This window comes from Hordeum vulgare, chromosome 6H (assembly GCF_904849725.1).
Source record: "Hordeum vulgare subsp. vulgare chromosome 6H, MorexV3_pseudomolecules_assembly, whole genome shotgun sequence".
Lineage (NCBI taxonomy): Eukaryota > Viridiplantae > Streptophyta > Magnoliopsida > Poales > Poaceae > Hordeum > Hordeum vulgare.
The window spans coordinates 324,094,072-324,238,250 of record NC_058523.1 but is presented as its reverse complement, the minus strand read 5'-3'; the positions used below and the strand labels follow the sequence as shown (position 1 = coordinate 324,238,250).

General features: G+C 43.8%; 1 protein-coding gene and 1 pseudogene across 1 annotated transcript; both read left to right on the top strand.

The window, feature by feature from the left end:
- The first annotated feature begins 30,929 nt into the window (after positions 1-30,929).
- On the top strand, positions 30,930-32,167 carry LOC123401643 (FCS-Like Zinc finger 15-like). Its single transcript, XM_045095484.1, has 2 exons — positions 30,930-31,264; positions 31,409-32,167. The coding sequence occupies exons 1-2, from the start codon at positions 31,053-31,055 to the stop codon at positions 31,560-31,562; spliced, it is 366 nt and encodes a 121-aa protein (XP_044951419.1). The 5' UTR covers positions 30,930-31,052; the 3' UTR covers positions 31,563-32,167.
- A 9,250-nt stretch (positions 32,168-41,417) lies between these two features.
- LOC123405449 lies at positions 41,418-112,977 on the top strand (annotated as a pseudogene).
- The last annotated feature ends 31,202 nt before the right edge of the window (positions 112,978-144,179 follow it).

Here is a 144,179-nt window from a genome sequence, read left to right as displayed (position 1 = left end):
ACGCCCTTACAAGATTAGTATAAACCTCTTGAGTAAATTACGATCCATCTTCTTTGGTTTCAGAGAAACCTTCACTTATGTATTCTAGTTTGAGCTCATGTGCATACACGAAATCCCGGCTTAATGCAACTATAGCACCTTTTCGGGCAGCCGACCTATTTAGTTCCTCGATTTGCTTGGGGATTGTCGAGAGCCGCCTTAGCACCTCAGGGATGAATTTTGCAGGGTCTTTTTCACCTATTACAGCTCTAATCGTCATCAAGATTCCAGCATACAGCTGCTCTACAAGAGTATATAAAGCTTTCAGTGTCACAATGCAATCATCCTGAACATTACGAGTCCGAAGACGTGCAAAACAAATTTTCAAGAGTATGAGTCGCCTGGCGGGTCTTTATGCTTTGACGGATTTGATCATCACACGTTATCATAAAGAGTGCATCATATGCTACTTACCAAAGACATCAGTCATCATCTACGAGATATGGCATTTTAGGCCAGTCACCTATTCAGTGAGCGGTTTTAGTTTGTTCTCGGTGACTTCAGCATGCTTAATCAAAGCGGCTTTTTCAGTCTCTGAAGTGTCTTTAAAAGCCTTGAAGTCAGCTTTGATTCTCTCTACTTCTTCAAAAGCAACCCGGAGTTTTTCATGAGCTGTGGCTCGGGCATCCTATTGCTGTCCAAGGATTTTTGTCATGCTCTCTAGTTCAGAGTCGGCCAGAGCTACAGCATCCTGCATTAAAACATATCCAGATGAGTATCAAATTCATTTCATAATTTGACAGCTAGGTGTATAACAATGCTTGGGGGCTGTCAGAAAGATTGTTACAAGTCTCGAGCAGATTGCAAGAAATATAATTGACACTTGTTGGCTAATGTATATCGGTTTTTACTCTATATTATGAACCGGTTCATCTTCGGAAAGATGACCCGGCCCTTGGGGGCTACAGGTCGAACTTAAATTCTCTATATTAAGACCCCGCTCATCTTCAGAAAGATGACCCGGCCCTTGGGAGCTACAGGTCCAACTTTAATTTTCTATATTAATACCTGGCTCATCTTCATAAAGATGACTCGGCCCTTGGGGGCTACAAGACCAACTTCAATTCTCTATATTAAGACCCAGGTCATCTTTAGAAAGATGACCCGACCCTTGGAGGTTACACGTCGAACTTCAATTCTATATATTAAGACCCGACCCATCTTCACAAAGATGACTCGGCCCTTGGGGGCTACAGGTTGAACTTCAACAAATTTATCAAGACCCGACTCATCTTCATAAAGATGACTCGGCCCTTGGGGGCTACATAAGGGGGAATAGAGTATGAGATAAGTATGGACATACCTCATAGTGTTTCCCCATCATGCTTACTAGGTTGGTCTTCATTTCTCGGCTTATGGAGAGGTTATTCAGATAACTAGAGTGCAGTTCTTCAAAGGAAAGCTTATCAATATTGGGCAGATCAACTTTGCTTTTCCCTTTGTCAAGTGTTTCATCCTTGGGAGTATGCATGGTCAGTGTAGTGAAGATGGGAGCATTAAAACCCGTCCGAGTGACAATGACTTCTTCTTCAAAAGAAGCTGATTTTTTGGATGTCTTGGGAGGACTTGGCGGTTTGGGATCAATTTGTTGGTCTGCATACACGAACACGTCACTGGTATTCGCTGGTTCATCGTGAGAAGGTAGATCATCACACGCGTCTTGTTCGTCATGCAAGGATGCTAATGCCCTGAACTTGACCTCTCTGCTCCAACTACTACAACTAGTAATGAATTTACACACAATTACAAGTCGAATGCAAGTCATTATACAATATAATGACATCACTTTGGCTCGTGTTGGGTGACAATCATGATATGCATGTCATGTTAAATTAAACACATGCATTACATACATATGAGCCATACTATTCACATCAAACCTGCAAAACGAAGTTATGCATAGAATTACATTCTACCGGTTTGTGTGATCATGTATGAAATATACGACACTACACACACGGCGGTCCCGATAGCGGGCATGGTTCGAAGGGGCAGTGTCTGACATTTTGGAAATCACAAATCGAATGTGTACTCAGATCATACCGAATTTTCTAATATGACCGATCTCATCGATCATCGCGAACCTGATTCGGATTAACATTTCACTGTTAACCCCGATGGCAGAAACCGGTCGGTAGGGGTAGGTTGTGTCATGACCTCCTCGATTCCGATTGACAGAAAACATAGCCTCCATGTTCCTGATGTGCAGTTGATCTCATCAACAATGCACATAGCCGATCTCATGAACAACGACATATCTCATGTGCCACCTCCACATATCAAATATGCATCCAGTCTTAGACCAATACCTATAGTATAGACTCAGATACCATTGTTGGGATCTACCATAGGTGCATCGCACGCAAATTAAAATTTCCTATGCATAGAACAACCAAGAACATGCTATGGAGATGGATCATAGATCGTTACCACTAGACGTGTAGTGTCGTGCAACAGAAGTAGAATTGGGGCAGCGTGTCCGTGTGGTATGTATCCTCCTCGTCCTATCTCCCTTGAACAATTGATAGCATGATCCTACCTATAGGTTCACCGGAGGGCGCAGGTGCACCGCCTCTAATGGAATCCACGCGTGCAGGAGGAACACCGTGCGACGAACTGCTAGTTCTAATCACAAAGTCGGCAGCGAGTGGAGGTGGATAGTTGCAACACATGCAAAACCCTAATGACGATGCTGAAGCAATCAACCGAATGAGTGTGCGGCACCTCCACTATATATAGGTATCCGACGCGGACTCAACTCTTGGGGCTTGCACGAATCCTAAATCCCACATGTTCCTTTCCCTTAAGCGTGCGACCCCTTACGTTCTCATTCACTTGGTGGTGAGTCCGATCACATCTGCCTCGGCTAGTCAGTAGCGGCCTCTAGCAAAGTGTGTCGACTCCATGTGTATGATGAAGCTGGTTAGGAAAACTTGTACTTCACACCTCTATTCCCTTTGCCACACGATATATGTTGTCGTGCAAAAGGCCACATGGTCATCCTTGTTGCAGCATGACCTCTTTCTCGTTCCGCTGAATCTTACCAACACTTCAGATTACCTCATAATCCTCATCACATGTCCATGCTTATCCACGTCGGATCACCCTAGGGGCCCAGAGTATATCTCTCGTGATCGGAGGGGAAAATCCATCCTGCTCGACCACGTCTCGCAGCATGGGTCTGGACTCTGGACAAGCCCAAAACCTACCTTTGTAACTACCCAATCACGGAGTAGCGTTTGGTCGGTGCAATGCAAGTCTGTCATCATCCCGAGTACATGCGTCAGCTCAGGTCTTAGGACATAAAACATATGTTGTACTAGAGACTCACAGATGACCGATCGTTGTGTCTCATAGTTGGGTCTGTCCAACTCAGACCTTATCTCGACTCGGGTCCGACTACGTCGAATCCGACCAAATCATTCTGAGTATGTATTATCCGGCTAGAATACAATGCTACATGGTCAGTGAGACCAGACCATCCACCGTGTCATATGCTAGTCTAATTGGTTGCATGTCCACACAACCTTTTCAACTAGGGACCATTTAGGACATTCGTCATACAATGCATAGTCTCACAAAAACTCACGTACTTGTTAATACACATCACTGGTAATATCCAAGGCCTATCTTTGTTCATAACACATAGGAAATATCATCATACATGATTGCCTCTAGGGCATATCTCCAACAAAAAAGATGGTCTTCCGAACGACCGCGAGCGTTTCACATGCATGCACCTTCGAAAGTTGCCTTTCTGGACGAGATTCTTTAGCAATTTCGTGCCCGTTTGAATCTACGAGATCCTACGCTAGTAAAGAAGAGGTTGGGAGAAGATTTGGTCCATCTTGAGTCCTTGGATGAACCCCATCAAGAGAGGAGGCTAGGGAGGCTCCTTATATAAGTCTCCCTCAACCCTAGACGTCACATCACATCTCATCACCAAGAACCAATCCAAGACCATCTCTAGTGCTGCTCCAACACCTGACAAAAAGGGACAACACCAAGGGGGGCTCCACCGTCATGAGAACCGACATTCAATCTGGTGCCCTCGCGCTAGCGTCACCACCACCGTTGGCGCCCCCATATCCATCAACATCGGTGTGTGTACCATCATCATCTTCATCACCACCGAGCCACCACCATCACCAGCATGCCTTTCTCCCTTCACCGGCTTGAAGTCGGCTTGTAACTTGTCCCTAACCGTCATGTGTCTTTTTGAGTAATTGTACTAGTTCTCGAGGACATGGTTGAACCCAATATTATTTCTGATATGATCCAATATTACATGTTCATGATTCGAGTCAATATTCTCATGAGTGTTGAGAGGAGGCCTCGCTTCCACTATTGTCATGATTGACCGTAGAGGAGCTATTGGTGTTGTGAAGGGTTGGGGCATTTGGGTAATTAGAGGTGAGACTAGAAGCCTTTGATTCCTCGCCATCACAATTGATAGGGGTGTTACCGTGACATCCTCAACTTTTGCTGCAGTGATGATTGTAATTAAGCTACAGTGATCACACGCTAATGATGCCACGTCACCATGATTCTATCGTTGACCTCGCATTAGTTCAAACCGAGTCAAAATTCAAAGTTTAAAAATAAGTCGAACGAGAAAACTTTTATGATGTTAAAATAAAAATGTTAGGAGAGATATGAAAATCCCCTATATGATTTAATAAAACAAACCGGGCATTTTTACAAATTGTTAAAGCCCTATATATTTAAAAGGGAAGCTATAAAAAATGAATAAAAGAAAATATTTAAATAATAATAAATGAAAAATAATATATATATATATAAAGATTAAAATAAATAAAACAAATAATAATAATAATAATAATAATAATAATAATAATAACCTGGCCACAATTTGGGCCTGCCAGCCCAATTGCAATCCGACCCACCCGGGTGGGGTATAAAGCCCTCACCGGGGCAACCCTAATCGCCCCAGCCCTCCCACTCGCTCCCCCTGTCGCCGCCAACCGCCCTTTCCCTCAATCCCACACTGACTAGCGCCCCTCGACGCCACCTCTCGCCTCGCTCCCTCCCCTGCGAGCGCACGAGAGACCGTGACCCCCACTCCCTCCAGATCCAGCGACCGACCTGTGCTCCCCTCGCTACCCCCGCCCCTCTCCCGATCCCATCTCCCTGCGCCACCGCGCCTGCGAGCCCCCCCCCCCCACCGTGCTGGCGAGCCCTAACCCTCCGGCGGCTGGCCCCCTCCTCCACAACCCCGTCGCCCCCTGCACTGCCCTCCCTGGCCAAGCCTCACCACCACCGGCCTCCCTCACCCCCGTCACCCCCATCGGTGGCCTTCTACATCCAGCGCCAGCCACTCCTCTCAATCGCCCCAAGCTCCCTCCCTCCCGCTCGATCCAGGAGGGATCGAGCAGGGAGGCCTCCTCCTCGCCGGCCGACCCTCCGGCGACCTTCACCGGCCACCGAAGCTCCTCCGCGACCGCACCGCACCACCGGCTTCCCCGTCCTCCTCCTCAATGGCTCCACCAAGCCTCGCCGCCCCGTTCCCCGGCAGCGCCGGTGAGCCCTTTTTCGGGCTCCTCCCACCCCTTCCTTCTGTTTCCCGCCCCGGTTCCGTTCCGGCAATTAGTTTCTCGTTCCGGCGCCGATGGTTTCCTGTAGGTGTAGATGGAGTTTGCCTCTCTCTTCGTTGACACACAGGAACACAAAGGAGGAGAGGGTTGGAAATGTTCGATAGAAGAAAGAGAAGATAAAAATAAAAAGATGTATATGTGTATGTATGTATGTATGTATGAGATGCAAGTATGTATTTTGTATGTATTGCGTATATATGCATGTATGAAAGAAAACAAAATACGTTATGTTATGTATGGATGCAATTATGTGTGTGTAAATTGTGGTGTGGCCCATCCACTTACCGGTGGGGCCAAACCTCCACACCCACTTACACAAAGGCCCCAAACGTTATTGAGAAAAATGAAAATGAAATAAAATATATATGTTTTTATTAAATAACTAAATAAATAGATATATTATTTAATTAATTAGTTAATTAATTAAATAGGTAATTAGAATAATTAGAGTATGACACATGGTTCCCCCACTAAATTAATCTAATTAATTACTATTTAATCTTAATTAAAAACTGAGTCTATGACGCATGGGGCCCACTTGTTAGTTGACCAGTCAACTGCTGATGTCAGCATGACATCATGCTGATGTCATAATTGCTTTTAATCAATTTAATTAAATCTGTTTTTAATTCCTAATTATTGAATAAAACTTTAAAAATTAATATAAAATAATCCGTAAGTCAGATCAAAATATTTTCAACATGAAAATTGATCACCAGAATGAGACGAACCCGGATACACGGTCCATTCGTGTGTCACACGTCCCTAGCATAGTAAACATGGAACTTTTCCATCATTTTCATTCTGACCGGTAGTAGCCCGAGACCCAGAAAATATCGTCAGATATTCTTCCGACCCGTCTGCGACATATGTTACTGCGTTAGCTCATGCCTAGTGTGCATATTGCCATGTCATGCTTAGTGTTGCACCTGTTGCTATTATTTATTGTTTCTTCCCCCTCTTCTTACCGGTAGATGATGACCCACAAGTATATAGGATCAATCGTAGTCCTTTCGATAAGTAAGAGTGTCGAACCCAACGAGGAGCAGAAGGATCTGACAAGTGGTTTTCAGCAAGGTAATATCTACAAGCACTGAAATTATCGGTAACAAGTAGTTGTGTGGTGAATTGATTCGTAGCAAGTAGCAAGTAACAAAAGTAACAACGATGCAGCAAAGTGGCCCAATCCCTTTTGTAGCAAGGGACAAGCCTGGACAAAGTCTTATAGGAGGTAAAACGCTCCCGAGGACACATGGGAATTTCTGTCAAGCTAGTTTTCATCACGTTCATATGATTCGTGTTTGCTATTTTGATAGTTTGATATATGGGTGGACCGGCGCTTGGGTACTGCCCTTACTTTGACAAGCATCCCACTTATGATTAACCCCTCTCGCAAGCATCCGCAACTACGAAAGAAGAATTAAGACAAAGTCTAACCATAGCATTAAACTAGTGGATCCAAATCAGCCCCTTACGAAGCAACGCATAAACTAGGGTTTAAGCTTCTGTCACTCTAGCAACCCATCATCTACTTACTACTTCCCAATGCCTTCCTTAAGGCCCAAATAATGGTGAAGTGTTATGTAGTCGACGTTCACATAACACCACTAGAGGAAAAAAACATACAACGCATCAAATTATCGAACGAATACCAAATTCACATGACTACTTATAGCAAGACTTATCCCATGTCCTGAGGAACAAAAGTAACTACTCACAAAGCATAATCATATTCATGACCAGAGAAGTAATGAGTAGCATCAAAGATCTGAACATATAATCTTCCACCAAGTAATCCAACTAGCATCAACTACAAAGAGTAATTAACACTACTAGCAACCTTACAAGTACCAATCGGAGTCGCGAGACGGAGATTGGTTACAAGAGATGAACTAGGGTTTGGAGATGAGATGGTGCTGATGAAGATGTTGATGGTGATGAGTCCCTCCGATGAGAGGAGTGTTGGTGATGATGATGGCGACGGTTTCCCCCTTCGGGGGGGGGGAAGTTTCCCCGGCAGGATCGTCCTGCCGGAGCTATATATTGGTTCTGCTCAAGTTCCGCCTCGTGGCAGCGGCGAATCCTCCGAAAAGCCTCCCCTTGATTTTTTATGGAACGAAACCCTTCTTGTAGAAAAGGGGGGGCAGAGGGCCAAGTGGGAGCCCACAAGACCCTAGGCGCGACCAGGGGGTAGGCTGCGCCTAGCAGGCTTGTGGCCTCCTGCTGGCGCACCTCTGGTACTTCTTCGGCCGTGTATTTTTTATAAATCCCAAAAAACTCCTCGTTGATTTTCACGGCTTTTAGAGTTGCGCAGAATAGGTATCTCAAAAACATGCTCCTTTTTTAGGCCAGAATTCCAGCTGCCGGCATTCTCCCTCTCCATGTAAACCTTGCAAAATAAGAGAGAAAAGGCATAAGTATTGTACCGTGAAGTGTAATAACAGCCCAAAAAGCGATAAGTATCAACATGAAAGCATGATGCAAAATGGACGTATCAACTCCCCCAAGCTTAGACCTCGCTTGTCCTCAAGCGAAAGCCGAGATCAATAAATATGCCCAGATGTTTAGGGAGAGAGGTGCCGACAAAACAAGATACGAACATGCAGGCATCATGATCATTGTCATAATAGCAATACCAACATATAATCTCTCATGCTAAAGTGATAATTCCTTCAGAAAGTAAAGCATGGATCAAGAACCTTACCGAGAATTAACAACCGATAGCCTTTAGTCATTGAAGCAATTGCAATTTATCACAACATGAGAAAGAGTCAAATAAGAGCTTGTAAAACAAATCCACATACTCAATCATCTTTTCATTCTCTACAATTGCTACAACTCACGTCGTACTCATGAGATCAAAGTTTCAGCTGGACACAGAGAAAGATAGGGGCTCATAGTTTCGCCTCCCAACCATTTACCTCAAGGGTAATGTCAACAATAATAATTCATGAATACTTACTTCCAAGTTGACATATGAATATAGATCTTTACCTAGCATATGACGTTAGCCAAGGTAAAGGCGAAATAAGGAATTGGTGAAGATCACCATGACTCTTTCAAGGGAAAAAAGTAAAGGTACACGATAGGCCCTTCACAGAGGGAAGCAAAGGTTGTCATGCGCTTTTGAGGTTTGGATGTGTGTCCTCTTGGTGTGAAGGAACGTCACTTTATATTGCCTCCTGTGATAAAGAACTTTATTATCCAGTCCGTCGCTTTTATGTCTTCCTCATCACAGGTTCGTACAAAGCTTATTTTCCACACACTAATAGATCATACATATTTAGGGAGAAATTTTTATTGCTTGCACCGATGACAACTTACTTGAGGGATCTTATTCAATCCATAGGTAGGTATGGTGGACTCTCATGGCAAAACTGGGTTGAAGGTTTATGGATGCACAAGTAGTATCTCTACTTGGTGCGGGAGGTTTGGCTAATATGAGGTGGAAGCAATCGTCACATGCTAAGGTATCTCTAGTCATATAACATTGTTCAGAACCAAGCAAACACAATTCATTATCTTGTCTTCCTTGTCCAACGTCCACTTCTAAGCATGTAATAGTGTAGTCAGTGTTCACAATCATAGATGGTGTCAAAGATGATATATTTATATGCGAACCTCTCCTTCTTTATCACTTCCTATTAATTGCAACAATGACCAAGGTCTACGTTTGTCTACCCTCAACAAGTTTCAATCAACATTCTTTTTATATGTGAAGCCATCACTTCCCATAAGATCATTACATGATCTTTCATGCTTTTGTTCTTTTCTCATTCTCTTGATCATGGCATGAGGCAAGGCCCTTAACTAAGACACTCTTTATTATATGGCTGACGAGCTCGAATACATCGGGGGTGACACAAAGCAAAACTCAAGCCTAAAGCACTAAGACGTTTATTCTACTAGAGAAAGAATAAAACCGAAAAGGAACAAACTAAAACAAAGGTAAAGGCAAAAGATGGGTTGGTGATACGATACCGGGGCAACTCCCCCAAGCTTGGCACAAGCCAAGGGGATTGCCCATACCCATGCTTAGTTGTCTTACATTGGAGGTGATGGTGATGGAGTTGTTGCAGAGGTCTTGAACTTGTTTAATTTTCACTTGAGCATAAAATTCTGCTCCCTCAGGTCATCAATTTCCTCTTCAAGCCTCAACACCCTTTTGCATAATTCATGCTTACTCTCCTGCAAGAAACGAGAAAGGATAAACAAAGTCTTAGGCTTCTTCCTTGAGTCACAGAGGCTCGACTTCTTGAAATCCACATGCGTGTGTCCAAGTTGAGGTAGAGGAGCCTCCTCCTCATCGGAACTTGTTCTCCTTCCCCTTCGGATCATAATCTTCTTCCTCATCGGTGGTCCAGCCATAAGGATCCAAGTCCCCATAGACCTTGGGGTTGGCAAGGTAATCGGCCACATAGCTCTCCCCCTCTGAATCTTGAGAAGACATCTTGCCCTAAATCTACGGCAGAAAACAGGCTCGAAACGAAAACAGAGGAAAATTGTGTGATACGAGGGTCAGACCTTTCGGGAGAATATATAATGATTTTTTCCAGACCAGAAGGAGTACTCCACAAGAAAACGGAGTCCGGGAGGCACACGAGGTGGCCACAAGCCCCCCAGGCGCGGCCAGGGGGGTGGCTCGCGCCTGGCAGGCTTGTCGCCTCCTCGTGCGCTTTCCGGACTGCTTTAAATTTTTCTATTTTTTCAAAAATTCCAAAACGGAGAAAAATTACTACTGGAAAAGTTTTGGAGTCTATTTACTTACCGAATCACATACCTCTTCGTTTTCGGAGTCTGAAACAGGCTCATAAATATCCCTTAGGTATTCTTCCGGAGTTATGGTATTGATAATATTGCTTTCAACATTTATGGGAGTACCTGAGATATAATGCTTGATTCTCTGCCCATTTACCACTCTCGGAAAATTACCTTCCGTGTTGTTGATCTTGATAGCACCGGAATGATATACTTCCTCAACAATGTAAGGACCTTCCCATTTAGAGAGAAGCTTGCCTACAAAAAATCTTAAACGAGAATTATATAGCAAGACATACTCACCTACATTGAACTCACGCTTTCCTTTTACCATGCCATCTCTTAACCTTTTCTTTGAACAACTTGGCATTTTCATACGCCTGAGTTCTCCACTCATCAAGAGAGCTAATATCAAATAACATCTTCTCACCAGCAAGTTTGAAATCAAAGTTGAGCTCTTTTATTGCCCAATAAGCCTTATGCTCTAGCTCAAGAGGTAAATGACATGCTTTACCGTACACCATTTTGTACGGGGACATGCCCATGGGATTCTAATAGGCAGTTCTATAAGCCCACAGTGCATCATCGAGCTTCTTACACCAATTCTTTCTAGACCAATTGACAGTCTTTTGCAGAATTAGTTTAATCTCTCTATTGCTTAGCTCTACTTGACCACTAGACTGAGGGTGATAGGGAGATGTAATTCTATGGTTGACATCGTACTTAGCAAGCATTTTATGGAAAGCACCATGAATGAAATGTGAACCACCGTCGGTCATTAGATATATAGGGACTCCAAATCTAGGGAAAATAACTTCTTTAAGCATCCTGATAGAGGTGTTGTGATCAGCACTGCTAGTTGGGATAGCTTCTACCCACTTAGTGACGTAATCAACAGCAGCTCGGATATGAGTATACCCGTTGGATTTTGAAAAAGGTCTCATATAATCAAAGCCCCAGACATCAAATGGTTCAATCACAAGTGAATAATTCATAGGCATTTCCTGACGTTTACCGATATTACCTATTCTTTGACATTCATCACAAGACAAGACAAACTTACAGGCATCCTTGAAGAAAGTGGGCCAATAGAAACCTGATTGCAATACCTTGTGTGCAGTTCTATCTCCCGCATGGTGTCCTCCATAGGCCTCGGAGTGACACTTCTGTAGGATCTGTCCCTGTTCATGTTCAGGTACACGACGTCTAATAACACCATCTACTCCTTCCTTATAAAGGTGAGGATCATCCCAAAAGTAATATCTCAAGTCAAAGAATAATTTCTTCTTTTGCTGGTATGTGAAACTAGGTGGTATATATTTGGCATTGATATAGTTTGCATAATCAGCATACCACGGTGCACTACGTGAAGTACTGATGGCATTCAATTGCTCATCAGGAAAGCTATCATCAATAGGTTGTGGGTCATCAAGAACATTCTCCAACCTAGACAAGTTATCTGCTACTGGGTTATCAGCACCCTTTCTATCGACAACATGCAAATCAAATTCTTGTAGCAAGAGAACCCATCTGATAAGTCTAGGTTTAGCGTCTTTCTTCTCCATTAGGTACTTAATAGCAGCGTGATCAGTGTGAATAGTGACTTTGGAATCAACTATGTAAGACCTAAACTTTTCACATGCAAACACGACTGCTAAAAATTTCTTTTCCGTAGTGGCATAGTTTCTTTGGGCACTGTCTAGAGTTTTACTAGCATAGTGAATAACATTCAGCTTCTTATCAACTCTTTGCCCTAGGACAGCACCAACAGCATAATCACTAGCATCACACATGATTTTAAAAGGTAAGTTCCAATCAGGTGGTTGAACAATAGGTGCAGCTATCAAAGCCTTCTTAAGTATTTCTAAGGCTTCCTCACAATCATCGTCAAAAACAAAAGGAATATCATTTTGCAAGAGATTGGTAAGAGGCCTAGAAATCTTAGAGAAGTCTTTAATGAACCTTCTATAGAAACCAGCATGACCAAGGAAACTTCTTACACCTTTGATATCTGTGGGGAATGGCATTTTCTCGATTGCATCAACCTTAGGCTTATCGACTTCAATACCTCTTTGAGAAATTTTATGTCCTAAGACGATGCCTTCATTAACCATAAAGTGGCACTTCTCCCAATTCAAGAAAAGATTGGTGTCTTTACATCTCTGCAAGACCCGATCAAGGTTGCTGAGGCAATCATCAAAAGAAGACCCGTAAATGGAGAAGTCATCCATGAAAACCTCAACAATCTTTTCACAAAAGTCAGAGAATATAGCCATCATACATCTTTGAAAGGTGGCAGGTGCATTACATAAGCCAAAAGGCATATGTCTATAAGCAAAGGTACTGAAAGGGCAGGTGAAAGTGGTTTTCTCCTCATCAGACTGTGCAACAGGTATTTGGGAGAAACAAGAATAACCATCTAGAAAGCAAAAGTGTGTGTGTTTAGACAGCCTTTCTAGCATTTGGCCGATAAAAGGCAAAGGGTAGTGATCTTTCCTAGTGGCTTTATTCAATTTCCTAAAATCGATCACCATCCTATAGCCAGTAATAATCCTCTGTGGGATCAATTCATCCTTATCATTAGGGACAAAAGTAATACCTCCCTTCTTAGGGACGCAATGCACCGGACTCACCCAATCACTATGAGCAACATGATAAATAATACCAGCTTCCAGGAGCTTTAGTATTTCTTTTCTTACTACCTCTTTCATCTTAGCATTTAATCTCCGTTGATGATCAACAACTGGTTTGGAATCAGGATCGGTTTTAATCTTGTGCTGGCATAGAGTGGGACTAATGCCCTAAAGATCATCAAGAGTATATCCAATAGCAGCACGGTGCTTCCTCAGAGTTTTTTCTAACTTCTTTTCTTCATGCTCTGAGAGGCTAGCATTAATAATAAGAGGATATATCTCTTTTTCATCAAGATAAGCATACTTAAGAGTATGAGGTAATTGTTTAAGCTCGAACACAGGATCACCCTTTGGTGGGGGTGGATCCCCAAGCAGTTCAACATGCAAATTATTCTTAAGTATAGGATATTGTTCTAAGACAACTCTGTCTATCTCATCTCTCTCATCCATATGCATATCACTTTCATGCTCAAGCAAGTATTGCTCTAAAGGATCAGTAGGAGGCACGGCAATAGAAGCTAAGGCAATAGTTTCAGCCTTACTAGGCAACTCCTTTTCATGAGGTTGTCTACCAAACTTGGAGAAATTGAACTCGTGTGACACACCTTCAAAGCCAACAGTGACAGTTTGCTTCTCACAGTCAATATGAGCATTGAAAGTATTGAGAAAAGGTCTGCCAAATATGATGGGACAAAAGCTATCTTGGGTGGTAGCAAGAACGAGGAAATCAGCAGGATACTTCGTTTTACATAGGGCAGATAGTATCTCTATTGGCAAGCTGAATAGTGACATCAATGGGTTCTATCTCGACAGGTGCTATCTCGTCTTTAATTTCATCATATAAGGATTGAGGTATTGCACTAACACTAGCACCCACGTCACATAAACCATGATAACAATGGTGTCCTATCTTAACAGAAACAACAGGCGTGCCAACAACAGGCCTATGTTTGTCTCTAGCGTGTGATTTAGCAATTCTAGCAGCGTCTTCACAAAAGTGAATATCATGGCCATCAACATTGTCGGACAGGAGATCTTTGATAATAGCAATGCTAGGTTCAAATCTAATTCGCTCAAGGGGTGTAAGTGTTCTAATGTAGCCCCTACGTATCACAGTTGAAGCTTTAGAATGATCCTTTATCCTAACAGGGAAAGGTGGTTTCTCAATGTAAGCACTAGGAACAATAGGATCATTATAGGCAATGACTTTCTATTCAAATGGATTGGGTTTAACTACATTTACTTCTAAGGGAGGATGATATTTAAACCACTTCTCTTTGGGGAGATCAATGTGAGCAGCAAATGATTCACACAATGAAGCTACTATCTCAGAGTCAAGTCCATACTTAGCGCTAAAATCACAAAAAGTATTTGTTTCAACAAAGGATTTAACGCAATCAAACTTGAAATTCATACCTGACTCCTTACCTTCATCAAGCTCCCAATCTTCAGAGTTGCGTTTAATTCTCACCAATAAGTTCCATTTGAAGTCAATATCTCTCTTCATAAAAGAACCAGTACAAGAAGTGTCAAGCATGGTGCGATCATCATGAGAAAGCCGAGCATAGAAGTTCTGAATGATAATTTCTCTCGAGAGCTCATGGTTGGGGCATGAATATAACATTGATTTAAGCCTCCCCCAAGCTTGAGCGATGTTTTCTCTGCCACGAGGCAAAAAATTATAAATATAATTCCGATCACGATGTACTAGATGCATAGGATAAAACTTTTGATGAAATTCCAATTTCAACCGATTGTAGTTCCATGATCCAGTATCATCACATAGCCTATACCATGTCAATGATTTATCCCTCAAAGATAAGGGAAATACCTTCTTATTGACCTCATCCTCGGGCAAACCTGCAAGCTTAAATAAACCATAAACTTCATCTACATAGATTAGATGCAAGTCTGGATGTGATGTTCCATCTCCTGTAAAAGGGTTAGCCTGCAGTTTCTCAAGCATACCCGAAGGAAATTCATAGCAAATATTTTTAGTAGGTGCAGCAGGTTGAGGAGCAACTCTTTGTGCTTCCGTTCGAGTTGAAGATACCCCGAACAAGCCCCTCAAAGGATTAGTTTCCATAGTGACAGGTGACAATAAATTTCAGCACACTATATAAATGTTTCCTCACCAAATTCCACTTACCAAAGGCGCTTCACTCCCCGGCAACGGTGCCAGAAAAGAGTCTTGATGACCCACAAGTATAGGGGATCTATCGTAGTCCTTTCGATAAGTAAGAGTGTCGAACCCAACGAGGAGCAGAAGGATCTGACAAGTGGTTTTCCGCAAGGTAATATCTGCAAACACTGAAATTATCGGTAACAAGTAGTTGTGTGGTGAGATGATTTGTAGCAAGTAGCAAGTAACAAAAGTAAAAACAGTGCAGCGAAGTGGCCCAATCCCTTTTGTAGCAAGGGACAAGCCTGTACAAAGTCTTATAGGAGGTAAAATGCTCCAGAGGACACATGGGAATTTCTGTCAAGCTAGTTTTCATCACGTTCATATGATTCGCGTTCGCTACTTTGATAGTTTGATATGTGGGTGGACCGGCGCTTGGGTACTGCCCTTACTTGGACAAGCATCCCACTTATGATTAACCCCTCTCGCAAGCATCCGCAACTACGAAAGAAGAATTAAGACAAAGTCTAACCATAGCATTAAACTAGTCGATCCAAATCAGCCCCTTACGAAGCAACGCATAGAGTAGGGTTTAAGCTTCTGTCACTCTAGCAACCCATCATCTACTTACTACTTCCCAATGCCTTCCTCTTTGCCTAAATAATGGTGAAATGTTATGTAGTCGACGTTCAGATAACACCACTAGAGGAAAAGCAACATACAACACATCAAATTATCGAACGAATACCAAATTCACATGACTACTTATAGCAAGACTTATCCCATGTCCTCAGGAACAAAAGTAACTACTCAAAAATCATAATCATATTCATGACCAGAGAGGTAATGAGTAGCATCAAAGATCTGAACACATAATCTTCCACCAAGTAATCCAACTAGCATCAACTACAAAGAGTAATTAACACTACTAGCAACCTTACAAGTACCAATCGGAGTCGCCAGACAGAGCTTCGTTACAAGAGATGAACTAGGGTTTTGAGATGTGATGGTGCTGATGAAGATGTTGATGGTGATGAGTCCCCTCCGATGAGAGGAGTGTTGGTGATGACGATGGCGATGATTTCCCCCTCCGGGAGGGAAGTTTCCCCGGCAGGATCGTCCTGCCGGGGCTCTAGATTGGTTCTTCTCAAGTTCCGCCTCGTGGCGGCGGCGAATCCTCCGAAAAGCCTCCCCTTGATTTTTTCTGGAACGAAACCCTTCTTGTAGCAAAAGGGGGGAGCCAGAGGGCCAAGTGGGAGACCACAAGCCCCCTAGGCGCGGCCAGGGGGGAGGCCGTGCCTAGGAGGCTTGTGGCCTCCAGCTGGCGCCCCTCTGGTACTTCTTCGGCCCAGTATTTTTTATAAATCCCAAAAAAAATCCTCGTTGATTATCACGGATTTTGGAATTGTGCAGAATAGGTATCTCAAACTTGCTCCTTTCTCAGGCCAGAATTCTAGCTGCCGACATTCTCCCTCTCCATGTAAACCTTGCAAAATAAGAGAGAAAAGGCATAAGTATTGTACCGTGAAGTGTAATAACAGCCCAAAAGCGATAAATATCAACATGAAAGCATGATGTGAAATGGACGTATCAGTAGACCCCGAGACTGACGCTGCTGTCGGGTTCATATGCGACCCTGCCGACCAGCCCTTTGTCGCTGAGCAACAAGGCAAGCAACCCCCCCCCCCTTATCATGCCTATATCGCCTATGTCTTTCTTCCTCCTGCTTGCATTAGTATTTTGCTACTGTTGTAGTTAGCTCCTATATCTGATGCATAGCCTATTTCTGATGAACTACTACTTTCAGTACTGCACTTCTAAAATTGTTTAGTATAGGTGGAGTAGTCATCCCTTCTGACCCCGTAGCCAAGTTGCCCCGCTTTGTTTTCAAATCTCGATCCCTGATCGACGAGCCAGACCCGACATAGAACATACACCCCCTTAGTTGTACGACGCTACAGAGATACTATCGGGTACCGAGGGTGACACCTCGCTAAGTACTCCTGATGATATCTGTGTAGTATAGCTAGTCGGTCGTGGTTATCGAGGGTGATTCCTCTTTCACCATTCCCGACGATGCCTCTGTTGTGCAACCCCTAAAGTGTGGGACCCCCGAGGGTGATTCCTCTAAGCCCACCTTGACGGATACATCGTTCAGAATCCAACGAGGGTGATACCTGGGATTCCCCCCCCCCATGTTACAACCACACAGTTACTCGACCATGTTACTGGGATCATTGGTGATTAGTTGTTAGACGGGTGGATTCCCGCGAGATTGTGTCGATGGCCTAATTAAAATGGTAATGGATTTGGGTATTTGATCTGGGTTGGTCGGAAGGCCTTATTACGCACTAACTGTCTGTGTGGGAAGAATTATGGCTACTCGATGTCACGGTATGAGCCGAAGCTCTTCAGACGTCAGCGATGTAGCGGCGCGCACCCGAGTGGTCCCGAGATGCATCGCTCTTGTATTAAGGGGTGCTAGTACTGACATCGGCCGCCATCGCATCATGCAGGAGCGCGGAGGTCAAGTGGGCCCATGAACCCTCTGTGCTTAGGAGTTAGACCGGCGGGTTGGTCTCTCTCCTGAGCTTAGGTGGGGCTGCGACGTGTCGATATTCCGAGGCTGGGCATGACCCAGAAAAGTGTGTCCGTCCAGAGTGCTATCGAGCACATCGGGGAATATGTTGTGCACCCCTGAAGGGAAGAACTTATCTATTCGAATAGCCGTGTCCACGGTTACAGGACGACTTGGAGTTGTGCCATGATCTTATACAACTACAATTGTTACTTAACTGGAATTGATGCCTTGGGATTTCTTCCTCGCAGGGAGTCGAGGGAGGATCATTGGGCGTGACCTCACTTTAATATTTCTGCAACAATATGATTATTAATTGTGTTACCTTGCTCTACTCTCGTCTATTGCTGCAAGACCCTGAAGATGCTAGTCTTCGATTAGACTAGGCCTTCTCCCTCTATTATCACATTGCTGCAGTCAGTCCACATATAACACCCCTTCTTTGATACTGATGCATACTTAGCTTAGTTCTGATGTAAGTCTTGTGAGTACTTTGGATGAGTACTCACCGTTGCTTTGCTCCCTCTTTGTTTCCCTTGATCCGTTGCTGCGACCAGATGTTGAAGCCCAGGAGATGGAGTTTCCAGCCGATGACTGCCATCCCGATGGTGACTTCTTCATGGAGGTCGCTGAAGACCAGGAGTAGTTTAGGAGGTTCCCAGGCAGGAGGCCTCGGCTCATTCGATCGTGTCTTATTTTGTGCTAGCCTTCTCTAAAGGCACCCCATGTTTTATGTATGTACTCAGATATTGTTGCTTCCGCTGACTGTGTGTTTATCGAGCTTCTGTATTCTAGCCCTCGAGGCCCATGGCTTGTAATATGAAGCTTGTATTGTTTTATTTGTGTCTTGAGTTGTGTTGTGATATCTTCCTGTGAGTCCTTTGAGTTTGATCGTACGCATTTGCGTGTATATTTAGCGTACGATTGAATTGAGGGTGTCACAAGTTGGTATCAGAGCCGACTGCCTGTAGGTAGCCCCCTTTCCAACTTCCTTAGCCGAAGTTGAGTCTAGTGTTTGAAAAACTTTATTAACACTGATGTTGTGGCTTACGGGCCCACATCTCAATTGGGTGATATTAGTATCTTTTACTCCTTTCCTATACTCTGGGCTCTACTCTCTCTTATCTTTCGGGTTAAAGATTTTGCTAACTCTAACTTTAGGTTCTCGTATATACTTCTTCTCGGAGAGCCCCGTATTCCAGATGATGGCTTGATCCGTCAGAGAACTCCGATGATACTCTCCGATGTTTCTCTCGAGAACTTGTGCCCATCGCTCTTGTGATTTCCCTTCCTCCGTCAACCCTTATGGATGACGACATACAAATGTCGTCCATACTTCTTTTTCCAATTGCTCTTGTTTTACGAGAAGCAATGAATTATCTTATCGAGGATTCGTCCGTCATCAGTTGTCATGGGTTTCGAAAGTTCTTCGAATTACTATTCGATCTTTCGGAATCCCTAGTAGCCTATTGTTCATGACCTTTCTCACCTGCTTGCATTATGGATAAATCCATATGTCTAGCCGCATTCATTAAATTCCTTTTGTGAATTTCCTGCGATCTTATTGATTCTACCTTTGTGTGAATGCACACAATCATTTGTTTATACTCATAAATTAGCTTTCCAGCTCAGACGTCCTTCCAAACAGAGCTGATTCTTGGCAAATCAACCTTGATGGATGGTACATCTAAGTCCTTTCAACTTGTTTGTATTTGATCGGAGCATCTGATTATGATACACCAACCTGGAAATCCTAATTCCTTTGGTATTTTAGTATCGATATTTTTCAGATGTTCTATAATCCAATTTGTTGCATGCTATCTCCCTCTTATAAAGTACCGATACTCACATCAGGTCTTTTGTGGACTGCCAGACTCATTGCTGGGTTATTATCCGATGGCATCTTTTACATTCAAAAAATTATTGTGATATTGTTCCCCTGATACATAATGCCATTGGTAAATCTTGTCTTTTACCTCTGATGAGTTGTATCCTATGCCCTTGTCATCCATGCTCTTCGAGCATGTGTTAATTACTCTTGGAGTGTATGGTATATGTTCCTAAGATGCCCCGATGGTTTGAACCTATGTATTCCTAAAACAATATGATCCGAGGAGTTTTCATGAGTCTTGCTCTTCTGGTGTTTTGCCAGATAATATTTTAAGCTACAACCTGATCAATGGCGAGGAGTAAATGGCAGGTGATGCATTGATGAAGTGGGAGTCGACCTTGAACTTTGTGTTCATGCCCATGGAAACGATGTTGATCTTACCATAGAAGCTTCTCGTACCAATAATCATTCATTCTGTGGTTTAATCTGGTGTCTGCGATCTTGTCATTTGCAATCGTGGTTCCGACCATGTTGTCCTACCTTGATTTCATTCTTAGACGAGTTAACGTACTTGTCTTCTTCAGATCAATACATCGGTCCAAGCCATAATGTTGGCCTACCTCCGAGTATTATTCCTTGTAGTTTGAGGATTTCACAGAGCTATATAACTTCTTATGAGCTCCTCATCAACTATGATATTTTCATTTATTCCAGTTTCCTCGTGTTTGAGTTGTTGGACACGCGAGTACATCCATAACTGATTCGAGTACACATTGCGATTCAACAACTTTTAGTAATCTTCCTAGTTTACGAGTTTGTACTCGATCATGTCATTCCATGCTGTTAAGCTACATCATCATCGTCATGTTGGAGCTCGACCATGCTATCTATACCCTTCATCCCTGGGACACAATTCCAACTGTGCGTTAAGCGTGCATCGAGCTTTCCACATCATGTTGGTTGTCCTGAAAGGCAATCTCAATTCTAAGCTAGCAGTCTTATCTGTGGTTCCGACGACCTTTCACTTCATTATTCCTTTACTTGATGTCGTCGCTAAATGATTACATCTTTATAAAAACTTCTCGACAAACGTGTCGCGATCATCATCAGCATTCTGAGCTCTTCCAGGGTATCAATGGAATGCATGATGAGAAATGACATCCTCGCCCCTCGATGATTTGTGTTTTCATCAACAACCTTTTTGCTTTCCCTCCTACACAAACTTGATCATGTTTTGTGTTGTCCTTTGAGTTCCTTGCTAATCCAGCTTATGTTATCTTCTACCTTGGAGTATTACTATCTGGTATGTCAAGAATGTCGTGAGAATTGCACACGTATTAAGAATTCTTGATATAGTAATACCTATCGCCATCAGCATTCATTTCTTGGTCCTGTGTTATTTCAAATCGGAATACCGACAAGTGAACGCTGATGTGTGATTCCAATACTTCTAACAACCCTATCGCTCTGAAGTTAATGACTGATAGTTTCATTCTTGGTGTGTTGACGGTTGACTCACCATTCTAGCATTGGTTGTGCTACTCGTTCCATATCTTCGAGTGCACCCTTCGACCAATGTGTAATTGTTGTTGTTCCCTCGAGCATACGACATTATACCATTTGATTTTACAAATGCTATCTCCTTGATATTATAACTTTGGAAATTCATCCCTGTTAAAATCTTGTGGGATTGTTGTCGAGCCCATCGGCCACACCCTCAACTTATTCATGGTGCAACGGTGAAGCTCTTGAAAGCATTAGCCTTGTGCCTAGCTCAGGAAGGATATGTTGATAAAAGGAGTGTTTTCCCAAGGTTCACGTGCACTCTTGCCGCTGTGAATATGTGAAAGTTTTGTTTCACTTCCTTTAGGGTCATCCCAAATCATTCACACATGTGTCTGGTGTTATATGTTTTGAAGATTTGCTATCTTTACTTCATATAACTTCTCCTAACACCCCAAGCCACTGACTGATTTGATTAAGGGAAAAGAAGTTCCTTCATAAGAGCTAATCGAGGCTTACACATGGAGCCTTGTTACCCTCGATGAGGGTTCTCAAATCAGAACTCAGTTGCATTTTGACGTAAGAATTCTATGTGGGCACGAATGTCTTGACATGTTCATATGTCTTAAAGTCGAACTCATGATTCAAGGATTGCTCGTGTACTTCATATCCTAAGAATCCTGCATCATCATCTTTTCTTCTCATGTATCTTGAGCCTGAGGTGTCCTAACACCAATCACATATGAATCTTGGGCAGATATGATGGTTGGCACATTTTTCCAATAATTATAACTTTGGTCTTATGTAATCTGGTACGGTGATGTCTAGTCTGGCACACCGGGCCGAATGACCTATTGTTATAAATTCTTCCATATGTAAGCTCCGCCATCCTTTCATGTGGAAACTATATGACTTATTTCATAAGTTGTTCCTCATGGATCCTCTTTGTGTACCCATTGGTCCGACCTTTATCGGATGACCATGTCGATGCTATCCCGAAGCACGGATGTGGTACGTCGAATTTCAACAGGAACATTGGCAGTGCAATGCTAAATTGTTCCTGATCAATTATCCAAACCGCATGGTATGGGTAAAAATCATGATTCTTCATGCCTCTTTATCAAAATGGTTATGTATTGGATGACCTATCATGTATACCATACTCTATGTTTTCCTCGGGAATGGTATACTTCAATACTTGTGTGTGTGAACACACTTTCCTTCCCATTGGTCTGTTTGACCTTTCCTGTGGCATATCTTATCTAAGCAGTGTTAATTCCCTGCTTAGGTAAAATTCTCGGTATACCACTCTGTTAGTAAAATCCTGTTACTATTGTGGATAACATTCCGGTAGCCGTCGGTGGACGAGGACCTTGCCTATTGGTCCGCCACGTTTCAACAAGCAGGAAAATGGTTCTATTCGTCCCCCGCCCTTGGTAGCGATGTTGTTGCAACATAACTGACAGGTTATCCTCTGACAAGTCATACTACCAAGACCGTATAATATGTCACCCCTCTTCCTACTCCCGGCCCACATGGTGGACCCATAACCCAAAGTTCCACGGGATTAAAACCTGACTCTCCGGTACATCTTTGACTCCAAAGTATCCTCTACACTTGGCTTCGTATGGAATTCCAGGGCCACCGTTCAATGGACCGATCACTCTTCGGTCCGGATGATACCCAACACGCTGAAGATCTAGTCCGCATTATTCATGCGAATCTGAAGGATGCTGAATCTTGTCAGAAGAGTCAGTATGACCGTCATCATCAAGATATGGTCTATGAACCTGGCGAAAAGGCTTATCTTCGTGTCACACCAATGAGAGGTGCACATCGTTTCGGGATCAAGGGCAAGTTAGCTCCTCGCTATATTGGCCCTTTCACTATTCTCGAAAGGCGTGGAAGAGTGGCTTATCAATTGGAACTTCCGTCGAACCTTTCTCAGGTTCACTATGTCTTTCATATTTCTCAGCTCCGCCACTGCTTCAAGGATCCTATTCGAGCAGTGGATCATGATATGCTTGAGCTGCAACAAGACCTCTCTTATAAAGAGCATCCGGTCTGATTCTCTACCAGGCTGAACGTAAGACTCGTTGCAAAGTCACCAAGTTCCTTAAGGTGCAGTGGTCAAATCATTCTGAAGACGAAACCACTTGGGAACGCGAGGATCATCTTCATGATGAATACCCCGAGCTCTTTCCTTCTACCTCTTAATTCTCTGGACGAGAATTCTTGTTAGTAGGGGAGAGTTGTGACATTCTCAACTTTTGCTACAGTGACGATTTTAATTAAGCTACAGTGATCACACGCTAATGATGCCACGTCACCGTGATTCTATCGTTGACCTCGCATTAGTTCAAACCGAGTCAAAATTCAAAGTTTAAAACTAAGTCGAACGAGAAAACTTTTATGATATTAAAATAAAAATGTCACGAGAGATATGAAAATTCCCTATATGATTTATTAAAACAAACCGGGAATTTTTAGAAATTGTTAAAGCCCTATATATTTAAAAGGGAAGCTATAAAAAATGAATAAAAGAAAATATTTTTAAAATAATAAATGAAAAATAATATATATATATAGAGAAAGATTAAAATAAATAAAACAAATAATAAAAAAGGGAAAAAACCCGTGGCCCCAATTTGGGCCTGCTAGCCCAATTGCAATTCGGCCCACCCGGGTGGGGTATCAAGCCCCCACCAGGGAAACCCTATACGCCCGAGCCCTCCCACTCGCTCCCCCTGCCGCCGCCAACCCCCCTTTCCCTCGATACCTCCCTGACTAGCGCCCCTCACCCCACCTCTCGCCTCGCTCCCTCCCCTGCGAGCGCACGAGAGACCGAGACCCCCACTCCCTCAAGATCCAGCGACCGACCCCTCCCCTCGCTACCCTCGCCCCTCTCCCGATCCCATCTCCCTGCGCCACCACGCCGGCTCGCCCCCCCCCCACCACCACCACCGCGCCAGCTCGCCCCCCCCCCCCCCCCCACCGCCCCGGCGAGCCCTAACCCTCCGGCGGCTGGCCCCATCCTCCACAACCCCGTCGCCTCCTGCACTCCCCTCCCTGGCCGAGCCTCACCACCACCGGCCTCCCTTCGCCACGGCCTCCCTCACCCCCGTCACCCCCACCGGTGGCCTTCTCCATACAATGCCAGCCACTCCTCTCCATCGCCCCAAGCTCCCTCCCTCCGCTCGATCCTGGAGGGATCGTCCAGGGAGGCCTCCTCCTCGCCGGTCGGCCCTCCGGCAACCTTCACCGGCCATCGAAGCTCCTCCGCAACCGCACCGCACCACCGGCTTCCCCGTCCTCCTCCTCAACGGCTCCACCGAGCCTCGCCGCCCTGTTCCTCGGCAACTCCGATGAGCCCTTTTTCAGGCTCCTCCCACCCCTTCCTTCAGTTTCCCGCCCCGGTTCCGTTCCGGCAATTAGTTTCTCGTTCTGGCGCCGATGGTTTCCTGTAGGTGTAGATGGAGTTTGCCTCTCTCTCTGTTGACACACACGAACAGAGAGGAGGAGAGGGTTGGAAATGTTAGATAGAAGAAAGATAAGATAAAAATAAAAAAGATGTATATGTGTATGTATGTATGTATGAGATGCAAGTATGTATTTTGTATGTATTGTGTATATATGCATGTATGAAAGAAAAGAAAATATGTTATGTTATGTATGGATGCAATTATGTGTGTGTGTAAATTGGGGTGTGGCCCACGCACTTACCGGTGGGGCCAAACCTCCACACCCACTTACAGGGAGACCCCACACGTTATTAAGAAAATATAAAAATAAAAATAGGTTTTTATTAAATAAATATATATATATTATTTAATTAATTAGTTAATTAATTAAATAGGTCATTAGAATAATTAGGGTATGACACGTGGGTCCCCCACTAAATTAATCTAATTAATTACTATTTAATCTTAACTAAAAACTGAGTCTATGACGCATGGGACCCACTAGTCCGTTGTCGAGTTAACTGTTGATGTTAGCATGACATCATGCTAATGTCATAATTGCTTTTAATCAACTTAATTAAATCTGTTTTAATTCCTAATTATTGAATAAAACTTTAAAAATTAATATAAAATAATCCGTAAGTCAGATCAAAATATTTTCAACATGAAAGTTGATCAGCAGAACGAGACGAACCCGGATACACGGTCCATTCGTTTGTTACACGTCCCTAGCATAGAAAACATGGAACTTTTCCATCGTTTTCATTGTGACTCGTAGTAGCCTGAGACCCGGAAAATATCGTCAGGTATTCTTCCGACCCGTCTGCGACATATGTTACTGCGTTAGCTCATGCCTAGTCTACATATTGCCATTTCATGCTTAGTGTTGCACCTGTTGCTATTATTTATTGTTTCTTCCCCCTCTTCTTACCGGTAGACCCCGAGACTGACGCTGCCGCCGGGTACATCTACGACCCTGCCGACCGGACCTTTGCCGCAGAGCAACAAGGCAAGCACCCCCCCCCCTTGATCATCCCTATATCGCCTATGTCTTTCTTCCTCCTGCTTGCATTAGTATTTTTCTACTGTTGTAGTTAGCTCCTATATCTGATGCATAGCCTATTTTTGATGAACTGCTACTTTCAGTACTGCACTTCTAAAACTGTTTAGTATAGCTGGAGCAGTCATCCCTTCTGACCCCGTAGTCCAGTTGCCCCGCTTTGTTTTCAAATCTCGATCCCTGATCGACGAGCCAGACCCGACACATCACATACACCACCTTAGTTGTACGACGCTACACAGATACTATCGGATACCGAGGGTGACACCTCGCTAAGTACTCCTGATGATATATGTGTAGTATAGCTAGTCGGTCGTGGTTATCGAGGGTGATTCCTCTTTCACCATTCCTGACGATGCCTCTGTCGTGCAACCCCTCAAGTGTGGGACCCCCGAGGGTGATTCCTCTAAACCCACCTTGACGGATACATCGTTCGGAATCCAACAAGGGTGATACCCCGGATTCCCCCCGATGTTACAACCACATAGTTACTCGACCATGTTACTCAGATCATTGGTGATTAGTCGTTAGACGGGTGGATTCCCGCGAGATTGTGTCGATGGCCTAATTAAAATGATAATGGATTTGGGTATTTGATCTGGGTTGGTCGGAAGGCCTTATTACGCACTAACCGTCTGCGTGGGAAGAATTATGGCTACTCGACGTCGCGGTATCAGCCGAAGCTCTTCAGATGTCAGCGATGTAGCGGCGCGCGCCCGAGTGGTCCCGAGATGCATCGCTCTTATATTAAGGGGTGCTAGTACAGACATCGGCCGCCATCGCATCGTGTAGGAGCGCGGAGGGCAATCGGGCCCACGAACCCTCTGTGCTTAGGAGTTAGACCGACGGGCTGGCCTCTCTGCTGAGCTTAGGTGGGGCTGCGACGTGTCGATATTCCGAGGCCGGGCATGACCCAAAAAAGTGTGTCCGGCTAGAGTGTTATCGAGCGCGTCGGGGAATGTTGTGCACCCCTGCAGGGAAGAACTTATCTATTCGAATAGCCATGTCCACGGTTACAGGACGACTTGGAGTTGTGCCCTGATCTTATACAACTACAATTGTTACTTAACTGGAATTGTTGCCCTGGGATTGCTTCCTCGCAGGGAGTCGAGGGAGGATCTCTGGGCGTGACCTCACTTTAATATTGCTGCAACAATATGACTATTAGTTGTGTTACCTTTCTCTACTCTCGTCTATTGCTGCAAGACCCTGAAGATGCTATTATTCGATAGGACTAGGCATTCTCTCTCTATTCTCGCATTGCTGCAGTCAGTCCACATATAACACCCCTTCTTTGATACTGAAGCATACTTAGCTTAGTTCTGATGTAAGTCTTGCGAGTACTTTGGATGAGTACTCACCGTTGCTTTGCTTCCCCTTTGTTTCCCTTGATCCGTTGCTGCGACCAGATGTTGAAGCCTCGGAGATGGAGTTTCCTGCCGATGACTGCCATCCCGATGGTGACTTCTTCGTGGAGGCCGCTGAAGATCAGGAGTAGTTTAGGAGGTTCCCAGGCAGGAGGCCTCGCCTCGTTCAATCGTGTCTTCTTTTGTGCTAGCCTTCTCTAAGGCACCCCATGTTTTATGTCTGTACTCAGATATTGTTGCTTCCGCTTACTTGTGTGTTTATCGAGATTCTGTATTCTAGCCCTCGAGGCCCCTGACTTGTAATATGAAGCTTGTATTGTTTTATTTGTGTCTTGAGTTGTGTTGTGATATCTTCCCGTGAGTCCTTGAGTTCGATCGTATGCATTTGCGTGTATGTTTAGCGTACGATTGAATCGAGGGCGTCAGAGTTATGGAGAAGCCTTAGAGAGGCCGCGTACACGGGGTAACCCTTAATTATCATGAGTAGTAATCCTATGGGGGGGCTAAGATGGTGGCGTGCGTGGCACAAAGTCTACTTCGAGTAGAACGTGTTCTATACCCGGCTCCGCCCACTTATGCATTTGACGAGTTACTAGAGGATATGATAGTTTGTATGCGGTAGTGATTCCAGAACCCTCGAGAATGCTTTATTACTCAAGCAGCTCCACCACTAACCTAACATCTTTTATTTCCTGTTTTTACCTTCTTGTTAGTAGTTTAGTTGATTACCCCTTGTATTCCAATTTCACTAGGAACTTATAGAGTAGACTATTTCCAAACTCAAGTTTGGGTGCGTACGTGTTTGCGTGAAAGTGACAACGTAGTTGCGGGTTTTGTGGTGCCTTCCTATAAGCTCCGTGTGGGGTCGACACTCTACTTATGACAATGAAAGTTCTACAACAACCCTATGCACTTGATGGACATCAACTTCACAAAGGATATGGACTGGGATTCATGATAAGTGAGATTTGGATGAAGGTCTATAATGTAATGAGCAATGTCCTTGTACAAATTTGCCTTGTTGGGTATTTGAAGAAGTATTCGAAGTTGAGAGATGCAGAAGACGTTGTGCACATTTGCTAGTTCTGTAAGTACCTCAAGTTGGTAGGGAACTTCTTGCATTTCAGTGAATTTTCAAGGGGCCGATATATCTTCGCGCAAGCATTCCTTCCACATGGAAGCATTGATTTCCCTTGAGCGAGGCGACGGTGAGATTTAGTGTAGGTCTTATGTCTTGATTGGGCGGTCATCAGGTGTTCCGAAATCAGCCGCACTTGTTCTTCTGCTTAATGTGACGCCCGAAAATTGTGTCCTCTCCTGGCTCTGACCAGTTGAGAGGGGTCTGACACCTCCATCCATATAAAGTTTCAAATGTTGCCACCTGTATACTGGACTGGTAACTGTTGTTTTAGAAAAACTCTGCCAAAGGGAGACAGTCTTCCCATTTGGATCCATAAGCTAAGATACAAACTCTTAGCATGTCCTCGAGTATCTGATTTACTCACTCAATTGGTCCACTAGTATGTGGGTGAAAGGCGGTGCTAAAGGATAACCTCGCTCGCAAACCTTCTTGGAAACAATGCAAAATCTAGAGGTGAATTGGGTTCCTTTATCCGATATAACACACCACGCAAACTTACTATCCAAGATATGTAAGGATCATCCATTTGACTTCCTTGGTTTCATCAACCAATGCGGGTCTAACCTCAAGGTTAGCGAGGTCGCCACTACTGATTGTCTCTAAGACGACCTCTTCAAGCTCCGTATAGAGGGCTGGTTGCGCTGCTTTGATTAAGGCATTCATGCCACATGGCTTTCGTCTTAGGGAGCCTGCTACGACATTTGGTTTTCGGGAGCGAAAATTAATGCCCAAATCATAGTCCTTGAAAAACTTAAGCCATCGGCTTTGCCTCGTGTTCAGTTGCTTCTGAGTGAAGATGTACGTCAGGCTCTTATTGTCCCTGTAGATTTCCCAGCGATGACCAATAATTTAGTGTAGCCAAGTCTTAAGAGCATGCAGTATGACTGCTAGTTCCATATCATGAGTAGGGTAGTTCTGCTCATGAGGTCGCAGTTGCCTTGCCAAGTAAGCCACGACTCTTGCTTCATGCATCAATACTAGACCTAGTCCTTTCTTAGATGCATTGCGTTAGACTATGAACTCCTAGTGAATATCTGGGGTGACCAACACTAGGGCGGTGGCTCACCTCTCTTCTACTTTGGGAAACTTCCTTCACACTTGGATGCCCATTCAAACTTTTATCCTTCTTCAGAAGTTGAATCATTGGCTTTGTGATGCTAGAGAATCCTTCGGCGAACTTGGGGTGATACTCAGCTAGTACGAGAAGCTTATGACTTGAGTAACATTGGTTGGTCATTCCAATTTGGTTATGGCTTCTATCTTCTTGGGATCGACTGCTAATCATTCGATAGTTAGGACATGTCCCAAAAATGCGACTTCCTTTAGACAAAATCCATACTCATTGAACTTGGTTTAAAGCTGATGCTCTCGAAGTTTTCCCAAAACCATCCTTAGATGATGCTCGGGTTCTTTTCTTCCGTCTTGGAGTAGACAAGTATATCACCGATAAAAACGATAATGAACTTATCTAAAGATTCCATGAAATCCTTGTTCATGAGATACATGACGTAGGTTGGGGCATTGGTCAATCCAAATGACATGATTGTATACTCATACACAAAGTAGGTCAAGGTCTACGATGACCAAGGTCGGCACCACGTCATACTTTGTGAACGTCGATCGACACGCCGCATTGCACCCTTGCCTCCATGATGCCTCCCTTGTCATCTTCTCCTCAGCCGAGACAATCCTCTACAAAGAGGAGTCGCCGCTGCCACGGCCACTGAGGTAGTGGATGAGGCACACATGTGCCTTCGAGATTGCGGTGGGGAGGGGGGGCACTTCCTCCTTGATAGCCTTGTCGTGCCAAACCTGGCGCGGCGACGACGTCGACTCATCCTTCATGCGACATCCAATTTGGATGCCACAATTGTGTGAGGGGAGCACCTATTCCGCTTGATGCGATGGCGACGCGGACTCTGTCTTGACATGGTGGAGAGGTGGCGATGTCGGTTCCTCGTGGGCTCTCAATGGTGAGGACGGCGCCGAAACACGGTACGAGAGCGATCGCTTGATCATGAGCTCCATCTATGGAGGCATGTCAGTTGTTCCTCCTTGTCACCGGACGAGATGACGAGTCCCTCCTTGGAGGAGTCGACCGTCATGGAGATGGATGGCCCGAAGAGTGAGGGCTACAATGCCAAGAGTTGTTTACGGAAGTAGATCCGGAACCGCCACCTGCCGGTGCGAAGAACCACGACTTTGACATCGTGAACATGTGTGAGCGGAGACCGAGAGGAGTAGAAAAAAATGTGAGCAGAGAGGAGAGACGATGTGGTGTAGGCGGCATCGGAGTCGTGCTTAAATAGATGCGACCAGATGAACAAACGGGAAGTCGACTTCAATGTGGCGCACTAGCCGAAGTAGGCTTCTCATTGCCACGTCGGCACTAAAGCGGCGTCGACCGCTCGTCCGGTCTTATCGCTCTAACCGGTATCAATGTCGTGTGAGAGTCACGTTCGCTTTGTAGTGGGCTGACGACATGAATGCACGACGACCACTTCACGCGAAGAGGATTTAGGAGTGCGACCTGATGGTGAGGCGTGTACGTACCGATGATCTGAACGCCCACAAAACCCTCTAATTTGTGTTTGGTTTATGGGATTTTGGACAATTGAACGCACCCACAAACCAATTAGGTACCGTGGTGTTGGATGACTTGCAACGTGTGAACGGTTGTTTGCGGATGTTTTCACTGTGCGCGTTGGAGAAGAAAGGCCGTTGAAAGATCGCACGGGAAGACACGTCAGGCTAGTTCCCCAACTATATTTTCTGAAAAAACAAACTCTTGCTCGACATGTTCCATACTGCAGCGCACACACTCCTGACCCTTTATAAGCACCAACCCCCTCCCCTCAAAGAAAAGATCTCACACTCGAAAGTCCAGGGTAGCTTAGGAGAGAGCTGAAATTGATTAACTAGCGAGAAGAAAGGCATACACTTCATGGCTGGCCTGAGCGTGCTCCTAGAGACCCACGAGGGCAACTCCACCACGCCCAAGATCATCAGCAAGGCCACCCTCCATAGCCCCAAGATCTCCTCCTCATCCCCTTGGTCGCCGGCAGCGAGGCCCGCCGCAAGCACGGGTTCCTTCTTGCAGCGCTGCTTGCTGTGCCACAAGGATCTAGCCGAGAACAATGACATCTACATGTACAGGTTAGCTGGCTAGGCTGCGCGTGCAGCTGAAACTAGTACTACCTCCTGACTGCTCCTAAGTCCTAATCCATGCACAACCGATCTACTCCTAGCTACTTTGTCCATTCATTCATGTCTGATATAGCTAGATCCATGGTGCTGCAGAGGTGACAAGGCGTTCTGCAGCGTCGAGTGCCGGTGCAGGCAGATATTCATCGACGAGGACGCCGGCAGCAGCCACTGCGCCAAGGGCGCCTCCACCGCGGCCGTGCGGTCAGGACGCCGTGCCACCGGCGGCGGCGTCAGCTTCGCGTACTGATATGCTACCACCAACATCAAGCAATCGGATGCACATAGTACTACTCCTAGTAGCACGTAACTTACGTGTGCAAAAGCAACAAGAAAAGAAAAGAGAGCTGTTTAAAGAATGGAGTTAAGCACAGCCATTAGCGACAGCTCGTCGGAGCGGGGCCCACACGCGACGGGGAGCGTACGTGTCTCGTGGCCGTACCTAACGGATAAGACGGCCAGACAGCTGGCCCCACCTGAAGCGGACCAGGATCCAGTAAACTGACGACACTTTTTTTATTCTTTTGTTATCTTATTATATATTCATATCACGTCTGTCCCCATCCGTCTCGGTGGCGATTAGCTTCTGCACGAAGACTAGTTAATCATGGTGAGGGAGGTGATCTATGAGCGATGAAATGCATTGAGATCGGAAAAAACACGGACGGCAAGTACTCTGCTTGATGTGGTTATGTGATAAGTATATATGGATGGAGTGATTAGGATTAGAGAGTTTGACATGCCTGGCGACTTGTGATTTTTGTTGTTCTATAGTACTAGTTTAATGCCCGTACGTTGTCACGGGACAATATACGCTGCTAGCGACATGGGTAAAATGATAGATCTTTTTAAGAACACATATGTCATGCTTTCAGTTTACTCTTGCTAAATATTGACAACTACCAAGCATATGCAGTCCTTTCTCACAATGGGACATCTCCTTCCCCATCAGACAGACCGTTAGAGGACAAGTTAAGTGTCTTACTATCATCCTAACCTACCATGACAAAAAAACATGCTGAATAATAAGATCTCCATTGTACACCCTCAGTTAACTAATTCAAGACGTTTTGAATATTTAAATATGGACTACATAATGACTGAAATGAGTGAAAAAAGACAAATTCTAAAACGTGTCTATATACAAGTCGGAAAAAGTTAGAATATTTGATATATTTGTGAACAGAGGGAGTATTAAATAAAATTGAAAGCATGGAAGCAAAACCAGAAATAATTGTTGAAAAGGAAGCAAACATTCATATCCATAATTTGATCGTAAAATTTACATGATAAATGAAATCCATGTTAGAACTAAATTGCCCTGAGGGAAAACAAGCATGTATACGAGAAAGGGGCAACCACATCTAGCTTGTACAATATCTTGAGATTTCACACCCCCAACCCATTTCTCGTCGAAAGTGCATGAGAGACGTCTCTTTCTCTCACATCAATTGCATCTTGTTCAAACTCCAGTCCTCATGGTCCAATCTTTTGATGCCCCCCTACATGTGTTACTGCCAGTTCGAAAATGTACTCCAGAAGCTCCAATTTCAAACACAATTTATTTACATTGCACTGTGTACCTTGCTTGCTCTGTAATTTGAAACACAATTGACCATGTCCTCTGTAGAAATGTTACAAACAAATTTCTGTTAACTATTATGGTCTAAAATGGGAGAAGAAAAACATCTGTGAAATCATTCATGGTCTGTAGCATTTTCACCAGTTATAAGTGTTCTATCAATTTCTGCAATGTTCACTACGACATGGAGCGTTAAGTACTGTCAATCTTGTTTATTTAATTCCAATTAGAAAATGTTTAGTATAGTCTAAAATGAACTGTCAACTTCTCAGCATGGATGTTTATTTCTGATAGAACAATCTTTAGTACTGCCATAGTCCCCATTAAAGGCTCCCCTGCTTATTCCTTGACAATTACTGCCATTGGAGTACATGCATATGCCACCAGAAAGAAAAAATCTTGAAAGAATAAAGCAAAGTAAAACAGCCAGCAAGGGGAAGATTCAAACTTATCTTTTGCACATTCCTGCTTCTGAATATACTCTGAAGTTTTAGTGGAACTGCAAAGAGTGCATTGGATAACCTGATGTTAAAATTGCACAGCAAAGACGAAACCGTATCATTTTGGTCGTACAACACTAAATTTCTTGTTCTGAATGTTGATAGTACAATATACTCTAAAGTTTAATTTCTTCTACTGCATATTGACAGTACACAAGTATTCAATCTATATAAACAACGATATATTAAGTCTTAGTTGCTTTCTTTAGTCAATTTTACCCGGTGTAGTCAAAATTTTCAGTTTTGAGAAGTCTTGCGATAATTAAAGCAAGTTAATTGTCGAGATTGATGGCATTGTTTACCATCTCTCTCGGCAGCACATTGTCTTCTCCTTCCTTTGTAGTTTCTTCAGATATACCCACCGGCATCAACGAGAAGGACGCATTCATCTTCATTGGAGCAGGCACTGAAAGGGTAATAAGACAATGTTTAGACAGAGCTAACAGAAGCATCACAAGATGAATGTTTCTTAGCAGGGAACAATACACCAAAAATAACCCTCAATCATGGCCTCAGGGGAACCTAAATCAAAGGTAACAAAAATGAAGTTTTTTTTAGCAAGGAACAAGTACTTCAGTCATAGCATGCCATATCCTAAGAAAGATTAACTCTGAACCTAAATCGGGGCCATTTTTCAGAAAATCAGCAGAAACACAGAAAAAACGAAACACAAATTAAATCTGATTCTGGAGAAAAAAAGGAAGAGGTTGCAGCTTCACCTGAGCATGACTCGTGTATGGGCGGAAGCTTCCGGCCGCCGGCAACTGCGGGGAAGAACGAGGTGGTGGTTGTGCGTAGGCGCCAGCCGCCATGACGGGCCCTTGTTTGGAGAAGCCAACCTCCTCGTCTAGGCCCATCTCTGGCTCGCTGCTGCTTCTTTACACTCCCGCTGCTCCGACACGCTCCCATTGCTCCGGCTCGCCGTAGATCGACACAAAGTCGACACTTGACGGAGGGGTACGAGGTGGTAGCGGGGCGTGGGGGGAGTACTTGAGAATACATCTTAGAAACAAAAGCATCAACATATACAATATATAACTTCTAAAAAGGTCTACTTTGAGACACAGTAAAACACCAAATGACGAAAGAGAATCAAGGACAAAAAAACAGGAAAAAAGGTATTTCAATAAAGAAGTACCTTTTACATTGTCCAAATGGTGTAATGCTTATCACATTGCATCAGAACTTCAAATGGGCAACTGCATAATTTAAAGATGAAGTGATTGTCATCTCCAATAATACAAACAGAGAACAAGAAGATCAAGCTTTTATGGAAATTAGCTAAGTACTCGTGCGTTGCCATGAAATAAAAAGAGTATATGGACACAAAAAACTATTCTACTTCAGGAATATGCATTGAGCATGGCAATATGTGATCTCAGTTCAGAAGATTTACTTCCGCTCTAGCATTTTATCTTCCTTGTTGGACTGAATATATCACATAAAAAAGGCTAGCTACAGGTTTCTAGTGCAAAATACTTCAAATCTACGCACCCAATGCAAATAACATTTTTTAAAATATATTTATTTTACGAGTAATTGAAATAGATCTAATGGAGATCAGCTATGTTCAAAGCAAAAAAACAAAAAAAGAATTGAATGAATGAACAAAGTGGATGACCTTATCACCCCCTTGAGGCTGGCACAAAAAGATTTTATAGCAACACATAACTTCACCACCACAAGCAATTATTTACAATTGCTAATTTTCTATGTTGGAGAAGACTAAATTAGCTAGAGAGTAGGTATATGGGATGAACCATCCCATGTCCAGCTGAACCCGGCCACCGCGACGATGCTTGCACTCGATTTGTGGCATCCCATTAAGCACATGCAACAGTCAGATCTAACTAACCGGGAATTACTCAAGACGTGGAAATTCCCACATTACTTGGTTGTTGTTGGAAGAGAAATAAAATTAATAATGTTAGGGACGTAACAAAACGGGATTATATGCACAACAAAAACTTCCCACGAAGGAAATCGCTCCGGCTACACCACAATGAGTTGAAGCTCACATGGTGGCCTCCACCATGACCGCCACCATATTGGAGGCATTATCGGCATAGACGAGTCTCCCACAAGTGGTATCAATTTGTATAGTAATTCTTTTTGGGTTTAAGCTGCAGAGCAAACATAACCACAACTAAATAGGATCGATGCACAATTGCTAACACTGGTCAATTGATTATTTAGTGGTACACTAAGCGAGAGCAAGAAGAAAGTAGCAAAAAACTGGAAGTATAGAACATACAAGGAAGTAAGTGAACTAATCCATGCTTTACATATTTGGTCACTATAGCCGTCATATGAATAGAAAATCAAATGAAACTTACTTGCTTCCTCCTCTAGGTTCCGATCATCATCGTTATCAAACTCGATATTCTGCAGAGTGCAGCAATATGAGTCATATTTACAATATGAAAGACAAAGAAATGATGCATCACTGGTCTATCATTTCATAATGGGTACCCTTTCATATTTTTCCATGTGAAAGAACATACATACATCATAATGTTTCGCGAAAATCAGGAGCCTTTTGAAACACTTTTTCTACCATAAAGAATACCTCGGTGCATAAAGATTTGAAGTACTAGTCTATTTATAATTGTCATCCCAACTTTCTTCCTCTTCCGCTTCCCACTTTTCTTATATCACCATCCTTTCTGGTCTTATCCTCTCCATACTATTAAGTACCCAATCACTATCAGCACAATGGCGTAAGCATAATCTCACTATTTCTGTAATGTGTAATGCCAAACGAAGTATAAGACTTCAAACTAGTTATATCGTATCTACAATACGAAGATGTTTTCCAGACTGATTCCAACAACTCGAAAATAAAACTAATAGGTAATGATGTATTTGCTTGAGCTTCCCTTCAAGTTTCTCAAATAGTTCAAATGGTTGGCAAATAAAGATGGCAAGATCCATGAAAATGATACATATATGTAGACCTAAAGAATATCTAGCCTAGAAGTGTTCGTTTAAGTTTCACTGCTTCCATAGACATGCCAATAGGATGGTGTAAACAAAATGGTTTCCTTGAAAAAAAGATACCAGAAGATGTCATAGGCATGAACAGAGGTTTGTGGCAGAAGAAGCTACAATGATTCAAGCAAAACATGCCTCTCCTATTAGAAGTATTTTGGTATCTTTGCCATCATTCTGGAATTTTCATTACACCGGCTTCGCTATCCCATTCATGCAGCTGCATACATCCATGAAGGAGGGAAATATCACTGTACCATGTTTATTTTTGGCCAATTAACAGTGTGATCTGAAACTAACTTCAAGATAGCAGCTGAAACCAAAAAACAAAATGAAATCTCAAGATGCAAAATGGAAAAAGTGAGCTGGAGTATAAGAGGAAAATAATCGCAACACTTGATAAATATGTGCACATAGAACATATTCTAAGTTCTTCACCATCATACTTGTAACCTTTATTCAATAAACAAAAATATAGCAAGGATACACCAATATGAAAAGAGCACATTGATCAACTAAATAGTAAGTATGGTGTTTGATGTTGACCTAATTCACTCAAATGCTTACAGGAGCAGGCACGCTTGCGAATCCATGATACATTTATTTATTAGAGAAAAATATAATTCATTTATTAAACTTCTTCATGCTACAGAGATATATACATGATGGAAAACCTATCCTCTCCAAACACTATTAATGACGTGACATCAATAAAAAACCAAAGAAATAACTTTTACCAACCACAACAATTAGTCCATTAGAATTGGACCTAATTGTGCCTGGGTAAGCTCATTTGATATACATCAGTGACCAAAATGTATGCCACAACAATAGATGTCCCAGCCTTATCTTAACAATCAATTTTTTTGCATCGAACAAAGGCATCATTAATTTCTAAAGTAACATTAGCTTTTTAAAGTATTGTGCACCCATTTTTTTATGTTCCAATATTCTGACGACATGGCTACGTTTTCTGGTTGATGTTTACATGCAACCAATGGGGGCAAAAAAAATGGTTCTCCAAGCAAGAGATTATGAACATATATGGATGTATATTACCGGAATAAATTCCCCACAATTAAACATTTTTCTTTGACGAATCCAATATAACTGATGAATTCCTTAAAAATTCAGTCATTGACTACCCATGGAATCAAAGTGCATCTCTACTTTCTTAAAAAAACTGCATATGGAAGTGAATGGTTTCCTAAAGTGTTGGACCAAACATGTTCAATTGGATTGTGCTAGGAACTGGATCAAGTCATAAACTAACTTATAAACTGAAAAGTAGGATGCTTCTATTGTATTAAGAAAACATGAGGAAAACATAACAAAACTCATAGCTACATGAAAGTTAATAGACTTACCCACTCATTTCACTGAGATCCCAAGTATATTGGGTTTGCTCTCTGTTATACAGTTTTCCTTTGACGCATATATAGGAAAATTAATAGACTTATCCACTAGTTGGTGCGTCCGTGAAACCTTTGCTTGGTTCTCTAATTCACTTGATAAAGTTAAAATTCTTTTGAGTGAATAAAATCTGTCGGGATGGCTTCTTATCAGCCTGTCTAATTGCACTCTTGTCGGCACGATGAACTCATACCCAACTGATAATTGAGGCATATAAAAGCAGAAAAAACATGTATGTACAACAAACGCAGGTGATTACCACCATCCATGTTTTTCTAGCATATTTATGGGCATCCAAGGTTTTACGCCTGTTCTTCAAGAAGATGCGCATGGGCAAATATCTTGATGAACTAAAGCACTGGCGATAGCAGAAGGATTGATGAACACTGAACATAAACATTGTCGATGCAATATTCAGTCAAAGCTTTTTGCCACCAATGTGGGAGAGCCATGACTCATGCAAAGTGCTAGTCTGGAATTCACATTCATCCACCCATGCGTGCTATTGTAACTGCATGAATAGCCATAACCTCCCGAAGATATAGTCCATGCAATTCTGTAGGACCTAGCAAGGTTAAAACTTGGAAATTGGGATCAAAGCTTGGTGAGAAAGACAAATATGAGAGTTTGATTGGATCGTACCTACCTGAGAACTACGGAATATATCTAGACATTTTCCCCTATGAGCTGCAAAGTACTTCCTGCTGAACATCGGGCCATTGTTCACACGGTGCTGCATTTTTTATCCACATGGGTCAAACTTTGATATCCAATGCAATGCGTATATTACCAAATCGAAGATTTGAATCCCCGTCGGGGGTCCGAGAAGTGAGCTTGGACGAGGGAGGAGGCGCAAACCGAACCGAACCTGCTAGAAGGGGCGGGATGAGATCGCCGCCACGCTCTTGACAACAGTGCCGCACTCACGCACGCATGCAATGGGAGGAAATGGCGACGTCGGCGCACTGTGCGATGAGGGCGAGGCGGCGCGTCGGCCTTGTCGGCATCGAGGCGGGAGACGAGGAGCGCCGGCATGGCGGCGGCGTCGTGAGATCTACCCATCCGCCCCACCAATCGCGAGGCCTCCGCGCCGCTCGCCTGCAGGCTGCATCCCGAACACCCCCGAATCTCATCGGCCGTGACGGCGAGGATCTCGGCGGCCGCCGCGTTTCGCTTTGGACCGTTGATACGCCGTGCCGTGGGTAGTGTGTGCAATCCCGCCGACGCCACGCCGGTGGAGACGGAGGAACGCCGGTGGAGATCAAGTGACGCCGGTATTCTTGCAAGCACCTTCCATAGTCGCCTCCACCGCTGCAGATCCCGTGCCCCGTCCTAGACATGCAGTGCAGGTCCACCTTGCGGGCATGGCAAAAGGAGGCGGCCATGGCACAAGGTCCATGACCGGGCGGCACAAGATGGAGGTAGAGGGAGGGGCGGCGGCGGCAAATTTTCTGGGAGGGAGGAGAAAAACGAGATCGGGAGGAAGGGGAGGGGGAGACGGAGGAGTGGGACGTGGGGTGTAAGTTTCTGTTTTTGTTTTTCTGTTTTTTTAGAAGAAAACGTGGGGAGCGGTGGGCACGGTAGGTTGGATCGTGCGAGGGAGTGGGACAGGGTATCGATCGCTAGGTGGGGAATGTGGTCGAACCATCACGACGACGGCAGATCCCCTGTAATAGTAGAGATATATATATATCCTTTAGGTTAAAATTTTGTATTGTGTTTTCTGGGTGTACTTCCTCCATCACGGTTTAGAAGGCACGCTTGAAAAACCTCTGGGACCAAGGTAGTCACTGATTTGTTGTGAGACCTAGCATGTGTAGATGGTAATGCGCCTAATCAACTGAGAAAATACTAGTACTAATGCGTGAGCAGCAAATTGGAAGGACGCATGCATGAGTAGTACTAGTATTAATTAATATGAGTAATTGCTTTCGCGCCTTAAACCTTGTCTATTTTGAAAATGCACTCAAGTTTAACTGTGCCTTCTAAACCGTGACGGAGTAACAGTGTTATCTGGTATCAATTGGCATATACACTTTGGAACTTTGGATAATGAAGACTTTGTGTCAGTAGTGACACTCTGTATCTTTCATGCTTTTCTACAGTTACGTCACATAACTCAAATGTTTTGGGTTTTTTATTGTTCTGACTTTTTCAGCAATCTTTGTCACAAACTGAACTTGGTCTGAAAGTATTTTACGATCTCACTCTTTTAAAAATGTCACCCCCGAATCTCATCGGCCGTGACGGCGAGGATCTCGGCGGCCGCCGCGTTTCGCTTTGGACCGTTGATACGCCGTGCCGTGGGTAGTGTGTGCAATCCCGCCGACGCCACGCCGGTGGAGACGGAGGAACGCCGGTGGAGATCAAGTGACGCCGGTATTCTTGCAAGCACCTTCCATAGTCGCCTCCACCGCTGCAGATCCCGTGCCCCGTCCTAGACATGCAGTGCAGGTCCACCTTGCGGGCATGGCAAAAGGAGGCGGCCATGGCACAAGGTCCATGACCGGGCGGCACAAGATGGAGGTAGAGGGAGGGGCGGCGGCGGCAAATTTTCTGGGAGGGAGGAGAAAAACGAGATCGGGAGGAAGGGGAGGGGGAGACGGAGGAGTGGGACGTGGGGTGTAAGTTTCTGTTTTTGTTTTTCTGTTTTTTTAGAAGAAAACGTGGGGAGCGGTGGGCACGGTAGGTTGGATCGTGCGAGGGAGTGGGACAGGGTATCGATCGCTAGGTGGGGAATGTGGTCGAACCATCACGACGACGGCAGATCCCCTGTAATAGTAGAGATATATATATATCCTTTAGGTTAAAATTTTGTATTGTGTTTTCTGGGTGTACTTCCTCCATCACGGTTTAGAAGGCACGCTTGAAAAACCTCTGGGACCAAGGTAGTCACTGATTTGTTGTGAGACCTAGCATGTGTAGATGGTAATGCGCCTAATCAACTGAGAAAATACTAGTACTAATGCGTGAGCAGCAAATTGGAAGGACGCATGCATGAGTAGTACTAGTATTAATTAATATGAGTAATTGCTTTCGCGCCTTAAACCTTGTCTATTTTGAAAATGCACTCAAGTTTAACTGTGCCTTCTAAACCGTGACGGAGTAACAGTGTTATCTGGTATCAATTGGCATATACACTTTGGAACTTTGGATAATGAAGACTTTGTGTCAGTAGTGACACTCTGTATCTTTCATGCTTTTCTACAGTTACGTCACATAACTCAAATGTTTTGGGTTTTTTATTGTTCTGACTTTTTCAGCAATCTTTGTCACAAACTGAACTTGGTCTGAAAGTATTTTACGATCTCACTCTTTTAAAAATGTCACAGTCCGTGGCGTTGATGTTCCACGTCCACATTGGCGTTTCTGCTCCACATTTAAATGCGGAACTTGCTCGTGTCGCTGATCCACATGAAAACGCCACCCTAGATGGCGTTGCCGCCCAGGCCGAAACGCCACCCTAGCTGGCGTTTCTGCCCGCGTTTCTGGCCTCGTCATACCCCGACGAAACAACAAGCCCATGCCGACGCGAACCGCACCGCTGCTACGTGTACAATCTCCCCATGCCATGCACAGTTGGCGCAGTAGGTCACACATGCTCATCACATGCATGCGTATGACGCACCGATCCACCGCACGGTTTCTAGCTGCCCAGCAGTGCAAAGACCAGGCCGAGGTGCCCTTATCCCTCTCGCTCACCCTCAGCGCCATGGTCGATCGCATCAGCAAAAAGCAGCGCCGCGACGCGGACGGCGAGTTCGTCTGCAAGACGTGCAGCCGCGCCTTCCCGTCGTTCCACGTGCTAGGCGGGCATGGGACAAGCCGCCTGCACGGCCGCCACGGGCTGGCGCTCGGCCTCACTGCCGGGTCCGATGAGCCCGCAATCAAGAAGACCACGGACCAGAAGCACTAGTAGAAAATGGGTCTTTCGGTCGGAGTGAAAAACCATATTAGTTCCGGTTCTAACTAAAACCAGGACCAATGCCCGTTCGGTTCATCTCATTAGTCCCTGTTCGGGGCATTGGTCCCTGTTCAGTTTGCTAGGGCATTGGTCCCTGTTCGGTTCATCTCATTAGTCCCTGTTCGTGGCAAAAATCGGGACTAAAGATCCAGTGACTGCCACGTGGCGTGCCGCAGAGCATTAGTCCCGGTTTGTGGTAAGAACCGGAACTAAAGGGTAGGCTATTAGTTCCGGTTTTAGACAAAAAACGGGACTAAAGTGTTGCCTATATAAACCCTCGCCCCTGCCCACCCTCTCCTCTATTTTTGGCTGTTGAGGTGTGCCCATGCCGTGCTCTTGCCACTCTAGTTCATGCACATGAGGTGTTCGATGAAATGCCCAAGCCACACTACTTAAGCTTTCTCCTCTTCAACCTCGACCTCCAAGCTCCATTTTCCTCAATATTTGTCTAGGTTTGGCCATGCACCAACTGCACAAGTGTTTTAAAAGGTTAGCTACTTCATCCTTTCATCTGTCACTCTAATTTAGCTCATTTCAAATGCTCAAATTAACTTCTTAGAGTCTGCACATGTGTAGGGTGTCGTCCCGTGCCCGTCCTCACCGTTGTCGACCGCCCGCGGCGATCTTGTCGCGAGCACCACCGTGGTGAGCCTCTTGTTCTTATCTTCTTTTTAAAAGAAAAAAAATCTTACTTGTATGATTTAGATACATACTTGTATAAATTACTTACTTTCATTATTTTTTGTTATTATATAGTGCGATGGTTTTGGTATCCGCCTCCGTCGGCCCTCGTCCTGTCTATGATTCAGATGTGGTATATATTATCTTTTATAACACTAAATGATTCAGATGAGGTATGTGAACCGGAAATTTCAACCCACATAGATATTCTTATCGAGAAGTTAAATTTGGTTGAAAAAGAAAACGAAAACTTGAAGGAAAAATTGAAAATAGTTGAGGAGAAGAATATGGAACTGGAGTTGCATGTCGCCGATGTCATCGATGATCGCAAGATGAAGATCGATGCGATGCGGTTGAAGATGGATGCAATGCGCTTGAAGATGTATGAAATGCGCTTGAAGATTAGGAATATTAGAAAATATGCCATTGATAAAGAGGCTTGGTATCATTATGCTGTTGGGTCAATTGTTATCTTAGTTGCGATTTTGATCGCATTTGTTGTTGCATTTAAATGTTTTACATGGTTGTATGTTGTTTTATGAGAGAACTTTATGTATTTATTTTTTGCAATAACAACATTTGATCACTACTGTCCTTTGGTTTTAATGTGATGATGAACTTGTATTAATTTGGTCATTTCTTTATTCATGATGTTGTGCAATGGTTTTTTGATATACTTAATTCATAATGGAGATGAATTGCCAATGGATGTACGGTGACCGGTGCACTTCGGAGTACATTACGAACCGGGACTAATGTCCGAGTCACACTAAAGTTCACACAAAATGGTATCCTCGACCGAGGTTGGTGATTGCAATCTCTGGCGTTAGCTAGACGAATGCTGATGACAACAAACCTTCTCCTGCAACGGCACCAGAAGAATGCTGCTAGCACTCGCCGACAATGAAACTAGAAGAATGTTGTTGATGGCCCACCAGTGCGTGGGTTCGCAGCAGTTTTCGAGGGTAGAGTATTCGACCCAAATTTGCTGATCGCCTATAGGAGGTGAGAGAATACTCTCGAGTATTAGAAGCTGAATTTGTCGGATTCAACACCACCTGAAAGATTAGTATCTGCAAGCATAGTAGTAACAACAAAGTAGTATGATAACAACGGTGTCAGAAATGATCTGTTGACGGCAGACTATTCCTAACGATTGTATCAATGGCGCCTCCGTTGCCGCGTTGACGGAAGTTGTCAATTCCCGTCAACGGTCAGCGAAAAAGTAAAGTAGCAGGTAGCAGCAGTGTAACGAGTAACAATGGTGGCAAGGAACAACAGTAGTGACAGCAGTAGCAAGTAGCAACAGTTGCAAGCGACAGCAGTAGCAACAGTAGTAGCAGCAGCAGAGCAAGAGAAGTAACAACAGCAGTAACAGTAGCAGCAGCAGCAGAGCAAGACAAGTAACAGCAGTAGCAACAGTAGGAGCAGCAGCAGAGCAAGACAAGTAACAACAGCAGTAGGTTAAACTCGTAGGCAATGGGTCATTGATTTGTTTGGATGATATTCATCATGCAACAACTATAACACGGAGAGATATGTGGCTAGCTCCCGTTCGTCAATGTGATGTAGGCATGCATTCCGTGTGTCGTCATACGTGCTTAGGGAAAAGAACTTGCATGACATCTATTGTCCATCCCTCCCGTGGCAACGGGGTCCAAAAGGAAACTACGGGATATTAAGGTTCTCCTTTTACTAAAGAACCGGACCAATGCATTAGCACTTGGTGAACACATGAACTCCTCAAACTATGGTCATCACCGGGAGTGGTTCCGGTTATTGTCACTCCGGGGTTGCCGGATCATAACACATAGCAGGTAACTACAACTTGCAAGATCGGATCTAAAAGACACATATATTGGTGACAACATAATAATTTCAGATCTGAAATCATGGCAATCGGGCTCTAGTGACAAACGTTAAGCATGGTAAAGTAGTAGCAACATCAGTCTCACAACATAGTGGATACTAGGGATCAATCCCCATCAAAACTAACTCGATTACATGATAGATCTCATCCTACTCATCATCGCCCAGCGAGGCTACGAATAGATTACTCACGAACGACGAAGAGCTTCATGGAATTGGAGAGGGAAGAAGGTTGATGATGACGATGGCGACAATTCCCCTCTTCGGAGCCCTAGACGGACTCCAGATCTGCCCTCCAGATGAAGAACAGGTTGTGGCAGCACCTCCGTATCGAAAACGCGACGAAAACTTCTCTTTTTATTTTTTCTGGGATGAAAGGCAACTTATAGAGCTGGAATTGGGGGTAGCAGAGCCGTGTGGGCCCCACAAGCTTGCCCACTGCCACCAGGGGGTGGTGGCGGAGCAGGGGCTTGTGGCCCATTGGCCCACCCCCTGAGGTGGAACTTGGCGCATATATTTTTCTTATTTTCCAAAAGTGCGCCCCGTAAATTTTTAGGACGTTTGGAGAACTTTGATTTCTGCACAAAAATAACACCAAAGTAATTCTGCTGAAAACAGCGTCAGTCCACGTTAGTTCCATTCAAATCATGCAAATTAGAGTCCAAAACAAGGGCAAAAGAGTTTGGAAAAGTAGATACGATGAAGACGTATCAACTCCCCCAAGCTTAAAACCTTGCTTTCCTCAAGCAACTCAGTTGACAAACTGAGAGAGAAAGAAAAACTTTGACAAACTCTGTTTGATATTGTTGTTGCAACTATGTCTAACTCATAATCAGAATTTCAGCAAGATCACAAGTTAACCACATAAGCAAATGACACAAAGGTCTCACGGTAAACTAATATCAATGGCATAATCAGCTAACGAGCAAATAATAATGAGTTTCAAATTCCAACACTTCAATCAAAACAAGCATGAAGCAATATGAATAGGTGGTATCTCGCTAGCTCTTTCTGAGACCGCAAAACATAAATGCAGAGCACTTTCAAAGATCAAGGGCTGACTAAACATTGTAATTCATAGCAACGAAGATCCAGTCATAGTCATACTCAATATCAATCAAAAGCAAAGCATAAAAATGAAAGAGGTGCTCTCTAATTGGTGCTTATATAAGAGGAGGATGACTCAACAGGAAAATAAATAGACAGACCCTTCGCAGAGGGAAGCATTGATTTGCAGAGGTGCGAGAGCTCAAGCTTTGAAAACAGAGATAATAATTTTGGGTGGCATGCTTTCATTGTCAACGCAATGACCAAGAGTTCTCAATATCTTCCATGCTACTCATGCTATAGGAGGTTCCCAAACAGAAAAGTAAAGTTTTAACTCCCCCACCACCAATCAATCACACTTCACGACTAGCCGAATCCTCGGGTACCATCCATACTAACATCAATCCGGGGGGAGTCTTGTTTTACAGTTATGTTTTCGATTTAAGCGTGGAACTGGGCATTCCAAATACCGGCCCCTTTCTCGTGAATGACTGTGAATAAACACATGTCGAGGATAACACTCCTAGCATGGAAGATACCAATAGCCCTCTGTCACCACATGAGCGGTTCGGGCATGCAAAACAGATTATTTCTTGAAGGTTTAGAGAATGGCACATGCAAATTTACTTGGAACGGCAGGTAGATACCGCAAATAGGTTGGTATGGTGGACTCTCATGGAAAAACTTTTGGGTTTATGGAAGTGGATGCACAAGCAGTATTCCGCTTAGTACAAGTGAAGGCTAGCAAAAGACTGGGAAGCGACCAACTAGAGAGCGACAACAGTCATCAAGATGCAATGAGTTTGACTAACATTAAATGCAAGCATGAACAGGATATAAATCACCATGAACACGAACATCATAGAGTCTATGTTGATTTCGTTTCAACTACGTGCATGAACATGCGCCAAGTCAAGCCACTTGAAACATTCAAAGGAGAATACCATCCTATCATACTACATCATAGTCATGTCAAAATCTATGTTGGCATTCAAGACAAACCATTATAAGCTCTCAGCTAAATAAGCATGGCATCAGAAACTATGATCTCTAAGTTGTCATTGCAAACATGGTTCTCTCACAACAAAGCTAAATCTGGTTCGACAAGCTAGTCATATTTACAAAAAAAATTAGATAGAGTTCATACCAGCTTTTCAGTCTCAGTCACTTCATCATATATCATCATTGTTGCCTTTCATTTGCACGATCAAATGATGTGAACAATAATAAGCGCATTGGACTAAGCTGAATCTGCAGGCAAACACAAAGGAGAAGACAAAATAATATGGCTCTTTGAAAGCTAAACAGGTAAGCATGTAAGAACCACTAAACATTGTAACCAATATCTTCTACCTTGACACAAAGAAAAAGAAAACTATTTACACGGGAAAGCTCCCAACAAGCAAAAGAAGAAAGAAAAATCTTTTTGGGTTTTCTCAAAAGGACACAAAACAAGAAAACAAGAAAACGAAAAGAAACTAGCATGGATAATACAGTGGCAAAATGTAAACACCGGCTAACAAAGTGAAAGCATAAGCATGAATGTAAAGTCGGTGAGAACACGTACTCCCCCAAGCTTAGGCTTTTGGCCTAGCTTGGTCTACTCCCATGAATGATCCTGGCGAAACCCAAAGTCATAATGGGTGTTATACGGGAGTGCTGCAGCCACTTCCTGAATAGCTGCCTCACGAAGTCGAGCAGCCGTCGCCTCCCTCTCATACTCCTCTGCCTCTCCTATGGTTATGTAGTATCTTCGTTTTACCTGTAAGTCAAAGAAAGCAGGAGCAGGAAGGGTAATATGAAAAACATGCTGCCGGTTAAATATCAAGCGGTATAGGAGGGATCCATGATCTCTCTCAAGGAACTAGTAGCGTGTTAGAGCGACACGATCAAGGTAGGCTGTATGGAGAGGAGGGTCTTCTGGACGGATGGATACCCCAAGAAAATTTGCTAAGCGTGTAGCATAAACTCCACCAAAGAAATCCCCCTCACTGGCATTTTTATTCAGCCTCCTTGCTATAGTAGCTCCCATATTGAAGCTCGTGTCACCTATTACTGCGCTCTTAAGGATACTAAGGTCGGAAGCGCATAGGTGACAATGTGCACCCTTGCCGTTAATGCACCTACCTATGAAGAGGGCAAGGTAGTGCAAGGCAGGGAAATGGATGCTTCCTATGGTGGCTTGCGTGATATCTCTGGTTTCTCCAACAGTTATACTGGAGACAAAGTCTCTGACCAAAGACTTAGGAGGATCATTAACACTACCCCAATCGGGTATCTTGCAAATCCTATTGAAATCCTCCAGATCCACGGTATAGGATTTATCGTACAGATCAGACAACATGGATGATTCACGGCCAACTAAAATTTTAAATCTATGCATGAAAGAGGCAGTGAGCATAGCATACCGTTCACATTTATCTGAGAGGAATTCTTCTAACCCGACATTGCGGACAAATGCATCAAACTCATCCTTGAAACCTGCTTCGATCATGAACTCATCGGAAGGCCATTCACATGGTTGTACTGGTGCGTCCCTTAGTTGAAAAGGTTCGGGCTCCCGAAAAGAGAGACGAGGACCCTTCTTACTTGAGGAACCACCATGAAACTTCCTCCTGGACATAATTTCCTTATGCTGAAATTGTTGAAGTTCAAGAGAAAAGTGAATAAAGACCCACCACACCTTGTAGCAACTACTCCTACTAGTGCCTAGAGACCGTATCACGCGCTAAAACTACTTGGGACCAGCTAAAATCAACATTTCTATCTCAAGAACAGGGTCACCAAGGTAGCAAGAATACGCGAAGGATAAAACACTAGAGCAAAAACTAATTGGACCAATGGAGGAGTCACTTACCAAGGAGTAATTTCCCCAAAACGGTTCGGAGAATGGTGCTTTGAGCAAGGAGATCGAAAATCACAGCCAAATGAGCAAGAACACGGGTTTGAACTGCGAAACAATTTTTTCTGGAGGTGGAAGAAGAGGCTGAGAGCTGGAATGAGTGGAGGGGGTGCCTGTGGGCCCCACAAGCTTGCGACCCGCCACCAGGGGGGTAAGTGGCGGTGGCAGGGCTTGTGGCCCACTCGTTTGGCCCCCAGGCCAGCTCTCAGGCCCAGAAATTTTCAAAAATTCCACAAAAAATCATACTAAATTTTCAGGACCATCGGAGAACTTTTATTTTCGAGGTATTTTTCTCCGGGACGCTAAAACAGAAAATAGGAAAAACTAAACTAATTCTATCATTTTACTTCTAAGCAACAGAAAAGGAAAACTCAAAACAGAGGTATGTGGCTCTCTGATTCATCCGTTGCATGCTCATCAAAAGAAATCCGTCAATGGGATTGATCAAGTCCTTATGACAAAACCTTTTCGAATTGCAAGAGAGAACGGAGAATTTTCGAATAACTACTAAGTCACCTCAATGGGGATATGTATCTCCCCAACAAGCAAATCATACTTCATCCTGACACGAGGAATAGGGCATTCAAATCTCCCAATAAAAATCGATGAAGTCTTTTCGATAGCATTGATGCAATGTAATGGATATTGTTTCTTCGGAAAGTGCACTGTGTGCTCATTACCGTTGACACGGAAAGTGACATTGCCTTTGTTGCAATCTATAACATCCCCTACAGTGTTTAAAAAGGGTCTTCCGAGGATGATAGCCATGGCATCGTCCTCGGGAATATCCAAGATAACAAAGTCTGTTAAGATAGTGGTTTTAGCAACCACAACAGGCACATCCTCGCAAACGCCGATAGGGAAAGCACTTGATTTGTCGGCCATTTGCAGAGAAATTTCAGTGGGTGTCAACTTATCCAACTCAAGTCTACGATAAAGAGAGAGCGGCATAACACTAACACCGGCGCCAAGGTCACATAAGGCAGTTCTTACGTAGTTTCCTTTAATAGAGCAAGGTATAGTGGGCACTCCGGGATCACCAAGTTTCTTAGGAGTTCCACCTTTAAAAGTGTAGTTGGCAAGCATGGTGGAGATCTCAAGATCTGGTATCTTCCATTTATTAGTCACAATATCTTTCATGTACTTGGCATACGGAGACATCTTGAGCATATCAGTTAACCGCATCTGCAGAAAGACGGGTCTTATCATCTCAACGAAGCGCTCAAAATCCTCATCATCCTTTTTCTTGGATGGCTTAGGAGGAAAGGGCATAGGTCTCTGAACCCATGGCTCTCTTTCTTTACCATGCTTCCTAGCAGTGAAGTCATTCTTGTCGTATCTCTTAGGTTGTGGATTATCAGGATTAACCGTAGGTTCAATCTCCACATCCTCATCATTGCTAGGTTGAGCATTATTATGAACATCGCTGTCCACATTGTCACCAGGTTCATGTTCATCACCTGATTGTGTTTCTGCATCAGACGCAGAAATATCATTAGGTTCCTCAGGTGTGACAGTATTTGGTGAACTGGCGTGCAGGTTTCTATCATCCTTCTTCTTCTCCCTAGGATGACTAAGTATATCAACATTGATTCCTTGAGAATCTTGATCAATTCTCTTAGGATGACCTTCAGGATACAAAGGTTCCTGAGTCATTTTGCCTCCTCTAGTAATGACTCTGACAGAGTTGTCATTTAATTCATTGAGCAGGTCATTCTGATCTTTAAGTACTTGTTCTACCTGAGTAGTAATCATAGAGGCATGTTTACTCAGAAGCTTCAGAGCATTGACATTTCTGTCTACACAAGCACTTAGATGGCTAAGCATATGAGCACTTTGTTCCAAATGTCTGCTAACATAATCATTGAAACTCTGTTGTTTGGCAACAAAGTTGTCAAATTCATCAAAGCATAGGCTAGCAGGTTTATCAAAAGGAATATCACTCTCATCAAACCTATGCAGAGAATTCACTTCTACTACTTGTATCGGGTTATCGAGAACATGGGTCTCTTCGATAGGTGGTAGATTTTTGACATCTTCAAATCTAATGCCTTTCTCTTGCATATATTTCTTGGCTTCTTGCATATCTTCGGGACTGAGGAATAGAATACCTCTTTTCTTTGGAGTTGTCTTAGGAGGTGGTTCGGGAATAGTCCAAGCATTATCGTTGATCAAGAGGTTATTCAGTAGGGTCTCATCTTGTTCTATAGTTCGTTCCCTAAAAACACAACCGACACAACTATCTAGGTGGTCTCTAGAGGCATCGGTAAGTCCGTTATAGAGGATATCAAGTATCTCGTTCTTCTTAAGAGGGTGATCAGGCAAAGAATTCTGTAGCTGGACGAGCCTCCCCCAAGCTTGTGGAAGACTCTCTTCTTGGAGTTGAGAAAAGTTGTACATTTCCTGCAAGGCAGCTTGCTTCTTATGGGCAGGGAAATATTTCTCACAGAAGTAATAGACCATCTCCTGGGGACTGCGCACACATCCAGGAGCCAGAGAGGTGAACCAGGCTTTAGTGTCATCCTTTAGAGAGAAAGGAAATAGCTTAAGGATATAGTAGTGGCGGATCTTCTCCTCATTAGTGAAAAGGTTGGCTATTTCAGATAGTTTGGCAAGATGGGCTATGACCATCTCAGACTCATAACCGTGAAAAGGATCAGATTCGACTAGAGAGATTATCTCACGGTCGACAGAGAATTCATAATCCTTATCGGTGACAAAGATAGGCGAAGTGGCAAACTTCGGGTCATTTTTCATCCTAGCTTCCCGAGATTTTTCCTTTCACTTGAGAAGTAATTTCTCAGCGTCATAGGCATCCTTACATGCAAGAAAATCCTCAGCTATCTCTCCCTCCATAACATAACCCTCAGGTATATGAGGCAATTCATATCTAGGAGAGCTAGATCTAGCAGGAGCAAAAGCAGGTTCTATCTCAATAGTATCGGTAGTTTCAGAAGCATCACGAGCATTGGCAGTAACTCTAGCAATATGAGCATCAAGGAACACTCCTAGTGGAACATCAGGCAAAAGAGTATCTCTAGCAGTATCAAGCATATCATCATCAGGCAAAATAGCATCTCTAGCATCATCACACAAAGCAGTATCAAGCATAGCATCTCTAGCAGTATCAAGCATAATATCAGGCATAGCATCTCTAGCAGTATCAGGCATAGTATCAAGCATAGCATCTCTAGCAGTATCAGGCATAGTTTCTCTAGCAGTATCAAGCATAGCATCATCAGGCATAGTATCAAGCATAGCATCCTAGCAGTAGTATCACAAGCATCATCAAGCACAGGCGACATATCAAGATTTCTAGCAGGAGGTGATGTCACAAACTTACTCATAACTGAAGGTGAATCACGTGCAGAGCTAGATGGCAATTCCTTACCTCCCCTCGTAGTTGAGGGCAAGACTTTGGTCTTCGGTTCCTTCAGATTCTTCATAGTGATCAGCATATATAAATCCCAATTGACTTAGAGAATATAGCAATACCTCCCCGGCAACGGCACCAGAAAAATGTTGATTGCAATCTCTGGTGTTAGCTAGACGAATGCTGATGACAACAAACCTTCTCCCGCAACGACACCAGAAGAATGCTGCTAGCACTCCCTGGCCATGAAACTAGAAGAATGTTGTTGATGGCCCACCAACGCGTGGGTTCGCAGTAGTTTTCGAGGGTAGAGTATTCGACCCAAATTTGTTGATCGCCTATAGGAGGTGAGAGAATACTCTCGAGTATTAGAAGCTGAATTTGTTGGATTCAACCACACCTGAAAGATTAGTATCTGCAAGCACAGTAGTAACAGCAAATTAGTATGATAACAACGATGTCAGAAACGATTTGTTGACGGCAGACTATTCCTAACGATTGTATCAATGGTGCCTCCGTTGCCGCGTTGATGGAAGTTGTCAATTCCCGTCGACGGTCAGCGAAAAAGTAAAGTAGCAGGTAGCAGCAGTGTAACGAGTAACAACAGTGGCAAGGAACAACAGTAGTGACAGTAGTAGCAAGTAGCAACAGTAGCAAGCGACAACAGTAGCAACAGTAGTAGCAGCAGCAGAGCAAGACAAGTAACAGCAGCAGTAACAGTAGTAGCAGCAGCAGAGCAAGACAAGTAACAACAGTAGCAACAGTAGCAGCAGCAACAGAGCAAGACAAGTAACAGCAGCAGTAGGACAAACTCGTAGGCAATGGGTCGGTGATTTGTTTGGATGATATTCATCATGCAACAGCTATAACACGGAGAGATATGTGGCTAGCTCCCGTTCGTCAATGTGATGTAGGCATGCATTCCGTGTGTCGTCATACATGCTTAGGGAAAAGAACTTGCATGACATCTATTGTCCATCCCTCCCGTGGCAGCGGGGTCCAAAAGGAAACTACAGGATATTAAGGTTCTCCTTTTAGTAAAGAACCGGACCAACGCATTAGCACTTGGTGAACACATGAACTCCTCAAACTATGGTCATCACCGGGAGTGGTTCCGGTTATTGTCACTCCGGGGTTGCCGGATCATAACACATAGTAGGTAACTACAACTTGCAAGATCGGAACTAAAACACACATATATTGGTGACAACATAATTATTTCAGATCTGAAATCATGGCACTCGGGCCCTAGTGACAAGCATTAAGCATGACAAAGTAGTAGCAACATCAATCTGAGAACATAGTGGATACTAGGGATCAATCCCCATCAAAACTAACTCGATTACAGGATAGATCTCATCCTACTCATCACCGCCCAGCGAGCCTACGAATAGATTACTCACGAACGACGAAGAGCTTCATGGAATTGGAGAGGGAAGAAGGTTTATGATGACGATGGCGACGATTTCCCCTCTCCGGAGCCCAAAACGGACTCCAGATCTGCCCTCCAGATGAAGAACAGGTGGTGGCGGCGCCTCCGTATCAAAAACGCGACGAAAACTTCTCTTTTTATTTTTTGTGGGACGAAAGGCAACTTATAGAGCTGTAATTGGGGGCGGCAGAGCCGTGTGGGCCCCACAAGCCTGCCCACCGCCACCAGGGGGGTGGTGGCGGAGCAGGGTCTTGTGGCCCACTGGCCCACCCCCTGAGGTGGAACTTGGCGCAGATATTTTTCTTATTTTCCAAAACTGCTCCCCGTAAATTTTCAGGACGTTTGGAGAACTTTGATTTCTGCACAAAAATAACACCAAGGTAATTCTGCTGAAAACATCGTCAGTCCAGGTTAGTTCCATTCAAATCATGCAAACTAGAGTCCAAAACAAGGGCAAAAGAGTTTGGAAAAGTAGATACGATGACGATGTATCAGTTAGCAACCTTATCCTTTTCATCTGTAGTTGATACAAAAATATTGCATGTGTCAATGTACGGTGGTCATTTCACTATTCATGTATGATGCCAGATCGATGCACGGAAGCGATGGATGTATGGCGAACGACGCGGTTCTGGATTTATTGCAGGCGTGCATAAATTTATCGATGTGGCTAAGGCAAACAAAGTGGATAATCTTATGCCTTGTCCATGTGTTGGCTGTCGAAACGTGAAGAAGTATTCTAGCTCGAAAACCATTCATCTCCACTTGCTTCAGAGAGGTTTCATGCCCACATATTATTGTTGGACCATGCACGGAGAAAGAGGGTTTAGGATGGAAGACAATGAAGAAGAAGATGATGATGACAACTATCCTATGTTCACTGAAGAATACAGTGATACTACAATGGAAGACAATGAAGAAGAAGGAGGTGAAGAACAACCGGCATCAGATGATCCCGCTGATGGTGTTGGTTGGGTCATTTCTGATGCAAAGAGAGAATGCGATACAGAAAAGGAGAAGCTGAAGTTGGAGGCCATGCTAAAGGATCATAAAAAATTTGTTGTACCCAAATTGCGAAGGTGGCAGCACAAAGCTCGGTACCACACTGGAACTGTTGAAATGGAAGGCAGAAACTGGTTTATCTCACAAGGGATTTGAGAAGTTACTGCAAATATTGAAGCCGAAGCTTCCAAAGGATAACGAATTGCCCAGGACTACGTACGAAGCAAAGAAGGTTATCTGCCCTCTTGGATTAGATGTGCAGAAGATACATGCACGCATTAATGACTGCATCATGTACCGCGGTGAGAAGTACGAGAATATGGATAAATGCCCGGTATGCACTACATGTCGGTACAAGATCAGACAGGATGACCCTCGTGATGTTGAGGGCGATGACGAGCCCCCCATGAAGAAGGTTCCTGCTAAGATTATGTGGTATGCTCCTATAATACCACGGTTGAAACGTCTGTTCAGAAACAATGAGCATGCCAAGTTGATGCGATGGCACAAAGACGAGCATAAGAAAGACAGGAAAAAGTTGAGACACCTCGTAGATGGGTCGAAGTGGAGGAAAATCGAGAGGGAGTGGCCGAACTTTGTAGATGACCCAAGGAACTTATGGCTTGATCTAAGTACACACGACATGGATCCTTTTGGGGAGCAGAGCTGCAGTCACGACACCTGGGTCGTGGCTCTATGTATCCACAACCTTCCTCCTTGGTTGTGCATGAAGTAGAGGTTCATTATGATGCCAGTGCTCATCCAAGGACCGAAGCAACCCGGCAATGACACTGATGTGTACCTAAGGTCATTAGTTGATGAACTTTTGCAGTTGTGGGCCAAACAAGGTGTACGTGTGTGGGATGAGCACAAACAGCATGAATTTGACCTACGAGCATTGTTGTTCGTAACCATCAATGATTGGCCTGCTCTTAGTAACATTTCAGGACAGTCAAACAAGGGATACAATGCATGAACGCACTGTTTAGATAAGACTAAAGTTACATATTTGGAAAAATCTAAGAAGGTTGTCTACCTGGGGTGTTGTCAATTTCTTCCGACCAATCATCCCGTAAGAAAGAAAGGCAAGCATTTCGACGGTGAGGCACATCACCGGAAGAAGCCTAACCTCCCTACTAGTGATGAGTTATTGGCTATGGTCAAGGATTTGGATCAAATAGTAATCTTTGGAAAGGGTCCTGGTGGTCAATCTATTCCGGAAGACGACATTACCGGACACGTGCCCATGTGGAAAAAGAAATCATTATTTTGGGAGCTACCCTATTGGAAACACCTGGAAGTACGGTCTTCAGTCGACATGATGCACGCGACGAAGAATCTTTGCGTGAACCTGCTAGGCTTCCTGGGCGTGTATGGGAAGACAAAAGATACAACAAAAGCACGGGAGGAGCATCAACGTATGAAAGACCCATACGACAAGAAGACTCATAAAGGGCGTTAATACTTAAGCAGCTGCGCTCTTACCAAAGCAGAGAATGAAATCTTTTTTGAATGTCTGAGCAGTATGAAGGTCCTCACTAGCTTCTCGTCTAATATAAAGGGAATAATAAATATGACAGAGAAAAAATTCCAGAACCTGAAGTCTCATGATTGCCATGTGATTATGACGCAGTTGCTTCCGGTTGCATTGAGGGGGCTTCTACCAGAAAATGTTTGATTACCCATTGTGAAGCTATGTGCATTCCTCAATGCAATATCTCAGAAGGTAATCGATTGAGAATGTCTGGAAAGGCTACAGAAGGATGTGGTCCAATGTCTTGTCAGTTTTGAGTTGGTGTTCCCCCAGTCCTTCTTCAATATTATGACGCATCTCCTTGTTCACCTAGTCGACGAGATTTCCATTCTCGGTCCTGTATTTCTACACAATATGTTCCCCTTCGAGAGGTTCATGGGAGTCTTAAAGAAATATGTCCATAATCGTGCTAGGCCAGAAGGAAGCATCTCCAAGGGCTATGGAACAGAGGAGGTCATTGGGTTCTGTGTAGACTTTCTTCCCGACCTTAAGCCGATTGGTGTTCCTAAATCACGGCATGACGGGAGACTGAGTGGAAAAGGCACACTAGGAAAGAAAGGAGTGATATGTAGGGATGGGCATTCTTTCACTCAAGCACACTACACAGTTCTAAAAAGTTCCACCTTCGTGGCTTCGTATATCAAGGAGCACAAGAATTTTGTATGCTCCGAGTTCCCGGGGAAGGCTATCTCCTGGATTGAAGAAAAACACATGGATACTTTCGGAAGTTTGTTGCGAGAACATCTCATGAATGACAACACTGTTGGAGATCAAGTCTACTTGTTGGCCACGTCACCTTCTTCGACTGTATTACATTTCCAAAGGTACGAGATAAACGGGAATACATTTTACACAACCGCCCAAGATAAAAAGATCACTAACCAAAATAGTGGTGTCCGCGATGATGCGACAGACGAGAATGGGAAAATGGGCACATACTATGGTTACATAGAGTAGATATGGGAACTTGACTACGGACCTACTTTTAAGGTCCCTTTGTTTCGGTTTAGTTGGGTGAACATGAACGGAGAAGGGGTAAAGGTAGACCAGTTGTACGGAATGACAACAATTGATATGAAGAATCTTGGTTACAGAGACGAGCCATTCGTCCTAGCCAATGATGTGGCTCAGGTTTTCTACGTGAAAGACATGTCCTCCATACCGAAAAAAGGAAAATAAGCAAATGAATACATCGGACGATGAGCCAAAGCGTTACATAGTTCTTTCAGGAAAAAGAAACATCGTGGGGATCGAGGACAAGACAGACATGTTAGAAGATTACAATAAGTTTAATGAAATTCCGCCCTTCATAGTGAGAATTGACCCAAGCATACCCTTAAATAATGAAGATGCTCCATGGTTACGGCCAAAGCAATCATAGGCAAGGGATCGAAATATAAATCTATGTAATGTATTAAACTTTATGTGATGTGTACTAATGATACTTTGTGATGTGACTTTGAATGGTGCATTTTGAACACACAAAAAGTATGGAGTTCAAATAAGTTCAAAAAAATGAAATCCCTTTGTAAGAGATGGGTTCTCGTTCGAAACCCTGATACTTTGAGAGAGATTGTCCGTTTTGTACACGAAGTACATCCAGTATTTGTCGTAACCCTCTCAACATTTTAGCACATGCTAGGTGGGTGAAATTATGATACCATGCCAACTTTTAACATTTTGAGAGTTCATTTGTAGTCTTTCAGGGTCAACTAGCTCAAAAAAATAAGTAAATGCAAGAAAAATATCAAATGAAGTCACAAATTGTTGAAAATTTGTGATATACCTTTGAATGGTGCATTTCGAAATCACAAAAAGTATAGAGTTCAAATAAGTTCAAAAAAATAAAATCCCTTTGTAACAGATGAGTTCTCGTTCGAAACCGTGATACTTAGAGAGAGATTGCCGTTTTGTACACGAAGTGCATCCAGTTTTTGTCGTAACCCTCCCAACTTTTTAGCACATGCTATGTGGGTGAAATGATGACACCATACCAACTTTCAATATTTCACAGTTCATTTGTAGTGCTTTTCAATTTCAGGGTGAACTAGCTCAAAAAAAAGTAAATGCACGAAAAATATCAAATGAAGTCAGAAATTGTTGAAAATTTGTGATGTGCCTTTGAATGGTGCATTTGGAACACACAAAAACTATGGAGTTCAAATAAGTTCAAAAAAATGAAATCCCTTTCTAACAGATGAGTTCTCGTTCGAAACCCTCATACTTCGAGAAAGATTGTCAGTTTTGTACACGAAGTGCATCCAGTTTTTGTCGTAGCTCTCTCAACTTTTTGGCACATGCTATGTGGGTGAAATGATGATACCATGCCAACTTTTAACATTTTTAGAGTTCATTTGTAGTGCTTTTCAATTTCAGGGTCAACTAGCTCAAAAAAATAAGTAAATGCACGAATAATACCATATGAAGTCAAAAATTGTTGAAAATTTGTGATGTGCCTTTGAATGGTTCATTTTGAACACACAAAAAGTATGGAGTTCGAATAAGTTCAAAAAATGAAATCCCTTTGTAACAGCTGAGTTCTCATTCGAAATCGTGATACTTCGAGAGAGATTGTCCGTTTTGTACACGAAGTGCATCCAGTTTTTGTCGTAACCCTCTCAACTTTTTAGCACATGCTATGTGGGTGAAATTATGATACCATGCCAACTTTCAACATTTTTAGAGTTCATTTGTAGTGCTTTTAATTTTCAGGGTCAACTAGCTCAAAAAAAAGTGAATGCACAAAAAGTACCAAATGAAGTCAGAAATTGTTGAAAATTTGTGATGTGCCTTTGAATGGTGAATTTTAAACACACAAAAAGTATAGATTTCAAATAAGTTTAAAAAATGAAATCCCTTTGTAATTGATGAGTTCTCGTTCGAAACCCTGATACTTCGAGAGAGATTGTCCGTTTTGTACACGAAGTGCATCCAGTTTTTGTCGTAACCCTCTAAACTTTTTAGCACATGCTATGTGGGTGAAATGATGATACCAAGCCAACTTTCAACATTTTTAGAGTTCATTTTTAGTGCTTTTCAATTTTAGGGTCAACTAGCTCAAAAAAAAGTAAATGCACGAAAAATATCAAATGAAGTCAGAAATTGTTGAAAATTTGTGATGTGCCTTTGAATGGTGAATTTGGAACACAAAAATTGTATGGAGTTCAAATAAGTTCAAAAATTAAAATCCCTTTGTAACAGATGAGTTCTCGTTCGAAACCCTCATACTTCGAGAGAGATTATCCGTTTGGTACACGAAGTGGATCCAATTTTTGTCGTAACCCTCTCAACTTTTTAGCACATGCTATGTGGGTGAAATGATGATACCATGCCAACTTTCAACATTTTCAGAGTTCATTTGTAGTACTTTTTAATTTCAGGATCAACTAGCTAAAAAAAAGTAAATGCACGAAAAATATCAAATGAAGTCAGAAATTGTTAAAAATTTGTGATGTTCCTTTTAATGTTGCATTTGGAACACACAAAAAGTATGGAGTTCAAATAAGTTCAAAAAAATGAAATCCCTTTGTAACAGATGAGTTCCCATTTGAAACCGTGATACTTCGATAGAGATTGTCTGTTTTGTACACGAAGTGCATGCAGTTTTTGTCGTAACCCTCTAAACTTGTTAGCACATGCTATGTGGGTGAAATGATGATACCATGCCAACTTTCAAAATTTTCAGAGTTTATTTGTAGTGCTTTTCAATTTCAGGGTCAACTAGCTTAAAAAATAAGTAAATGCACGAAAAATACCAAATGAAGATAGAAATTGTTAAAAATTTGTGATGTGCCTTTTAATGGTGCATTTTGAGCACACAATAAGTATGGAGTTCAAATAAGTTCAAAAAAATGAAATCCCTTTGTAACAGATGAGTTCTCATTCGAAACCCTAATACTACAAGAGAGATTGTCGTTTTGTACACGAAGTGCATCCAGTTTTTGTCGTAACCCTCTCAACTTTTTAGCACATGCTATGTGGGTGAAATGATGATATCATGCCAACTTTCAACATTTTCAGAGATCATTTGTAGTGATTTTCAATTTCAGGGTCAATTAGCTCAAAAAAATAAGTAAATGCACGAAAAATATCAAATGAAGTTAGAAATTGTTGAAAATTTGTGATGTGCCTTTGAATGGTGCATTTTGAATACACAAAAAATATGAGTTAAAAAATAGCATTCACACTACGCATGCATATAGAAGTAGTACAACGGAGTACTAGTTACCTGCTAGGAGTAAATGCAACATGCCTTAATCTTTGTCTATTTTGGAAAGGCACGCAAGTCTAACTATGCTTTCTAAACCGTGACGGAGGGAGTAGTGCTTTTCAATTTCAGGGTCAACTAGCACAAAAAAATAAGTAAATGCACGAAAAATATCAAATGAAGTCAGAAATTGTTGAAAATTTTGTGATGTTCCTTTCATTGGTTCATTTGGAACACACAAAAATTATGGAGTTCAAATAAGTTCAAGAAAGTGAAATCCCAATGTAACACATGAGTTCTCATTCGAAACCCTCATACTTCGAGAGAGATTGTCCGTTTTGTACACGAAGTGCATCCAGTTTTTTTCGTACCCCTCTCAACTTTTTAGCACATGCTATGTGGGTGAAATGGTGATACCATGCCGACTTTCAACATTTTCAGATTTCATTTGTAGTGCTTTTCAATTTCAGGGTCAACTAGCTCAAAAAAATAAGTAAATGCACGAAATATATCAAATGAAGTCAGAAATTGTTGAAATTTTTTGATGTGCCTTTTAATGGTGCATTTGGAACACACAAAAGGTATGGAGTTCAAAAAAGTTCAAAAAAATAAATCCCTTTGTAATAGATGAGTTCTCGTTCGAAACCGTGATACTTCGAGAGAGATTGTCCGTTTTGTACACGAAGAGCATCCAGTTTTTGTCGTAACCCTCTCAACTTTTTAGCACATGCTATGTGGGTGAAATGATGATACCATGCCAACTTTCAACATTTTCAGAGTTCATTTGTAGTGCTTTTCAATTTGAGGGTCAACTAGCTCAAAAAAAAGTAAATGCACGAAAACTACCAAATGAAGTTAGAAATTGTTGAAAATTTGTGATGTGTCTTTGAATGATACATTTCGAACACACAAAAGGTATGGAGTTCAAATAAGTTCAAAAATGAAATCCCTTTGTAAGAAATGAGTTCTCGTTTGAAACGTGATACTTCGCGAGAGATTGTCCGTTTTGTATACGAAGTGCATCCAGTTTTTGTCGTAACACTCTCAACTTTTTAGCACATGAAATGTGGGTGAAATGATGATACCATGCCAACTTTCAACATTTTCAGAGTTCATTTGTAGTGCTTTTCAATTTCAGGGTCAACTAGCTCAAAAAGAAATTAAGTTAATGCACGACAAATACCAAGTGAAGTCAGAAATTGTTGAAAATTTCTGATCTACCTTTGAATGGTTCATTTTGAACACACAAAAATTATGGAGTTCAAATAAGTTCAAAAAAATGAAATCCCTTAGTAACAGATGAGTTCTCGTTCGAAACCGTGATACTTCGAGAGAGATTGTCCGTTTTGTACACGAAGTGCATCCAGTTTTTGTCGTAACACTCTCAACTTTTTAGCACATGTTATGTGGGTGAAATTATGATACCATGCCAACTTTCAATATTTTTAGAGTTCATTTGTAGTGCTTTTCAATTTCAAGGTCAACTAGCTCAAAACAAATAAGTGAATGCACGAAAAATACCAAATGAAGTCAGAAATTGTTGAAAATTTGTGATGTGTCTTGAATGGTGCATTTTGAACACACAAAACGTATGGAGTTCAAATAAGTTTAAAAATGAAATCCCTTTGTAACTGATGAGTTCTCGTTCGAAACCCTGATACTTCAAGAGAGATTGTCCGTTTTATACACGAAGTGCATCCAGTTTTTTTCGTAACCCTCTCAACTTTTTAGCACATGCTATGTGGGTGAAATGATGGTACCATGCCAACTTTCAACATTTTCAGAGTTCATTTGTAGTGCTTTTCAATTTTAGGTTCAACTAGCTCAAAAAAAAGTAAATGCACGAAAAATATCAAATGAAGTCAGAAATTGATGAAAATTTGTGATGTGCCTTTTAATGGTGAATTTTGAACACAAAAAAAGTATGGAGTTCAAATAAGTTGAAAAAAATAAAATCCCTTTGTAACAGATGAGTTCTCGTTCGAAACCCTAATACTTCGAGAGAGATTATCCGTTTTGTACACGAACTGCATCCAGTTTTTGTCGTAACACTTTAAACTTTTTAGCACATGCTATGTGGGTGAAATGATGATACCATGCGAACTTTCAACATTTTCAAAGTTCATTTGTAGTGCTTTTCAATTTCAGGATCAACTAGCTAAAAAAAAGAGTAAATGCACGAAAAATATCAATTGAAGTCAGAAATTGTTGAAAATTTGTGATGTGCCTTTTAATGGTGCATTTGGAACACACAAAAAGTACGGAGTTAAAATAAGTTCAAAAAAATGAAATCCATTTGTAACACATGAGTTCTCGTTTGAAACTGTGATACTTCGAGAGAGATTGCCCGTTTTGTACACGAAGTGCATCCAGTTTTTGTCGTAACACTCTCAACTTTTTATAGCATGCTATGTGGGTGAAATTATCATACCATGCCAACTTTCAACATTTTGAGAGTTCATTTGTAGTGCTTTTCAATTTCAGGGTCAACTAGGTCAAAAAAAAGTTAAATGCATGAAAAATACCAAATGAAGGAAGAAATTGTTGAAAATTTGTGATGTATCTTTTAATGGTGCATTTTGAATGCACAAAAAGTATGGATTTCAAATAAGTTCAAAAAAATGAAATCCCTTTGTAACAGATGAGTTCTAGTTCGAAACCCTGATACTTCGATATAGATTGTCTGTTTTGTACACGAAGTGGATCCAGTTTTTGTCGTAACCATCTCAACTTTTTAGCACATGCTATGTGGGTGAAATGATAATACCATGCCAACTTTCAACATTTTCAGAGTTCATTTGTAGTGCTTTTCAATTTTAGGGTCCACTAGCTGAAAAAAATAAGTAAATGCACGAAAAATACCAAATGAAGTGAGAAATTGTTGAAAATTTGTGATGTGGCTTTGAATGGTGCATTTTGAGCACACAATAAGTCTGAAGTTTAAATAAGTTCAAAAAATGAAATCCTTTGTAAGAAATGAGTTCTCGTTCGAAACCCTCACACTACGAGAGAGATTGTCCGTTTTGTACACGAAGTGCATCCAGGTTTGTCGTAACCCTCTCAACTTTTTAGCACATGCTATGTGGGTGAAATGAAGATATCGGGCCAACTTTCAACATTTTCAGAGTTCATTTGTAGTGCTTTTCAATTTCAGGTTCAACTAGCTCAAAAAAAAAGTAAATGCACGAAAAATATCAAATGAAGTTAGAAATTGTTGAAAATTTATGATATGCCTTTGAATGGTGCATTTTGAACACACCAAAAGTATGGAGTTCAAATAAGTTCAAAAAAATGAAATCCCTTTGTAACACATGAGTTCTCTATCGAAACCTTGATACTTCAAGAGAGATTGTCCGTTTTGTACACGAAAGGCATCCATTTTTTGTCGTAACCCTCTCAACTTTTTAGCACATGCTATGTGGGTGAAATGATGATACCATTCCAACTTCCATCATTTTCTGAGTTCATTTGTAGTGCTTTTCAATTTCAGGGTCAACTAGCTCAAAAAAGTAAGTAAATCCATGAAAAATATCAAATGAAGTCAGAAATTGTTGAAAATTTGTGATGTGCCTTTGATTGGTGCATTTGGCACACACACAAAGTATGGAGTTCAAATAAGTTCAAAAAACTGAAATCCCTTTGTAATACATGAGTTCTCATTCGAAACCCTCATACTTCGAGAGAGATTGTCCGTTTTGTACACGAAATGCATCCAGTTTTTGTCGTAACCATCTCAACTTTTTAGCACATGCTATGTGGGTGAAACGGTGATACCATGCTTTTCAATTTCTCGGTCAACTAGCTCAAAAAAAAGTAAATGCACAAAAATATCAAATATAGTCAGAAATTGTTGAACTTTTGTGATGTGCCTTTGAATGGTGGATTTTGAACACACAAAATGTATGGAGATTAAATAAGTTCAAAAAATGAAATCCTTTTGTAACAGATGAGTTCTCGTTCGAAACCCTCATACTTCGAGAGAGATTGTCCGTTTTGTACACGAAGTGCATCCAGTTTTTGTCGTAACCCTCTCAACTTTTTAGCACATGCTATGTGGATGAAATAATGATATCATGCCAACTTTCAATATTTTCAGAGTTTATTTGTAGTGCTTTTTCATTTCCGGGTCAACTAGCTCAACAATAAGTAAATGCACGAAAAATACCAAATGAAGTCAACTAAAATATTTAATAGAAAAAAGAGTCAACTAAAAAGAATCAACTAAAACATTAACTAAAATAAATGAATTAAAAATAATCAACTAAAATTATCAAGGTGCTTATTTGTTAAAAATAATCAAGTAAAACATTAACTAAAAAGAAACAAAAAAAAGATCAACTCAAAAGAATTTTCATAAAGTTTTTTGGTTAAAATGTTTAATAGAAAACTAATATAAAAGAGAAAAAAACTTTAATAGCAAAAAATGAAAGTAAAGTTATTCACAAATTTCAAAGAATTCAAATTTAAAATATTGAAATTTGAAAACTAAATATTTAGGTGTAAGTAGAAAAAAACAAAATAAATAAAGCAAAAAACAACACAAAAATATTGAAAAAAATTGAAAGTAGATGAGAATTGATGGAGAAAATTAAACCTAAATTCAAAGTGATCTCACTTTGAATTTAAGTTGAATTTCGCCTTAAATTCACATCTATTTTCAATTTTTAAATTTAGGCAGAAATAGTGCGTTTAGGCCCATAAGCGTGCTTTAGAGAGGAGCTTGAAAGAGCACGCGCAACTGTGCTTATAAAGCACTGCGAGCGCCCCTCGCTCGGCGAGGTGGGACTAAACTTTGCATGTCGTGCGCCGCTGCCAGCCACAGGTCTTTAGTCGCGGGTCGTGTCTCGAACCGGACTAAAGACCCCTTTAGTCCCGGGTCGCGCCACGACCCGGGACTAAAGGCCCGTGCTTCCCGCCTTCTGGGCTACCGAAGAAGGTTCGTTAGTCCCGGGTCATGGCTCGACCCGTGACTAAAGGGGCCTTTAGTCCCGGTTCGAGCCAGGACCCGGGACTAAAGCTTCACCTATATAAGCGGGAGTTGGAAATTTCCAACCCAAATCGCCACAGTTCGATCGTCTTCCTCTCATCTCGCTCGCGTGCAACCGGGCGAACTCGCGACGCCGCCAGGCTGCGCGCCGTCGCTGTCGCCCTGCCGTCCTCCTCGTCGTCGTCGTCGCCCATGCTGTCCTCCTCGCCATCGCCGTCTCCCCTGCCGTCCTCCTCACCGTTGCCGTACACGCGATGTTACCCTGTCGTACCTCCTCATCGTCGTCGCCGTCGCGCGCCCTGCCACCATCCTCCTCGCCGTCGGCGTCGCCCTGCCGTCCTCCTCGCCGGCACCAGACCTCCCCGCCGGTGAGCCTCTCTCCTCTCCTCTCCTCTCGATCGATCGTCGATCGACATGCATGTGTGCTTAATTGTTCTGTATATAGATGTAATTAGTGTTTTTGTAGATTATTGCTTAATTTTGCTATTGTATATGCTTAAGTGTTATTTAGGGTTAGTGTTTTGTAGATTATTGCTTAATTAGTGTTTATAGAATATTTGGTGAATTTAAGGTTAGGTAGGTTAGTAGTGTTAAATAGGATAATTTGTGTTAATTAGTTAGTTTAGGGCCTTTTAGTTTAGGTCACACTTAGTGCTTAAGTGATATTTGTAGTGATTTAAGTGATATTTGTAAATTGTAGAATATTTGTAGATTGTACATGTTTAAGTGAATTTTCTTTTAGGTGTAGTCTAAGCTAGAGGAAACAACATTGTTAGTGTTAATAACGGATTTATCAAGACTGCCACATTATGTATGTGCGCAAATTGATTCGATTTTGTTTGGTCTCATCTATGTAACCTAGCTAGCTAGATTCTATATGTCACGTTGTTGTCTGTTGAAGTGTTGAAGAAATCCATGGCTTCCTCATTGCGTGGTAGTAACAGACGCATGGCGCTATGAAGCTCTCAAAAGTTGTTTTGGAATGGAGTTCTTGATAGAATAATTTACTTTTTGGTACGAAGTTCAGCAAAGTCCTTCCAAAGAGTGATATTCGGATGGCTCTTTTTGAATTGCGTACCAAAAAGCTAATTATCCTATTCGGGATTCTGTTACAAAACAATTTTGTAGAGCTTCATAGCATCATGCGTCTATTACTAGTAGGTAATGATGAAGTCATGGTTTTTTTGAATGTTTTGACAGTAGACAATGTGACATATACAAGGTTAGATGAGATCAGGAAAAATATGGATCATTTTCTACACATCCAGAATGTCGCCATTTTGTTACATCCCTTAAAGGTTAAGAGAATCTATTAGACATATTTTAGAGTATATATTCACTCATTTTGTTCCATATGTAGTTTTGTGATGAAATCTTTAAAAGGTCTTATATTTTGGAAGGGAGGGAGTACAAGTTTAGAAAAGTTTATTAAATAATAGGAATTTAAATTGTAGGACATACGATGCCCGGCCCGCATCCTCTTCGTTGACTCGGTGGCGACCACCTGCTTGATAGGCGCCAGCATGTGCGGGACTGGGCTCCGCCGGACTGGCATTGGGAGGAGTTACCTTCCGGGGCGCGCAGCTTGGTGAGGAACCAGGCTCCCGTCGTCGACCCGGAGCTTCTTTGGTGGTACTCGTGGGGGCCAGTTTCGGTTCCTAGGGTGTCGACACCCGAGGAGGAGGTACGTTGCCGTGTCAGGGAAGAGGACGAGCACGTCCGTCGCTACATGGAGGCGTTGGATGCCAGGTTCTCCAGTACCTGGTAGGTTCTTCAGGGATCTCACCTGAGCTATGATCCGGTGATGGTCCCTGCTCTTTGGGTGTCCACAGCCCGTGCCTCAGTACAACGACAACTCTTTGTTGGTTGATTGATACCCCACAAGTATAGCGGATCGCAACAGTTTTCAAGGGTAGAGTATTCAACCCAAATTTATTGATTCGACACAAGGGGAGCCAAAGAATACTCTCAGGTATTAGCAGTTGAGTCGTCAATTCAACCACACCTGAAAGACTTAGTATCTGCAGCAAAGTTTTAGTAGCAAAGTAGTATGATAGTAACGGTAGCGGCGGTAACAGTAGCAGTAGTAATTTGTATAGCAAGTGTGACAGCAGTAACGGTAAAGTAACTTAGCAAGGACCAGTATAGGAAAAGCTCGTAGGCATTGGATCGGTGATGGATAATTATGTCGGATTGCATTCATCATGTAACAGTTATAACATAGGGTGATATGTAACTAGCTCCAGTTCGTCAATGTAATGTAGGCATGTATTCCGTATTTAGTCATACGTGCTTATGGAAAAGAACTTGCATGACATCTTTTGTCCTACCCTCCCGTGGCAGCGGGGTCCTAATGGAAACTACGGGATATTAAGGTCTCCTTTTAATAAAGAACCGGAACAAAGCATTAGCACATAGTGAATACATGGGATCCTCATACTATGGTCATCTCCGGGACTGGTTCCGGCTATTGTCACTCCGGGGTTGCCGGGTCATAACACATAGTAGGTGACTACAGCTTGCAAGATAGGATCAAGAACACACATATATTGATGAAAACATAATAGGTTCAGATCTGAAATCATGGCACTCGGGCCCTAGTGACAAGCATTAAGCTTAGCAAAGTAGCAACAACATCAATCTTAGAACATAGTGGATACTAGGGATCAAACCCCATCAAAACTAACTCGATTACATGATAGATCTCATCCAACCCATCACCGTCCAACAAGCCTACGTTAAGATTACTCACGAACGATGGAGAGCATCATGGAATTGGCGTTGGAGGATGGTTGATGATGACGACGGCGTCGATTTTCCTTCTTAGGAGCCTAGAAGGACTCGAGATCTGCCCTCCCGAGGAAGAACACGCGGTGGCGGCGGCTCCGTATCGTGAAACGCGATGAACTCTTCTCTCCTATTTTTTTCTGGGCGAGAGAGGTTATATGGAGTTGGAGATGAAGTCGGGGGAGCCATGTTGGCCCCACGAGCCTGCTAGGTGCGCCCTAGGGGGGCGCCTGCAGGGCTCGTGGCCCACCCGGATCATATCTTCAGTTGATTCTTTCTCTGATATTTTTTATATATTCCATAAAAAATCCTCGTAAGTTTCCAGGTTATTCCGAGAACTTTTATTTCTGCACAAAAACAACCCCATTGCAGTTCTACTAAAAACAGCGTCATTCCGTGTTAGTTTCATTCAAATCATGCAAATTAGGGTCCAAGACAAGGGCAAAAGAGTTTGGAAAAGTAGATACGTTGGAGACGTATCAACTCGCTCAAGCTTGAAGCCTTGTTTCTCCTCAAGCAATTCAGTTGATAAACTAAAAGAGACAAAAGAAAAAATTTACGAACTCTGTTTGATCTTGTTGTTGTAATTATGTCTAACTCATATTTAGATTTTCAGCAAGATCATAAGCTAACCACATCAGCAATGACATTTAGGTCTCAAGGTATACTAATATCAATGGCGTAATTAACTAGCGAGGAATAATAATAAGTTTCAAACGTCAACACTTCAATCAAAATAATCATGATACAATATGAATAAATGGTATCTCGCTAGCCCTTTCTGAGACCGCAAAACATAAATGCAGAGCACCTTCAAAGACCAAAGGCCGAGTGGAAATTGTAATTCATGGCAAAGAAGATCCAGTCATAGTCATACTCAATATCAATTAATAACAAAGCACATAAATGACGGAGGTGCTCTCTAACTGGTGCTTTTTAAATAGAAGAGGATGACTCAACAGAAACGTAAATAGATAGGCCCTTCGCAGAGGGAATCATTGATTTGCAGAGGTGCCAGAGCGCAAGCTTTTTTAAAACAGAGATAAATAATTTTGGGTGGCATGCTTTCATTGTCAACGCGATGACCAAGAGTTTTCACCATCTTCCATGCTACACATATTATAGGCGGTTCCCAAACAGAATCGTTAAGTTTTGACTGCCCCACCACCGATCAATCACACTCCACGACTAGCCGAATCCTCGGGTGCCGTCCATACCAACGACAATCTAGTGGGAGTTTTGTTTGCAATTATATTTTTGATTTGATTTGAGCATGGAACTGGGCATTCCGATTACCGGACCCTTTCTCGTGAGTGATAGTGAATAAACACGTATCAAGGATAACACGCCTAGCATGGAAGATACTGACCGCCCCTTGTCACCATATGAGCGGTTCGGGCATACAAAACAGATTATTATTTGAAGATTTTGTCACATCCCTAACCCTTAAGCAAGTTAGTCTTGTGCTCATGTCTTCTTTGCATTTGCATCTAAGAATTTTCAACAAGAACAAGAAAGTGGCAAAGGAAAAACTCAAAATCCTAGCCACTACTTTAAATAAAGAAAATCTCAAACCAGTTCAAATCAATGAACCCAAAATGGCCTCAAGAAATGTTCAAACTTTCTGATAAATCATGAAAGTAAATGAGCATTGGAGAAAACTATTTTCTTGACACTTTAAGCATTTTTAAATTAATGCAAAAAGCCACTGGTTTCAAATTTTAAATTTGAAATCAGAAACTATAAATTTTCAAAAATGTTGAAAACTTTGGAAATGGTTGGGAATATTATAACAATATTTCAGGAGGTCTAAAATAGTTTTTACTTTTTGTTTCGGAGCTGAAATAAATAGCAAAACAATAGTTAGCAAAACAGAAAAACAAAAACAGAAAAAAAAATGGGAAACTCTTACCTGTCGCCTAGCCTGGCCCGGCCCATCTCCCTGGCTCGTCCCCTCCCTCGCGCCAGTAGGAGCAGGAGGTGGCCGCAGCCTCCTCCGGCGCGGCCACGCACCTGTGCGCCTGCCTGGCCGCCGCCTCGCGCTGGCAAGGCCGGGGATAAGCTCCCCGAGGCCTCCCCTATCCATTCCCAGTGCTAACTCTCTCCCTCCTCTCGGATCTTGCCCTCCTTCCTGCTGCCCCCATTGGAGCCGAGCTCGAGCTCAAGCCGCAGCACCTCTAGCCATGGGAACCCTCCTCCGAGTAGTCTGTTAGCTCCGCCTCGTCGCCCTGGTCATCTCTGCAGAAGCCGAAGCTTCCCCGAGCTCTGCATCGTCTTCCACCTCCGGCCGCCGGACCTCTCCCGTCGATTCGCTCCCTCCGGCGCATCCCCGAGCCCCTCAACAGCACCATCGGAACCGCCGTGAGCTCGTCGTCGTTTCCCCTCTCGCCCCACGCTCTCCCGTGCATCGTAGCCTCGTTCCCCACCAAGGCCGAGAGCTTCTCGCCGCCGGTCATGTCGTCGCCGTCGCTGTGGTGTCTGATCCACGCGCTCGAGCTAGGATTCGAGCTCCTGGAGCCTCCAGGAGTGCGATGAGCCCTCCAGCTGCCCTCCCTGTGCCCTAGAGCCATCGCTCGTAGAAGGCCGAGCTTCGGCCGCCGCTCCGGCTCGTCGCCGGCGCCTCTCCTGGCGACCCTAGCCTCCCCTGATGCCCCTGCCAGATCGGCCACTTCACCAGCGTTCCGTAGCTGCAAACCGCGTTCAAATTGGTGCTGTGCAGCGCCGATTAGGTCGTCTCCGGCGAGCCCTCCGCCGCGGGCTTGGTCGCCGGCGACCACCCTCCGGTGGGCGTCGACGTGGCCGACCATTAGGGCGTAATTGCCCTCCCCTCAGTCGCTGCCAGAGGGCCCCACGCCTGGTCAAACCCCAATTAGGGGCTGGTCAGTGCGGGGTTAGCCCCTGGGTCACTGACCAGTGGGCCCCCCCTGTCAGGTTTGACCTGAACAGGTCGGCTGACCTGCTGACGTCAGCCTGATGCAATAAATAGAATTTCCAGTATAGAAATAATTCAAGTAAATTGCTAAAACTTGTAAAAATCATAGAAATTAATCTGTAACTCCAATGCAAATAATTTATATATGAAAAAGTATCAGAAAAATTCAAGGATTCTGATTATGCTATTTTCAACCATGTTTGAAAAAGTTACAGAACCCTAAAATGTGAAATAAGGAATAATTCAATTCTTATAATCACTTTTTAAATGGAATTTGGAAAAATATTCAAATTTCATTATGAATGCAGTGATCACACACTGTCCTAATTACAATCAGTACCATAACATGACATTTCATGCATGCTAACATCAAGTTGATCTGAGCATCAGGTCGAATCAATTAAACCGGTATCCGAGAATACCCCGTCTGAATTGCTATTCGAATGTGATTCAAATCAACTCTAAACCTAATACATGTTGAAAATAATAACTTATCACTTTGCATTCTCATGCCATGCTCATGCATCATTTTGATTGCATATGATTGTTATTGAATGTTACCATTCTTTTCGGTAGGCTCCGCACCCCCGGATTCCACCGAATATCCGTCTGACGGATATCGTTCCTCCTCTGAGCAACAAGGCAAGCAATCCTTTTGATCATCCCGATAATTCCCATGTTCTTGCTCCTGCACTTATTTTTTTTGCATTAGGATCAAATGCTTCAACTGCTTTTGCCACATTAGTTGAACCCACTTCCTTTGCATGACCTAACCTTGTCACAGTAAATAGCCGAACCTTGCAACCTAGCATACCTGATAGTTGCTTGAGCTATGATGTGCCTTATCCTGCTATGCATGCTATGCTTAGAGTTGTGTATGGTCTGTCATCTGGGAGATGAACAGAAATGTGGAATGTGCTCGGTGAGCAAAGGTTGTGTGTTGAACTTGATTTGGTAAAGGTACCGGTGAAAGGCTGTGTAGGAGTACATGGCGGGTTGTTTCGTTGGAACCGTCCTTAGGAACTGAGTTCCGTGTATGTAATCCAAGACTAGATACTACCACATGCTGGGCCCTGAAATATGACCCCGCTCGGCCTATTAATCGCGTAGTACTCGGTCCAGGAGTTGCAAGTAGTTTCTGGTGTTTATAGTAATGCTGGAGGCCGTGCATGGTGCTGACCTGAGAGGTGGACCGTGATGCGGTAGGCAGTGGCACGGTGTACCAAGTGGCACCCGGATGGTGGGCTTGGGAACCCTGCGCACATCGTTTGAGGCCATGGCGGAAACCTCGGCCGGACTTCCGTACGGGTTACTCTCAGATAGGCGATAAACCTGGACTAGGTACTAGTGTGGTTAACGGTCGTGGTCGACTCCCTCGTTGGGCTTCCGCTTGAAGGTTGCCGAGGTGCATGACGTGCACATGGCGATAAGTGGCGAGAACATGTGTGACGAAGTACACCCCTGCAGGGTTATGATCTATTCGAATAGCCGCGTCCGCGGATATGGACTACTTGGAGACATATGTTGTTCATAGATAACTTCAACGGCTACTCATAAAATTGCCAAGATAAGCGTGAGTGTCGTGGACGGCATTTCCGTACGGAGACGGAATGATTCCACGATAGTGTATTGTTGTGGTGTTAGTGGACTCGTGTGCGAGAAATCAAGTTGTCAAAATTATTTAAAAATGCAAGTTGTCTAGCCACGAGTCAAATGCTGGCTTTCCGCATGAAACCCCACAATACCTTTTGATACCTTGCATGAGTAGTTACTCATCCTAAAGTTTTGCTGAGTACCTTCGCACTCATGTTTGCTTAATAAATGTTGCAGAGGTTGCTAATGAACCTAATGGAGGGTTCTTCGTAGACATCGACGACGACGAGTAGCTGGTGTCCCAGCTACGATCTGGCCCTACGTTGGCTCTGTAGTATAGTCAGGTCATGTGCCTTCTAGTTGCCCTGTCTGTACTCAGACAGCTTAAACTCTTCCGCTGGATTGTATCTGAATGACTGCTATTATGGGTCGTGAGACCCTTGATGTGTAATATTATGTGTGTGGCTCTTCCGAGCTTCTTAAATAAAGGTGGTAGGTTTATGGTTATGTTGTGATGCCATCGATGTATCTATACATATCGGTATGCCATGTGTACGTGTGTCGTACTTGATATGTATGGGGTTCGATTACCTAGTCGTGAACTTTAGTAGCACTCCTTACAAGGAAATGCCCCTTTGTGATTCAACGAGCCTTGGTAGTTCGCTACTGCTCCGGACACATTGGTTGACCGACATGTGTCCTTCTTAGCTGCTGTGTCTGTCCCCTTTGGGGAAATGTCACGCGATGTAATGGAGTCCTTGTAGCTTGCTACGACTCGTCTACATTCGCTGATGACCGACACCTGCTTTGTTGGGTCATGTATGCGTGTCCTTGTGCGGTACTGCCACTTTGGTTTATGACTAGACATGTCGATCCGGGTTCTTTGACATTGGAATGCTAGCAACACTATTGCATACGTGAGTCCAAAGACGCAAACGGTCCCGGCCAAGGTAAGGCTGCAACCGTGGAGTTTACCGTGCGTGAGACCGCAAAGGGATGCGATGTGCTACAGGCTGGATTCCTATGGCTTAGGATCGGGGTCCCGACAGCGTTGGTATCAGAGCCTGACTGACTGTAGGATTACTAAGCCAAACTGGTCGAAGTTGAGTCTAGAATTGCTTTAGTTATATATAAGGGAATTGTTTGTGGAAGGGAACGTAAGACTCTTGTTCTCTTCTCAAGTTATTCTATTCTGGTCATCCTCGTCTTTTCTGCGGGAATTAAGGACTAGGTTACTCATCTTCTCCCAGGCTCGTGGTTCTGATCGGTAGCTTATAGGACTACGGGTCAAGAGATATTGGGTTTCTTTTATTCCTAGGAAGCAGGAAGTAAGTTTGATGATCAGAGAGTTGAACTTGATAGTTGAGTGGTTACGCTATTCCATTTTGGGTTGTCTCAAAATTTGTTTTGAGCATTTACAGCCGTTATGCTGCCCAATTTTGCATTCAGAGCTCTAATGCTTTTGCATTACTCTCTATTACAGATGCCTGGCCGTCCTTCTCGTCAGGTGGTACGTCTGACCAGGTGCATTGATGTACCGGGTCATACGGCCATGCTGGTCAGGGTGATGTCGGTGTGCGGTTACCGCTGGTACCCCGAGTACACAGTGGAGGAACAGTACCGAGACTTCAACCAGAGCCAGTACATCTGCACTGTTAGGGTATTTCCAGACTACCCTGGAGCGGAGAAGCCAATCCATTGGTCCTATGGGTTGGGGGTCACTGTTGACATGGCAGTACAGGATGCTGCCTACTCAATGCTGACCATTATGAGAGCGAGACATGCACTGCTGCAGAATTCAGAGTTCTGCTATGTTCCGGCCTCTCAGCCTGGTGAAGAGGGATACCTCAGTGGAGTCTATTTTGATTCTTCTATGGAGGATCCACTACTGCAGTCCACTGTTGAGATGCTAGAGAACAGAGACAGGGATGCTCGTGTTCTCCGCATGGAGCTTTATGCTACCCGTGCCCGTCTGTGGACAGCTTTGACGCAGCTGGCACCGGTAGTCCAGACAGGGTATGGAGAGATGGAGATGCTGAACCCTGTTAGGACCCATCTTCCGGCCCACGTTGACTGGCCAGCTATAGGAGGAGTCACACCTCTTCGGGGACCCCTCTTACCACCAGTCAGGGGACCAAGGCCACATCCGTGTCCTTATGGATCCCAGGGATCTCAGGCTAGAGTGTTCCCTGATCCGCAGGTTGAGCTTCCAGGCCATGGAGGTAATCTCTATGAGATGTTCTATGCGGATGCCTGAGCTGTGAGCAGAAGGATAGTATGGTAGTAGTCGTACGTTCCCAGTCCTGCGTGACTTGTGAAGTATGGTTGTAATGTGAAATGAATTCCGGAGGCCTAGATAAATAATGTATAGGAAGCTTGTAAGCCTCTGATGAGTAGTTTCATAATTTCAGTAGTTTGCTCTTCGGTTAAGGTTGTACTGAACTATGTAAGGGTGTGTATGAACCATGGTGTATATATAGCAGTTGCTTGTTACCATGCTGTTCGGATATTCAGTTCCGCATTCCGTGTGTTCAGTACATTCTTAATCCATAGTTAGTATTGTTATGATATTGGTCTAAGCTATGAGTTTGTTTGTCAGGATGGTGTTCACCAGGTTGAACCGTGCCCCTGTTCATGAGCAAGGTGAGGGTAGTCAAGCGTCACAGGAAGACCTGCCTCACCCACCTTCTCTGGTAGAAGTGATGCTTGAGGCAGAAAGAAATAAAAGGGAGACCAACCGACTGCTAGAGCGTATTGAGCAGAATACGGCTCGACAGCCTAGGAATGCTGCAGTGTCCCTCAATGACTTTGTGAAGCTGAATCCTCCAAAGTTTCGTCATTCCATCGATCCCCTCGACGCTGATGACTGGCTGTGCAGCATCTCACGCAAGATTCGCTCTGCGAATGTGTCTGAGGCCGACAAGGTGACCTTTGCGGCGTATTTCCTGGAAGGACCCGCCAATCTGTGGTGGGAGAATTTTGAAGCTATGCGTCCCGCTGAACCAGTGGCCACATGGGCAAACTTCAGTGCAGCTTTTCGTCTGCACCATATTCCAGAGGGCCTGATGGACAGAAAGAGAGAGGAGTTATGTGCCTTCACTGAGGGCAAGTTGTCTGTGGATGCCTATAGCCGCGAGTTCGGTAACCTCGCCCGCTATGCAACAGAGGAGGTGTCTACTGACGCCAAGAAGCAAGCAAGGTTTCGTAAGGGTCTGAGCCCTGAGCTCCGTCGTGATCTGCGCCTCCATGAGTGTGCAAGTTTTATAGCCCTAGTCAACAAAGCGATCAGTGCCGAGACTGGTCATACTGACTTCGAAGCCACAAGGAAGCACTCCCGTGACTTTGGCTCGTCTTCTGGTTCCGCGTTTCCAAAACGCAGGCTGTGTGTTCCAAACAGTTCTCTCCCGCCAAGATACACTCCGAGGCCATCCTACGTGGAGCCTCAGACGAATCAGGCCAACCCTCCAGCAAAAGCTTATGGTGGTTCAGCTAGCAATGCTGCACCACGTGCCAACCAGGTGATATGCTACAAGTGTGGAGAACCAGGGCACTATTCCCGTGAGTGTCCTCAGAATGTGGGTGCCAAGCAACCCGGAAAGTCCGTCGGGCAAGCCAAGTCGGGCAAAGCTTTCTATGTGAAGCCAACTCCTGCACGTGGCCGTGTGAACTATGTGTCAGCAGAAGAAGCTGCAGAGGATCCCGACGTCATGCTGGGTACGCTTCTTGTTAATCATCACCCAGCGTCCGTTCTCTTTGACACTGGGTCTTCTCATTCCTTCATTTCAGAAAGTTATGCACAGTTGCATAACATGTCTTTTTGTGATATGCTAATCCCATTGGTTGTCCAAACCCCTGGTAGTAAATGGCAAACCTCTAGGATAACCTATGACAATGAAATTCTAGTAGACAGGCTAGTTTTTCTAGCCTCTTTGATAGCTTTGAAATCTTCGGATATTAATATCATCTTGGGCATCGACTGGATGTCAGCTCACTATGCCAAGATTGATACTCACTCTAGAAATGTCCAGCTTACCCATCCCTCGGGTGAGATAGTAAATGTCTCCACTCGAGTTGCCAAATGCCAACTCTATTCCCTAAATGCCAACCCTCTTCCGGAACTTGAAGACATTCCGGTAGTCCGTGACTTCCTGGATGTTTTCCAGAGGAACTGCCAGGAATTCCACCTGACAAAGATGTAGAGTTTGTGATAGATCTTGTTCCGGGAACTGTCCCAATAGCCAGGAGACCTTATAAGATGGCACCCGTGGAGCTAGCCGAACTTAAGAAGCAATTAGATGAGGCTTTGAACAAAGGTTTCATTCGTCCTAGCTCTTCTCCTTGGGCTTGTCCTGTCCTCTTCGTCAAGAAAAAGACGGAACGGATCGGATGGTTGTAGATTACCGACCAGTTAATCTGGTCACCATAAAGAACAAGTATCCGCTCCCCAGGATCAACGATTTGTACGATCAGCTCACTGGATCCTCAGTCTTCTCCAAAAATGGATTTGAGGTTGGGATACCATCAAATCAAGATTAAGAACGGGGACATTCCCAAAACGGCTTTTGTTACTCGTTATGGCCAATATGAGTACACCATTATGTCCTTCGGTTTAACCAATGCCCCAGCCACGTTCTCTCGACTGATGAATTCAATCTTCATGGAGTATTTGGATAAATTCGTCGTGGTATACCTCGATGATATTCTCATCTACTCGAAGAATGAACAAGAACATGCCGAGCATCTAAGGCTGGTATTGATGAAACTTCGAGAGCATCGCCTTTATGCCAAATTTTCAAAATGTGAATTCTGGTTACCAGAAGTGACCTATCTAGGCCACGTAATCTCTGGTAAGGGTATTGCTGTCAATCCCAAGAGAGTTCAAGCTGTCCTTGATTGGACTCAACCTGAATCGGTTAAGCAAGTTAGGAGTTTTCTTGGTCTAGCGAGCTATTGTTGCCGCTTTGTCGAGAATTTCTCCAAGGTTGCAAAGCCTCTAACTGAATTCCTCAAGAAAGATAAAAAGTTGGAGTGGACACCACAGTGTGAGCATAGTTTTCAGGAACTAAAAAGACGCCTGACTTCCGCACCTGTGTTGCTACCACCAGATTTCTCTAAGGACTTTGTTATCTACTGCGACGCCTCGCGACAAGGATTAGGTTGCATTCTCATGCAAGATCGTCATGTGATCGCATACGCATCTCGACAGTTGCGTCCACATGAGGATAATTATCCCACACATGACCTTGAGCTTGCAGCTGTGGTCCATGCACTAAAAACCTGGCGACATTACCTTCTGGGTAATCGTTGCGAAATATTCACTGATCACCAAAGTCTAAAGTATATCTTCACCTAGCTGGATTTGAATCTCAGGCAAAGACGGTGGGTTGAGTTGATCTCGGATTACGACTTAGGGATAACTTACACCCCGGGGAAGGCCAATGTTATGGCCGATGCGCTAAGTCGTAAATCTTATTGTAACAATTTGATGCTACAACAAGGTCAACCACATCTCCATGAGGACTTTCGGAAGTTGAATCTTCATACTGTTCCTCAAGGATTCCTTTCTACCCTGGTGGCGAAGCCTACTCTTAAGGATCAAATTATAGCTGGCCAAAAGCGTGACAAGGGTATATCACGGATCAAGGAGAATATTTTTAGCGGAAACGCTAAAGAATTTTCCATGAACGATCAAGGTGTTGTGTTCTTCCAGAATCGTTTAGTGGTTCCTAAGAACCCACATCTACGGAAGTTAATCCTTAAGGAGGCTCATGATTCTCCTCTCACCATTCATCCCGGTAGTACTAAGATGTATCAGGACCTACGCCAGAGGTTCTGGTGCACTAGGATGAAGAGAGAAATTGCTGAGTTCGTTGCTAACTGCAACGTTTGTCGTCGAGTTAAGGCAGAACATCAAAGGCCTGCTGGTACCCTTCAGCCTCTAGCTATTCCTGAATAGAAATGGGATAAAGTTAGCATGGATTTCATTACCGGATTTCCCAAGACCAAGAAAGGAAATAATGCTATCTTTGTGGTCATTGACCGTCTTTCCAAAGTGGCTCATTTTCTTCCTGTTCGTGAGAGTATAACAGCTAGCCAGCTAGCAGAGTTATATATCTCTCGAATAGTGTCTCTTCATGGTGTTCCCCTGGAAATTAATTCGGACCATGGAAGTATCTTTACTTGGGAAAATTTTCAGAATGCCATGGGGACTCACCTATCTTTTAGCACTGCTTTCCATCCCCAATCAAGTGGTCAAGTAGAAAGAGTGAATCAAATTCTAGAAGATATGCTCCGAGCTTGTGTTATATCGTTCGGTATGAATTGGGAGAAGTGTCTTCCATTCGCCGAATTCGCTTATAACAATAGTTATCAATCAAGCTTGGGCAAAGCTCCTTTTGAAGTTCTCTATGGATGAAGATGTCGAACACCTCTTAATTGGTCAGAAACCGGAGAGAGGCAACTCTTTGGCCCGGATATGATCCAGGATGCAGAAGAGCAGGTTCGCATTATTCGTGAAAAGTTGAAAACAGCCCAGTCTCGTCAAAAGAGCCAATATGATCGTCATCATAAGGCTGTGACCTTTGAAGTTGACGAGAAGGCTTACCTTCGGGTTACACCTTTGAAGGGTACCCATCGATTCGGTATCAAGGGCAAATTGGCTCCTCGTTACATTGGTCCTTTTCGCATTCTTGCCAAACGAGGAGAAGTTGCCTACCAGTTGGAACTTCCTCCGCATCTTTCCAAGGTTCATGATGTTTTCCACGTCTCGCAACTCAGGCGTTGCTTTTCGGATCCTATCCGTGAAGTGGACCACAAAACGCTTGATCTCCAAGATAACCTTTCATACCGAGAATACCCCGTGCGTATTCTTGATCAAGCGGAGCGTACCACTCGACGTCGAAACCTCAAGTTTCTTAAAGTTCAATGGTCAAATCATTCTGAAAAGGAGGCAACTTGGGAAAGAGAGGATCGTCTCCGACTTGAGTATCTTGCGTTATTCCCGACGACTTCTAAATCTCGGGACGAGATTCTTTTGAGTGGGAGTGAGTTGTCACATCCCTAACCCTTAAGCAAGTTAGTCTTGTGCTCATGTCTTCTTTGCATTTGCATCTAAGAATTTTCAACAAGAAAAAGAAAGTGGCAAAGGAAAAACTCAAAACCCTAGCCACTACTTTAAATAAAGAAAATCTCAAACTAGTTCAAATCAATGAACCCAAAATGGCCTCAAGAAATGTTCAAACTTTCTGATAAATCATGATAGTAAATGAGCATTGGAGAAAACTATTTTCTTGACACTTTAAGCATTTTTAAATTAATGCAAAAAGCCACTGGTTTCAAATTTTAAATTTGAAATCAGAAACTATAAATTTTCAAAAATGTTGAAAACTTTGGAAATGGTTGGGAATATTATAACAATATTTCAGGAGGTCTAAAATAGTTTTTACTTTTTGTTTTGGAGCTGAAATAAATAGCAAAACAATAGTTAGCAAAACAGAAAAACAAAAACAGAAAAAAAATGGGAAACTCTTACCTGTCGCCTAGCCTGGCCCGGCCCATCTCCCTGGCTCGTCCCCTCCCTCGCGCCAGTAGGAGCAGGAGGTGGCCGCCGCCTCCTCCGGCGCGGCCACGCACCTGTGCGCCTGCCTGGCTGCCGCCTCGCGCTGGCAAGGCCGGGGATAAGCTCGCCGAGGCCTCCCCTATCCATTCCCAGCGCTAACTCTCTCCCTCCTCTCAGATCTTGCCCTCCTTCCTGCTGCCGCCATTGGAGCCGAGCTCGAGCTCGAGCCGCAGCACCTCTAGCCATGGGAACCCTCCTCCGAGTAGTCTGTTAGCTCCGCCTCGTCGCCCTGGTCATCTCTGCAGAAGCCAAAGCTTCCCCGAGCTCTGCATCACCCCCAATGCCATCGTCTTCCACCTCCGGCCGCCAGACCTCTCCCGTCGATTCGCTCCCTCCGGCGCATCCCCGAGCCCCTCAACAGCACCATCGGAACCGCCGTGAGCTCGTCGTCGTTTCCCCTCTCGCCCCACGCTCTCCCGTGCATCGTAGCCTCGTTCCCCACCAAGGCCGAGAGCTTCTCGTCGCCGGTCATGTCGTCGTCGTCGCTGTGGTGTCTGATCCACGCGCTCGAGCTAGGATTCGAGCTCCTGGAGCCTCCAGGAGTGCGATGAGCTCTCCAGCTGCCCTCCCTGTGCCCTAGAGCCATCGCTCGTAGAAGGCCGAGCTTCGGCCGCCGCTCCGGCTCGTCGCCGGCGCCTCTCCCGGCGACCCTAGCCTCCCCTGATGCCCCTGCCAGATCGGCCACTTCACCAGCGTTCCGTAGCTGCAAACCACGTTCAAATTGGTGCTGTGCAGCGCCACTTAGGTCGTCCACGCCGAGCCCTCCGCCGCGGGCTTGGTCGCCGGCGACCATCCTCCGGTGGGCGTCGACGTGGCCGACCATTAGGGCGTAATTGCCCTCCCCTCAGTCGCTGCCAGAGGGCCCCACGCCTGGTCAAACCCCAATTAGGGGCTGGTCAGCGCGGGGTTAGCCCCTGGGTCACTGACCAGTGGGTCCCCCCTGTCAGGTTTGACCTGAACAGGTCGGCTGACCTGCTGACGTCAGCCTGATGCAATAAATAGAATTTCCAGTATAGAAATAATTCCAGTAAATTGCTAAAACTTGTAAAAATCATAGAAATTAATCTGTAACTCCAACGAAAATAATTTATATATGAAAAAGTATCAGAAAAATTCAAGGATTCTGATTATGCTATTTTCAACCATGTTTGAAAAAGTTACAGAACCCTAAAATGTGAAATAAGGAATAATTCAATTCTTATAATCACTTTTTAAATGGAATTTGGAAAAATATTCAAATTTCATTATGAATGCAGTGATCACACACTGTCCTAATTACAATCAGTACCATAACATGACATTTCATGCATGCTAACATCAAGTTGGTCTGAGCATCAGGTCGAATCAATTAAACCGGTATCCGAGAATACCCCGTGTGAATTGCTATTCGAATGTGATTCAAATCAACTCTAAACCTAATACATGTTGAAAATAATAACTTATCACTTTGCATTCTCATGCCATGCTCATGCATCATTTTGATTGCATATGATTGTTATTGAATGTTACCATTCTTTTCGGTAGGCTCCGCACCCCCGGATTCCACCGAATATCCGTCTGACGGATATCGTTCCTCCTCTGAGCAACAAGGCAAGCAATCCTTTTGATCATCCCGATAATTCCCATGTTCTTGCTCCTGCACTTATTTTTTTTGCATTAGGATCAAATGCTTCAACTGCTTTTGCCACATTAGTTGAACCCACTTCCTTTGCATGACCTAACCTTGTCATAGTAAATAGCCGAACCTTGCAACCTAGCATACCTGATAGTTGCTTGAGCTATGATGTGCCTTATCCTGCTATGCATGCTATGCTTAGAGTTGTGTATGGTCTGTCATCTGGGAGATGAACAGAAATGTGGAATGTGTTCGGTGACCAAAAGGTTGCGTGTTGAACTTGATTTGGTAAAGGTACCGGTGAAAGGCTGTGTAGCAGTACATGGCGGGTTGTTTCATTGGAACCGTCCTTAGGAACTGAGTTCCGTGCATGTAATCCAAGACTAGATACTACCACATGCTAGGCCCTGAAATATGACCCCGCTCGGCCTATTAATCGCGTAGTACTCGGTCCAGGAGTTGCAAGTAGTTTCTGGTGTTTATAGTAATGCTGGAGGCCGTGCATGGTGCTTACTTGAGAGGTGGACCGTGATGCGGTAGGCAGTGGCACGGTGTACCAAGTGGCACCCAGATGGTGGGCTTGGGAACCCTGCGCACATCGTTTGAGGCCATGGCGGAAACCTCGGCCGGACTTCCGTACGGGTTACTCTCAGATAGGTGATAAACCTGGACTAGGTACTAGTGTGGTTAACGGTCGTGGCCGACTCCCTCGCTGGGCTTCCGCTTGAAGGTTGCCGAGGTGCATGACGTGCACATGGCGATAAGTGGCGAGAGCGTGTGTGACGAAGTACACCCCTGCAGGGTTATGATCTATTCGAATAGCCGCGTCCGCGGATATGGACTACTTGGAGACATATGTTGTTCATAGATAACTTCAACGGCTACTCATAAAATTGCCAAGATAAGCGTGAGTGTCGTGGACGGCATTTCCGTACAGAGACGGAATGATTCCACGATAATGTATTGTTGTGGTGTTAGTGGACTCGCGTGCGAGAAATCAAGTTGTCAAAATTATTTAAAAATGCAAGTTGTCTAGCCACGAGTCAAATGCTGGCTTTCCGCATGAAACCCCACAATACCTTTTGATACCTTGCATGAGTAGTTACTCATCCTAAAGTCTTGCTGAGTACCTTCGTACTCATGTTTGCTTAATAAATGTTGCAGAGGTTGCTAATGACCCTAATGGAGGGTTCTTCGTAGACATCGACGACGACGAGTAGCTGGTGTCCCAGCTATGATCTGGCCCTACGTTGGCTCTGTAGTATAGTCAGGCCATGTGCCTTCTAGTTTCCCTGTCTGTACTCAGACAGTTTAAACTCTTCCGCTGGCTTGTATCTGAATGACTGCTATTATGGGTCGTGAGACCCTTGATGTGTAATATTATGTGTGTGGCTCTTCCGAGCCTCTTAAATAAAGGTTGTATGTTTATGGTTATGTTTTGATGCCATCGATGTATCTATACATATCGGTATGCCATGCGTACGTGTGTCGTACTTGATATGTATGGGGTTTGATTACCTAGTCGTGAACTTTAGTAGCACTCCTTACAAGGAAATGCCCCTTTGTGATTCAACGAGCCTTAGTAGTTCGCTACTGCTCCGGACACATTGGTTGACCGGCATGTGTCCTTCTTAGATGTTGTGTCTGTCCCCTTTGGGGAAATGTCACGCGATGTAATGGAGTCCTTGTAGCTTGCTACGACTCGTCTACATTCGCTGATGACCGACACCTGCTTTGTTGGGTCATGTATGCCTGTCCTTGTGCGGTACTGCCACTTTGGTTTATGACTAGACATGTCGATCCGGGTTCTTTGACATTGGAATGCTAGCAACACTATTGCATACGTGAGTCAAAAGACGCAAATGGTCCCAGCCAAGGTAAGGCTGCAGCCATGGAGTTAACCGGGCGTGAGACCGCAAAGGGATGCGATGTGCTACAGGCTGGATTCCTATGGCTTAGGATCGGGGTCCCGACAGATTTAGAGAGTGACACATGCAAATTTACTTGGAACGGCAGGTAGATACCGCATATAGGTAGGTATGGTGGACTCATATGGAACAACTTTGGGTTTATGGAAGTGGATGCACAAGCAGTATTCCCGCTTAGTACAAGTGAAGGCTAGCAAAAGACTGGGAAGCGACCAACTAGAGAGCGACAAGAGTCATCAATATGCATTGAAATTAACCAATGTTCAGTGCAAGCATGAGTAGGATATAAATCACCATAAACATGAATATCGTAGAGGCTATGTTGATTTTGTTTCAACTACATGCGTGAACATGTGCCGAGTCAAGCCACTTGAATCATTCAAAGGAGGATACCATCCTATCATACTACATCATAATCATCTTGAAATTCATGTTGGCATCCAAGACAAACCATTATAAGCTCCTAGCTAATTAAGCATGGCATCAGAAACTATGATCTCTAAGTTGTCATTGCAAACATGTTTCTCTCATAACAATGCTGAATTAGGAACGATGAGCTAGTCATATTTACAAAAACAAAATACGTCAAGTTCATACCAGCTTTTCCAGGCTCAGTCACTTCATCATATATCGTCATTATTGGCTTTCACTTGCATGACCGAATGATGTGAATAATAGGAGTGTTCGTGCATTGGACTAAGCTGGAACCTACAAGAAAATTCAGAGGATAAGACAAAGTAATATGGCTCTTTGACAGATAAACAATAATAAATATGAGATCCATCTTGATAACCCACAAGTATAGGGGATCGCAACAATTTTTGAGGGTAGACTATTCAACCCAATTTGTTGATTCGACACAAGGGGAGACAAAGAATACTCTCGAGTATTAGCAGTTGAGTTTTCAGTTCAACCACACCTGAAAGACTTAGTATCTGCAGCAAAGTTTTAGTAGGAAAGTAGTATGATAGTAACGGTAGCGGCGGTAACAGTAGCAGTAGTAATTTGTATAGCAAGTGTGACAGCAGTCGCGGTAAAGTAACTTAGCAAGGACCAGTATAGGACAAGCTCGTAGGCATTGGATCGGTGATGGATAATTATGTCGGATGACATTCATCATGTAACAGTTATAACATAGGGATATATGTAACTAGCTCCAGTTTGTTAATGTAATGTAGGGATGCATTCCGTATTTAGTCATACGTGCTTATGGAAAAGAACTTGCATGACATCTTTTGTCCATCCCTCCCGTGGCAGCGGGGTCCTAATGGAAACTAAGGGATATTAAGGTCTCCTTTTAATAGAGAACCGGAACACAACATTAGTACAAAGTGAATACATGAACTCCTCATACTATGGTCATCTCCGGGAGTGGTTCCGGCTATTGTCACTCCGGGGTTGCCGGGTCATAACACATAGTTGGTGACTACAACTTGCAAGATAGAATCAAGAACACACATATATTGATGAAACAATAATAGGTCCAGATCTGAAATCATGGCACTCGGGCCCTAGTGACAAGCATTAAGCATAGCAAAGTAGTAGCAACATCAATCTTAGAACATAGTGGATACTAGGGATCAAACCCCATCAAAACTAACTCGATTACATGATAGATCTCATCCAACCCATCACCGTCCAACAAGTCTATGATGAGATTACTGATGAACGATGGAGAGCATCATGGAATTGGCGATGGAGGATGGTTGATTATGACGACAGCGTCGATCTCCCCTCTCCGGAGCCAAGAACGGACTCGAGATCTGCCCTCCTGAGAAAGAACAGGTGGTGGCGGTGGCTCCGTATCGTGAAACGCGATGAACTCTTCTCTCCTATTTTTTTCTGGGCGAGAGTGAATATATAGAGCTGGAATTGGAGGCTGCGGAGCCACGTGGGCCCCACGAGCCTACCAGGCGCGCCCCCTGGGGCGCCTCCTTGGCTCGTGGGCTCCTGGCTCCGTGTCCTCGGGTATTTCTTGCGCCAATATTTTTTATATAATCCACAAAAAATCCTCGTACGTTTCCAGGTCATTCCGAGAACTTTTATTTCTGCACAAAAACAACACTATGGCAATTTTGCTGAAAACAGCGCCTGTCCGGGTTAGTTCCATTCAAATTATGCAAATTAGAGTCCAAAACAAGGGCAAAAGAGTTTGGAAAAGTACATACGATGGAGACGTATCAACTCCCCCAAGCTTAAAGCCTTGCTTGTCCTCAAGCAATTCAGTTGAGAAACTCAAAGAGACAAAATAAAAACTTTTACGAACTCTATTTGATCTTGTTGTTGTAATTATGTCTAACTCATATTCGGATTTTCAGCAAGATCATAAGCTAACCACATAAGCAATAACATTTAGGCCTCAAGGTGTACTCATATCAATGACATAATCAACTAACGAGCAATATAATAAGTTTCAAACGTCAACACTTCAATCAAAATGATCATGATACAATATGAACATATGGTATCTCGCTAGCCCTTTCTGAGATCGCAAAACATAAATGCAGAGCACCTTCAAAGACCAAGGGCTGACTGAACATTGTAATTCATGGCAAAGAAGATCCAGTCATAGTCATACTCAATATCAATTAAGAACAAAGCATAAAAATGACGGAGGTGCTTTCTACTGGTGCTTTTTATAAGAAGAGGATGACTCAACAGAAACATAAATAGATAGGCCCTTCACAGAGGGAAGCATTGATTCGCAGAGGTGCCAGAGCTCAAGCTTTTAAAACAGAGATAAATAATTTTGGGTGGCATGCTTTCATTGTCAATGCGATGACCAAGAGTTTTCACCATCTTCCATGCTACACATATTATAGGCGGTTCCCAAATAGAATAGTAAAGATTTGACTCCCTCACCGCCGATCAATCACACTCCACGACTAGCCGAATCCTCGGGTGTCGTCCTTACCAACAACAACCCAGGGGGAGTTTTGTTTGCAATTATATTTTCGATTTGATTTGAGCATGGAACTGGGCATTCCGATTACCGGCCCCTTTCTCGTGAGAGATAGTGAATAAACACGTATCGAGGATAACACGCCTAGCATGGAAGATACTGACCGCCCCTTGTGACCACATGAGCGGTTCGGGCATACAAAACAGATTATTATTTGAAGATTTAGAGAGGGGCACATGCAAATTTACTTGGAACGGCAGGTAGATACCACATATAGGTAGGTATGGTGGACTCATATGGAAGAACTTTGGGTTTATGGAAGTGGATGCACAAGCAGTATTCCCGCTTAGTACAAGTGAAGGCTAGCAAAATATTGGGAAGTGACCAACTAGAGAGCGACAACAGTCATCAATATGCATTGAAATTAACCAATGTTGAGTGCAAGCATGAGTAGGATATAAATCACCATAAACATGAATATCGTAGAGGCTATGTTGATTTTGTTTCAACTACATGCGTGAACATGTGCCAAGTCAAGCCACTTGAGTCATTCAAAGGAGGATACCATCCTATCATACTACATCATAATCATCTTGAAATTCATGCTCGCATCCAAGACAAACCATTATAAGCTCCTAGCTAATTAAGCATGGCATCAGAAACTATGATCTCTAAGTTGTCTTTGCAAGCATGTTTCTCTCATAACAATGCTGAATTAGGAACGATGAGCTCGTCATATTTACAAAAACGAAATAGGTCGAGTTCATACCAGCTTTTCCAGGCTCAGTCACTTCATCATATATCGTCATTATTGCCTTCCACTTGCACGACCGAATGATGTGAATAATAATAAGCGTTTTTGTGCATTGGACTAAGCTGGAATCTGCAAGCAAACTCAGAGGAGAAGAGAAAGTAATACGGGCTCTTTGACGGATAAACAATAATGCATATGAGAGCCACTAATCATTTTAATCATGGTTTTCTACCTCGACCCAAAGAAAAAGAAAACTATTTACACGGGAAAGCTCCCAACAAGCAAAAGAAAAAATGGGAAATCTTTTTGGGTTTTCTTTTTAATTACGACTAAGCAAGCTGGAAAGTAAACTTACAACTATTTTTCTTTAATTTTAAACAAACACACGAGAAGAAAGCAAGAAAAAGAAATAAACTAGCATGGATGATACAATGGAAAAGTGTGAACACCGACTATCAAAGTGAATGTGTGAGCATGAATATAAAGTTGGTAAGAAACACGTACTCCCCCAAGCTTAGGCTTTTGGCCTAAGTTGGTTTAGTTCCACTACGGGTCCGGACGATATCCAAAATCATAATGGGGGTTGTACTGGAATGCGGCAGCTACCGCTTGAATAGCTGCCTCACGGAGGCGACCAGCCTTCGCCCCCCTCTCATACTCCTGTGCCTCTCCTCTGGTTATGTAGTATCTCCGTTTTCCCTGAAAGTCAAAGAAGGCAGGAGCAGGAAGGGTAACATGGAAAACACGCTGTCGATTCAATAATAACCGGTATAGGAGGGATTCATTATCCCTCTCAAGGAACTGATAACATATCATAGCGGCGCGATCAAGGAAAGCTGTGTAGAGAGGGGGATCTCCTGTGCGGATGGGTATTCCAAGAAAATTTGCTATGCGAGTGGCATAGATCCCACCAAAGAAATCCCCTTCATTAGCATTATTATTTAGCCTCCTCGCAATTATAGCTCCCATGTTGAAACTTCTATCACCCGTTACCGCGCTCTTAAGAATACTAAGGTCAGGTGCGCAGAGGTGACTATGCTCATGCTTGTCGTTAAAGCATCTACCGATGAAGAGGGCAAAATAATGTAAGGCAGGAAAATGAATGCTCCCCATGGTAGCCTGTGTAATATCTCTAGTTTCTCCAACAGTTATACTAGAAATAAAATCTCTAACCGAAGACTTAGGAGGGTCATTGGGACTACCCCAATCAGGTATCTTGCATATTCTATTAAAATCCTCTAAATCCATAGACACAATTTGTCATAAAGATCGAACAGTATGGATGTGTCATGGCCAACTGAAAATTTGAATCTACGAACAAAAGAGGCAGTGAGTGTAGTATACTGTTCACATTTATTGGAGATGAATTTTTCGAGCCCGACGTTGCGAACAAATGTATCAAACTCGTCCTTGAAACCTGCATCAATCATGAATTCATCGGAAGGCCATTCACATGGTTGCACCGGTGCGTTCCTCGGCTGATAAGGATCGGGCTCCCGAATTGCGAGACGGGGACCCCTTTTGCTTGAGGAACCATCAGGATAGTTTTTCCTGAACATCTTCCTTTTTCTGAAATTTTTGGTGACTCAAAATAGAAGTGAACAAGGCTTAACAAAACTCCTAGCAACTACTCCTACAAGTGCCTAGAGGCCAAATCATGCATCAAAACTACTTGGGACCAACTAAAATTAACATGCAAAGCTCAAGAACAGAGTCACCAAGGCAGCAATAATATGCAATGAATAAAGCACTAGAACAATAACTAATTGGACCAATGGAGGAGTCACATACCAAGGAACAATTCCCCAAACCAGTTTGGTGAATGGGGCTTTGCACAAGGAGATCGAAAAATGCAGCAAAATGAGCAAGAACACGGGTTTGAGCTGTGGAATGATTTTTTCTGGAGGTAGACGAAGGAGATGGGTGCTGGAATAAGTGGAGGGGTGCCACGTGGGACCCACGAGCCTGCCAGGCGTGCCCAAGGGGGTGGGCGCGCCTCCTGGGCTCGTGGCCCACTCGTGCATCCCCCTGACTAGTTATCTATCTCACAAATTTTTAAATATTCCAGAAAAAATCATACTTGAATTTTAGGGCAATTGGGAACTTTTATTTTTAGGTCATTTTTCTATTGAACGGAAAAAACAGAAAACAGGAAAATAATGCTATTATTATTATTTTTCTACTAAACAACAGAAAGTAAAAGTTGGGAACAGAAGGTTTTGACTTCTAGATTCATCCATCTCATGGTTATCAAAGGAAATTCGTCAATGAGGTTGATCAAGTCTCCTTGACAAACTTTTTTCGAATCATATAAAACCGGAGAATTTTTGAATAATCACCAGGTTACCTCAACGGGGATGTGCATATCCCCAATAAGTATATCATATTTCATCTTGACAGTAGGAATATGGCATTCAAAGCTCCCAATAATAATTGATGAAGTTTGTTCAATAGCATTTATGCAATGAACTCGATATTGTTTCTTCGGAAAGTGCACTGTATGCTCATTACCATTAACATGGAAAGTGACATTGCCTTTGTTGCAATCAATAACAGCCCGTGTCGTGTTTAAAAAGGGTCTTCCAAGGATGACCTCCATGGCATCATCCTCGAGAATATCAAGGATAACAAAGTCCGTTAAGATAGTAACGTTCGCAACCACAACAGGCACATCCTCGCAAATGCGGACAGGTAAAGTAGTTGATTTGTCGGCCATTTGCAAAGAAATTTCAGTAGGTGTCAACTTATCCAATTCAAGTCTATGATATAAAGAGAGAGGCATAACACTAACACCGGCTCCAAGATCACATAAGCAGTTCTAACATAATTACCTTTAATGGAGCAAGGTACAGTGGGCACTCCGGGATCACCTAGTTTCTTAGGTGTCCCACCCTTAAAAGTGTAATTCGCAAGCATGGTGGAAATCTCAACATCAAGTATCTTTCTTTTATTAGTCACAATATCTTTCATGTACTTAGCATAAGGAGACATTTTAAGCATATCAGTCAAACGCATTTGCAAAAAGATAGGTCTAATCATTTCAACAAAGCGCCAAAAATCCTCATCATCCTTTTTCTTGGATGGTTTGGGAGGAAATGGCATAGGTTTCTGAACCCATGGTTCTCTTTCTTTACCATGCTTCCTAGCAATAAAATCATTCTTATTATATTTCTTGTTCTTAGGTTGTTGGTTATCAAGATCAACAGCAGGTTCAATCTCCACATCCTTATCATTACTAGGTTGAGCATCAATATGAACATCATTATCAATATTATCACTAGGCTCATGTTCATCACCATATTGTGTTTCAGCATCAGAAATAGAAACATCATTTGGATTCTCAGGTGTAACAGCAACATGTTTACTAGCATACAAGTTCCTATCATCTTTCTTTTTCTTCCTATTACCAGGATGACTAGGTGCATCAGTATTAACTCCTTGAGAATCTTGTTCAATTCTCTTAGGATGGCCCTCAGGATACAAAGGTTCCTGAGTCATTCTACCACCTCTAATGACAACTCTAACAGAATTGTCATTCAATTCATTGAGCAAGTAATTTTGAGCCTTAAGTACTTGTTCTACTTGAGTAGTGACCATAGAAGCATGTTTACCAATAAGCTTAAGATCATTAACATTTCTATCCACACAAGCACTTATATGACTAATCATACGAGCATTTTGTTGCAGTTGTCTGCTAACATAATCATTAAAACTTTGTTGTTTGGCAAAAAAGTTGTCAAATTCCTCTAAGCATAAGCTAGCAGGTTTATCATAACGAATATCACTGTCATTGAATCTACGAAGAGAATTTACCTCTACTACCTGTGTCGGGTTATCAAGACCATGTATTTCTTCAATAGGTGGTAGATTCTTAACATCTTCAGATTTAATACCTTTCTCTTGCATAGATTTCTTGGCTTCTTGCATATCTTCAGGACTGATGAATATAATACCTCTTTTCTTTGGAGTTGGCTTCGGAGGTGGCTCGGGAATAGTCAAAGCATTATCATTACTCAAGATATTATTCAATAGAATTTCAGCTTGTTCCATAGTTCGTTCCCTGAAAACACAACCAACACGACTATCTAGGTGGCCCCTAGAAGCATCGGTTAGTCCATTATAAAAGATACCAAGTATTTCATTTTTCTCAAGAGGGTGATCAGGCAAAGCATTAAATAAGTGGACAAGCCTCCCCCAAGCTTGTGGGAGACTCTCTTCTTCAATTTGCACAAAGTTATATATATCCTGCAAGACAACTTGTTTCTTATGGGCAGGAAAATATTTCTCAGAGAAATAGTATATCATATCCTGGGGACTACGCACACAACCAGGAGCAAGAGAAGTAAACCAAGTTTTAGCATCACCCTTCAGTGAGAAAGGAAACAACTTAAGGATATAGTAATAGCGAATTTTTTCCTCATTAGTGAATAGGGTGGCTATATCATTTAGTTTAGTAAGATGTGCTACAACAGTTTCAAATTCATAACCGTGAAAAGGATCAGATTCAACCAAAGTGATTAACTCAGGATCGACAGATAACTCAGGATCCTTATCAGTAACAAAGATGGGTGAAGTAGCAAACTTAGGATCATATTTCATTCTAGCATTCAGAGATTTTTCTTTCCACTTGCGTAATAAATTCTCAAGATCATAGCTATCCTTACAAGCAAGAAAGTCTTCAGCTACCTCTCCCTCCATAACATAACCCTTAGGTATATCAGGCAATTCATATCTAGGAGAGCTAGGTATAACAGGGTCACAACAGGTTCAACTTCAATAATTTCATCAATTTCAGAAGTATCATCAGATTCAGAAGTAACTCTAGCAATTTGTGCATCAAGAAATTCACCCAGTGGCATATCATTATCAAGCAAAGCATCATCATAAGCATCATGGATAGCAGAAGTAGCATCATCAAGCACATGCGACATATCCGAATTACTAGTAGGTGGTGGTGTCGCAAATTTACTCATAACAGAAGGTGAATCAAGTGTAGAGCTAGACGACAGTTCCTTACCTGTCCTCGTAGTTGAGGGCAAGACTTTAGTTTTTGGATCTCTCAGATTCCGCATAGTTATCAACAGATATAAATCCCAAGTGACTCAGAGAATAGAGCTATGCTCCCCGGCAACGGCGCCAGAAAAAGGTCTTGATAACCCACAAGCATAGGGGATCACAACAGTTTTCGAGGGTAGAGTATTCAACCCAAATTAATTGATTCGACACAAGGGGAGCCAAAGAATACTCTCGAGTATTAGCAGTTGAGTTGTCAATTCAACCACACCTGAAAGACCTAGTATGTGCAGCAAAGTTTTAGTAGCAAAGTAGTATGATAGTAACGGTAGCGGCGGTAACAGTAGCAGTAGTAATTTGTATAGCAAGTGTGACAGCAGTAGCGGTAAAGTAACTTAGCAAGGATCAGTATAGGAAAAGCTCGTAGGCATTGGGTCGGTGATGGATAATTATGTCGGATGACATTCATCATGTAACAGTTATAACATAGGTTGATATGTAACTATCTCCAGTTCGTCAATGTAATGTAGGCATGTATTCCGTATTTAGTCATACGTGCTTATGGAAAAGAACTTGCATCACATCTTTTGTCCTACCCTCCCGTGGCAGCCAGGTCCTAATGGAAACTAAGGGATATTAAGATCTCCTTTTAATAGAGAACCGGAACAAAGCATTAGCACATAGTGAATACATGGGATCCTCATACTATGGTCATCTCCGAGAGTGGTTCCGTCTATTGTCACTTCGGGGTTGCCGAGTCATAACACATAGTAGGTGACTACAACTTGCAAGATAGGATGAAGAACACACATATATTGATGAAAACATAATAGGTTCAGATCTGAAATCATGGCACTCGGGACCTAGTGACAAGCATTAAGCATAGCAAAGTAGTAGCAACATCAATCTTAGAACATAGTGGATACTAGGGATCAAACCCCATCAAAACTAACTCGATTACATGATGGATCTCATCCAACCCATCACCGTCTAGCAAGCCTACGATAAGATTACTCACGAACGATGGAGAGCATCATGGAATTGGCGATGGAGGATGGTTGATGATGACGACGGCGTCGATTTCCCCTATCCGGAGCCCAGAACGGACTCCAGATCTGCCCTCCTGAGGAAGATCAGGCGGTGAAGGCGGCTCCGTATCGTGAAATGCGATGAACTCTTCTCTCCTATTTTTTTCTGGGCGAGAGAGGTTATATGGAGTTGGATATGAAGTCGGGGGAGCCACGTGGGCCCCACGAGCCTGCTAGGCGCGCCGTAGGGGGGGGGCTGCAGGGCTTGTGGCCCACTGGCAGCGTATCTTCAGTTGATTCTTTCTCTGATATTTTTTATATATTCCATAAAAAATCATCGTAAGTTTCTAGGTCATTCCGAGAACTTTTATTTCTGCACAAAAACGACACCATGGCAGTTGTGCTGAAAACAGCGTCAGTCCGGGTTAGTTTCATTCAAATCATGCAAATTAGAGTCCAAGACAAGGCGAAAGAGTTTGGAAAAGTAGATACGTTGGAGACGTATCATTGATCAGTTATTTATTATTCGATGTATCACTGTATTCAAGAGATGTATTATTTACATATTCCAGATTATATATTTGATAATATTAAGTGGATTATTCGATGATGCATTAATTAAGTGGATTATTCGATGTATATAAGCGGGAGTTTTAGTTGTTAATTAGTTAATTTAGTTTTTTATGTTTAATTAATTTGTAGATACTATGGATCCAATAAACAGCAGAGATGAACATCAGGAAGACGTGATGCATGGTGTCATGTGCGGGGATGATATTTTAGTTGGCGATGTTGATGTGACCAATCCGTTTCTGAACGAGTCCGGCGAGGGAGATGAGTCTCTCAACACACGAGGTAGAAGCTCCGGTGAGGTAGACGCCCACGTCTCGGGCGAGGGAGGAATCGGTGGCTCTAATGAGGAAGAAGCCGACTGCTCCGTCGAGGTGCATATATATATATTAATAAATTAATCCTCTGCTATATACATATATTAACGCTCTTTCTTTTAGCCCTCCGGATTCGGCAAAACTTCACTATGGACGAAACGCGGCCCAACCAAGAAGCTGGATGACGGTGAGAGATACAGGATCAAAACAATCTCAAATACCGGGCAACCAATTGCTCCCACAGATGTAAATCAGAAGTTTGTGAAGGCATGCGGAGTTGTTGTTAGGGACCACATCCCTATCACCACTCCAGAATGGATTAAGCCAAGGGAGGAAGGAGTCTCATATGTCGGCACAGCAGCCAAAGAAAACCTTTAGAGAAAGCTCATGCGTAATTTCACCATGCCGGCGCCAGAGGTGGATCCAGATGAGGAGGATCCAAATGAGGAGGAAATGAAGAGGAGAAAAGAGGCCCTAGAGAAAAAAGCCAAGGAGTGGGCTCTTAAGAAGATGGCCGATCTATTCAGGGGCTGGAAAAAAAGATTGCACGATGACTTTATATTGAAAGATAAGACTCCAGATTTTGATCATGGCTATGAAAAGATAAAAGACTACTGGGCCGAATTTGTGGCGTACAAGAAATCGGAGGACGCTTTGAAAAAGTCTGCAATAAATAAGAAAAATGCAGGTAAGAAGAAGTACCACCATATTATGGGGCCTGGTGGCTACAGAGGTAACATGGCTAAGTGGGAAGCACTTGAGGCATCATTTCTAGAAAAAAAATATCATTCCAGAGCCCTTAACATGGCTCGAACGGGGAAGAAACTGGTTTTACCGGCATGGGGGCTTGTTGGACGAAGAAGGGAAGGCAATATATAACCAAAAACACACAGATAATCCCCTACCCATCGAGGAAATTAGACGTGCAGTACATGATGTTGAAGAGGGGCGGTTCTTTCTAGATAGAGAGAATGACGAGCTCACATGCGCCCTTGGGAATAAGGAACACAAAGGGCGAGCACGAGGCTTACCAGGCTCCCCGTCGTGGATGCTTGCGTTTTCCGAGGAAAGGAAGAGATTTCCCGATAGAAGCCATCTGAGGAGAAAGGAAAAGGAGGCAGCTGAGAAAGCGGCTAATGCATACCGGCTGCGTAATATAGAAGAAGCAGTAAAGTGGCTACAACATGCTCAGGATCAAATCGACACACAACAAGGTAGCGGCCAATCGACACACAACATGATAGAAGCTGCATCGAATCGGAAAAGCATTGTCTCTTCCACGAAGCTCCAGGATGATGGCGATGATGCAGTGACGACGGATCCTCCTCGTCGCTACCCAGTGGATGATATCACAGAGAGCACACCTTGTTAGCTAAAGGTGAAAGTTTCTAACTTAAGGTTGACGGTGGCGGTCGGCATGGCCATACCAATTGGACATAATCCAACTTAGCATTGCCCTCCGATTCCAGAAGGGTACGCTATCGTCGTGGTGGATGAAGTGATGAAATATTATAAGGAGCTGAAGCTCAACCACCCTGCAGGTGAAGATAGGGATTTGACTCAACTCGGAGAAGTCAAGAAACAAACCGTTTTATGGCCAAAGGAGGACATCTTCCTTCCAAATTGGACGCCAAGGCCACCGACTCCTCATAGCAGCAATCCTTCTTCACCTCTGATACGTCTCCAACGTATCTATAATTTGTTATCGTTCCATGCTATTATATTATCAACTTTGGATGTTTTATATGCATGAATACTCTATTTTATATTATTTTTGGGACTAACCTATTGACCTAGAGCCCAGTGCCAGTTCCTGTTTTTTCCTTGTTTTTGACCTTTTTCAGATAGGAATATCAAACGGAGTCCAAACGTAATAAAACTTTTGCCGTGATTTTTTATGGAAAATATCAAAAATACCAGAAGAAAAAGATACCGGAGAGGAGTCCCGAGGAAGCCACGAGCCAGGGAGGCGCGCCCACCCCCTTGGGCGTGCCTCGGGGGCTCGTGACTCCCTCGTGGGTCCCCCTAACTTGTTCTCGATGCCATCTGGTCTTATAAATACAGAAACCTCCAGAAATAAACACAGATCGGGAGTTCCGCCGCCGCAAGCCTCTGTAGCCACCAAAAACCAATCAGGAGCCCGTTCTGGCACCCTGCCGGAGGGGGAATCCATCTCCGGTGGCCATCTTCATCATCCCGGCGATCTCCATGATGAGGAGGGAGTAGTTCTCCCTTGGGGCTGAGAGTATGTACCAGTAGCTATGTGTTTGATATCTCTCTCTCTCATGTTCTTGAGATTTCATGATCTCGATGTACCGCGGGCTTTGCTACTATAGTTGGATCCTATGATGTTCTTCCCCCTCTCCCTTCTTGTAACGAATTGAGTTTCCCCTTTGAAGTTATCTTATCAGATTGAGTCTTTAAGAACACTTGCTGTATGTCTTGCACGTGTCTATCTGTGGTGATAATGCGATATTCATGTGAGTACTTGATGTATGTTTTGTTGATCAACTTGCGGGTTTCGTGACATCGGGAACCTATGCATATGGGTTGGCACACGTTTTGACTCTCTGGTAGAAACTTTGGGGCACTCTTTGAAGTTCTATGTGTTGGTTGAATAGATGATTCTGAGATTGTGTGATGCATATCATATAATCATGCCCACGGATACTTGAGGTGACAATGGAGTATCTAGGTTACATTAGAGTCTTGGTTGATGTGTGTCTTAAGGTGTTATTCTAGTACGAACTCTAGGATAGATTGATCAGAAAGAATAACTTTGTGGTGGTTTCGTACCCGACAATAATCTCTTCGTTTGTTCTCCGCTATTAGTGACTTTGGAGTGACTCTTTGTTGCATGTTGAGGGCTAGTTATATGATCCAATTATCTGACCATTGTTGAGAGAACTTCACTAGTGAAAGTATGAACCCTAGGCCTTGTTTCCACGCATTGCAATACTGTTTGTGCTCACTTTTATTATTAATTACCTTGCTGTTTTTATAATTTCAGATTACAAAAACCTATATCTACTATCCATATTGCACTTGTATCACCATCTCTTCGCCGAACTAGTGCACCTATACAACTTACCATTGTATAGGGTGTGTTGGGGACACAAGAGACTCTTTGTTATTTGGTTGCAGGGTTGCTTGAGAGAGACCATCTTCATCCAACGCCTCCCACGGATTGATCAACCTTAGGTCACCCACTTGACGGTATTTTGGTACTGTCCTACAAACCTCTGCACTTGGAGGCCCAACAACGTCTACAAGGAGAAGGTTGCGTAGTACACATCAAGCTCTTTTCTGGCGCCGTTGCCGGGGAGGTTAGTGCTTGAAGGTATATCTTTAGATCTTGAAATTGAATATTTTAGTTTCTTGTTTTATCACTATTTAGTTTATTAATAGAAAAGTACAAAAAATGGAATTAAGGTTACCTCATATGCTTCATCTTTTTAATGTCTTTCGTGAAAATGATGGAAAAGAAAATTGTGCTCAAGTGCTAGAAGAAGAATTACATAGAATGCTTGGCATAAAATATGTGAATGATGAGCATGAATGAAATGTTGTTAGTATTAATTCTTTGAATACCCATGATTATAATGATATGCAAAGCCACAAGCTTGGGGATGCTATGTTTGATGAAGATGATCTTTTTGGTTCCCCCACTTTGAATGATCAAATTTATTATGATGAAAGCATGCCCCCTAATTATGATGATTATTGTGATGATACTTCTTCTATAAAGAAGAAAGATGATAAAACTTGTCACAATTATGAGCACCCTTTTACTGAACATTACTCTTTTAATGTGGAAACAATTCGTAGTGTTCAAGTCTTTTACGATACTCCCACTATTAATCATGAGAATAAATTCGCTATTGTGGAGAGTAGTAAAATTTCTATGCTTGTAGACAATAAAAAGAATGTTGTAGGTGCTGGTTATATTGTTGAATTCATTTATGATGCTACTGAAAATTATTATGAGAGAGGATCATATGCTTCTACGTATTGCAATAATATCAAGTTTCCTCTCTATGTGTTGAAATTTTTGAAGCTATGCTTGTTTTGCCTTCCTATGCTAGATGATTCTTGCTCCAATAAGTTGTTTGTTCACAAAATCCCTATGCATAGGAAGTGGGTTATACTTAAATGTGTTAGTCATATGCTTCATGATGCTCCCATTATGTTTCAATTCTTATCTTCTATGTGAGCATCATTGAAATCATCATGCCTAGCTTGAAAGGCATTAAAGAAAAGTGCTTGCTGAGAGACAACCCAATATGTATCCTTACTGTTTTTGTGTGTTCACATGATTAAGCTACTGTATTAATCATGTTTTATTGCCTTAGTTTCAATAAAGTGCCAAGTAAAGCCTTTATGATTAGTTTGGGTGATAGTTGTTTGATCATGCTGAAAAAGACAGAAACTTTGCGCTCACGAAATTATTTTTAATTCCTATCCAGAGAGAGATATTGAGATGATTATTTTTGCTGCTGATTGATATACAAATTGCCGTAAGTTTCATAATTGTTTTAGAATTTGTGGAGGTGCAGAAGTATGGTTATCATTCAGATCATTACAGACTATTCTGTTCTTGACAGATTCTGTTTTCAATGCATAGTTTGCTTGTTTTAGTGTTTACATAGATTATATTAAGTAATATAAATTGTGTAAATGATAAGATACATTACGAATTGTGTGGGAATATTTATGAATCTTGTCTTGACAGTACTAAAATGAATGATTTGTCTTCATTATACTAACCCATCTCACGAAGTTCCGTTAAGTTTTGTGTTGTGAAGTTTTCAACTTTTGGGTAAAGTTTAGATGGACAAAGGAACAAGGAGTGGCAAGAGAATAAGTTTGGGGATGCCCAAGGCATCCCAAGCCATATTCAAGGATACCAAAAAGCCTAAGCTTGGGGATGCCCCGGGAAGGCATCCCCTCTTTCGTCTTCAATCCATCAGCAACTTTACTTGGGGCTATACTTTTATTCACCACATGATATGTGTTTTGCTTGGAGCGTCATTTTATTTTATTAGTACTTTCTTGATTTTATTTATATTAATGTTTTTCATCATTTATTTCAATAAAAATGTCAAGGATAGCCTTTACCGTGCTTAATTTGCAAGTTTAGGAGTTGCTGTTCCAAAACAGAAAGTTTGCTTGTAGTGCAAAACTTCCCTAGAATTTTCTGTACGTCAGAATAACTTGAAATTTGGTCACAGTATGATCTTAAAAATTCTATACAGATTCAAAGTTTTTCAGATTTTTTGAAGTTAATTAAGTATGGATCTTGCTGCATTCTTCACAGACTGTTCTGTTTCAGCAGATTGTTGTTATGTTTGCACTGTTCGCATATGTTTGCTTGTTTAATGATTCCATTTGAGGATGGGAGTTTTAAATATGCAAAGGCATTTAGTATGCAATGTAAAATAATGATTTTAGTGATTTGCTACAGTAGAGGATGATAAAGTTTTGCATTGATTTATACTAACCTATCTCACGAGTTCTTGATTGAGTTTTGTGTGGATGAAGTTTTTAAGATTTCGGAAACCGTCATATGAGAGGAATTAAGGAGACACCAAAATATCAAGCTTGGGGATTCCCAAGTCATCCCCAATCCATATTTCAAGAAGTCTCAAGCGTCTAAGCTTGGGGATGACCAGGTTGGCATCCCACCTTTCTTCTTTAACACATATCGGTTAGTATCGGCTGAACCTAAATTTTTGCTTCTTCACATGTTTCGTGCTATACTTGAAGTTTTTTTTGACTAAGGTACTTAGGATCTTAAATTATTAGATGGGAGAATCTTCACATAGCCCAATAATTGTTCAACCACTCATTGAGCTTCACTTATATCTTGTGGAGTAGTTTGTCTTTTGCTCTAGTGCTTCATTATATCTTTGTAGAGCATTGAAATGGTTTTATTTTATAGAAATAGTTGAACTCTCATGCTTCACTTATATTATTTTTGAGAGTCTTAAACAGCATGGTAATTTCTTAGGTTATTAATGTAGTCCTAATATGATGGGCATCCAAGAGGGATATAATAAAAACTTTCATATAGAGTGCATCGAATACTATGAGAAGTTTGATTCTTTGCATATAGTTTTGAGATATAAAGATGGTGATATTAGATTCATGCTAGTGAGTAATTATGGATTGGTAGAAATGCTTGTGTTAGAGTTTGTGATTCCCGTCGCATGCACGTATGGTGAACCGCTATGCTCGGAAGTCGGAGCATGATATTTTTATTGATTGTCATCCTTTGTGTGGCAGTCGGGATCGCGCGATGGTTAAATCCTACCAACCCTTCCCTAGGAGCATGTGTCTAGCACTTTGTTTTGATTACTAATAAAACTTCCGCAACAAGTATGTGAGTTCTCTTTGACTAATGTGAGTCCATGGTATATATGCACTCTCACCCTTCCACCATTGCTAGCCTCTCGAGTGCCGCACAATTTTTGCCGGTGCATAAACCCACCATATACCTTCCTCAAAGCAGCAACCATACCTACCCATCATGGCATTCCCATAGCCATTCCGAGATATACTGTCATGCAACTTCCACCGTTCCGTTTATTATGACACGCATCATCATTGTCATATTGCTTTGCATGATCATGTAGTTGACATCGTATTTGTGGCAAAGCCACCGTTACCTTTCATACATGTCACTCATGAGTCATTGCACATCCCGGTACACTACCGGAGGCATTCATATAGAGTCATATCTTTGTTCTAAGTATCAAGTTGTAAGTAAATAAAAGTGTGATGATCATCATTATTAGAGTATTGTCCCATGTGAGGAAAGGACGGAAGCTATGATTCCCTCACAAGTTGGGATGAGACTCCAGACTTAAAATAAAAATAAAATAAACTAGGCCAAAGAGCCCACCAAAAAAATGAATGAAAAAGTGAAAAAAGAGGCCAAAGAGCCCAAACAAAAAAAGAGAGAAAAAGAGAGAAGGGACAATGCTACTATCCTTTACCACACTTGTGCTTCAAAGTAGCACCATGATCTTCATGATAGAGAGTCTCATATATTGTCGCTTTCATATACTAGTGGGAATTTTCCTTATAGAACTTTGCTTGTATATTCCAATGATGGGCATCCTCAATTGCTCTAGGTCTTCGTGAGCAAGCGAGTTGGATGCACACCCACTTAGTTTCTCTTTGAGCTTTCATAAACTTATAGCTCTTGTTCATCTCTTGCATGTCAATCCCTACTCACTCACATTGATATGTATGGATGGGCATCTCCATAGCCCGTTGATACGCCTAGTTGATGTGACCATCTCCTCCTTTTTGCCTCACAACCACCACCATATTCTATTCCACCTATAGTGCTATGTCCATGGCTCACGCTCATGTATTGCGTGAGAGTTGAAAAGGTTTGAGAAAGTAAAAGTGTGAAAACAATTGCTTGACTAAGACCGGGGTTGTTCATGATTTAAATACGTTGTGTGGGGAAGATGGAGCATAGCCAGACTATATGATATTGTAGGGATAACTTTCTTTGGCCATGTTATTTCGAGAAGACGTGATTGCTTTGTTAGTATGCTTGAAGTATTGTTGTTCTTATGTCAATATTAAACTTTTTTGCTTTGAATCATATGAATCTGAATATTCATGTTACAATATATGTTAGGTATCATTCCACATCAAAAATTCTGTTTTTATCACTTACGTGCTCGAGGACGAGCAGGAATTTAGCTTGGGGATGCTTGATACGTCTCCAACGTATCTATAATTTTTGATCGTTCCATGCTATTATATTATCAACTTTGGATGTTTTATATGCATGAATATGTTATTTTATATTATTTTTGGGACTAACCTATTGACCTAGAGCCGAGTGCCAGTTCCTATTTTTCCTTGTTTTTGACCTATGATGTCAGGGAGGCGCGCCCACCCCCCTGGGCGTGCCTGGGGGGCTCGTGACTCCCTCGTGGTTCCCCCTGACTTGTTATCGATGCCATCTGGTCTTATAAATACAGAAACCTCGAGAAATAAACCTAGATCGGGAGTTCTACCGCCGCAAGCCTCTGCAGCCACCAAAAACCAAACCGGATCCCGTTCCAGCACCTTGCCGGAGGGGGAATCCATCTCCGGTGGCCATCTTCATCATCCCGACGATCTCCATGACGAGGAGGGAGTAGTTCTCCCTCGGGGCTGAGGGTATGTACCAGTAGCTATGTGTTTGATCTCTCTCTCATGTTCTTGAGATGTCATGATCTCGATGTACCGCGGGCTTTGCTACTATAGTTGGATCCTATGATGTTCTTCCCCCTCTCCCTTCTTGTAATGAATTGAGTTTCCCCTTTGAAGTTATCTTATCGGATTGAGTCTTTAAGAACACTTGATGTATGTCTTGCACGTGTCTATTTGTGGTGATAATGGGAAATTCATGTGAGTACTTGATGTATGTTTTGGTGATCAACTTGCGGGTTTCGTGACATCGGGAACCTATGCATATGGATTGGGACACATTTTGACTCTCCGGTAGAAACTTTGGGGCACTATTTGAAGTTCTATGTGTTGGTTGAATAGATGATTCTGAGATTGTGTGATGCATATCATAAAATCATGCCCACGGATACTTGAGGTGACAATGGAGTATCTAGGTGACATTAGGGTCTTGGTTGATGTGTGTCTTAAGGTGTTATTCTAGTACGAACTCTAGGATAGATTGATCAGAAAGAATAACTTTATGGTGGTTTCATACCCGACAATAATCTCTTCGTTTGTTCTGTGCTATTAGTGACTTTGGAGTGACTCTTTGTTGCATGTTGAGGTCTAGTTATATGATCCAATTATGTTATCATTGTTGAGAGAACTTCACTAGTGAAAGTATGAACCCTAGGCCTTGTTTCCACGCATTGCAATACCGTTCGTGCTCACTTTTATTATTAATTTCCTTGCTGTTTTATCATTTCAGATTACAAAAACCTATATCTACTATCCATATTGCACTTGTTTCACCATCTCTTTGCCGAACTAGTGCACCTATACAACTTACCATTGTATAAGGTGTGTTGGGGACACAAGAGACTCTTTGTTATTTGGTTGCAGGGTTGCTTGAGAGAGACCATCTTCATCATACGCCTCTCACGAATTGATAAACCTTAGGTCACCCACTTGAGGGAAAATTGCTACTGTCCTACAAACCTCTGCACTTGGAGGCCCAACAACGTCTACAAGGAGAATCAGAGTAAGATGGCGACTCCCACCTCCCACCTACCTCTCCAGCGACTCCATGGCGATCTGGACTTCTAGCCGGTGGATACCTTTTCCACTCCGGTCAACACCACACGTGCACTCTCACGACCACGCTGGTGTGTTGTTATGGCTTGCATGGGTGGCTTCACGTTGGATCTGGATTTTTCCCATGGGGCTTCTTTTGCGGATGAGGTGTTTTATCACTATGGACTCCCAGTACATCCTCTCCCTCGACATCGGCCGTTCATCATGGTGGTCTCATTTGGTCACCATGCATTCAGGCTCTCGGAGGATTCAGTTGCGGCGGCACTAGAGGCGGCCATTGGTGGCTCTGCCGTTGAGCTTATGGTCTCAAAAATCACTGATTCGGTCTTCTCTTTCATGGTTTCTTCGAAGCAAGTTGGCTTTCATATTCTTGATCTACGTTCTTTTAAGTGCTCTAGCTTCAAGTGCTTTTTTCATCTATGGGGCAATGGTGGACCTAATTGGCACCGTGAGTTTTCTCTGTGGAAGAAACAATGTGATGCAGAATGGATTTTGGTTAGTCCTTCTAAGAGACGGGCTTCTTTAGGTCTGATGGCAATGCATTCCAGACCTATGAAATCATGTTTTAAATCGAGTTCCTCGGTTCGCAAGAAGTTGTCTTTTGCAACCCTCCAGCGATACGAGGTTTGCAAAGGGTATTGCTGTCATGTTACACATGATGAGCTTCTTACGCTACAAGATGCTGGATATTCGTTGCCTCCTCGTGAGCGTGTTATCATCAGTGCTCCACCGCCGACGGAGCTCCGGTGGACGTCGGTGACGCCCCACATCTCTTTTGGAACGGTCAACCCATCGGTTTGGCATCTCGTAATTCCTGGCACTTCAAATTCAAATAGCGATATTACCGGGATTTTAACGGCTGATCCGGTATATCCCTCCGGCTTGGACAGGTCTACGGATCCGTTTGAAACAACACTAGATGATTTACCTAGTGCACCTGAGCCTTTTTCTCTACTGGGCCAGAGAATTCCAATGCTACTGGTAGCCTGCCCTCTTTGCAGGAGGCCCAGCGACAGTTTGACGACTTTATTAATGAGATGGTGGACGAATTTTCTCCTGCTCATACTGTTCTGAACGTGGGCATTTTGCTTCGGCCTGCCCGGACTCGCTCACGTTGATTTTCTCGTCTTGCGGCATTGTGGGCCATACCAAATCTAGTTGTGATACATTTAAGCGTGATAATTGTCTCACTTGGAAATGCAAGAGCCCCACCACCTCCCCTGCCGCCGATTTCTCAGGAACTGCTGCTGATTTTGGGGAAACCGTGAAGCTTACCGAGCAGTTCCTCCCTGTCTCATCGCCCCCATCACTTCCATAATCTCCTAGGATGCCATTGGAGCCCCCACCATTGACACCTGACCCTCTTGCTTCTCTGCCAGACATGGCCAACTTCGAGCTTGATCCTACTCGCTTTGTCCCGACGGGGCACCATATCATCGATGGCGGCCCTGACCGACTGCCGCGGACCTTCATCACGCCGATGATGCCCATTGCCCACCGCTTCGAGCAGTTTGTTATCGCTGAAGTCATGCCTGCTCCGCCGATGGACCATATTACTGAGGTACGACAACAAGTTATTGACCTCTTGAATGATATGGGTTTTCATGTTCATTCGGCTCAACCCTGGATTGAGGGGGTTGTTCTTTTTGAGCTTCGTGATTCGGGTGAAAGCTTCGCCGCACTCCAGATGGCTCCTCAGGCGTTGGGGAATGACTCTTTCGTTCGGTGCATGCGCCACAACACCGGAGTTGGCTTTAGGGGAACTGCTAGATTTCGTCAAGGCTGTCTGATGCTTTTGGGGGTCCCCCTGGACTTCCGTAACACGAATGATCTTCGTGCGGCAGTCAATACTTTCGGAGAATTCCATCATTGGGTCAGTGAGGACCCTTTTCTTGCACGTTCGATTGTCTTTGCTTCTTTTCCTGACGATTTCCTGGTCCCTCGAAGTGTTACTTTCTCAGAATATGCTGCTTGGGGGGGGGGGGTGCGAGGGTTTCTTGGACTGCTCCGGTGTTTATTCTGGGGGCTGGATTTGCTGAGAAAATGTCGAACGATGAGGATCACATGCCTTTGGATGGAAACCCCCACCCCCTCCCTGGGCAGTTGGTCCAGGATAACTTGATGTTTGCTCTCCCGCAGTTCCCTGCTCTTGGATAGAATGTTGTGCCAGTACCGCCGCCACCGCCGCCGCCAATGCCGGAGGCGCCTGCCGACGATGGTGGGTGGGGGTGGCAGCCGGAAGCTCCCGCTGGCGAGCCCGCTGCCCCAGTGCAAGATCAAGAATCGATGGTCATTGATCAACCTACCTCCTCTCACTCTGTTCAGGAGGTTTTCTTTGTTCCACATGAGAATGTGGAGGCTCCGGCGGCTAGAGAAGGCGCTGTTCCTGAGGCTAACCTGGAGGTTGACGATGCTAATGATGAACTGGAGGTGGTTTTTGCATAGCCTGTTGTTCATCAGGATCAGCATAATGAAGGTTTTGTTATTGGTGATGATGCTGCAATTGAAGAAGCCCGGGAGGAGATCAATCCCTTGGCGATTGTTCCCTACCAACAGCCACCGGTATGTCCTGACACTCTGTTTGTTGGTGCGGCACGCGTCATGTATGGTCCTGTTCTCCCTCCTGCTCTGGCATGGGCTCGTGCTTTCGATAGGCTTAGGGGGGAAATTTCCTCCCTGCATGTTCCTCGCCACCTGCATTTGCCTACGGTGATGCCAATTGTTCTGCCCAAGCGATCCTGGTCCTTGGCTTTTGATGAGGTGCGGGCTGAACCTTCCATCACCTACTTGGATGACACCCCTGCAGTTTCAACGCCCTCCGACACTGCTGCTGCACCAACATGTGGTGTTGTGTTCGCCTCCCCTGTCACTACAAAGAAGGTTGCCCGCAAGAAGGCGACTCCAATTGTTGACTCCTCGGTGCGTCGCTGTACCAGGGGTTCAATTAAGAGAGATGGTTTCAAGCCTGTGTTGCAAGAGCTGCCACTACCGGTGCCCAAGAAGAGGAAGGCCCGGGCCAAGCCATTCGAGGACCTGGTGGATCAGGAGACTCAAGATGAAGCTATTCCTCCTGCAACTCCTGTCCGGGTGATTCAGGCTGTTGGCCAAAGCCTTGGCATCACCCCCGACAAGATAACTGTGGATCGTCTTATGGAGGATCCTGCGAGCTCCAAGCCTACATCTTCTGATGATTGAACAACTGTTGTTAATGTATCTATTTTCCTATTTTTCTAAGACATGTTATGGGCTCTTTTGCTTGGTGTGGTACTTTACTCAACCCTGGATGCGGGAGTTATTATGTAACTCCGCTTTTGCTACTATGTTACTTTTCCATGGATAGTCGTTCTACTAGAAGTTGGTGTGTTTTCTGCTGGAATGTGCGGGGCTTGAATTCAGATTCACGACATCGAGCGGTGCGCAACAAAATTGATGAGAGCCTTGCAACAGTTGTTTGTCTGCAAGAAACTAAAATGCAAAATATCGACTTCCGGTCTGTCACAAATTTTTGTCCCAAACGATTTGATCAGTTTGCTTATACCCCCTCGAGAGGTGCTTTTGGTGGTTTGATTACTCTATGGAATTCCTCAGTGTCGTCTGGTACTCTGGTAACAGTGCAGCCATTTGGGGTGATTGTGTCCTTCACCTCTAACCACACTTCTGAATCCTGGAATCTTGTCAATGTTTACGAACCTTGTCAGGGTGAGCCCAGGGACCAATTTGTTAGATGGTTATATCACCTCCAAATACCAGTAATGGATAACTGGTTGCTGGTTGGGGATTTTAATTTCCTTTGTTCTCCTTCCAACATAAATCTCCCAGGAGTTGATGTAAATGATATGTTCATCTTCAATGAGATTATTGGGCACCTTGGACTCTTGGAACTGCCTCTCAAAGGAAGATCTTTTACCTGGTCCGGCATGCAAAACTCACCACTCCTTGAACAGCTTGATTGGTTCTTCACTCTTGCTAATTGGATATCTTCATATCCATTGACCCAAGTGATCCCTCTGGCTAAGTCTGCTTCTGACCATGTTGCATGTGTAGTCAGTGTTAATACAACCATTCCCAAAAGTAACCTTTTTAGGTTTGAAAACTATTGGGTGGAAATGGAGGGTTTCCTCGAATGTGTTGCAAACTCATGGAATGTTCCATCCAGAAAGGGGCATATATCTGCTATCATCATGGACAAGTTCAAGCATCTTAGACAGGCTCTAAGGAAATGGCAAACCAGCCTGTCCAAACTCAAAGCTACTATTGAGAAATGCAATAAGGTAATGCTCAGGCCACTATAGAGACCAGAAGCAAACTTCAGGATAATTGTCAAATTTCACTTGGAGCACTTGTTACATTTGCAATTTATTTACTGGAAAAAGAGAGCCACAATCAGATATATTAAAGTGGGGGAGGAGAATACAAATTTTTTCATGCCATGGCTACTGAGAGATACAGAAAAAACTCCATCTCATCCCTCACCTTGCGTGATGGTTCAGTCATCACTCAACATGATCTGATTGTTGCTTGCTTTTGGTCTTCCTTCAAAGATAGGATGGGCACCTCACATGGCATTATTTTAGTTTTTGAGTTCCAAGCTCTAATCCAAAAAGTGGAGGGGCTGTCAGTTTTGACTAAACCTTTTTCCAAAGAGGAAATGGACAGAACTATCAAGGAAATGCCTATTGACAAAGCACCTGGTTCTGATGGTTTTTAATGGACTCTTTTTCAAAAAATGTTGGCACATCATCTCCCGTGAGTTTTACCAACTTGCTGCTGCATTTCATGCAGGATCAGCACAGTTGGAAAACATGAATTCCTCCTATATCACCCTTGTGCCAAAAAAGAGATCTCCTGAACAAGTGGGTGACTTCAGGCCTATCTCTCTCACTGGTATGGGGCTTAAATTCCTGTCCAAAATGATTGCTAATAGACTTCAGCTGCAGATTATGAATTGCATTCATAAGAACCAGTATGGCTTCATTAAGTCTAGGACCATTCAGGACTGTGTGGATTGGACACTTGAATACTTACATCAATATCATCAGTCTAAAAAACCTATTGTCATACTAAAGCTGGATTTTGAAAAGGCTTTTGACTCTATAGAACATGAGTTTATTCTTCAGATCCTGCAGCATAAAGGTTTTCCTGCCAAGTGGCTTCTTTGGGTTCAACAGTTGCTCAACACTGGATCCTCCTCCATCCTTGTTAATGGAGTTCCTAGTAAAAAATTCATGTGCAGAAGAGGGGTCAGGCAGGGGGATCCTTTATCCCCTCTACTCTTTGCAATAGCTGCAGATTTTCTTCAGACCTTGGTTAACAAGTTGTTAGAAGATGGTTTGCTGCAGCTCCCAATTCCTTGTCATGACAAGGATTTTCCAATTGTCCAATATGCTGATGATACTCTTATCATCATGCCTGCTGATAAATCACAACTTTTGGAGCTCAAATGAATGTTTTTGCTCTTCTCATAGTCTAGAGGTCTTCAGGTGAATTACCACAAATCTGCTCTGTTACCAATAAACATTGATCAACACCATCTAAAAAGCCTGGCTGATGCAATACGTTGTAAGACTGGATCTCTTCCCTTCACTTATCTTGGTCTACCTGTTGGTACAACTAAACCCAGAATCATTGACCTCATGCCCTTGGTGGACAGTATGGAGAGGAGGCTCTCTGCCAGTTCTTCTTTTCTAGCTCAAGGAGGAAGGCTTCAATACCTCATATCTGCTCTGTCCTCTGTTCCACTTTTCTTTCTGTGCAGTCTGGGTATCCCCCCTGTAATACTTAAGTAGTTGGAAAGAATCCAGAGGCAATGTCTGTGGAGAAAAAAAGGTCAAGATCATGCACCCTCCCTTGCTGCATGGGACCTGGTGTGCAGGCCTAAAATGAAGGGGGTCTGGGCATTATGAATTTGGCTGTTCAGAATGAAGCTCTCCTGCTCAAGCATATACATAAATTTCTGAACAAAGAGGATGTTCCTTGGGTGAAGTTAATCTGGGATACTTACTACCACAATACCGTCCCTCAAGGGACTTCTTTTTGTGGCTCTTTCTGGTGGAAGGACATCTGCAAAACAATGGACAACTTTAGGGCTGCCACCTATGTTTTGCCCAACATAGGTGACACATTCCTGTTCTGGTCTGATTACTGGGTTATAGATGGTTCTATCATGCCTTTGGCCCTAAGGTTTCAGAGATTATTCTCTTTTGCTGTGGACTCTTTTTGTACTGCTGAGGAAGTCTTCCAAGTTGCACACACTGATATCATGATCAATCTCTTTCATCTCCCACTGTCTGAAAGAGCTCATCAGGAGTTTGAAACAGTCAGCTATCTAGTCCAAAACCTCAATAGAGACCCATAAAGCAAGGACATTTGGCTTTGGAGTTCTGATAGTAAATCTTACTCTGCAAAGAAATACTACAACCATGTACACAAGTCTATTGTTTATAATCCTTTACTCTGTTGGATTTGGAAGAGCTGATGTACCATGAAAATCAAAATGTTTGCCTGGATGCTTATTATGGACAGGCTCAATACACAGGACATGCTTGAACGCCGGCATTGGAAAGTTTCTGAATCCAACCTATGTGTTCTCTGTCATGCTCAGGTCAAGGAGGACAAAGACCACCTTTTCTTCAGCTGTTCCTTTAGCATCAGGATATGGAACTATCTACAGATTTCTTGGCAGGGATCTGACATGTACACAACCACTATTGCTGTAAGGAAGGACTTTGCCCACCCTTTTTTTCTCAGAGGCAGTCTTCACTGCCTGCTGGAACATTTGGACTGTCAGGAATGCCAAGGTTTTCAGGAATGATCAACCTAGCTTGAGGAGATGGAGGTCTGGTTTTATTTATGATATGTCCCTTCTAGCTTACAGAATTAAACCTAGACTTAGAGAGGTTCTCTTGAAGTGGATTTCCTTTTTACCTCCTTGAGGTTTGTAATATCTACCCCACCCCTGTACATTCTAATCCCCTCTGCTGTAAATATTGTAAATATGGTTTAATAAAACTAAGAGGTGTGGGGTGTTTCCCTACAGTAGCCGGTCAAAAAAACGTCTACAAGGAGAAGGTTGCATAGTAGACATCATCCTCACCTCACCAGTCACCAGCGCAACCGTTGTCTTCGCCGCCTCACCAGTCTCCAGCGCAACCGTCGTCTTTGCCGCCTCACGAGTCTCTAGCGCAGCCGTCTCCACAGCCGCATTAGCCGTCTCCACCACCCCGTCAGCCGTCTCCACCGCCCCGTCAGCCGTTTCCAAACACTGAGGATCGGAGCAAAAAGCGGAAACGTAGCCCCGCTAATAGTGGAGGCAGCAAGGGATTCCGTTCACCAAAACGTAAGTCGTCGCTCCTCCCAAAAGTACCTCATAAGAATATGGATAAGAGACCTTGGGACTATACTGGAGAGGACAATATTAAGAGGGGAGACACCCAACATCAATAGTGGAAGGCTGACGTGGCTAACAAGAAGAAGTCGAAAGAGCCAGAGTTCCCGCTCACCCAGAAGATCACGCCGCGTGCGTGAAAATGTTGAAAAACCTTGCAGATTCCCTGCCACCGTTGCGAGCAGACTATGAACGCTCTATTCTCAAGTCGGCTCAGGCAAAAAAGCGTCGGTTGAAGAGAGGGAAATCAGTTGCCCAGCTTGGAGAACAGAAAAAGAAATCGTGCCCCCCGCTCAAAGTGTATTTTGATACAAAGGTGTGCTCGAGCGGAGCTACTGTCGAGGAGAGGAATGATGAAACAGCTGGCATATGTCCGGATTTTCTTGCACAATACGGAGAAGTGGCCAAGGCTCAAGGCATGTTTATTGAAGAGTACTTAAACCATTTGGAGGTATTCGCTGACATAACATACGTGTACCGGTACGGGGATCTTCTCGTCAAACCTGAGTTAGTCAACGAGCTACCTACAAAAATGCGAAGATTGCATGACTGGTACATGCAAGCATGTGCTCAACAGGCAAACTAGATCTACCTTGCATATACAAACGAGCATTTCGGGCATGTAGATGGCGTGATAATGATTGAATTCGACGAATTATTTTAGTTTTTTAACAAGACGCCCTCGACAAATCTATCATCAGTGCCTATTGTTTGTAAGTATTATCAATTTATGTCATTAAGTCTTACTCAGCTCATTCTTGCATGTATAATCTTACTCATCACTCTATTAATTTTGTAGACTGAAGATTCTCGAATGCAAAAGAGGACAAATCTATGACATTGGGTTCATTGACCCATATTTCATTCATCACCATAGTCTCGCAACGAAACCCCGCGATACAGAGAATAACTTGGTACAAGGGTTAAGGTTTTCCGGTACCAAAAGGGAAATACTATTTCCTTACAACTTCAAGTGAGTGTTACTACACACATTCTATTTTCGCTTACTTGATGTTATTATAAGTGTATAATTGACTTGTTATGCGTGCGCAGGTTCCACTTTATTTTGTTAATCATTGTACCTGACAAGGGAGAAGTAATAGTCATGGACCCGAAACGCACACCCCTGGCTGAATGGACGAACATGTAGGATTGCCTCGAGAGGTAATTTCAATCATTATGGCACTATATCGGCAACTTTTCGTTCATTTCCTGATAGCAAGGAATTAATATACATCCTTTATTCATTTCCTTTTCTTGGCAGGGCTTGCAAATGGTTCACCGCCAAGGCTCGGGGTCTTTGGAAGTCAGTTCTTACATTTAAACAAATAGATGTAAGTAACTACTAGCTAGATCCGCGCATCTCTTTATTCTAGTTTCAATACCATTATAATTCTTGATTATGTTTTTGATTGAACTCTCTTCTTGTAAAGTGCTTGAGGTAGGAAAAGGGGAACAATTTATGTGGATACTATGTTTGCGAGTTCATTCGCCACACGACCCATGAGACAGGCAAAAACCGGGACATAAAAAATTTGAAGTACGATAAACAATACTCACAGCTTTATTTTATTACCGTGAATTGTGTTAGGTTTCATTGATATATATATATATTTACCCCTTCTTTAAATTAGATCGAACGGTTGCGGGACGGTCTTCTACCATAGGAACGTGTACGAGCAATTCAAGAGGAAATTGTGGGAATCTTAGATGGAGACGTCCTAGGTGTGAAGGGAGAATACTATTGCCCGTCGATGCGATTGACATGAAATGTTATAGTGTAAAAAAGATGCATATATGTGCATGTAACTCATGTCTACATTTTGTAATATGTTCGACACAGCACGACGGGTGAGATGGTGTAATATATTCGTGACGATGATGTGCAATATAGTTGTTCCTTTATTGCTGTGTATGTATCATCCAATTTAATACAAAACTAGAATTAAAAAGTGCCCAAAACAAATAAATGGGAAAAATAGGGGGGAAGCAAAATAGCCCCATCCAATTTAGTGCAAAACCCTAAACCCTAGAAAGTTCGAAAAAGCAGCGAAGAAATAGCCCCGGTTCGTAATACGAACCGGGACTAATACCCCTCCCCCCTTGCTCCCAGCGCCGCCACGTGAAGGGTCATTAGCCCCGGTTCGTAATACGAATCGGGACTAATACCCCTCCCCCCACTCCCAGCTGCGCCACATGGAGGGTCATTAGCCCCGGTTCGGGGCCGAACCGGGGCTAGCATTAGCCCCAGTTATTTAGTCCCAATTCATGAACCAGGTCTAAAGTCCCAAACGAACCGGGGCTATAGGCCATTTTTCTACTAGTGAAGCAGGTGCACGAGTGCCATGTTTGCGGGTTGGAGTTCGAGATGGTGCAGGTGCTCGGCGGCCACATGCGCTGGCACCGCGAGCAGGAGACCGCCACCACGGCACAGGCGCCGCCCGTCCTGCTCCAGCTTTTCGTCTAGCAGACTAGCACTACGTTGTTATCTCTCAAGTTCAATAGCTAGGCATATATATCTAGTTCTAGTCTAGATTTTCATCGTTGACCTATGTGTGCAATTTGGTTTTGTACATTTGCTGCACACTAGTTAGTCTACTATGGATCCTTGGTTCGATCGTTCGCTCATTGTATTGGGTATATATGCATGCAGCTCGAGGAGGACGAGGAAGAGAGAGAGAAGGGCACCTCTTACAAAGCCCTGGCGGGTATTTCCTATGTGCATGCATGCATTCATGGATGCAATGCCAAGCATCTGCACCACCAAGGAGCAAATACCATGCTCAACTGCGTTGGAGCAAACTTAGGAAATGAACATTGGCGTTCCGTGCTCGTCCACTTAAAGCACAATTGCTCCCTAGGGTGGTTTGATAATTGATCACAACATATGCATCATTGAACTAATGTGTTTTCCAAGTATATTCTAGAAAATTTCAAAAGATGCTATGACTTAAGGTTTATGTGGAGATGCCCCTCGATACAAGAAAGGAATAATATTGTCTCAAGCTTCAAGCTAGAAGACTCTTCATTTTATATTTGTGAGAAATTACTTTTGAGTCCGTAGGAAAGCCATTAATTACCATTAAAAGGGGGTAAGGTAGAAAAATGAATTGATTTCTCAAATGCACAAAGTTAGCCACCAAAATACTCAGTCATTTTTCCGACATATCCACTCTGTCAAGATCCACATACACAAATTCGGTGTCACCAACATTGCCACATCGGACCCACCGAGTTTGAACCTAAGACAGAACCCTAGCCATTCCCACCAAATTGGTGCAACTGAAACTGCATCGGTGCTACCGAGTTCAGTGTGACCAACATTCTCTTGCCAAGATACACAAAATCAGAATTTACGAGTTTGAGTATCGGTGCCACTGAGTTTGGCCATCTGACTGTTAGTTGCCTTTTCGGTGCCATCGAGTTCTATATATCGGTCTCGCCGAGATTCAAAGTTCACCACTTTAGTGCTAATTGGTACCACCGATTTGTCCACTTCGGTGTCACCGAGTTTGCTCTTTTGTGTGTAACGTTTGGATTTTGGTTGCTGCCTATATATACCCCTTCACCCACCTCTCATTCATGGGAGAAGCACTCAGAACCCACACTTCATTTCTTGATCCATTTTCTGAGAGAGAACCACCTGCTCCTGTGTTGAGACCAAGATATTCCAATCCAATCATTTAAAACTTGATCTCTAGCCTCCCCAAACTGCTTTCCACCAAATCAACCTCTCCTACCCATGCATATTCTGTGAGAGAGAGATTTGTGTTGAAGAGACTATCTTTAGAAGCACAAGAGCAAGGACTTCATTGATCTACCCCATTTATTACCTTTTGGAGGGTGGTGTCTCCTAGATTGGTTAAGTGTCGCTTGGGAGCCTCCTACTTCGTGTTGTGGAGTTGAACCAAGATGTTTGTAAGGGCAAGGAGATCGCCTACTTCGTGAAGATCTACCACGAGAAAGGCTAGTCCTCCATGGACGTAAGCCTTGGTGGGATAGACAAGGCCGCTTCTTTATGGACCCTTCGTGGGTGGAGCCCTCTGTGGACTCTCACAACCATTACCCTCTGTGGGTTGAAGTCTCCACTAACATGGACATACGATAGCGCCACCTATCGGAACCATGCCAAAAATCGCCGTGTCAACCTCATGCGTTTGATCTCCCTACCTTACTCCTCTACTTTACACTTGCATGTTTTACTTTCTGCTGCAATACTATTAGAACTGCATGTTTAGGGTGTACTTGACTTGTGATAATTGTCGTAGCTGCCTCTCAAGTAAATTTGGGAAAAGGCAAAAAGATTACCTTGTCAAGTAGTCTAATCACCCCCTCCAGACATACTTTCGATCCTACAGCCACATCAGCAGCCGGCCTGCCATGGGCCATGCCTGTAACGCAGTGGTGCATGGCGTTTCTATATTGGACAACAACGCCCTAGCTTATGGAGTTTCTATGTTGGGCAGAAACGCGACCTAGATCGGCGTGTCTAAGTGCTGCTGCAACGCTAGGTAGCTCGGCGTTTCTAAGTTGGGCAGAAACACCACGGGTTGTGGCGTTGCGAAATGGATCAGATCGTGAAATACTTTCATGTCGACTTCATTTTGTGCCAACGATTGACAAAAGGGTCAGGACAGTGATTTTATCCAAATGTTTTCCACGGGATTTCCCTCTTTCTATTAAGCAACGGAAATAGTATGTTTGTTGCAGGATAAAGGTCATGGGAAAGAGAAACAACAAGTTTGACACACTAGCAGGAAACATGCTCGAAAATGCTCGCACTCAAAACACTTGCTACGCGACAAAAACGACAAAGTAAATTTGCAAACATAAGCACTTTATGACAACTATAACAACAATCTATTGAAGTGTAGCAGCCTATAAATTTGTAAATGGTGTTTGTACTTCTGCAAGTCAACTAATTCTTAACAATTAGCAAGTAACAGATAACTTATCTTTACTGTGTAGATTGTTTGAAGATCTATCATACTTTGTTAATCCACACCAAAATAAACAGCTAGCAAATAACCAGAGAAAAAACCACAAAACAATTGTGTGACCATGGGAAGGATGGCTCTCACCACACACACTCCTTCCGCTTCCAAGCGCCCCTCGTGCGCCCTGCCACCATTGCAGCTCTCTCCGTCGGCACCAAAGCCTTGCAACCTGGGCGATTAGTTCGTGCATCCGCACGAATATATCCGCTTCCAGCTGCGTTTGGACGAGGCCGATGGACTGGACTTCCAAAGCCATGTCTGGTTGAAGCTTCGATTGCGGGTTTCTCCGGATCGCGTCAAACGCTCCGCCGCAAGCTTGCTTTTCATCCGCTTCCGACCTTCCAAACTCCGCCTCGACGCACCACTCGTCGCCACACTGCTGCAATTCCACTTCAGCGGAGTCGTAGCCGACTTCTCTCTTGAACTAGTATCCCAACTCTATTTCTCCTTCCACACTGCCGGTCGCAAGGTCGCCGATTACGTCATTGCTCGCTCACCCATCGCCTCCCACCACTACCTCGCCTACATCACCGACACGTTGCCGCCTCTTGCGAGAGGCCTGCCGTTTCTCCCACCTTTCCCATTCCTCGACTCCTGATCGTCTCTCTTAGCGTTCGTTTCCTTCTCAGGAACAGAAGGGAGCTACAACGACACTGCTACCTACGAGGACAATGGGGGACGCGGGCGGGAAGCCGTCCATGGGACGTGCTCGTGGCTCTTCCTCCCCAACGACATCTCATCGCCGGCGTCGATGGAACACTAAGGTTAGACCGTTTCACCCTCGCTACGCGTTTAGTAAATTCATTATGCATGACTATAGATTCCAGGTCGCATCGCCATTACCGCCACCCTCCAAGACAAATGTTGCTTCCCTGTGGATTGTAGTCGTCTCTGACTCGGTAATCCCTTCGGCCACGTTGGTTAACGATGCTCTTGACCACATGTTTGTGTCTAAATGGGTCTTCAACTGCATCCATGTTAACTCGACTCTCTTCCGAACACAACCATTGTCAGCTTCTGTTTGATACGAGATGGTTTGCCGCTCGCGGCTCCCATTTTCAAATTTTGAACTTCTTCTGTTCTCTTGCCCTCTCCATGCGTTAGACGCGTCTGCTACTGCTTTTGTCCGTTGCAACGCGATTTCCGTTGCGCGCGCGGCGGAGCTGCCCCCCTCAATCCTGAGTACATACAACACGCCCGACAAACTATCACCCATCCCTACTACTATATGTCATATGAGAGACAGACACAAGCTCTTCACATCTCGCATGAAAACGATGTCGCTAACTCTCCTAGAGAAAGTTCCAGTGCTGCTCGGGTGAACAACGGACGCAGAAAGCCCGGCCACTTTGGTCAAATTGACGCTCCAGATGCACACTCATCCACGCCCTCCATGCACTGCCCCTCTCTCATTCACGACTACGACCCGCAAGAGAGTGACCGAGCCACATGCACTTCCCCTACGACTCCTTTCACCATGCACGTGCTCCACCTTGCTGGTATCACTCACTGTGGGACACACTCCCAGACCAGTCCCACGCCAACTCCTGGCCTTCATGCAAGTGTGTGCGCAGCTCCATGCATCACCACAAGCCCTCGTGTGCATCTGTCATCAACTTCCGCCCATCCATCCCACTGTGAGCTAAGCATGGCCAGCCTCAACCCGATGCCTCCCATGGCCGGCAGCTTCGCTGCTACACGTCCCACGCCACTTCCGCCAAGTCGCTCATACACGAACGTCTTGCTATCTACTCCGTCAACACCTGCCATGGAGCTCCACGCCTATATCTCACCCTTCAAGCCGCACCACACTCACTCAGCCCGCTCCACACACAAACACCAAACCGTCACCCGCTGCTTCCAGTGCCTGGCCAGCGACCATCTCGTTGACATTTGCCGCGACCACGTCCGCTGCTCCCAGTGCTGGCGCTCGGGCCATCGCTCGTTCAGGTGCAAAGCTATCCGCGTTCATCCCTTCTTCCCAGTTCTTCCTGTCAGTCTGAAGTCTAACCCAGCCTTTCTCCACAGCGGCGCCATGGCACACACCACTAGCACCCACACCGCCTCGGGCTCTTTCACCGAGGCCAATGACAACGATTTCCACCCGGTTTGGTTCAGCTCGCACTACTACTTCATCGACAACCACTCCACGCCGGTGCTTCCGAGGCAGTTAGGTGTTGCTACCACCACAACTCCTCCTCCGACTGCGGCAACGACCACTAAGGTTTGGAAATAACCACGCTGTCCGTGTCCGGGTCGGACCGGAACAATCAAACCGACTCGAAGTGTATTAGGCTAGCTTTAGTTCTTTATATACTCGTGTAGGCTACCCCTTGTATCCAGATCAGATCAATACAAAGCAATACAGAGCAGGACCGACAAGGCCCTGTTTAGCCATCAGCTCGTGTTCTCGTAGTGGTGCTGCTAGCTAGCAGCGCGAGTATCTCCAGAATCCATTGAGCTGCTTGCCTGCTTGTTTCATTGTACGTCTGTATAGTCAGCTACGTACGCCCGTAAAAGTAACTCGGCCGGTCTGACGACTACAAGCTTGCTGTCGACGGACAGCACTCGTCGACGTGCAACATACAAGAGGATCTGTGCCAACAATTGGTATCTAGAGCTTGATTTATTGACGTGATCTTCGGAAAGCAATCGAAGGATCATGTCAAACCCGGGCAAGGAGATCGTTGTGGCGGGAGCTAGAGCACTGATGCCGATGGTTGGGGGGTCGCAATTCCCCCAGCTGGATCGAGAGGACTACGCACTATGGGCGATGAACATGGAGGTCGCGATGGAGGGAGCGGAATTCTGGGAAGCTGTCGATCCCGGCGGCGCCGAGTACGCGAAGTGCGCGGCAAAGTACCGGACGGATCGTCAGGCGTTAACGGCGATCTACTCCGCCATGCCGAAGGATGTGCTGCAACACCTCGTCGGAAAGAAAACAGCGAAGGAGGCATGGGAGACCATCAAGATCCTGCACCAGGGTCATGACCGTGTCAAGGAAGCACACCTTCAGTCCCTCATGAGAAGCTACGAGTGCCTGAAGATGGAGGAAAGCGAGACGGTTGATCAGTTTGCCTCCCGTCTCAAGACCCTCGTCAACGGCATACGCGGCTATGGTTCAACTCTAGAAGAAGTTGCGATCGTCCGACGATTTTTGCGCGCCGCGCCGGCACGCTACATCCAAATCGTCACATCGATCGAGCAATGTCTTGACCTGAACACTCTCACGGTCGAGGATCTCGTCGGAAGGTTCAAGGCCCACGACAAGAGAATTCGTCTCAGCTTCGGCGATTCGAAGGAGAGTGAGCATCTCATGCTTACAATGGCGCAATGGATGGCCCTGTCGAAAGGAAAGCAAGGTGGATCCACAAGCGGTAGTAAAGCAAAGGAGAAGCAAAGCCCGGCGAAAAAGGACCTCGCTGGACAGGAAGAAAAGGCTAGAAAACCAAGGAGAAAATTTGACATAAAAAAAGTAAGGTGTCACAATTGTGGAATCCTCGGTCACTTCAAGTCTGATTGCAAGAGTCCACCGAAGGAAAAAAGCTCTCATGGCCAAGGGAGGCGATGATAGCGATATGATGCTCATGGTCGAAGTATGCGAGCTTATGGACGAGGATGGTCCAGCTCCGAAGGCACCGGCTACCGAGGTTGTCACGCTCGACGAAGAGAAGGTTTACCTTCATGACAAGAAGAGGGTGAACACGGCGGGGCACGTGTGGTACCTCGACACGGGAGCAAGCAACCACATGACCGGTGACAAGGACCAGTTTACTGAGCTAAATCTCTCGGTTGGAGGCACGGTTCGGTTCGGTGACGGGCGGACCGTTGACATCACAGGGCGAGGTACTGTCCTGTTTGAGCTGAAGAATGGCGGTCACAAGGTACTCACAGATGTGTACTATATTCCCAAGCTAAAGAGCAACATCATAAGTCTTGGCCAGCTCGAGGAGCGTGGTTGCAAGATTGTGCTCGAAGATGGCTATCTATGGGGGTATGACCGTCAGAGGATGCTGATCATGAAGGTGCAGACGTCGCCAAACAGACTCTACGTCCTCAACTTGGATCGTGTGGATCCAGTATGTCTCTTGTCAAGCATGGAGGACTCGGCATGGAAGTGGCACGCGCGCTACGGTCATCTAAATTTCCAGGCTCTTCGGCAACTTGGACAAAAGGAGATGGTACGTGGCCTACCGTGCATTGATCATGTTGAGCAAGTGTGCGACGGTTGCCTTGTTGGGAATCAAAGGCGGGCCTCGTTCCCGAGAGAGGGAAACTTTAGAGCAAGTAAAGCTCTTGAATTGGTCCATGGAGACTTGTGCGGACCCATTACACCGGCTACCCCAGCTGGGAACAAATACTTCTTACTCATCGTCGACGACTTCAGCAGATACATGTGGATTGTGTTGTTGAAGACGAAGGACCAAGCTCTGCAAGCCTTCAAGAAAGTAAAGATGGCAGCCGAGGTAGAATCCGAAGCCAAGCTGAAGGCCCTCCGTACCGATCGGGGGGGGGGGGGTGAGTTCAAGTCTCGTGAATTCACAGAATTTTGCGAAGCACATGGGATCAAGCGGTATCTTACGGCGCCATATTCACCGCAGCAAAACGGTGTTGTGGAACGGAGGAATCAAACCGTGGTGGCGATGGCACGAAGCATGATGAAGAGCAAAGGGGTCCCGGGCAAGTTTTGGGGTGAGGCGGTCAATACGGCCGTTTATTTGCTGAACCGGGCTCCAACCAAGAGTGTGGTTGGGATGACGCCGTACGAAGCATGGTACGGACATAAGCCCGCGGTTGATCATCTTCGTACTTTCGGGTGTGTGGCGCATGTGAAGACAGTGGCCGGGCATACAAGTAAGTTGGCGGATCGGAGTACTCCAATGATATTGGTTGGCTATGAAGCAGGCTCGAAGGCGTACCGTGCGTGCAACCCCTCGACCAATAAGGTGGTTGTGACTCGTGACGTGGTCTTTGAAGAAGCAAGGTCATGGAATTGGAACTCTACCGAGCCGGTATACCCGATCTCTGATGAAATCTTTCACGTTGTTTACAACGAATACGAGCATGCCGATAATCAATCGGAGACTACAACGACGCCGAGTGATTCTCTAGACAACGGAGCGCAGCCGAACGCGCCAGATAAAGCAGGGATAGAGGCGCGCGAAGGCACGTAGCAGGACGCGGCAGACGAGGCATGCGATGGCTCGTGCAACACACCAAGCAATGCTCGAAGCGCTCGACCAAGTGACTGCGTACCACAGGGGAGCAGCCTGGGAGTTGCGCCTGGAAGAGAACCTGGATCGCCAGAAAACAGGAGTTTGGCAACTCCACAAGATGAAAATTCCTCGTCTTCGACAGAACAGGAGACAAGGGAACGTCCGCCGACACCAGTTCGTCTTCGACCAGTGGTGGATTTATATCCGGAGGAAGCACTTCGTACTATTAATCCTGTCAAAGTTATAAGAAGATGACGACAATGTTTGCTTAGCGTCGAGGAACCGACGAAATTTGAAGAAGCAAATACTGAGGAGTGTTGGCGTCGTGCTATGGATGAAGAGTTGGGATCAATACGAGACAACAAAGTATGGGAGCTCGCTGATCTTCCCAACGGTCACAAATCCATAGGGCTCAAGTGGGTGTACAAAGTCAAGAAGGATGCTGAAGGAAACTTGGTCAAGCATAAAGCTCGGCTCGTAGCTAAAGGATTCGTGCAAGAGCAAGGTGTGGACTTCGAGGAAGTGTTCGCTCCAGTCACAAGGATGGAATCGGTGAGGCTAGTTATAGCTCTCGCGGCTCAAGAATCTTGGAGGCTACATCACATGGATGTAAAATCCGCTTTTTTGAACAGGGAGTTGGAAGAAGAAGTATACGTGAAGCAACCACCGGGGTACATCAAAGAAGGAGAAGAACACAAGGTGTTGAAGCTACACAAGGCATTGTACGGGCTACATCAAGCTCCTCGGGCATGGAACATCAAGCTTGACCGTACATTGATTTCTCTTGGTTTTGAGAAAAGTCCACTCGAGCATGCTATGTACAAGTGAGGTAAAGGCAAGGATCGTCTCTTAGTGGGCATCTATGTTGATGATCTCTTGATAACTGGAGCAGACGAAGAGGAGATTGCAAGATTCAAGCTACAAATGAAGGAGCTATTCAAGATGAGTGATCTAGGGCTCTTGACATACTACCTCGGGATCGAGGTACAACAAAAGCCGAACGGGATCACAATATGTCAAGAGGCATATGCAAAGAAGATACTTGAAAGTTGTAGCATGGAGGATTGCAAACCAACTTATGCTCCAATGGAGCCTCAGCTTAAACTTAGCAAAAGGAGTGAAGCCCCTGCGGTTGATGCAATGGATTATAGAAGTGTGGTCGGAAGCCTAAGGTATCTTGTGAATACACGACCGGACTTGGCCTATTCCGTTGGCATAGTGAGTCGCTTCATGGAAGCACCCACGACTGAACATTGGGCAGCTGTCAAACATATACTCAGGTACATCAAAGGGACAACAAACTTCGGTTGTGTCTATTTGAGAGAGAAAAAGAAGGAGATGGTGGAGCTACTTGGCTATAGTGATAGCGACCTGGCAGGAGATGTGGATGACCGTAAAAGTACCTCGGGTCTAGCATATTTCTTGGGTAGGAGCATAGTAACTTGGCTATCACAAAAGCAGAAGGTGGTCGCATTATCGTCCTGCGAAGCAGAGTATATAGCAGCTGCAACCGCAGCGGGTCAAGGTGTATGGCTAGAAAGGCTACTCGGTGACCTCACAGATAAAGAACCAGAAAGAGTGGTGCTCAATGTTGACAACAAGTCTGCGATTGCCCTGTGTAAGAATCCTGTGCATCATGACAGGACTAAGCACATAGATATAATGTATCACTACATACGGCAGTGCGTGGAAGAAGGCAAGATTGAAGTCAACTACGTTTGCGCCGATGATCAGCTTGCAGATATCCTGACCAAGTCTTTGGGACGACAGAAGTTTACAGAGATGCGGAGAAGGATCGGCGTCCAAGCTGTGAAGTGAGGACATCGTGTTTAGGGGGGTGATTGTTGGAAATAACCACGCTGTCCGTGTCCGGGTTGGACCAGAACAATCAAACCGACTCGAAGTGTATTAGGCTAGCTTTAGTTCTTTATATACTCGTGTAGGCTACCCCTTGTATCCAGATCAGATCAATACAAAGCAATACAGAGCAGGACCGACAAGGCCCTGTTTAGCCATCAGCTCGTGTTCTCGTAGTGGTGCTGCTAGCTAGCAGCGCGAGTATCTCCAGAATCCATTGAGCTGCTTGCCTGCTTGTTTCATTGTACGTCTGTATAGTCAGCTACGTACGCCCGTAAAAGTAACTCGGCCGGTCTGACGACTACAAGCTTGCTGTCGACGGACAGCACTCGTCGACGTGCAACATACAAGGGGATCTGTGCCAACAATCGGCCCACCGTTATTCCTGCCCACCACCAAGCCTTGATCCTCTCGACAGACTACGCCCACTATCGCACCCACATAAGCATCCCGCACTAGCTCTGCTCCTCCTCCCACACCTGAACCACAACACTTGCTTCCACCATACATGCCCCCACGCCCTTGGCCGTTGAGTTGCCACTGATCGCTCCACCTCCGTGCCTCATTCTGGAGGTTGACCACCTGCGTTTTATGCACCTCGCCTCCCCCATGCATAACCCATTCGATTTTATCAAACACACTCTCGATGCCAAATGCAATAATTCTTCTGTTGCCGTCATGTCCTCTTCCCACGGCGTGGCACTGCTGTCCTTCCCCAACCATGACTCTCGCTAGAACATCACCGGCCTTGGGGACATCGAGTTCGAAGAGAACACCCTTTCCTTCGAGCGTGTCGAGCACACGAACAACCGCATCATGGCCAACTTTGAAGACCTTATGGAGATCGAGGCCAACGACTTCCCCCACGAGCTTTGGCATGAGTGAAATACTTCTTCGCGCACCTCGACTCGGTCTGCACTGTCGATCAGTATTGCATCAGTGCTAGCGACTTTGTCAGTGTGCGCGTGATGGTCATGGTCACCCGTGGCACGCATCTGCCGCCTGGCATGGTGGTCCTGCTCCCTGGCCGCGACCTCATCATGGTCTCCCTCACCAAACTCGCCTTCCACGCCCATGGGATCGGGCCTGACGACCCGTCCCCCTTCTCCTCGGACGATGGCGGCGATTCGGAATCCTACGACGTCCACGACGCCGCCATTCGCGAGGCGACTCTACGTGAGTTCGTTGTTCGGCCTCTTGGTGGAGGCCCTCCTCCCTCTCAGCACGACTCCGTCTAGAACCGGCGCGCCCAAGCTGGCGCCAAGCAGTCTAATGCTCACGCGCCCACAACGATCGCGCTGCAACCAGGTGGCGCCCTGCCGGCTCTCTTCATCCCCACCACTTCGTCTGTGCTTTCTTCGGCTGCTCCTCTCGCGGCTCACGACACCTCCGCTGCCCTCTCCGTCTCCACTGCCATGGCGCATGTAGACAACGAGGCCCTCCCGGTCATCTTCAACGCGGCGCCATCCCTTCTTGCGTCCTCAACGTCGCCATCTCAACCACCCTCGGCAGTCGTGCCCCTGCCCCCAGGGCTACTGACAATGCTGCGTCTACCTCCACCTCATCGCATCAGTGGGGAGCAAGGTTGTCCCTTCCTCATCTGCTGTCATCTCCAACTTGGACGTCCACGACAACATCATCCGTAAACGTGTTGTCCACTCCCAGTGCGTCGTCTTCACTTCGAAGCTACGTCGCAGTGCGTGCATCACCAACCGGGAGATGCCATTCTACTCGACGGTCTCACAAAAAGCCTTGCGCCTCAAAAACTCTCGCTTCAACCTAGCCAAGGCATCCGACGAGCTCGTGGCTGTTGTGTACGACTCATTCCTTTTCATCTCTGAGGGGGAGGCATCCGATGCTGACGATGCCGCGGTCAAGCTTGCTCACATCGCACTCGTCTCCAGAGGTGAAGCTGATGAGGCAGACGCAATTCACGCTACCGGTGCCCTCCCCTCTCCATAATGAGTGCTAGATGTGTTGCCAGGAATGCACGCCCTTGGGAAGGGTGCTTTCGGTCCATCGCACCCGCAGCCACGCCCATCTCTCGTCCTCTCTGTAATATCAATAGGTTTAGTTTGTTTTTGTGCACCGATAGGGTAGTTTCTCGATGCACCACCTCCTTTATTTCGTTGTTCTTTTGCTACCTGGAATGTGGTGAACCTTGGTTTTACTATGAATCAATCTAGACTCTGTGTTATTTCATGGAATGTCCGCGGACTTGGTGACGAAGATAAGTGCAAAGAAATACTTTCAGATGTTATTACGATCAGGCCGTCGGTTGCTCTCCTACAAGAATCAAAGCTTGACAACATCCCTTTCGCTAAGCTTAATTCCTTCTTACCGCGCTTCCTAGATCAAAATTGTAGGATTGGAAGTATGTCTAGAGGAGGGTTATTAGACTACTTGATAAAATATTTTTTTTGCCTTTTCACAATTTTAGTTGAGAGGCATCTATGACAGTTATAGCAAGTCAAGTACACCCTACACATGCAGTTCCAAGAGTGTAGCAGCAGAAAGTAAAACATGCAAGTGTAAAGTAAAAGAGTAAGGTAGGGAGATCAAACACATGAAGTTGACACGTCGATTTTTGGTATGGTTCTGATAGGTGGCGCTATCGTACGTCCATTTTAGTGGAGACTTCAACCCTCAGAGGGTAACGACAGCGAGAGTCCATGGAGGGCTCCACCCACGGAGGTTCCACAAAGAAGCGACATTGTCTATTCCACCACGGCTTCCGTCCATGGAGGACTAGCCTTACTCACGGTAGATCTTCACGAAGTAGGCGGTCTCCTTGCCCTTACAAACATTGGTTCAACTTCACAACACGAAGTAGGAGGCTCCCAAACGACACCTAACCAATCTAGGAGGCACCACCCTCCAAAAGGTAATAGATGTGGTAGATCAATGAACTCCTTGCTCTTGTGCTTCTAAAGGTAGTCTCATCAACACAAAATCACTCTCTCAAATAATATGCGTGGGTAGGAGAGATTTGATTTGGTGGAGAGCATTTTGAGGAGGCTAGAGATCAAGATTCAAATGAATTGAGTGGAATATCTTGGTCTCAAGACATGAGTAGGTGGTTCTCTCTCAAAAAATGGACTGGCAATGGAGTGTGTGTTCTGAGTGCTTCTCCCACGAATGAGAGGTGGGTGAAGGGGTATATATATACAGCACCCAAAATCCAACCATTACATACAAAGTGGCAAACTCGGTGACACCAAAGTTGAAACCACGGTGGCACCGATTAGCACAAAGTTGTGAAATTTTGAATCTCGTTGAGACCGATATATGAAACTCGTTGACACCGAAAAGGTGGCTAACGGTCAAATGGCCAAACTCGGTGGCACCAATACTCAAACTCGGAAATTTCAGTTTTTTGTATCGAGGTATCTGAAAGTTGGTCACCCAAACTTGGTAGCACGGAAAGGATTCGTTTGCACCGATTTGGTGGTATTGGCTAGGGTTTCTGTGTGAGATCAAACTCGGTGGGTCCGAAATATGAAAGTTGGTGACACCGAATTTGTGTGTGTGGAATTTGATAGAATGGATATGTGGGGAAAATGACTGAGTATTTTGGTGGCTAACTTCGAGTACTTTGAGCAATCAGTTCATTTTACTACCTTGCCCCCCTTTAATAGTATTGGATTTCCTATGGACACAATCAGAAAATAGAATATGAAGAGTCTTCTAGCTTGAAGCTTGAGCCTATAATATTTCTTTCTTGCATCAAGGGGCATCTCCACATAAACCTTTAGCCATAGCATCTTTTGAACTTTTCTGAAATATACTTGGAAAACATATTAGTCCAATGATGCATATGTTGTGATCAATTATCAAAACCACCCTAGGGAGCAATTTTGCTTGTAGTCTCCCCCTTTTTGGTAATTGATAACAACATATAGATCAAAGCTTCGACAAAAGATATAATCAATGATTAGCATCATCGCTTTGAGAAGTATGTAAAAAGCAAGAGCTCCCCGTGAATTTGTGCATTATTTAAAAATTGCATTTGAATGCAAATGCACAATCAATTAGGATCATGGGTCACTCTTCCATGTCACATACATCTTGGTGGTGCGTAAACAAGATAAGAATGAATAGTAAGCACATGACACCAACAAGATAAGTCAATGATCATCACAAGGATAGCTAAAAGATAGTAATGTAGCATCACACAAGATAAAGCGTATGATCACACACAAGATAAAGTCATCCAGAAGATCCAAGTTTTGAAACCAAACGAGAAAAAATAAATCAAAAGCTCTCTCTCACACGAAGTCTATGATCTATACATTTCTCCCCCTTTGGCAACAAGTTACCAAAAAGTTCAAGAACGTATATAACTACTCGTCTCTTTGGGAAGCTGATGATGGGGTTGACAAAAGAGCGTCTACGAAGTCTTTTGTAGATTTTCATGGAGCTGGAGGAGTGGATACTCAAGGTGCCTGAGTTGATGCTGGAGGTGGAGCTGAAGGTGCAGATGCTTGAGCTGATGAAGTCTGTCGTGTCTCCGGAGCAGGTACAACAGCATATCTAGGCTTGGTGCTGAACTGAGTGGTAGTGCGAGGATATGACTCTTCATCATCATCGTCATTGACATCATCATCTGAGCAAGGAATCTTCACAGAGGCAAGTTCATGTTGAAGTTGTTTGACTATAGTGTTCAATTCCGTGACCTTCACATCCATGTCATGAAATTTTGTCTCCACAACTCTCTCAAGGCTCTTCTGGTTTTGCAGAATCTCCTGAATGTTCTTCTCCATGCCTTGGACACAGCTAACTAGAAATGCCATTTGCTCAGCTTGAGTCCCGAGCTGTGGAACTGGTGTTGGCCTATTTCTAGCAGCCTTAGCTTCTGCTGCGTGTGATGTCATCCTGGCTGCAGCAGAATTGGGATCATTTTCATCCATCACCACTTCATTATCTTTAAACTCTGGTTGAATAGGTAGATGGGGACGATCAAGTAGATATACATGCTTGCCTAGCTTGGCATTGATAAGCATCTGAATGTATGGGTCATATCCACATGATCTCTTCTGATCAGTAGCAGTCCTTCAGATAGTCTCTACTATCAAATCCATCACTCTGAATCTGGTGGAGTGTCCTCTGATCATCTTCTCATCACCTGATTTAGGCATCAAGGTGTATCTCAGAATAGTGTTAATTGTGGGTATTCCTACTTGCAAGAAATAAACTAGCCAAATAATCATAAGGAATTGGCTTGTACATATTGGCCATGGAGTTGTGACTCTACTTTGCTTCAGAATACACATCAACATCACTCTATTTTTTCTTAGGGGCACCAATGATAGTGGCTCAGTCATCAATTGTATCTTCGTACTTGTGACCATCAATCATCCAGACCAAAGAACCATCTCCATAGAAATGAACAGTTGCATAAAATTGCATGATCAGCTCATCATTCCATGGGGTCATCTCTTTTCCAACAAACTTCTCAATGTCCACTAGCCTGAAATTTTCTTGGACATGGGGAAAGAAATTCTCATTATCCTTGATATATGTTGATTCAACATTCCTCATATCACTGACAGCTCGACTCTTGTCATACAAGATGATCTCATAGAAATCTTGTTGTTCCTGGGTGTGAAACCTTGGATCGCAGTTCTTCTTCTGATAGCATATGGGTCAACAACTCTCCACTTCCTTAGGCTTGCATCCTTTCTATTCTTCATGTCTTCAGCTATAGGATGAGCATCACAAAATTCAAACTTTTTGAAAATTTGAACAAAGAAATCCTTAGTTTTAACTTTTTGCAGAACACATTTCGGTGGCACCGAGTTTGAACTTTCGGAGTCTCCGAGACATATGATCTCCTTAACAGAAACTTGGTCGTCATTTTCGGTGGCACCGAAAATGACAACTCGGTTTCACCGAGATCATTCTCTAGAACCCTAGGTCCAAAATAGGTAGCACCGAGTTTTGCAACTCGGAGGCACTGAGATGGGGTCTGCGGACAACTAACCTAAAAACTTCCTCGTTTGCTAATCTACGGGATTTTGTGGTGGATGGGGAGGTTTGCACATGGTGGAACATAGATAAATCTTTCAAATGCGTGGGAATTAGATGGAGGAACGCAGAGGAGGATCCGAACCATCCCCTAACTCGGCGGTGGTCCAGCTATGGCGGCGACGATGGTGGAGAATCCGTCGGCGGCGGCGAATCCCAGCGGCGGAGGCGCACGGGGAGTCAAGGGTGACGACCAGGGGTCCACAGGGAGCGTAGGGTTTTGGGACAGAATGACTTTGAAGATTGCAAATCAAAGATTCGGTCTGCTGGAATTTATACCCTTCTGCTGTCGGTGTCATCGAGATTACAAAATCGGTGTCACCGAGTTCCTCTACTGTCAGTTGACAAGGAAACTCGGTGTAACCGAGTTTGTGATTTTGGTGGTACCGATATGAAATCCTAGATCAACTCTAGGAATTAGTGGAACCGAGTTTGTGAAGTTGGCTTCACCGAGTTTATTCCTAGAGAGGTTTTGGAGGTCAACCATTGACGATACGGAACTCCGAGTGCTCCTTCACACAAAGGAATCGAGAAGTGCTTGTTCAAGTTTTGTGATGAAGCATGAATATAACTTGAGATTAGATAGCATAGATAGCTAGAGAAGGGTCCTAGGCATTCTTTCCCTCCAATTGGCAAAAGATAAATCAAAAGCCAAATTACAACAATTGGATGTCCTCGAATGAGCAAACACATGCATACCAACATGCTCACACAATAAGAATGATTGATAAAATATGGTGAATATGCACAAACATCCTAGCAGCTATCAAGCACATGGGCGATGACAAAGTCATCTATATATGAGTATTTTGACTTAGGAGCCAAGTAAGAATACTTGATCATAGTTCATACTCATCGTTAAGGACAAGTGGGGTCACCACTTTTACATAAGCATTGATGTTTTCATATATATTAGGAGATGCTTGTACTCAAGATTTAGAGTAAAGCTCCCCCTTCATATGACACCCCCCTTAAGAGGGTCAAACTAAACTTGGGTTTTGTTGTAGAAGACTTCAAGTAGGTGAAGTAGTAGTGGATGCTCAATGTTGATGAAGATCATCTTGAGTTGGGAGCAATCCTTGTTGTTTTTGACTCTTCTCACCTACATGGTTTAGTCCCAAAGAAAAAGGAACATATGCAGGAATATCTATGGACATGGAGTGAGACACAAATGGGATGATGTCCAAAGATGCATTAGTTACCTTGTTCTTTGCTTACCTTTTAGGGAATGTGTGACTCCTTGAACTAATGCATATGGTTGAGCTTGATTGCATATAGTTTTTGCCAAAATGAATAAGAGTGAATTTCATTGGCAGAGTCATCCCTCAAGAACTCTCTAGTTCTTCCTCTTGGGAATCCACATCAACTTGGTGGGGATCCTTGGAGTTGTGGTAGCACTAGATGAGGCGGTGCTAAAAGTGTCTTTGGGAATCCACTTGACCTTGACTTGGGGTTCTTCTTCATAAAGGTCAATCTCTTCTTGAAGCTTTCCCTTGCCTTTGTGGTCTTGTGGTGAAAGGTCATCTTGTGAGCTTGTTCCCTTGGGATGAGTAGGATCATACTTGTCCTCTTGAGGAACAATCTTAGGAATGGGATATGGACCTTCTTCCCTATCATCTTCGTTGAAGTTGAAGTAGCCAACACCTTGTTTCTTCCGATGTCCTCCTTGCTTGCGTACAATTTCCTCAAATTGTTTACTTCCGGCAAGACCCTTGAAGACACCTCTCTCTATAATCCCTTTCAATAAATCATTTTCTTGCTCAAGTGTAACTTGGCTAAGAGTATCATTAGTGGAATCAAGAGAGCTACTAGAAACAATATTAGGTTTAGCTTTAGCATTGTTGTTACTAGATGAAGAAACTTGCTTGCCTTTGTTACTAGTGTTCTTGGGTTTAACTTGTGGAACAAAAGTAGACAAGAGTAATCGTTTTGCTAGATAAGAAGAACTCTTCTTTCGAAGATCATCATTGATTGCTTTTAGGAACTCATGCTCTTGCTCCAAATTGAGCTTCTCGAAGCGTAGCTTCTCATGAGTTCTTGCAAGCTCTCTATGATCTTCTAGAGTAGTTTCATGATCTAACTTAAGAGTGTTTAATTCTTGAGTTAGTCATTCAATCTCTTTCTTATCGTCATCATTTGATCTCTCTTGACTAGCTTGATAATTAGCAAGTTCATTTTTAGTGCAATCACTAGTTTTATCAAAGAGCAAGTCATCTTCTCCTAACAAGTCATCCTCATCACTATTGAAATCAAGATACTCGGGGTGTGATACCTTGGGGCCTTTAGCCAGGAAACAGTTTCCGACTCCCTCATTTGGTGAATCAAATAAGTCACAGAAGTGGGAGGAAATGAGTTCAATGTCGGCAACACCTTCATCTTGACTATAGTCGGAGTTGGAGTGATAGCTTCTCTCGGAGTGGTGATTACACTCCGAGCGAGAGACCCATTCACCAACATGTGCTTGATGTCTTCTTCTTGAGCTGCTCTTGGTGTATTTGTCCCTCTTCTCCGATTCCTTGCCTCTCCGTGAGTGCCTTCGTTCATGAAGATCTTCTCTACTCCTTCTCTCTGTGCAAGGTGACTCATCTCTTGAGCTTCGTCTTCGAGGTGACTGTTGTCTTCATTTGTAGGGAGCTGAGCACTCATTAGAGTATTGTCCAGGCTTCCCACAATTGTAGCAGTTTCGGTCACGACTAGACGAATGATTCTCATCATGTCCTTGGATTGGGCTCTTCTCTTTGCCTCTACTCCTGTAGAACTTGTTTAATTTTCTGACCATGAGGCTTATCTCTTCATCAGTGACAAGATTGTCCTTGGAACGAGCGGGAGCATCACATGAAGCTTTGTAAGCACCGCTTGACTTTCTGTGCAACTCATCTTTGTCCTTGAGTGACATCTCATGAGCGACAATCCTACCAAGGACTTTAGTTGGCTTGAGATCTTTGTAATTTGGCATCACTTGAATCAACGTGCACACTATGTCATACTTTCCATCAAGATCTCTAAGTATCTTCTTGATGATGAATTTGCCGGTCATCTCTTCACTTCCTAAACCGGCAATCTCATTGGTGATGAGAGCTAGCCTAGAGTACATTTCAGCGAAACCTTCACCATCCTTCATCTTGAACTTGTCAAGATGACTTTGAAGCACATCCAACTTAGATTCTCTCACAGAATGAGTACCTTTGTGCATATCGATCAAAGTATCCTAAATTTCTTTTGCATTCTCAAGGCAGCTGATTTTGTTGAATTCTTCGGGGCAGAGACAGTTGAAGATAATTTCGCAAGCTTGAGCACTAAGTTGCAACATCTTCAGTTCATTAGGTGTCGCATCACGGTCCAGTTCACGCCCTTCTCCGAACAAATAACCTTGCACACCAACACGAATAGGTGCCCAAACATGAGGATTAAAGCCAAGTATATGAATTTTCATGTGATGCTTCCAACTAGCAAAATTAGTGCCATCGAAGTAAGGACCTCTATGATGATAATTTCCCTCACTAGGCGCCATACTCTCCTGGGTTATTAATCCAATGAAATGGGGATCAAAGTTGTGATACCACTTGTAAGATAGAAAGTATGTCTAGAGTGGGGTGATTAGACTACTTGACACGATATTTTTTGCCTTTTCCCAATTTTAGTTGAGAGGTAGCTATAGCACTTATAGCAAGTCAAGTACACCATACACATGCAGTTCTAAGAGTGTAGCAACAGAAAGTAAAACATGCAAGTGTGAAGTAAAAGAGTAAGGTAGGCAGATAAAACGCATGAGGTTGACACGACAATTTTTGGCATGGTTCTGATAGGTGGCGCTATCGTACGTCCATGTTAGTGTAGACTTCAACCCACGGAGGGTAACAACTGTGAGAGTCCATGGAGGGATCCACCCACGGAGGGTCCACAAAGAAGCGGCCTTGTCTATTCCACTACGTCTTCCATCCACGGAGGACTAGCCTTACTCACGGTAGATCTTCACGAAGTAGGCGATCTCCTTGCCCTTACAAACATCTTGGTTCATCTCCACAACATGAAGTAGGAGGCTTTCATGCGACACCCAACCAATCTAGGAGGGACCACCCTCCAAAAGTTAACAGATGTGGTAGGTCAATGAACTCTCTGCTCTTCCACTTCTAAATATAGTCTCCTCAACACAAAATCACTCTCTCACAAAATACGTGTGGCTGGGAGAGATTTGATTTTGTGGAAAGTAGTTTGGGGAGGCTATAGATCAAGATTCAAATGAATTGAGTGGAGTATCTTGGTCTCAACACATGAGTAGGCGGTTCTCTCTCAGAAAATGGATCTCCCAATGAAGTGTGTGCTCTAAGTGCTTCTCCCACGAATGAGAGGTGGGTGAAGGGATATATATATAGGCAGCAGCAAAAATCCAACCGTTACACACAAAGTGGAAAACTCGGTGGCACCAAAGTTGAAAACTCGGTGGTACCGATTAGCACAAAGGTGTGAACTTTTGAATCTTGGTGAGACCAATATATGAAACTCGGTGGCACCGAAAAGGTGGCTAACGGTCAGATGGCCAAACTTGGTGGCACCAATACTCAAACTCGAAAATTCTGATTTTGTGTATCGAGGCACTCGAAAGTTGGTCACCCAAACTCGGTAGCACCGATATGGATTAGGTTGCACCGATTTGGTGGCAGTGGCTAGGGTTTTTGTCTGAGGCTAAACTCGGTGGATCCGAAATATGAAAGTTGGTGACACCAAATTTGTGTATGTGGAATTTGACAAAATGGATATGTGGGAAAAATGACTGAGTATATTATGGCTAACTTAGAGCACTCTGCGCAATGAGTTCATTTTACTACCTCACCCCTTTTAATAGTATTGGCTTTCCTATGGAATCAAATGTGAATTCTCACAAAATATAAGATGAAGAGTCTTCTATCTTGAAGCTTGATCCAATATTAGTCCTTCTTGCATCAAGGGGCATCTCCACATAAACCTTTACCTATAGCATCTTTTAAACTTTTATGAAATATACTTGGACAACATATTAGTCCAATGATGCATATGTTGTGAGAAATTATCAAAACCACCCTAGGTTGCATTTATGCTTTCAAAAATGCCTCTCTCCCTGCCACGGGCTCCGTCGGAGGAATTTTCTCTTTTGTTAATTCTCACACCATAACTCTCACTAATCATTATCACGGTCTTTTTCCACGTCTCTTAAATTGGCTTGCCCTGTCTCCGGCACAAACCTCATCATCTATAACATCTATGCTCCGTCCCAACGCTTTCTTAAAGCCAACTTCCATCATGAACTCACATAAATAGCCCCTGACATTTCCACTCCTTGGTTACTTACCGGCGACTTCAACCTAATCCGGTTCGCTTGCAAGAAGAATAACAACAACTTCCACTCCTCAGAAGCTGCCATGTTAAACACAACCATCTCAGACCTACAAATCATCGAGCTTCCTCTTCTCGATAGGACGTAGACTTGGTCCAACAAACCGATAAACCTAACTCTTGAACGCATCGATAGAGCCTTTTTTAACCTTGCATGGGATGAACGCTTTTCTAACACTATGCTTTCCTCCGTAACTCGGTTCTCCTCTGACCACGTCCCACTCGTGGTCAACATCTCTTCTCATATCCCTCACTCCCGACTTTTTCATTTTGAGTCCTCCGCGGACCTTCACCCAACATGCAAACGTTGTTGGGGAACATTGCATGGGAAACAAAAAAATTCCTACGCACACGAAGACCTATCATGGTGATGTCCATCTACGAGAGGAGATTTGGATCTACGTACCCTTCTAGATCGCACAGCAGGAAGCGTTAAGAAACACGGTTGATGTAGTGGAACGTCTTCACGTCCCTCGAACCGTCCCGCGATCGGTTCCGATCTAGTGCCGAACGGACGGCACCTCCGCGTTCAACACACGTACAGCTCGACGATGATCTTGGCCTTCTTGATCTAGCAAGCTCGACAGAGAAGTAGATTAGTTCTCTGGCAGCGTGACGACGCTCCGATGGTGGTGATGATCTACTCCTGCAGGGCTCCGCCCGAGCTCCGCAGAAATCCGATCTAGAGGTAGAACTATGTGGTCTAGGGTTGAGTAGCACGTGGCAAAAGTTGTCTCAAATCAGCCCTAAAATACCACTATATATAGGAGGGAGGGGGAGGGGCTTTCCTTGAGGGACAAGGCCCTGAAGGGTGCGCCGGATCTAGGAGGAGGAGGACTCCTCCTCCAATTCGGTTTGGGGAAGGAGGAGTCCTCCTCTTCCTTCCCACCTCCCTCTTTCCCTTTTTCTTTTTCTTTTCTTTTGGTATTTCTTTATGTGGCACCATGGGCCCCTTGGGATGACTCCACCAGCCCACAAAGGACTTGTGGCACCACCCTAGTGCCTTGGGCTCACTCCCGGGTGGGTGGGCCCCTCCCGGCGAACTCCCGGAACCCATTCGTCACTCCCGATACACTCCTGGAATTGCCCGAAAGTTTCCAGTGACCAAATGAAACCATCCTATATATCAATCTTCATTTCCGGACCATTCCGGAAACCCTCGTGACGTCCGTGATCTCATCCGGGACTCCGAACAACATTCGGTAACCACACATATAACTCAACTATACTAAAACATCGTCGAACCTTATGTGCGCACACCCTGCCGGTTCGAGAACTATGTAGACATGCCCCGAGGCACTCCTCGGTCAATATTTAATAGCGGGACCTGGATGCCCATATTGGATCCTACACATTCTCCGAAGATCTTATCGGTTGAACCTCAGTGTCAAGGATTCATATAATCTCGTATGTCATTCCCTTTGTCCTTCGGTATGTTACTTGCCCGAGATTCGATCGTCAGTATCCGCGTACCTATTTCAATCTCGTTACCGGCAAGTGTCTTTACTCTTTCCGTAATACAAGATCTCGTGACCTACACTTAGTCACTTGTGTGATGTTGTATTACCGAGTGGGCCCCGAGATACCTCTTGCTACCTCTTGAGCTTGCGTTGGTTTTTCCCTTGAAGAGGAAAGGGTGATGCAGCACAGTAGCAGTAGTATTTCCCTCAGTTTGAGAACCAAAGTATCAATCCAGTAGGAGTATCAAGGCAAGTCACCAAAGTACCTGCGCAAAAACAAACAACCTTGCAAGGTGAGATCTGAAGGTGGAAAATGCAACAAAGTAAAAGTGTAGAGCTGAAAATATGATGTGAAGTAGACCCCGGGGCCATAGTGTTCACTAGAGGCTTCTCTCATGATAGCAAATATTATGGTGGGTGAACGAATTACTGTCGAGCAATTGATAGAACCGCGCAAAGTCATGATGATATCTAAGGCAATTATCATATATATAGGCATCACGTCCGAGACAAGTAGATCGATACTTTCTGCATCTACTACTATTACTCCACACATCGACCGCTATCTAGCATGCATCTAGTGTATTGAGTTCATAACAAACAGAGTAACCCCATCTTTTTTACCCTTGATGGCAACAACATGATGCGTGCCTCGCTACCCCTTCTTTCACTGGGTGAGGACACCGCACAGTATGAACCCAAAACCAAGCACTTCTCCCATTGCAAGAATTATATATAAAGTTGGCCAAATGAAACCCACAACTCGAAGAGAATTACAAGGATACGATATCATGCATATAAGAGATCAAAGGAGACTCAAATAATATTCATAGTTAATCTGATCATAAATCCACAATTCATCGGATCTCGACAAACACACCGCAGAAGAAGATTACATCAGATAGATCTCCATGAAGGTCATGGAGAACTTTGTATTGAAGATCCAAGAGAGAGAAGAAGCCATCTAGCTACTAGCTATGGACCCGAAGGTCTGTGGTGAACTAGTCACGTATCATCGGAGAGGCAATGGTGTTGATGAAGAAGCCCTCCGTGTCTGAATCCCCCCTCCGGCACGGCACCAGAATGGTCCCCAGATGGGATCTTGCGGAGACAGAAGCTTGCGGCGGCGGAAAAGTATTTTCGTGGCTCTCTCTGGTGGTTTCAGATTTTTGGAGAATTTATAGGCAGAAGAAGTAGGGCAAAGGAGCCACGGGGGGGCCACAAGCCTGGTAGGCGCGCCCCCCAGGCCGCGTCTAGGGGGCTTGTGGCCTCCCCCGGGGTCCTTTGCCTTGGTTCTCAAGTTCCCCGCGTATCTTCTGTTACGGAAAAAAGCATTCCGAAGATTTTATTCCGTTTGGACTCCGTTTAATATTCTCCTCTAAAAAGGGTCAAAAACACGGAAAAAAACAGGAACTGGCACTTGGCACTGAGTTAATAGGTTAGTCCCAAAAAAGATATAAAATAGCACATTCATGCATACAAAACATCTAAAGTTGACAAGATAATAGCATGGAACCATCAAAAATTATAGATACGTTGGAGACGTATCAAGCATCCCCAAGCTTAACTCATGCTCGTCCTCGAGTAGGGAAGTGATAAAGACTGAATTTTTGATGTGGAATTCTACCTAACATATTTGTCCTTTGTAACTTCTTTCTTGTGACATGAATTTTCAGATAAGTAAGATTCAAAACAATAGTTTACTATTGACATGAAAACAATAATACTTCAAGCAAACTAGCAAAGTGATAATGAACTTTCGAAATAACAAGGCCAAAGAAAGTTATCCCTACAAAATCATATAGTCTGGCTATGCTCCATCATCCCCACACAACGAATTTAAATCATGCACAACCCCGGTATTGGCCAAGTAATTGTTTTCGCACTCTTACTTTCTCAAACTTTTTCAACTCTCACGCAATACATGAGCGTGAGCCATGGATATAGCACTATAGGTGGAATAGAGTGTGGTGGAGGTTGTGAGGCAAAAAGGAGGAGATGCTCACATCGACTCGGCGTATCAACGGGCTATGGAGATGCCCATCAATAGATATCAATGTGAATGAGTAGGAATTACCATGCTATGGATGCACTTAGAGCTATAAGTGTGTGAAAGCTCAAGAGGACAACTAGTGGGTGTGCACCCAACTTGCTTGCTCACGAAGACCTAGGGCAATTTGAGGAATCCCATCATTGGAATATACATGCCAAGTTTTATAATGAAGATTCCCACTAGTATATGGAAGTGTCAAAACAAGAGACTCTCTATCATGAAGAACATGGTGCTATTGTGAAGCACAAGTGTGGAAAAAGATAGTAGCATTGCCCCTTCTCTCTTTTTCTCTCATTTTATTTTGTTTGGGCTCTTTGGCCTCTCTTTTTTCTCATTTTTTTGGTGGGCATCTTTGGCCTTTTTTTTTATTTCCTCACATGGGACAATGCTCTAATAATGATGATCATCACACTTTTATTTACTCACAACTCAATGCTTAGAACAATGATGACTCTATAGGAAATGCCTCTGGTAGTGTACCAGGATGTGCAACGATCTAGCTTGGCATATGACTTTGAAACATCTCGCTAGCTATCTTACGATCACGCAATGGCAATATGAAAGTGACGGCACAAGTCATGAGACGGAACGGTGGGAGTTGCTATATCTCGGAATGGCTATGAAAATGCCATAATAGGTAGGTATGGTGGCTGTTTTGAGGAAGGTATATGGTGGGTTTGTGCACCGGCAAAAGTTGCGTGGTACTAGAGAGGCTAAAATGGTGGAAGGTGAAAGTGCATCTATACTGTGGACTCACATTATTCATGAAGAACTCATATACTTATTGTGAAAGTTTTATTAGTAATCAAAACAAAGTGCTAAACGCATACTCCTAGGGGAAGGGTTGGTAGGTGTTAAACATTGCGTGATCCCGACCGCAACACAAAGGATGACAATCAATAAATCAATTATGCTCCAACTTCCTAACATAGCGGTTCACCATACGTGCATGCTACGGGAATCACTAACCTCAACACAAGTATTTCTAGATTCACAACACCCTACTAACATAACTCTAATATCACCAAATCCATGTCTCAAAACGAATTGAGAGGAATCAAACTTCTCTTTACTAATCGATTCACATGAATATGGAAGTTTTTATTATATCCTCTTTGGATGCCTATCATCTTTAGGACTACTTTCATAGCACAAGCCAACTACCAAGTTACTCAGAGAGAGCACTCTCAAAAAGATATAAGTGAAGATCGAGAGTTCTTATTTCTTCAAAATATGACACCGCCGTGCTCTAAAAATATCTAAGTGAAGCCCTAGAGCAAAGTTATCTAGCTCAAAAGATATAAGTGAAGCACATGCGAGCTAAATTGCCTAACTCAAAAGATATAAGTGAAGCTCAATGTGTATTCTAGCAAATTCACGATGAGTGCATGTCTCTCTCAAAAAGGTGTGCAGCAAGGATGATTGTGACACAACAAAAAGAAAAGACTCCTATAATACACGACGCTCCAAGCAAAACACATATCATGTGGTGAATAAAAATATAGCTCCAAGTAACATTACCGATGGATTGAAGACGAAAGAGGGGATGCCTTCCCGGGGCATCCCCAAGCTTAGGCTTTTTGGTGTCCTTGAATTTGGCTTGGGATTCCTTGGGCATCCCCAAGCTTGAGCTCTTTCCACTCTTTATCCCATTGTCCATGAGAACATCACCCAAAACTTGAAAACTTCACAACACAAAACTTATAAAGGAACTCGTGATATCATTAGCACAAGAAAACAAACTACCAACTCTTTAGGTACTGTAGAAAACTTGATTTCTATTTAGATTGAAGTTATATGGCTGTATTCTCACTTTTCCATGGCTCGTACCCCCCGATACTATCCATAGTTTCATCAAAATAAGCAATCAACACAACAAAAACAGAATCTGTCAAAAACACACCAGTCTGTAGTAATCTGTATACTTCGTATACTTCTAGTATATCAACAATTATGAAAAATTATGAAAATTAGGGCAATTGGCATATCAACCAGCAGCAAAAATAATCAACTCAAAATCTATTTCTGGATAGGAATGAAAAATAATTTCGTGACCGCAAAGTTTCTGTGTTTTTCAGCAAGATCAAACAACCATCACAAAAACTAGTCATAAAGGTTTTACTTGGCACAAACACAAAAAGAAACACAAAAAACACAATCATAACAGAATTATGATGGTTTGGACACAACAAAATAGAAAGCAAAAAGCAAAGATAAATTCATTGGGTTGCCTCCCAACAAGCGCTATTGTTTAACGCCCTTAGCTAGGCATAAGGCGATAGAATCAAGTATCGTTGTCTTTGGTGCTCAAACCATAAGTAGCCCTCATCATGGATTCATAAGGCAATCTTATTTACTTTCTAGGAAAGTTTTCCATGCCCTTCTTTAATGGAAATTGAAATCTAATATTCCCTTCCTTAATATTGATGATAACACCAATAGTCCTGAGGAAAGGTCTACCAAGAATGATGGGACATGCCGGATTGCAATCAATATCAAGCACAATGAAATATACGCGTACATAGTTCCTATTTTCAATAATAAGAACATCGTTGATCATTCCCATAGGTTTCTTAACAGTAGAATCCGCAATATGCAAATTAAGAGAGCACTCATCAATCTCGTTGAAGCCTAGAACATCACATAAAGACTTTGGAATAGCGGAAACACTAGCACCCAAATCACACAAAGCATTGCATTCATAGTTTTTAATCTAGATTTTGATAGTAGGTTCCCACTCATCATGAAGTTTTCTAGGAATAGAAACTTCCAACTCAAGTTTCTCTTCAAGAGATTTCATCATAGCATCAACGATATGATCGGTAAATGCCTCATTTTAGCTATAAGCGTGTGGAGAGTTTAGCATGGATTGCATGAAGGAAATACATTCAATCAAAGAGCAACTATCATAATTGAATTCCTTGAAATCCAAAGTAGTAATTTCATTACTACTCAAAGTTTTGATATCCTCTACTCCACTTTTAGTGGTTTTAGAGCTGAAAATAAACAAGTCACCAATGTACCTGCGCAAAAACAAACAACCTTGCACCCAACGCTATAAAGGGGTTGTCAATCCCTTCATGATTAATTGCAAGGTGAGATCTGAAGGTGGAAAGTGCAACAAAGTAAAAGTGTAGAGCTGAAAATATGATGTGAAGTAGACCCGGGGGCCATAGTGTTCACTAGAGGCTTCTCTCATGATAGCAAATATTACGGTGGGTGAACGAATTACTGTCGAGCAATTGATAGAACCGCGCAAAGTCATGATGATATCTAAGGCAATGATCGTACATATAGGCATCACGTCCGAGACAAGTAGACCGATACTTTCTGCATCTACTACTATTACTCCACACATCGACCGCTATCCAGCATGCATCTAGTGTATTGAGTTCAAAACAAATAGAGTAACGCCTTAAGCAAGTTGACAAGATGTAGAGGGATAAATTCATGCAATGGATATAAACCCCATCTTTTTACCCTTGATGGCAACAACATGATGTGTGCCTTGCTACCCCTTCTGTCACTGGGTGAGGATACCGCAAGATATGAACCCAAAACCAAGCACTTCTCCCATTGCAAGAATTATAGATCAAGTTGGCCAAATGAAACCCACAACTCGAAGAGAATTACAAGGATACGAAATCATGCATATAAGAGATCAGAGGAGACTCAAATAATATTCATAAATAATCTGATCATAAATCCACAATTCATCGGATCTCAACAAACACACCGCAAAAGAAGATTACATCGGAAAGATCTCCATGAAGATCATGGAGAACTTTGTATTGAAGATCCAAGAGAGAGAAGAAGCCATCTAGCTACTAGCTATGGACCCGAAGGTCTATGGTGAACTACTCATGCATCATAGGAGAGGCAATGGTGTTGATGAAGAAGCCCTCCGTGTCCGAATCCCCCCTCCGGCAGGGCACCAGAATGGTCCCCAGATGGGATCTTGCGGAGACAGAAGCTTGCGGCGGTGGAAAAGTATTTTCGTGGCTCTCTCTAGTGGTTTCAGATTTTTGGAGAATTTATAGGCGGAATAAGTATGGCAAGGAGCCACGGGGGGCCCACAAGCCTGGTAACCCGCCCCCTCGCCCAGGCCGCGGCTAGGGGGCTTGTGGACTCCCCTGGGGTCCTTTGTCTTGGTTCTCAAGTTCCCCGCGTATCTTCTGTTACGGAAAAAATCATTCCGAAGATTTTATTCCGTTTGGACTCCGTTTAATATTCTCCTCTGAAAAGGGTCAAATACACGGAAAAAACAGGAACTGGCACTTGGCACTGAGTTAATAGGTTAGTCCCAAAAAAGATATAAAATAGCATATTCATGCATACAAAACATCCAAAGTTGACAAGATAATAGCATGGAACCATCGAAAATTATAGATACGTTGGAGACGTATCACCTGTGTGTCACACGGAGTGACAAATCCTAGTCTTGATCCATACTCTCTCAACGGACACCTTCGGAGATACCTATAGAGCACCTTTATAGTCACCCAGTTACGTTGCGACGTTTGATGCACACAAGGTATTCCTCCGGTGCCAGTGAGTTATATGATCTCATGGTCATAGGAATAAATAATTGACACGCAGAAAACAATAGCAATAAAACGACACGATCAATATGCTACGTTCATAGTTTGGGTCTAGTCCATCACATGATTCTTCTAATGATGTGATCCAATTATCAAGTGACAACACTTGCATATAGCCAGACAACCTTGACTATCATTGATAAACTGGCTAGCCAACTAGAGGCTTGATAGGGACATTGTTTTGTCTATGTATCCACACATGTATCTATGTTTTCATTCAATACAATTATAGCATGGATAATAAATGATTATCTTGTAATAGGAAATATAATAATAACTATTTATCATTGCCTCTAGGGCATATTTCCAACAAACGTATTGTCGCTGAGGCATGGACTCGGCCTCTTCCGGTTATCAAATCTGACCTTGACCTCGCCTCTGCCATCAAACGCACTAGGGCGAACCTCAAAACTTGGTCCAAAAAACTTAGACCAATTCACCAATGTGAGATTGACTGCAAACTGATTATATACAGGATCGATCGTCTAGAAGAAAAAAGAAAACTCTCTCAGACCGAGGCTTCCCTCAGACTCGTTATTGTCACCTCTCTCCAACGATCTATTAGACAGAAAGTTCTCTTCTGGAAACAAAGGGAAAAGGTTAAGGCCACAATCAACGGTGACGAGAGCGCAATTTTTTTTCATGTCTACGTCTCTCAACGATTCCACAAGAACAACATCGCAATCCACGAAGACAATGTTGTAGAGTTCTCTGCCCATGATAATAAAGTCGCCATCCTTCACAACTTCTTCCACAACCTACTAGGCATGAAGAAAGTGCCAACATGGCAGTTCCCCCTCACCGACCTTTACCCGATGCATTTTCCTCAACTTTGACACTTAGACTTAGACTTCCCCACTCAGGAAATTAAGGATGCCTTTTTTAGATGAATGTCAATGCAAGCTCGGGGCCTGATGGGCTGGGACTAGGTTTCTACAGGCGATTCTCGCAAACATCAAGCTTATAATCCTACCATTCTTTGATGACTTCACCAACCTTCGGGTGGATGTTCAGCGCTTTAGTAGGGCCCACATGATCCTCCTCCCAAAGAATGACTCCAACAGAACTCCGGAAAATTTCAGACCAATATCCTTGCAAAATTGCCCTCTCGCCAACAGGATAAAACCCCTCATTCCTCTCCTCGTCCATGGAGACCAAACTGGTTTCATATCGGGCAGGTGCATTGCCGAAAACTTTATCTATGCTGCTGACCTTCTAAGTGCTTGTCACATTAGGAAGGCGCCCACTATGGTGCTCAAACTCGACTTTCGCAAAGCTTCCAACTCTATAAGTTGGGACTCGCTCCTTGTCATCTTGCTTGGTAGAGTTTTCCCGAAAAATCTATTGATTGGATCAGAACGCTGCTTGTCACCAGTAGGACGGCGGTTGTCCTTAATGGAAAGTCGGGCCCATGGATTAACTATCAAAACGGTCTTCGACAAGGTGACCCCATGCCCCCCTACCTTTTCTTAATCGTCACTGATCTTCTTCAACGCTTGATCTTATGGGCTTTTTCTCCAGGCCAACTCTGCCACCCCATATACACGGATCGTCCTCCTACTGCGCTTCAGAACACCAATGACACTCTAATCATAGCCCGCGCCACTTCCAAAGTCGCGACCACCCTCAAGGATATTCTGGACAAGTTCTCCCTAGCTACCGGTCTTACCATCAACTTTCAGAAAACTACGCTCGTCCCCCTCAACATGGATACTATCACTAGCCAAAACATCACCTTCACCTTCAGCTACGACATTTCAACCTTCCCCCAAATTTACCTTGGCCTACCTCTCTCACACATACGCCTACCATCCTTTGCCTTTGAACCCATCATATAGCACTTCCTAAAGTACTTATCGGGTTGGGCGCAAAAACTGTTCTCTCATGGCGCGAGACTAACACTTATCTCCTCTACTCTCGACCCCCTTGCTACCCACTTCACGTCCATTTTTAGGCTACCCAAAAAATCATCAAAAAGCTTGACGCTATCTGTCTGTCCTTGTTCTGGGCTGGTGACAAAAATTGCTCCGGAGCTAAGTGCTCACAACTTGAAAGAATGTATGCACCCCGAAAATCACCGGGGCTCTA

Coding starts and splice junctions, on each gene's coding strand:
- LOC123401643 (XM_045095484.1), top strand. CDS start 31,053: ATGGCTGGCCTGAGCGTGCTCCTAGAGACCCACGAGGGCAACTCCACC. Junction 31,265..31,408: donor AATGACATCTACATGTACAG/GTTAGCTGGCTA, acceptor ATGGTGCTGCAG/AGGTGACAAGGCGTTCTGCA.